We start from the raw sequence: 114,038 nt of genomic DNA on the forward strand, positions 1-114,038 counted from the left end.
TCCCCCATGGGAGCTCGCCGTGATTCAGGGAGTGAACAGTGAACAGTGCTTCCTGGTGTTTCAGCACCATTAGACTGGACAGCGCTTCACACAGTCATCACTGTGGTGTCCTGCATCCCCACCCACCGAACTGCGCGGCCATCAAATGAGCAAAGAGCACCCAAAAGGCTGGGGGAGACTACACACACACACACACACACACACACACACACACACACACACACACACACACACACACACACACACACACACACACACACACACACACACACACACACACACACACAAACATCGTGGTATCAGGGGATCAGAGCACTTTCTTGTGCAAATAGTGATTTGTGAATTTGTATAATAAGACTATTTGTAATGCTAATAATGATAATAACATCACCAGCAACCAAGGCTGGATTCAGAACCAGACAACTGCTCAGGGACCCCTGGTCTCCAGGGCTCCAAAAGCCCCAGATTTAGGCTACTCTATTTTCTGTCTGCATCGTTTGATTAATTACAAATATGTTGGGAATAGTTTGGGAATTTGCAAATGGGCCCTCCATCTTGTTGCATAGAGGGACTCAGAATTTAGGTTTATTCTCTTAGGTTAATATTTGTTGCTAAGTGGATTAATGAAACTGCTTACATTTTTCTGTGCCGAGGTAAAACCGTACAATTCCATCATGGGAGAACGGAAGCTGCAGTCAGTGATTATTTTCATTATCAACAGGTTAATAAATTTGTTGCTTAATGTACAAATATCAAAAGAAATATTGCAACATAGCCATAATTTCATCCCGTTTGTTTGCCTGAGCAACAATACAAAAATATATAGAGGTTACAGTCAGAAAAACAACCAGATTCAAAATGAACTGCTCAGGGACCCCTGGTCTATAGGGACTCCAAAAGCCCCAGATTTACTATTTTCTCTCTGCATCATTAGATTAATTACGAATTTGTCAAAAACATGCATCAAAGTACAGTAGAAACTACAATGGGTCCTCCATCTCGTTACCCAGGGACCCAGAATTAATTTTATGCTTTTAGGTTAATATTTGTTGCTAAGTGGATTCATGAAACTGCCTACATTTTACTGTGTCAACTAGTACCCGAGGTAAAACTGTACAATTCCATCATGGGAGAACTGAGGCTGCAGCCTGTGATTATTTTCATTATCAACAGGTATGTTGCTTAATGTACAAAATGTCAAAAATAGTGCAACATAGCCATCATTTGTTCTTTTTGTTGTCTGAGCAACAGGGGAAAAAAGGAAAAAGAAAAAGCTGTTACGTTTACAGTCATATCAAAAACAACCAATTATTCACATTTAAGAATCTTGCAGTGGAGCTGTTGGACAGAAATCTATAGTGTTAGTCATTGTTCCCAAATATTTTTTTCTTGTTAACCCCAGAAATAGAAATAGCCTATAAGATTCAGATTCTGCAGCCCACTATCAGCTGTGAGTCATCTCAGCAAACCTCCATCTGAGAGTGTAATGTTGGTTCAGCACATGATTTAAAAGGAATTCAGAGAGGATGACATAACAACAGGGATAATAATTAAATGTATCTGCCCTAACTGTCATCAGCAGTTTGGTATTTTCACCTTAGTCCTTTGGACCTCCCGAGTTTAAAGGTGTTCAGAAATGGCCATTTGTCCTGTTTGTCGCGCCTCCTTCTACGCGTTTCCACGAGTTGCTGCACAAGTTTACCCGAGTAAGGAAAACAAATTTGATTGGTCGTTATCGAGCGGGCAGGATATTCAATTTGGGGCGAGACCGAGCTTGGTGTGTGTTTGTGTCTCAGAAGTTTGATTGATGGGTGACGGAATCCAATATCATTGGCTGATGAATCGTGAGCAGTGTGATGCATAATTTGTGTGCCTGCATTATCCAATGCGAAAAAAACTACCCCACTTTCATCCCAGATTTACCTGAAAATAGAATTTTGCACCAAGTTTGGGCTCCATCGTCTGATAGATGAGTTATTACACTAATCTTATTACCCATAGTGGAATCAAATTTATTTTTCTTTACAGCTTTAAAAAAAAAAAACGGCTTGTGTTTTAAGCTGTTTTTGGGAAAAGTCATGGGAAATTATTTCTCCCAGTTCCTGATTCAGCTGAAGACGAAGCAACATTTCCCTTGTTGACTCCTAACATGAGTGAGTCATTCCAAGAGCCAGGGCCGGTTCTAGGTAGGCATATATGAGGGGGCAGTCAGAAATGTGAAGGGGGCATCATGTGAACACATCATGCTCCAGCACTTTTTTTTCTCTGTGCTTACAGTAACTTCAGTGAATTGAGTTGTTGGCTATGTGTCCAACGCCAACCTGGAGAAGTGGATTGCATTTTGTCAGGCCTCTACCTTCAGACCTGTCCAACTAGGGGCCAGGGGGCCAACCAGGGTCTTAGAGCCCAAATTTTTTACTGTCTTAATGCAAAGAGCCACATTATATGGGGGGTTAGGGGTGCATATACCTGAAGATGCATTGCAAACCCAGAGGGGGTGAAAAAGGTGAGTAGCTAAACCCCTGCAGGGGGGTGTGGGGGCATCCCCCCCAGAAAATTTTTGTGATTTAAAAATGTGAGTGAAGCATTCTGGCGTACTCTGAGAAGAGGGGGGGGGGGGGGGGGGGGGTCTACTATGGTCAAGATTTACAAAACTGAAAGGTAGTCTTATGAATACTAAAAAAAAAAGGAACAGAACATTTTAGAAAAGAATACTGTTCCTTTTTCGGCGGATTTTTGTGCTACTGCAGATAATTTTGTCAACTTGTACTTGAACTTTACTATTTTTCAAACATTCCGCTTTTCCGACATTGATTGATTACGTTATAGTCAGACGTGTCCCTTGATTTTTTTTTTTCATCTGAGACACTGTTTCTCATACACAACTACATAGGCCTATTAGAGAAGAAAAAAACAAACCCTCCAAGTTTAAAAACACACCGGCAGCAGCGCCCCTGAGACTGTTATTATTCTGTCACCTGAGTTAAGGAGGTGCACGTGTGTTTGGAGCTGACGAGAGAATAAAGAGCGAGACAACGCGGCCCTGAGGAGGAACTGTGAAGGACTCAGCTGTAATGGAAAATGACCTAAACCGAGTCCAGTAGAGATGAGGTAGAGAGACGGTAGAGATGCCGTGTAGCTATCTCGCTTTCTTTCCCCCACCCTCCGCCCGTTGTCTTCGTTGTCACTTTGTTGTCGCTCCACAGAGAGCACATGGCTAATTAATATGCACGTGCTGACCATATAGGCTATGGTTGTGTCTAGGGGTTCCGGAGACGGAGGTGTGTTCACGTGCGCAACTGCGCACCGTCCATTCTTGGATCCAGTTTGATTTATCAAAGTGAAATTGTGGAGAGTTGTGCACGCACAGTTTGATAGATCTGAAAAAGGTGTAAATATTTTTGGGTGTCTTTTCGCTGTAGGCCTAAGCAAAACATTTAGTAGCAGCAGTTTTACACTGCTTACTTACAGTTTTGATAAATGAGGCCCCAGGCCCTAAGCCCAGAGCCCAGACGCTCTGCTCGCGGCTCATCCGCGGCGCTGTCCGTGGTGCTGAAGGTGACAGGTTAACTTGACAAACAAACTGCTGTTTGTTTATCATGTGTGTCAGTTTTGTTTGTGACTTGATAGTTTAGTTGTTGAGATTAAGAACATCACTCCCTCATCAAGAGAGAGAGAGACGCGCCTGGGTATCGCAGCTGTAAAAAAAAAAAAAAAAAAAGAAGAAAAGAAAAGAAAAAAAAAAAAAAAAAAGACGACGTGTCGGAATAGCGGTATCAAAAAGTGTCGGACTACCGGCATGTCTAGATAGAGGGATGTCTGAATAGCGAGCGGACCCCCAACTTAACTTCTTTCTACACATCCTATATTAAAATGTGCTTTCTCAACTTCTAAAATTTGGATTTCAGGGGGCAAGACATTTATTTGAGGGGGCACTGCCCCCTCTTGCCCCTGCGTAGAGCCGGCCCCGCCAAGAGCCCCAACCTGCAGGTTTACTGTTGATTCAGGGAAGAATAAAAACACAGGATAATACAATAAAAAGATGTGATAATGGTAATGAATAGTGTAACATCTTATCTTGATAGTTATGATACAGCTTATCTGCACCTCATTCAGAGTCATATAAATAATAAATGAGAGTAGCCTATGCTTATACAGTACTATTGCAATATTGCTGTGAGGCTTGTTGCACCATTTTATTGCAGTGGGCTCATTTTAACCATTGATTTTCATATCTGGTCATCAGGATCTTTTATTTAAAATTCTATCATCTAGTCAATCAATAACATGAGAAACCAGGAAGGACCAGGATCAGAACATACCTGTGGATTTCAGTCGATTGGGGGTTGTAGCAATGATTGTTCACACAACATGCAGTTCCTGAGGGATATGGGCTTTCTGGATTGGTTTGGATTGATAAACAAGACAAAAGACAAAAAAACTGACATTTTTTCTTTCTTAAACCATTTTGTGACTCAACAGATGTATCTTGGGGGCTTTAGTGGGGTCATAAACTGTAGTATTATCACCATCTCAGCTCAGGATCTGATGACTGCTGCATGACCCCTGAGATTTTGGCCTAATTATGTCATTTTCTGTTTGTTGTTGATTCTTTTAGGCACAATAATGACAGAAAAGAGGGCCACCTGTAGCCCATAGCCCTGGATGTTTGCCTGCTCCTTCAACACAAGTCATCATGGAGAAATCCTTGGCAGAGTTAAATAAAGCTGGCTCCCGCTCAACGTCCTCACTGCCACCTGAACCAGTGGACATCATCCGCAGCAAGTCATGTTTCCGCAGGGTCAGGCTGAATGTTGGGGGCCTCCCGCATGAAGTCCTATGGCGAACGTTAGATAGGCTACCACGAACACGTTTAGGAAAGTTAAGAGATTGCAACACCCACGAAACTCTGATGGAAGTGTGTGACGACTACAATCTTGAGGAGAATGAGTACTTTTTTGACCGACATCCGGGGGCGTTCACCTCAATTCTGAACTTCTACCGCACGGGCAAGCTGCACATGATGGAAGAAATGTGCGCCCTGTCGTTCAGCCAAGAACTCGACTACTGGGGCATCGACGAGATCTACCTGGAGTCGTGTTGCCAGGCCAGGTACCACCAGAAAAAGGAGCAAATGAACGAGGAGCTCAAAAGAGAGGCAGATAATTTAAAAGACAGAGAGGGAGAAGAATTTGACAACACGTGCTGCGCCGAAAAACGGAAGAAACTTTGGGACCTCTTGGAAAAGCCCAGCTCGTCTGTTGCGGCAAAGGTAAATGTCTTTGGAAGCTCGGTGAAAGAGATTAGTGTAGGTTGGTTGGTTGGTTGGTTGGGTGTGGCAACAACCAAACAACCTGTACACAAACATGGACATGGTAGCTAAACCTTAATGACCCACTTAGGAAAAACTGTAATCAGAATGATATCTCAGCATTTCCTCTAGTGCCACCTTCAGGCCAAAATTTTATCAGCTATAGACTACTTACTTGCTAATGATGCTATGCTAACACGCTGAGCTAAGATGGTTTGTATGGTAAACATTAAACTTCCTCATTAGCATGTTAACACCCTGTGAGTGTGAGGAAGTGCAACGTACAGTCAGCATGTTAGCATGCAGACTTTTAGCCCAAAGACCTGAGCTGTGTCTCAATTCGAATACTTCCATACACTGTCATCTACACTATGTACGCCCTGTACTTACTTCTGTAGAGCGCGAATTTCGACGGTTAGTGCTCAAATTGAATAGGCTACTGTCGTTGTGGCCTTACTGGGACGAACGGTCGCAACGTTTGCCAACATCTTCTTTTTTGGACCGCTAACGTCGCCCGTCAACACACCTACTGCCTTGTTTTGTTTGTAATTTCAATTAGCAACATGACTGCCTTGCTCGCACTTTTTATTTGCTTGTGTGGACCACCTGTTTCGAGGTGGATATTACGCCGCTGCCGCCGCGTCAGCTGACTCCTCTTCTTGGCGGAAAAAACATTGGCCTATTGGTATGTTGATTTAAATATATTATATTCCGCTACGTAGCCACGACGGCGATCACTGGGTGGGAGTGTCCATCATTCCACACTCAACTTTTTGACCGTTATGAGTGCATCATCCACTTAGGATACACTGCATTAGTTTGAATGCACTTACAGTACATACTCAAAACAGTTAGTGTAAGTAGGCTATGGAAGTATTCCAGTTGAGATACAGCACAGTTTCTTCAAATTATAGAACGAGATGTTGTCCTTTTATTTATCAGGTTAGCCTAAAGGCTCAAAGATGACTGTGTACAATTGTTTGGTTTAGCATCTGCAGTTGAATGTAGATGGTTAGTCAAAGAGGAAAACATGTTTTGCACCAGTGATAATTAGTCACACGTTTTAAAGACTTTTACCACCACACAAAAAGTGTCAAACAAGACAGCTTGTGGTTTTCTTTTACAACTTATGCTTTGATTGTTCCGCGGTTTGGAAAACAATGTACTGTACTGTAAGAGATGGAAATGAAACAAACGTGATTTACTAGTGAGGAATGTAAGTGCTCCTGTCTGCACATGGTTGCTCAAGAAGCAGAACAAATCTGAACAGATAGGCCTAAAAAGTGTGGTAGGGTGAAAATGAAAACAGCTCTGTGCATACATCGCAATCCCCCATCTCAGAAACATAACTCAGGTTCATTGTTGCTCCGTTATTATCAGTCTTCTATCAGATTATTATCATTAGCTTCCTTTTGAAGTTATGTGCAGCCTACACATTCTCAGACTGCTCACGCACCATTGTATCACTGCAATACCTCTTGGCTGCAACATGAAATACGTTTTTGATTCTCGAAGTGATCTCTGTGAAATATTTCCTGAATTCTGTCAGTTGATGCTTTGTGACAACCTCGCCCTGCATCACGCAGCGCCAATTGAATTGCATATTCTGCAGGAGGTTGAGATATTGACTTACATTTTAATGCATATGGAGAAAAAGTCAGAACTTATTTAGGACTGTTTGAATCATTTGGATAAATGAGCGCTTGAGAGGGTTTTGATCAATAGAGGAAGGCTGTGACATGTCATTACTGTACATACGTTAATGAACAAGTAGAAGGAGAGAGAGAGATATAAATCGATCATACTGTTCAAGCTATTAGAGAAGGATTCAGTAAAAAGAAGGGTTGGTTGTGTGTTAATGTTATGCACCGTTTGGCTGAATGAGCTTTTTGTTTGGAACAGCTAAGTGTGGAATGCCCCTGGTCATAATTAGATGTTGAGGTCCTCACTCCGCTGCACTGTTATTTCCTTATCTGAGGTCCCCATTTGTTGACTTCTATCGGCCGTGTTCACCTTTTAACAGCGCACAAAACTGGCGTTGGCCCTCAGCAGGCCTTTCAGAGAGCCACACCTGCAACTGCAACCTGGGAGACCACAGCTGTGTTAAACACAAGCGGCCCTTTGATCACTCTCGTCTTGGTTTGAATCGGAGGGATCAAAGAAGAAGCTGTCTTTTTTGCGACGCTTCCTTTTAAAAAGCAGCACCATGCCTTTTTTAATTTTTTTTTTTTTGGCCTGCAGAAAATCAGGTGGGGGGGGGGGGGGGGGGCTGGGAAATGGAAATTAAACTATTAGCTGTTTGTGCTGGCTGATGCTGTTATGGTGGAGATTTGTGAGAACTGTCAGCGCTGCTCCACAAACAGACTGAGTGCTGCGAGTCTGTCAGTGAAATGTCTTCTTCATAGGAATCAAAGGGATTTAAAATCAATGTTTATTGTGTTAGAGCAATGAAAGTGCTGTAGCCTACAAAAAGGAGATGACCACTCCGAGTCGACCGTACGTCGCTGTATCCATTATCGCGCCCTGATATCGGCAATTTATCAAAATATCACTGGAGGACAGTTTCAAAGTGCTTAACCAAGATGGGGGCTCCTCACTTTGAATAATGACACAGCAGAGTGCTTATGCATATTGTTCCCTTTCAAATCTATAGCTCTCAATAGCCACTCATCGATGAGTGTGTGCAATGATTACCATCAAAAACAGTGTCCATCCAGCGGCGCCGTATTCCAAGGGCCCCTGACTGACAGGGGGCCCCAATAAAAGGTCAAAATGAACACAAAATTATTAAAATATTATTGAAATATAGTAATACAATTACTGATCTCTTTGTTTTTACTCAAGTTGAGTTCAGTTTCATACATTCTTGCCATTACAATGATAGGAACCTCAGTCAATACTAATGTATGCATGCGTATGTGTGCTTTTTCTATGTGAAGCATATTGTCTTTTCCTTTTATGTTCTTCACCAGAATGCTTCATTTAAACATGTTAAAAACCATTATGTATTAAATGTAAAGCTTTTAATGGGTCAGTTAAGTCCTAGAGATGGTGTGACAACAGCTACGCAGGGGGGGCCCGATTTATTTGTATTTTTTTCATGAGCCCCGAAATTTCTGGCTGTGCCCCTGTCTGTGTCCATCATATCTTTCTTTAACATCAGTATGGGTCCATAGGAAAATATAGTGAGCTGGGAAAAAGAACAACCTCAACACCGTTAGCACGCAGCAGAGTTTATCAGCTCCTAATTAGCTTAAAAGGGCAATGTGAAACCACAGACCAAACTACTAAAAGCATTCATGGCGGGAGGGTGTATTGTCTCAGTCATTTTTTAATAGACTGGAACAAACTGTGGGCTTGTCAAGTGGTCCATCTCTGACCACAGAGCGTCCTCGTGTTAGCTAATCGGCTGTGCTCTCCCGTCCTGGGGTCAGAGATGGAAATGTATGTGAAACAGCCCATAAACAGATGGTGAATGGCGGAGAGAGGCACTAAACAAATGGTAACCAAGCAACAAAAGTACAATTTCATCATCATTTAAGGAGAGGGTACTGAGCATTAGTAGGTTTGTTTGTGTTGCTCCCTTTTCCCTCCCTCTCTCTCTCTTTGTTCCTGCTTTTTTAAAGTCCGTGCAAAGCAAGCGAGCAGAAGCTGCGATATTTGTCAAGATGCTCAGGGAGGGAGTCGTTGTTGCTGCCTGTGTTCTCTCTGCCCTGTCGTTCTTCCTGTCTCTCTATCCCCTCACTGGCTCATATCTCAGCTTCCTTCCTTCTCTTCTTCGGGCTCCTCTGCTATACCTCCGACTAAATGTCAGGGAAATGTCACATTAATTATTCTCCAGGAGACTTCGGGCCCAATTTGAAGCTTCCCCCTCTCTCTATCTCCCTCTCTCTCTCTGTGTTTACGTTCTTTGTAAGCCACAGCATTGTCTGTCTCACAGTCTCAAATCAGATTTCAGTCACCATAAAATAGGATTGTGTCTGACCGCTGGCAAAGCAGCTCCGAACTGTCTGATTGCCGACAATAAAGGATTTTCACCTGCAGTAGCTTTTGTGCCTCATCGTGTTAGATTTGACTGGTTTCTGTCATTAATCAAAACCACTATTAGAATAAAATTGGAGTAATTATGAGGCTTCTCATGTAATATTTACAATTCATTTGGAATTAAAAGAGTCATGTTATATAATCTCCATGGCATTGGTCAAAACCTTTGCCACTCCATCACTGAAGGACTCAAATGCACCGATACCTGACCTGACCTTAGATAGTTTTCATAACCATGTTTAAGATTCTGCTTGATGCTCAGTGTATAAATGGAAATTACTATCAACATTTGGCTTGGAAACTAAAGCCAAACATGAGTGTTGTTGTCATTTTTGTCCTCCATGCATCAAAAATGGATTATGGCCACTTCATTCTCTGTCAGTGGGTATTGTGCTTCACATAGCAGGCAACAAATTCCAATAATGCTCCTCTCATGTCACACTTAAGATGACATATAAACACGGTTTGGCTATAGTCCCACTCATATATCAGTCTGCAGCAGGATCCAAGACGTGAAACTCCCAGACTGGGATCCATCACTTTCTGACGGCTGGGAAGTCACAGCCAGTCAAATGGACGGTGATGTATAGGAAGTAATATGAGAACAGGACTTGAACATTCTCAGATGGGGCTCAATGTTTCAGAGTCGGTTTTTCCAGACTGAATCTTCCCTGAAAGACCAGTATCTTGAAATGGCCCCTATGTCTGTAGATCACAAATTTGTCCACATCCTATAGACCATTGGTTCCCAACCTGGGGTCCGGGGGCGTCAGAGATTTCAGGGGGTCCACAGAGCTTTATGAGGTTATCGAAATTATATTTCTGCATATTGAATTTTAAAATCCCAATAACACACCCAATTGGACAATCAGAATCATGTATAAACAAAGACAATGGGAACAAAAACCTACAACCTACCTGTTTACAGGGACATGATGACAATTATGACACAAAAAAGGAAAATGGACAGAAAGAGAAATAAAACAACATAAGATAGAACAAAATCGAATAAAAAGAATAAGATGATTAATTCAGAATGTATATGGAGCTCCTCACTGTTATAACATACCCATGGCAGGGCTCCACCTTGTATCAACTGTTTATTTTTTGTAAAAAAAAAAGTTTGTATCACATTATTCTTTTGATGCATCTGTGCATCTAGGCTTCAGGGGGGGGGGGGGGGGGACAAAAGCAGCGGGGGCTTCAAGGAAAAAAGGTTGGGAACCACTGCTAATAGACCACTGTACAGAATCAGCAGCATTGAGGCTGTCTTCATCAACTTTCTTTTAATCTCTGGAAGGTTAGAACATTAGAGTGTCTGGCCTTGGTATCATTATAAAGTCCAGGCCTGAGTTGTTTTAAATAGCTTTGAGACAGGTTTTATAATAGATGGGTGCCTTGTTCTGTTTCAAACCAGATTTGGCTTACAGCCTTCTCTGTTGTAAGAGTAAGTTCCTTTTGCTGTAAGTTTGTGCCCCCCCCCCCCCCCAAAAGGGTTCGTCTTCATATTGTTCTTGTTTTCCACCAGGTGATGCAGTTAGGCTTTGATTTGATTTGATTTGGATCCCCATTAGCTGATGTAGTTTACATCAACTATTCTTCCAGGGGCCCGATCAGTGGGGTCCTGGGGTCCGATCAGATCGGCTATGTATTATGTGTCTTGATGACATTACATGTCCTAAAACCTTTTAAAACTTGCTGATGATAAATCATGTGCCGTCAGTCAAAACATTACTGAGGATGCAATGAATGGTATTTTCAAGTCCAACTCATACTGTAGATCACACATGCCCACACCCCCCAGATACAACCCATAGGAGCTGGCTGGATCTTTGTCGTCATGGTAACAAGAACAAACGTGTGGTTAAGGTTGTGGAATGGTCACAGCTTGGTTATGTTCCAAGACCGAGTGATGCTTGATTGCGGTTGCGGTGCATTTGTTGTCACAATACTAAGTAGTAGTACACACTCATTTGCACAATATAAAGTGTTTCCATTGAGCCCCTTGATGTTTCAGTTACAGACAGAGCCCAAGTGGAAACCAAAAGCAAAATATAAATGCTAATATATTTTGCAAATGGAATGATAGTGTATGACATATACACACAATCTACCACAAAAATATATCATGTGTACAATCTATGTAAACAGGTCATGATTATGCAAGACAACACTGCACACTCATATCCTGAGAGTAAAGTATATTTCTCGTCTCTAAACAAAGGCCTCAGAACAGTTGCAGAGCACACTGCTGAATAATTGAACACCTTTGTCAAATTTGTTGTTATCATCTAACATTTACGTTGGTGGAGATGGTGCTTGGGAAACTGAGGTTGGCTGCTGCTACTTGGTCGTATATGTTGTTCAGTCTTACGTGTTACAGAGAAAGAGAGCTGTAACACACCAGAGAGTATCAAGTATCCCTTATTGTAGGAACTCTGACAGGAAGCTGCAGAGTGACCGTGTGATAAGTCACAGAATTCCTTGCTTGATAGAGGATTAAGGGGTGGAAATAACGTATCAGGCTTTCTCAGGTTGTTTGTCCGTGTTGTCTGCGTCTGTGTGGTGCAGAGATATGAGCCGGGATCACGTGCCGCTCGGCGACTGAGTGCCTCGGCGGTTGCTTTCATGCTGGTTGCTCTCTCTGCTTGTCACACTGTCTGCTCGTCAACTGCAGTGCCTCTGAGTGGCCGTGTCTCTGCTAACGTGCCCTCAAGTCAGATTCAAATGCAGCTATAAAAACTCCAGTGCAACCTCTAAAGGTTAAAGTTGAAGGAAAGTCAATAACTCAAACCTTATTTAGCCCATACTTCTATCTCAGCTATAGTGTGCTTGATGAATAGATTTATGGACAAGGAAGGGCTGAGAGAATTGATTAACAGGCATGACCTATGACCTGTATTCACTAGCAAGAGAGCACAAGCAAACACACACACAACTATATTTTGCATCATGTAGTTCCTAGGCCGTAGATTAGGAGCTAAGGGCATAGCCTATAACCTAATCAAACAGACTAATACCCTCAGGAGATACAGACTTGAAAAGTGAATAATGTTTTTTATTAAAGGTGTAACATACTGTCCATTAGGCCGAATGCTACTTTTGTCTAAATGGATTAATAAAGAACTGTGACAGCAAAATAACTGAGGGCAGACTGACAAGACCACATTTTTTGGACTTAGGTCTGATGTATGCGTCCAATAAAGTTTTGAGCCAAAAAGGGAGCTAACTTTTGACCAGATGGCTGGTAGCACACTGAGGATTTGTGTAACTGCTGAGCAATTATGATCATGATCTTATAATGCTGAGAGATGGCTCCCTTCCTTATCCTGCATCCTCATTTAGATATCACAGCCAAACAGTTTGGAGTACCAAAAAAATAAAAAAAAATAAAATAAAAAGATCTGATCAGGCCTCCAGAGGATGTTCCTCCTCACATATGGTGTGGACTGAATCAACATGGTGGGATAAGAAGTAAAATGTATTTGTTAGATTCTGTTGGATCTTCATCTAGTGAAGTTTAATCTATTTCTATCAGCTACCTGGGAGCAACAAACACAAGATCAAACTGTTACCACCTTATGAATCCATACGGTGAACATGTTTGCAAACAGTTGTAGTCTTTAAACATCCAGTAGCCCATAATTCATGGGTTTCTGACAAAATTAAAGTCCAAGTAGTCACTCCACTGTTAACTCTGTTTGGGTCTCCACCTGAGGCGACTGCAAAGGAAAATAATGCAATAAAATAAATAGTCAACTATAAACTGTGTTAGAACACGTTCAACTAAACAAGTTTGTTGAGAATCAGCTTCTTATCGCAGATCAACGGATGTGATTTTCTTCTCATTCATTCCCATTCTCAGTGCATTAAACCTGTTGAAGTTCAGTGCTGTGCAGACGCTCAAGTGTGTAAATGCTTGTGAATTTGTCTGCCCCACGGACGCTCAGCATCTCTGGGAGTGAATGGAGCAGGGGGCGGGGCCAGGACGCTGGGCTTCTGCATAGTGATTGGAGGTTCTGTCTAAAGGCGATTTTGAAACATGATACTGGCACAGGAGGATTGTCATGTTCAGTCCCATTGCGGATTTTGTGAGGGGAGAGACCAACTGCTGCTCATTTCTTGGTATTTGCTTGCCGATACAGCACATTTCCATTGTAATACATCATACACTGTAAATGAAACACAATAGCATTTCCTTGTTTCAGTTTAACATAATTCTCACATTTCCTTGTTCGAGTTTAATATGTTTCGTTAGTGCGTTCATTCATTCATACTGTAGTCTGAGGGTGAGGGTGGGGCTGTAAATAAATGGACAAATTTTATGATGTAGGCTGGAAATGAGCTTCCCCTCTTTGAAAGACCAGCGACCACCACTGGTCTCCACCATCCCTACTGAAAAAGATAGCTTGATTTATTAACCACTATTATTGCAAGCTACCCCTCAACTTGGACTACAGTGGAGAACGTCTCCAGAGACAGGGCTGATGAGAGCGATGGGAGTGAACCACATCAATAAAGTGCTGCATGAAACCAAGTTGCGAGTTGAGCATTAATTCATCCCACAAGTAATTCCATTTACATTGCAAATATCCATGTGATGTGAGTATTGATTATTGTAGCTTTGAACTTTTCTGTACTCTACCATTTGATGATGATGTTACTGCATTAACCCCAGACCCTGCAGGAGCCAGCCCATGTGCATTGGTTAACTGTGGTATCTGCATGGTTTTGGGGATGATAAGAAGAATTGCAGATGAAACCATGACTCCACACTTTTATGTTAATGCCTCTTTGGACAAATATTCACACTCAGAAGCGTGCAGATGTCCGCTAAGGCCTGATAATCCCCTGATTTAGCTGTTACTGTCTCAGTCAACAGTCTGCTAGCTAGATTAGATAATATTAGCAGAAACTTGGCCTGATGGTGACAGCGTGGGGAAGGTGATGAGATCCTCAGTTGAGTTTCTTTCTGTTGGGTGCATGGATGTGCATCACATGTATAGCTTCAGTCAAGAAGCACACCCATTACAAAGGTTGCACACACTGGCTGATGTGTGCAGCAATAGAGGGAAGTTTGAGGGGATTTCCAAAATACAGTAAACGTTCAATGCAAATTAAATGCTGATTCAGCCACATGTAAATAGAAACAAATGATGGAACGGACCTGATAACGTAACACCTTGGCAGTGGTGTTTATGTGATGGAACATGGTGATGTGGATCAGACCAGGCAGAGACAATAATAGATGTTTCCAGTTTTTTGCTTTAATTAATATGTATTTGTATTATTAGTTGAAGTTGGTTTTGGAAAATAGGTCATGACTATTCATTAGCTGTTTGAACGCTGCTGCATATTCCAGTGCTCGCTCACAGTTAATGAGGAGAAGCCTGATTCTAGTGGTTGTGTTTGTGAGCCTTTTTACAAGTTATGTCATGCATTTTGTAGTGGATAGTTCAGGCTTTGTAGAGACATCTTAGCTTTTCCGGCTGGCAGTGAGGCACAGTCATGGCAGTTTGTTTCACTGCTGCAGAACAGGTTTGGTCAGGACAGTTTGTTCGTTTTTGTTCTATGTATTATTGAAGAATTTACATCAGTGGACATGTTCCGACTTTTTGGTGACTAAAATCCGTTAAGTGTGTTAGAAATTACATAACTTTGGTCACCGGAGAAACCTGCAGTGAAGCGATTGCACAGATCACAGAGTTTTAACAGAAATAAAAACAGGATCTGAAATCTTTTTTGTCACTGAAATCACAAAAAGAAAATTGTCACTGATGAACAGAGCACGCTGTCGTTGTGCAGGAACGAGCCTGTGAAGTGGGCGCTGAGACACAGGAGATGGTCAAGAATCGTGCGTTGCCTCTGCAAAGCTAGACAGCTCCTTTGTTGAGCTGTTACGTGAGCACCGAGTGAAAGACACCAAGACATCACTGTCCCCAAGAGGAGGAAAGCCTGAAGAGCAAAGACTGTAAGGGAGGGGAAAAAAACTGAGATAGATTAAGAGATCTGTTGAGTTGGAGAATGTAAACATGAAAGAGAAAATTACTGAGACGTGGAGGCTGAATCTGAGCCGGAGAAACAGAGAAACGAAGAAGCAGGTTTGTGACTCAGGGAAAAGTAAAAACTGGTACATGGCGATATATAGTTGAACATTAGCTCTTATCATAGCCTGTGGGATGAAACTTAGAATTCCATGTTGCCAGCACATGACGTCGTGGTTTTGCTTAAATTTCCATTTGTAATAGGCATGGGAATCTATATGCGTCATTGCATTGAGCCAGATTTCATACTGTACATGAGAGAAAAGTTTATCATTATCATAATGGGATGTTTACAGTAAATGCTATAATATTATAGTAATGGAACGCTCATCTGTCCAGAATACTAATTTGATATTAGTCTGAATGACAGCCCATGGTTACAGAGAAATACAATATAAAGTTTAAATGGTAATGGACCTGACTTGTGCAAACTCCTAACAAGTTCAATCAGTTGACCCAGAATAACCCGAAGAGTTCTGGGGGGAAAACCTTTTAATCACCTCCATGGGGAGTAGGCTACCAACCATTTATTATTATGGTTTTTTCGTTTTTTTGGTTGCCTTTAGACCATATTAACTTCTAAAGAACAAGGCTCATACGCAGGACAATCGACATTCCCACAGGCTCAGAGAACAAAAGCATCTGGTTTGTACTTTTGTTTATGCTTTAAGAGTAAAACACAAAAGTGCAGCATTGAAAACACAAATATTAATTCTCATTACGAGATATCTCTATAGACGCGTGTTTTGCAGCAAGAGACATTCTGGTACACAAATGCCCTGTAGAGAAAACACATGTATAGTTAAAGTAATTGTAAAATATTCAGCATTTTGAAAACAGAAAAGATGACTAAAGCAACCTGAGCATGGACAGGCAGGTTTATATAATGCCTTTTAATGTCTGAGCTCAATTTACTGCAGTGCAAAATGCATCATAGAGGGGAAAAAAACAACAGTGACCAACCTGTGTCCTCTCCTCCATGGAGAAGAGAGGACTTTTGACTGTGTGGTGGTGGTTGCTTTATATTTTATTGAAGACGTGATAGTTTTAGTCTTACAGTTGAAGTGACACAGAGGTCGTGCCTTCCAGTGAAATACAGTCTCACTTGTAGGACCCACAACTCTGCTGTCTAAGTCTGTGAGTGAGTGATTAATATTGAAACTCTGTGTCACTTTTCCCAAGCCTCAAGGAGAGTGCTCATCAACCACTGTCACAACTGCTGAATCACACAGGAACACACGCCGTAAAAACAATGACGCAGTCGTGGCAACGCTGGAGATTTTGGCGATATAGCAGCGTTCTTCCCCCCACTCTAACGGTCAGAGGGGAAAGATCCCGGCTGAAATAGTTACTGACATAAGATGATTGCACAACAATGGAAAGTTGGCACAACGGCAATCATTTTTCCTCTTGTCTCAATGACTGTGAATACACATACATTTGCTGGGTTTGTTTTTCGAGCTGCATTCCAGAAGAATGATCTCATTTCAGTGAATGAGAGGCTGCTTGTATTGTCAGTATTATCACAAGTGTGAGCATTTAAAGTCTATTGGAATTTTACCAAAGTAAAATCTAACACCACATTTCCCCTTCATTTATCAATTGTTGACAACGCCTGTGAAAGGATGTGAGTATGGGTCATTGATGGTTCATTTGATGAAGGAGGAAGTTATGATGGATCCACGTGAACCAGAGCCACAGGTTTTCTTACTTTCTCCAATGCACAAGGTTCATTGTATTATAGAACAGGGGTGCCAAACATGTGGCATGCAGGCCAAAACCGGCCCGCCAGAGGGGCCAAGTGTGAAAATTACATAAAAAACAAGAGAGGCATCAAATTAATGAAATTGCACACTTTTTTCTCAAGACATTTCAGGTCATTCATAATGTTTTGTAAAAGGGTTATTTAAAAGGGATATTTCAAGATCGGCAGGGGAGAGATAGCCTACAAGGTGCATGGTATTTCCACATTTCCCTCATCAGACTAAATACACAATCCAACAACTCCAAAACACTCTGGTGGACAAGTTGTGACCTGCACATTTGCCACGCATGAAATAATAATGGAACATTATGAGACTGAGTTGTTTTGGAGGCAAATGCGTAGCCGGAACTACATTTCAGCTGCTGGGCGGAGTGATTTCAAAAGTAAGTAGTGCTGAGCATTTGCTTCATGTGTCGTAGTGCTACATAATTATTATTTCATAGTGTGGTGAATGTGCCATGCTACTATTTCATACAGGTCAGGTCACAATTTGTCCACAAGAGCGTTTTGGAGTTGTTGGATTGTGTATTTGATGAGTTTGATGGGGGAAACCCAGAAATACATTGCACTGACAATTAAAGGTAACAAACCTACTGTACTGCTATGACTATAGGGATTATGGCAATAGGTGAATTTGCCAAAATGTTGAAATATCCCTTTAATGTTAACATCTTAATACATCCTAATGTACTTGTACTTCTTTGCACTCAAACAAAGAGAAAACATATTTTTATTTATAGGTCATCATTATACCATTATTTTACTGGTCCGGCCCACTTGTGATCAAATTGTACTGTGTTTGGCCCGAACTAAAATGAATATAAACATATGGGGCCCTAGTTTGCTGGCGCAGCGCAGGTGGCGCAAGGTAGCGCAGCCGGTCTAATGCAAGTTTCGACCAGCGCAGCCGAGCGCAAAGTCAGATTGGGAGATTTGTAGATCGCGCTGCGCTGAGATAGGCGTGGTCGCGCAGCAGGGGGAGGCGTCACAGATTCAGCTTGGTGCAGTGGAAGTTTCGTCCGAAAATGTCCCGCCGAAGTTGCGCTGAAAGCTCGCCACCTCCAACCAGGTCTAGTCTCAGCGCAGCGCGGAGCGCAGCAGGTGCAGTGCAAGTTTGGCTGACTGACCTGCAGTGCACACACGTCACCAAGACCTCACAGGCAGATCTCCACAGTTCCAGGCACATTTCAATGCAATAAATATCCACAATAACCACTATTTAATGCAACTAATGGAATCAACACGTGAATTTATATCTATATAGATTGTCCCGTCACATCTGACGTCAGATCAAAGCAGAGATCAAAGGCTGTCGGCGCGTAATGGAAACTCCACCTGAATTAACACAGCAGGGACGAACTGGCACTGAAAAGCAGCTGTGGATGTCCCAAGCAGGACTGAGGGTGGATGACTGCATGTCGCTGCCGTGTTGAGATACCACTCTGCCCTTGTGATGATCGCTGTATTTATTTATTTACTTATTAATTCATAAGCACGTGCGACCGCATCACGCAGCCGTAATGAAAAACAAAACACAAATCATCATCTCTCTTAGTCCACCACCACTGCCTCGGTATCAGATAGTCAGTATATAGCCTACTACAGTATATTCAGCATCTCTATCACAGAGAAAAAAAGAGAAAAAAAGAGACGGACAGAGAGAGAGAGAGAGGAGGACAGAGAGAGAGAGAGAGAGAGAGAGAGAGAGAGAGGGAGAGAGAGAGAGAGAGAGAGAGAGAGAGCGCGTCCTTGCTGATTTCATCCACATGGTGTGTGTTTATGTTGTGATTAGTGTAGCCTACAACTCTGATCTTATACACACAGGGTTTGAATAAATGTGAGTTTCTTTATTAGTTTATTAGTTGTTGTTTCTTAGATTGCGTAGGGGTTCTCAGTGTATCAGATCAATCCTGGTTAAGTATATTAGTAAACTCATTATTGGTCACTCTGAGCTCGGACCTCCGGGGAAACAGCTGTTTCCTCCGGGGAGAGGTTCGGCCTCTGGCGTCGCTGTTTCCTCCGTCCATGTCCAAGTATAAAATGACAAACTTGCAGCGCGCATCACCCGCCGCGCAGTTAAAGGTGAGGAGAGGAGCTCCTTTGATTGGTGAAGATCTGACTCGGCTGTGTCAAACCCACTCCACGCCTTTCTCTCCTCCTCCCGCCCTGTCTCCTCCCTCTTCACCGTTTGCGCCGGTGGGAGGGACGAGGGGAGGGGCTGCGCCGGTCTAAGTCTGACTGCGCGGCCCACGAATCTTGCGAAATGGACCTGGACCACACCCCGTTGGCGTGGCGAAGCTGCGCTGATCACAGACTTCACCTGGTCGACGAAACTAGAGCCCATGGATTTGGGTGCGAATATAGTGTGTCCTGTTACTTCCATTTAATACAGGTGCTTTAATAGAGTGTCAATAAACTCCCCTCCAGAGAAACATAGAGTCAGACTCTGTAGGTGTAGCATCTGTTTTCATCACTGTGGACAAGACATTTTGTTAGCTGAGATAGTGTAGACTAGTGTGCACTAGATGTACACTATCATGTAAGCGCACAATTGGCTTCATTAAAAATATTCCTGCAGTATAATGTGTTATATTGCATATTGTGACATTTCACATATGACACCCAGTGATTCATTGGGTATAACAGGTATGTGATTACTTTTACTTCACCCATACCATTTCTCTTACACACACAAAACAGAATGGCCTGAGGGCGCCAGCAGATTGGCCGTGGACCTGCTGCATGTCACCATTAATGTGATATGCGACCCCCTTACACACCACAATCAATCCCCAACATGTATATGTGCGCACAGAATAATAGAGTTTATAAATTAGAATTCACAGGTCTGGACGCTAGCTGCTCCACTTGTTGTAACTATTTTTTCCCCTCATCGGTGGATTTCAGTCCACTGTGCAGGTTGTGTGGAAAGGTGAATGAATGACATTGTGGGAAGTGTGAAGGCCAGAGGCAGAAATAGAATCCACTAAGGTGAAGGAGAAGCATCCATCAAGCCAATGGCTGATTGTGAGAGTAGGTAGACAGCACTTGACTGCTGGAGCGAGAAGCCTTTCACCTTGATGAGCACTTTCTGGGACTATACTTTCAAGTTTCTGTACACCCAAATGCAGACACACACACACATACACTAACACACACCAAAATCATTACACTTACAGTATTTTTTTTCATGTTACCTTAGCTGGGTCTCAGTTTAGCGGGCACCTTTCAGACACTGTGTTTGAGGACCTGGTTGCGTCACGGCAGCAGCACAACTAGGCCGTCCCATTTTAAAGGTTCTTTCAAATGTGCCCGGAGAAATGCAGTCCTTTTCTTTTCTTGACCGCTTCACGCCCCAGCCTGTCCAGAAAGTGATTTTGCACTGGTAGTGCTAATAATATGGCAGCAAACAAAACCAACACCTTTTCAAATTAAGTACAGGGCTTTAGGTCAGTTGGTACAACTGGAAGAGCAGGCTAAAACCTGTAGGCCAGACTGTCTCATTTCATTTTATGAAGTAGCCTACAGTATGCAGCCACTGAATGATTTTTTTTTTTAGAGTGACAATATGAACCATTGTCTTGCTTCTCTGAGAAAAGTGAGCTAAAAGCCAAATAGGGATACAATAACACTCTGGTTTTTAGCAGGCTAGCTCCTAACTAGCTAGCTCCAAGCTGCCATGCAACAAAAAAGGTGTTTGTTAAATTTCTACCTGGTGAGGATGCAACGCGGTGAGGTAAGGGTGGGACATGCCGCGTTAGCCACAGGCTTTAAAGACAATATCATGCATGTTGCCATCAATAGCCACGTTTACATGTGCATTTTTTTTCTACAATCTGATTATAATCATTCAGAAAACCAGAAATTCCAACTTCACCGTTTACATGGATGCAAAAATAAAGTGATCCGTGAAATAAAGTGAGCCAATTAAAACATGCATGTACATAAGCAATTTTTCAGAATAAATTTACTGTGACATGTGCAGTGTACTTTTGCTGGTCAAATTTGTTGAAAACAGTAGAAGATGCGTTTCCTTCCATAAACAAACATTCTCTCTCGTACGTGCTTGTTGCCTCCTCTGATCCAAATGGACCTACTGTATATTGTGTGCTGCAAAAGTTTTTGGTTTTTCTCTTTAATTAAGCTGCAAGCACAAGAGTTTATACTTCTCCTGCAATCTATGCGAGGGGGTTGCAGGACCCTCACATAACAGCAATGGTTCATTTTGTGCAGTTGGACTACTTTGACCAGATTAACTGTTTTAGATCTTGAAATGAAAATCAGCTGGCATAAACCAACCATCTTGATTTGAAAGACATTTCCTGAAAATGAGCCTGTGTGTGAACATGACGCAGTTTTACTGATCGGCATTTATTCCTATTTTATTCTGATTATTTGTGTCCATGTGAACATGGAAGCTTGCACAGTGGAATGGAAGCTTGAATTAGCCTACATGGTGGATATTTTTGCTTAGTAGCCATGCTAAAGTCTTTTGTGGTTACATATCAATGGTTATTCAAGTGTATAGATGTAGGACTGGCACAAAAAGAGGCTGTGTCAAGCAGCCTACAAAAATGTTGTGTAAAGCTGGCCAGTTATCAAACTTAACGGATTTGCATGTTAATCTCAGTGTAACTCCCAAAGGGATTAACAGCGCTGACACTGAACGGCCACTGATCTGAGCTCCCACAAACTGAAAAATGAACCCAGTGCAATGTGACGCCGTTAGTAAGTGGAGTATCTGCTGTAAGCCTGTGTCTGAGTGCAGGATTAAGAAGAACCTTGGCTTTGTCTTGCTCTTGTCAATACAATACGTGACATTCGCTTCTTTCAGTCGAGGTTGTCGTGTCTTTGTTTTCTGTTTGTGAATGTTTTTGTGCTCTTGCCATTCCTCTCCTTATTCCCCTTTCACTGCCGTCACTAAAATGTTTAAAAGTTCACTGTCACTATCACCATGGCAACTGTAATTTCTGCGATGCCAAGACTTGCAGCTGCCTTCTATTCAGGCATGACTGTTGACTGACTCTGTGTGTGTGTATGTGTGTGTGTGTGTCTACGTGCCAACTGTATTTCGAGCCATGTTTTCATAATATGAGTGCACTGGCCAGTCGGCAGTGGAACCCACCACTGAGCACCTTCCTACTGGATGAGTCAGTACTGTACTCGTATCCATAGTGCGTTCATGCACGGCCAAGTAGCAGGCAAGTGTGTCCCAAACACATACAAACACAAAACACATTTAACCTTCATGATGCACAGTGGTATTCAGAGCTGTGCAATTCACAATGGTTTTCTGCACCATATGAATTCACCTGTCGGTGGTCAAAGAGGTCTAGAAGAATTTTAGTCCTGACAAATTAGCAGAAGTTTAATTTGGATTCAGCATGATTATTTTTTATTCATGTCCAAACACGACATAGTTATAACCAAACTCACACATGTAAATATCTAAGTATGAGCACAGTCTATAAAGTGTCTTAAGATGATTTAGCACTGTATAAACAAAACTTTTACATGACTTGACATGCCAAACTGTTATTTAATGACACATATAATGCATAAAATTAATTAATTAAAATAAATGTTAGATATACCCTTTTATCACAGTTTTAAAAATGTGTATTAATTGTATTCTGCCCCTCAGTTTATAAGCTAAATGTTTTCTTGGACCTATTTGTTCATATGAACTCAACTCATTTGTATTTGTGGGAGAGATAGGATATCCTTGAACTGTGTCTCAGTTAATCTCCACATGTTAGTTTGCAGGCACTTTGGCACTGGGGCAGTCACTGGGCAAACTCCTACCACATTTATTAGAAACACCATGAAAATTCAGAGTAGGACCTCCATTATGCTCTGTATAATTTTATGTGGCATTCCAAAAGATGTTGCAAATTATTATTCTGAGATTCTTTCTTGGTTCATTAATGATTGCATCACATCATGTCTACAGATTTGTCAGCTGTATATATTCTTGCCTCAGTGCCCTGTGCAGACAGGCCTCAGACCTGCTTCTGATGCGGACCGGCCAAATTGAGTTAGCCTTTATAATTTACATTATAGACAAGGCTTATGCATCTGATCATCTATAATAATCATGTAATGATATAATTAAGTTATGTTTTGTATATTCAGTCCTTGCTCAAATATGATTTATATTTGCCACATTTTTGTAGAGAGTGAAAAGGGATGTGAGGTGAGATACAAGATACACATAAAAGGTTGTGTATGTTTGTACGTGTGTGCATGTGTAGAGGTGTTATGTACATGTCTCACTGTCACCATAATTCAAATCAATGCTTCTCTCATGTTTACATTTTCCTTCAGTGCTGCCGTCTACAGAGTTTACCATGACAGTCTCTGATCTCTGCAGTTAAAGCTGTACAGAAAAGAAAAAAGAATTTGATTCCACTATGGGTCATAAATTAGTGTAATAACTCATCTATCAGACGACGATGTAGCTCAAACTTTGTGCAAAATTATATTCTCGAGGAAATCCGGGATGAAAGTGGGGTAGTTTTTTTTCCGCATTATATAATGCAGGCACACAAATTATGCGTCACGTTGCTCACGATTAATCAGCCACTGATATTGGATCCGTCATCCGTCAATCAAACGTCTGAGACACACACACACACTGAGCTCGGTCTCATCCCAAACATTGAATATCCCGCCCACTCGATAACGACCAATCAAATTCGTTTTCCTTACTCAAGTAAACGCGTGCGGCAACTCGTGGAAAGGAGACGCGACAAACAGGACAAACGGCCATTTCTGAACAGCTTTAATGAACTGCCATTGAGGACAACAGTGTAAACTGCATCATATTTATTATGATAAATATAAAGAAACTATATTTTTGCCAACATGTGACTGCACACCATTGATAGTATAGGTATAGGTAAGTTATTTTTTGCAGGGGGGAGGGAGGGGGAGCTGGCCATGGGAACAAATTGAGATTTTTCAGGCATTAAATGATAACATAAAGCTTTTCTCCACACTGCCTTTTATCTTTCAGTGCTATATAATGTCTTCAATTTAGAAACATTGACTAAAGCGCCTTTCATCTCTCTCCAATTCTTGTAAATGCTGTGTATTCCAAGTCAAGTAAAATTCCTGATGAAAACAGGCTCCTTTGGTGTGCCAGACCAGAACCTATACTGTTTCTATTTATAAAGCCACCATAGACCAGCCAGTTTAAATATAGATGCTGAGTCTGGATTCTCTGAAATGCATGAATAATTGAGAGGGAGAGGAGATGAGGTGGGATTCATTCAAGAGATGGATGGTCCAGGCATAGATTTCCTACCTACATTAGTGGTTTGGGCTGAATGGGATTGTGGTGCACTTTGTGCATGCAAGCACTAGCAAAGGTAGCGAAAAGTTTAATAAAAGCCCCCAAGAACAGCTTGTTACTTTTCTATGAGCAAAAAATGCATATTGTTTTAAAATGGCTAAATTAAGTAATACATACAGTATTTACATAGAGATGTGGTGCACATTGTCAACCTTGGTGATCATTTGAATACTCCAACTTCAGACCATTGGAAACTGAGGTCAGCACAGCATATTGCAAATGTGTGTAATACACTCAGAGATGGAGTGAAGATCAAAGGGCCTGTAATATCGCTTAATTAAAAGTAATATAATTTAGTGGTCTTAAAGACATAAATCTGTCATGCTGCTGTGATCTTCAGATTTTCTTTTGCAGTTCATGTGCAGATTATTTGAGAAAATGACTCTTAACCATCATATAATATTTATAGCGTCTGAGCCTCTTTCAGGGGGAGCCTGAAAAAGACTCACAAGGTTTGAAGTGCAGCTGCCTTAATGTTAGAAAAGTAAGATCATGATCATAGGTCAGCGGCTTGAAGCACCGTGCCAGAACTGGCTGTAGCTCCCCTGAAGAGTCACAAGCTACAACTTGTTCATTTTGGCAAGATGTGGGAGGTTTAGATAAACGAGGCTCCGCTGTTCAAAGTTGAGAGGCAGAAGTGATGTAGGGTGGGGAGGCTACAGCTGAGCCACTGCAAATGTGCGTGTGTGTGTTTCAAGCTATCATGCTGGGGGAAATGTGGAAGACACAGTCTCCTCCCGTCTCCATGGAAACCCCATCTCTTTCACAGGCAGAGAGGCAGAGCCCTTCCACATTCAGAATCAGGGGTGTGAATTATTCCACATTATTTAACGCTCGCAGTATTACTCACATACAGTCAACCACTGAAATTACCATCTTGATTTATATGAGGATCAATAGTGTGGTTAATGTGCGGCCTATTTACCAGGTGTGACAGCAGAAGTGTGGCATGCAGTGCAAACGTCTGCAGCTGGAGACGGCGTCTGATAGTTTTGGGGACTTATTTCTGAAATGTTCTTTACCTTTTTAAATAGTAATGTTGGATATTGCTTTGATTTCAGTAGTGGAACGTGCCATATGGACTAATATTATCTGAACTCAACCCATTAACTGCTTAAAGAAGGTATCACAGCAGCTGAAATGCAAACAGTCTGACACCAACAGGAGAAGACAGAAGAGAGACTAGAACAGTACAGATGGTTCAAAGCTGGGTGAGCTTCACATAAGGTACAAATCAGGGATGGAAGGAAGGAGGGAGGAGGGAGGGAGAGAAGGAGACTCTGTCAGACTTGCTTTTCACAAGCAGGTCCACGTAGCCACCTCCTGTCGAGCTTCAAGGGGGTTGTCATGGTGACAGTGGCTGGCAGTCGAGGCTGGGAGAGTGTTGCATGGTTTCCCTGTGGTCTCGGATATGTGGCTCAGGGGATGATGGGAAGGCAAGTCAGATAGTCAGGGGTCTTAGTGGAAGTGATCAAGCCAAAACCCCGACTTACTCACCTGAAAGCCAACACATCTTTGCCAAAAACGGTGTGCGTTTAAAGCATTAAGTAGAAGTCTATGTGTGTTACGTGCCATTATCAGGTAGGTCTAATGGGCGAGAGCCGGGAGAGTTAGCAGACAGTGGTGTTAGGACTCACAGGAACAGGAGCTTCCACTGCACAGCAGTATCTGCTCCTCCTGTTGCTGCTAATGAGAAAGGTGCCGGGCAGTGCACTGGGACTCTGGGAGTTCCTGAATGTCACTTGGGATGCTACCAGACAGTGTGAGAACACTAACCTTAACTGTGCCTAACCAAGTGTGGCTGAACCAAACACCTGAATCTGAAAACAACTAAATTAAGTGCAACCTCTGTCCTGACTTATCCATCACCATCAAGAGAGAGCCCTTTAAAGAGAAACCCAAAACATGTGAAAAGAGAAAAGTCATCATTTAAAAAACTTGAATCACAGCCTTACTTGGTCTGGAATGGCCATTAGCGTGTAGCTAATGCTAGCTACTGCAAACTTTATAGATATCATAGTATAGATTAAAAAAATAAATTATTATCATTACCTGTTGCTAAGGCCTGTCACAATTATTACATAATTGTCTGATCATTTGAGCTGATCGCAATTATTTTTGTATTAATGTTAAAATGGTTTCCATTCATAAAAACAGCTGGATGAAACTGACAGAAATGTCATATTTTCATATTCCTCGTCGTTTTCCACCGCACCTGTTTTAATGACATCACGTTGTGCCCTCTTCTTCTGCATTAATTGTACTTGCGTAAAGCACCAGAAACTGTTTATCTCGAGGATCTTCATTTCTAATATTCAACGGCCGCATTTCGATGAGCATCGTTAACGTTATCATCATGGATTTAGTTGCAAAGCCTAAAGGCAAACACAAATGCAGTTTTTATTTCTATGATCCAATGTTTAATGCCAATAAATATCTCTTCTTCTTCATAAGGTGTATGTGTATAATTAAACTATGTTTTGGCTTATAGCCTACTATAATAGTGGCATAAAATGATCAGAAAAAACAAAAGACAAGACAAGACAAATGACAATTTAATATGTTAATCACATTATTCAACACAAATTTTGAGAGGTAGCCTCGTGTGTTAGCCTGCTTGTCATCACATTCCAGCGGGTTGCCAGATTTGCATGAATCCCACTGTCCCACTGGAAATCACCTTATCACGTTACAGTATCTAGAAAAAATTGTTTTTGCTCATTCTTGAAAACCAAGTAAAAGTCAAGTTTTGTCTTTTGTTAGTGTTATTCAAGCCTGACAAGTTAGTCATGCAGCCCACTTACAACTGTAGTTTCGCTTTCTAGATCAAAATGCAGCGTAACATTTTAGACCTAATGGTCCAAGCATTGTACATTTAACTTAATAGCAGCATAATAAAGCATAGAAGATAATTGAACAAATGAGCCTCTTGGGTACTAAGGTTTTAGAAATTATACTTGTATTTCTATTATTGGCTGAGGCTTAACTGACCTCAAATTTCCCTTTGAACAGAGCTCAACATCTGGTTTATAGCCTAAATATTGCCCATTTTATATATCAAAAGAGCAAAAGTTCAAGGTTCCCTCCTTGTTGGACAAGCGCTGGGCGGACTGATGAATGGAGCCGACCCTGACAAAACCAATGTGGCACAAAGAATATTAATCACTGCTGCTGGGACGCAGCCAACATAAAACCAGGCCATCGTAACTGAGCAAGAGCAGGTGACAGAGCAAACAGCAAGTAAGCTACAACTACAGTCAGATGCCAGCGATAATCATAAATCAGCGCCCTCTTCTGTAAGTCCAAGTGTGTGTGGCTCTGGAGAGCAGTATTTGTTTGAGTTAAATGTCTCTGTGTATAATGAGCGCCCGTGTCTGAAGGTTTATTCTCTTATTCTCCATAAAGGAAATAAATTGTCCTCCAGATGTAACTCAGAGGTGAATGTCACAGTCTTGACTGTGTACATCTGGGTGTTCTTCACACCAATTTTTGTCCTAGATATCTTCTCAAACAGCCTAATGAGGGCTGGTGTCACCTTGTCCTGTATAAGATGGGGGGGTGTGGACTATTGTGTCTGCTGAGCCGCACGGTGACGAGCCACGAGAGACACGATCCAGTGTGGTCTGGCTTTGTTTGGAGTGCAAGTGTGATTTCCTGTCAGTCTGTGCTCCCTCCCTCTCTCCCTCCCCCCCTCTCTCTCTCTCTCTCTCTCTCTCTCTCTCTCTCTCTCTCTCTCTCTCTCTCTCCTTCTTTCCATCTCTTGCACATACAGTAGTGCCTTTTCTTTTCCTCTAGATATAAATATCTCCATCCCTTTATTTTCATTCTTTCCTTCAGTAGGCGACCGGGAGTCACTCTCCTGTTTGGTGTCCATATATTCCACTTAACAATAATCGAGTATTCATTACACAGAATGTGCTGAACATACAAGGACATAATCTTGTGTGTGTGGCCACTATTAACATCTGTTTGGGTTCTGCTGTGGGTCTAAAAATAGTCAGTAATTGATGATGCTGATGCCGTTACGGTCATGTGTGGGGCGCTCCATTCAACCTTTTTCCTAGACGTGTTTTTGTTTCGCGTCCTCCTTTATGTGCGCTGAAAGCTTTATCTCAGATTTACAGTGCAGTGGTTTGATGAAATTAGCGCCCCGTGACATTAAACAATCCAGAAAAAAAAGCAGTGCAGACAAGCAAGGCAAAGTGAGAGAGAGAGAGAGAGAGAGAGAGAGAGGGCGCACAGGGCCACCAGGGACAGAGGCCAGTGGGAAATTGCGCAGGGATTCCTCGTGGAACTTGACCTCATAATCATGATGTTACACAGCAGCACTGGTGCGCCTTCATTAGCGACCTTTTTATAGCATCTCAATCCTATTACCTCTGCCCTTTTTACGTCCTCCTCTTCCATAGATACCAACTCCCTTGGTTTTAAGTTTGGGATGTGTTAGCACGCACCTTGTTTTCTTTTTCTTTGACTCATTACAAACCTGTTAACCCAAATAGGTTTGTTTTTTACAAATACAATAAGTTACATTTACTTTGTTCAAATATCCTTTTCTCTTTTACGGCCATCATTTTTCCATTCTTTACAAAGCTGCACTGTCTCTGCAGTCTTGTCCACCGTGTGTCTCTCCGGTCCCAGCACCTCTCTGCTCTTCAAGTGTTTGATTCAAATAGATTTCCTCCAGGGCAGCAGGAGAGGAGCACAGAGGGAAGAAAATAAACAGATAGGCTCATTATTCATGTCTGCCGTGACGCTATGGCAACAGTGTCCTCCTGCTCTGATTGGTCGTAGATAACGTTGCCTCTTTAGCCATCACTTTTACTCCGGGGAGTAGGCTCTAAAAACGTATCAGGCCTTTGTCAGGACCTGCGGTGTCAATCACCTCCTGTTGCATTTGCCTTATTTCTGCCATCTGGACTATTTATAAGGAACCACTGCATCGTGTGCTCTGCTCTGTTTGCACAAATGACTGTGTGTTTAACCAGCAGATCAGGTCATGGATGAGACTTACCAAGAGTGGGGAGCATGACATTATTACAATAAGATCATTTAATTTATCTTCCACAGATGGTTTTATAAATGCCTCAGTGCAGTGGTCTAAGGTTTTGCTGCCTGTGTTATTAAAGGAAAGTATTTTAACTGTTCATCATAACACATCCTAACCTCATTTGTGTGGGCTTTGCCAAAACAGGCTCTGTGTTCCAGCTACAGCCTCCTACTCATCCTCTAAGTTGTGCTGTTTGGTCCTGTATCAAGATTTTTTTCGTTTTTTTCCCCTTTTTTTTGAGTCATTTAGGGTGAATATAACAAGTGCAGACTAACAGTTCATCAAGTACTTATGTCCCTAGTGCACTGAAGGAGTAGATGGTCCTCTATTACATTACCTTAAATGGGTTCACTAAGATACATTCAGAGTTTTTTTTAGTTAATCAGAATATAAGAATTGGTTTATTGTGTCAAACCTGGAATAGAAAATAGCCTTTTTAATTGCATCATTGCATATTAATCAACAGTTCTGAAGGCAAATATGCAATCTCAGAAATCGCTGTACATTGAACATTGCATGTTAGTGATGAATTTTACAGCATCTTCCTGTGTGATATTTCACATTAAAAGCCCAATTAAGAAATGAATGGAGACTATCCACTGAAACTCTTGGGGAGGGGGTTGGGAGTGGAGGGGGGACTAATAATTTGAAAAGAACACAGGAAGTGTTGAGTTTGTAGTAACAGACTAATGCAGTAAATTTAAAAAGACAAACGAGAGTGAATCAAAATGGTGAGATTAGGAAAAAATGCCAATTAGCATATCTTCTGCAGTTTAGGCAATGATGATGGCTCCTGTCACTGTTTCAGTAAAATGATACATTTCTGTAATTGTCCCTCAATAAAATGATACTTTATGGATTGAAGTACACCAGGTACCCCTGGTTGAGAAACACTGGTTTAAAATGTTTGTAAAACAGAATATCAGAGATGTATGAATGTTTTGCCAAATATACACTATACACACGGCTGGATTATGCAGCATATGACTCATCATCACTCAGGTCAGGCAGCAGCTTTTCTGTTGTATTTCACTACTAGGATTAGGCCAGAGCTGCTGCATTTGTACCCCTCATCCCTGTGTTTGAATTGTAATTAGTTAATTGAAAACAGGAAAGGGCCAACCAAACCTGAATTATATGAAAGAGAAGTTGACTTCCCCTCATTCACTAATCCAGACCTATAGCTTCTTCTGTGGTTTTAAATTGTTCCACTCAGGAGGTCTGTAAACATTTCAGATGCACACTAGTATATTGTTCTTTTTCAATAGCTAAATCAACATGATGTTCACCTTCCTCTGGGTACGTGTCAAAACTTTGAAATAAAACCAAAATGATTGCATGATGATGTAACTCTAAATGAGGACAAAATATGTTTGGATGTCATTTAGGTCTGCAATGTGACATCAGTGAGTTTGCAGATGTAAACAGAGTCTCAGCTTGAACAGCACAGCAGGAGGAGCACTATCAGTTCTTCATCACAAAATACCCCCCCAGCCCCTCCCACCGCCAGTAAACACGAAATCGTTCAGGTTATTGTTACAAGTATCTGTCATCTGAGTCGTACACAGCTGATGGGATAATACACACTGGAGAGCAGTGTGTTGTACTGCACTTTTCTTCTGCCATCTCTTGTTGTGGCGTGAAGGAGTAGTCACTTATTCAGATCAAACAAACTCAAAATAATATACTTCAAAGCAACTGCGGTGATTTTTTTTTTTTTTTTGTTTACACCGTGTGTACTGGTTGAGATGGGAGCTGTCACAAATGCTAAAAGAGGTGCAGTCTACCACCACGTACTTGCCTGTTAGCGTGATTGGTGGAGTGTAGGTGACTAGGTGGAGAAGTGTGTGTGCTGCTTTGTGACACACATCCCAGTTCTCTGTTCTCTGCATAATGTGAATCAGACATCAGTGCAGTGGATTCTGGGGAAATTCCTCTCCTACATGTGACAAGAGTGTTCGTCTGAATGTTGTATGCTGTCACAACAGGAGGAGGAGGGGGGGTTCAAGTGACATGCAGTGACAGCCCATAATAGAGTGGAACCTGTGTGAATATCAAGTTTTGAAACCCTGGTTACAACCACAGCTGTGCGGCCAGCTTTTCACCCTGATGTTTAAAGTTTTTTTTTTTTTCTTGGGCTTTTTGCCTAAAGACAGGAAATGGGGAGACAAAGGAGGGAATGACATGCAGCAAAGGGCCAGCGGGGGAATCAAACCCAGCCCACTGCAGCAAGTACTATAGCCTCTGTATATAGGGCACCTGCCAAGTGAGCTATATGACACCCCTCCCTGATGGTTAATCTAACATTCACCACATCCCCTGAAGGCACCATCCACGTTTGACTTTACTGTTTAGTTGAATATACTAGGCTGAGACACGCGGTGGCCAAAATTCAAGGGCAGTGTCTGACACCAACATCCATTAAGAATGGTGGTGACAGCTAAGGTTAAAACTTAAGTCTGACATCTTCCATATGTGACTCACCATTGTAATCTTTACTTATGAAATACCCACACTCTAATCATGAGCAAAATTCAACTGCTCCTAAAACACAAACATTTCAATTAGCCTTCCAGACCTTGACATCAATTTTCATGCCAAACCAAAAATGTAATGTTTGTCCAACATTTAAATCATTACAGTCGTGTCTTTCTGATATTACATTGATGTCTGGTACCTGCTGGGTTTCTAATTGGATGATACTGAACAGGGTCAGCGCTGTGTGAAAACAGAAGGGCTTGTGTGATTATCTGAGATAATGAGACAAGATAATTTCAGCGTAGAGGAAGGTGATGAAGAGTGCATTCAAGAGCTCTGTCCGTGATCACAGAACTTCTCATTTATCTAGCTTCCACTTGACTATACTTGTCCTTGAGGTTTTTCATGTGAGTTAGTTTGTTTATGCTGAATCTGATAAGTCTTCAGTGTATTTCAGTGTATGTACTTTGGTCCAGACTTAAATAACTCAATAACTGTCTTATTGATTGCCATAAAATGTTGTACACATATCTGAATATACAGTATGTACAAACTTTTTTGTGGCAATCCATCAGATTGATTTATTAGTGTGATCCATCTCCGAGGATGGATCACGCTAACCCTTATTGCAGTGTCACAATGGACGAGATATTTTGGGTGTTTAGTCAAATACCTCAAGAACCATTGGATAGACTGCCATGAATTTTTTTTTTTACAGATATACGTGTGGTGCCCAAAAGATAACGTCCAATGACTTCCCAACTTTTCCTCAAGCTACAGTATATACACTGTATTCTGTGTACTTTTGCTTGTGTTTATTGACTGCTTAACATTATTTTCCACTCAAATGCACTCATTCATGTGGATAAGCCCAATGAATGAGTCATTAATAAATAAGTGGCCCAACTCAATCCAATCCATTAGCTCTGAGCCAATCACACACTTAGTCTGGCATTTATCGAAGGTTTGTGTAGACTACACGGTTATTGGAATTCACTTACTGTCTGCGCTCCCATACTGTAATCAAAATCCTTTATAAATACAGTGGATTTGTATTTATTTACGTATATTGTAATTGACTCATCAGAATAAGAAATGGATGCTTAAGTGCATGTCTGATATCTGATGCTAAACCAATGTACTGTATGTCATTATCTGATCCTGTACTCTTTATTCATATTACCTAAATGTGTCTTTCAGATCCTGGCCATCATCTCCATCCTGTTCATCGTGCTCTCCACTATTGCCTTGTCTCTGAACACCCTTCCAGAGCTGCAGGACACAGATGAGTTTGGCCAGTCCACAGACAACCCGCAACTTGCCCACGTGGAAGCCGTGTGTATTGCCTGGTTCACCATGGAGTATCTGCTTCGCTTCCTCTCTTCGCCCAACAAGTGGAAGTTCTTCAAAGGTCCTCTGAACGTAATCGACCTGTTGGCCATCCTGCCATACTACGTCACCATCTTTCTGACTGAATCCAACAAGAGCGTGTTGCAATTTCAGAATGTCCGCCGCGTGGTTCAGATTTTTCGGATCATGCGTATCCTGCGTATCCTGAAGCTGGCGCGTCACTCCACGGGTCTTCAGTCTCTGGGCTTTACCTTGAGGAGGAGTTACAACGAGCTCGGCCTGCTCATCCTTTTCCTAGCCATGGGCATCATGATCTTCTCCAGTCTGGTGTTTTTCGCTGAGAAAGATGAGGAGGATACAAAGTTTAAAAGCATTCCAGCTTCTTTCTGGTGGGCTACCATTACTATGACCACAGTGGGTTATGGAGATATCTACCCAAAGACTTTACTGGGAAAGATTGTGGGTGGGTTATGTTGCATAGCTGGAGTACTGGTGATTGCCCTGCCCATTCCCATTATTGTAAATAACTTCTCCGAATTCTACAAAGAGCAGAAGAGGCAGGAAAAAGCACTTAAACGAAGAGAGGCCCTGGAGAGGGCCAAGCGAAATGGTAGCATTGTCTCGATGAACTTGAAAGAGGCCTTTGCTCGCAGTGCAGAACTGATGGATGTGGTGGTAGAGAAGAGTGAGAGGCCTCATGACAACCACCTCTCTCCAAGTCGCTGGAAATGGACCCCCAAGAGGGCTGCGTCTGAGACCAGCTCAAATCGTTCCTTCAACGCCCAGGAGTTAGGTTCACCCAGCAAGGCCCGGGCTACCAGCCCCCAGAGGCTGAATGTCCAGAAGTTAGAGGAGATGTACAACCAGATGGCAAAGACACAGTCCCAACCCAACCTGAATGCTAAAGACAGAGGTTCCAGAGTGAACAAACAGAGAGATGAGATAGAGCTGGGGGCCATCCAAGACCACAGGCCGCCAGTCCTAGGAGCCAGAGAGGGAGTGGGAGACATGAAAAGCTTGTCCAGCATCGACAGCTACATCAGTTGTGCCACTGACTTCCAGGAGAATACACGTTTCCCTCACAGTCCAGCAATGGACCTCGGTCTTCAGGAAGGCAACAGGTTCTCTCACAGTCCGGCCACAGCTTTGTCCCAGCATGCCAGTACAAAAACCGGCCAGCAATCCATCGGCGAGCGCGAGCCGATGTTGACGCTCATGTCTGTCACAAAGCCCTCGTGCTCAGAGAACGCAAGGAGGTTCTTCTTTTCTGGCAACTCCTCGAAAAGCCTTATCCCTAAAGGAGGCTGTCGCAGTGATGGGGAGTCAGGCCTGTCCCCACTCTCAGACAACTCAGTCCTGTCGGACCACTCCCTGTTGAGTCCTGAAGTGTCGGTCTATACCACTGCCAGCAGCAGGACACCACCCAAGTCTCCAGATAGCACTGCCCTGGCCCCAACTGTCTTCACCTTCCACGACTCCTCCATCAGCAAATATATTGACGCCGATACAGATGATGACGAGCACCTTCGTGACGTCTCTGACACGAGTCCCTCAGAGCGTCTGTTGGCGGGATCGAGCCCGAAACGCAGCATCAACATCAATTACCAGAGGGGCACCAACCATTTAGAAGCAGCCCAGAAAATGCTGGGCCAGAATTGTCTGTTCCCCCTTGAAGGTATTCGTGGGGTCGCTCATGAGAATCACGTAGGACATGAGATGGCACGTAGGCCAAAGGTTGAGCGGGGACGTCAAAACACTTTGGATAAAAACCTCTGAGGTTCAAGTGGAGCAGAAAAACAAACAAGAAACTGGGACCGAGTGTTTGTGATAGAGACACCAGACTACAAACACTCCATAAACCCAGAGACAAAAGAAGAGGGAGAGACAAGGGTCTCACCGAGACATTTCACAAATTACCTGAGCATGCCATTGTGCAAGAAGCCCAGTGGCATAATAAGGTAAACATGTGTGGTAAATACTCTGGGAGAAAAAAAAACATTTCTAAATTGGAGAATGTCACTGCCCCTCCTTCAGCTCATTCCTATTAGCGGTATTCCACGCCCACAAAACAAAGGAGCACTCCCTGGTAGCCAACAGGTCTGTTCAGAGATCCTTATGTAAGCAGGTCCGTCAGAGGAATCCAGTTTTGTGGTTGGAACTGTTGTATCCCAATTGAATGATGTGGTTTTAGCAGCAGGGGGTTATCTCTATATTCTATAGGAAAAAAACAAATCCCAGCTGCCCACTGTCCCATTACAGAGTTCCAGTTCATTTTGTAGTCTTTGAGATACAGGAGAGGACCTAGAAGCCTATAAGCTACTTACTTGTGCCCTCCATTCCTAAACCTGGCCTTAGTCATTTGCATTTGTTAGGGTGTGTCTGTCAGTCTGTCTGTCTGTCTGTCTGTCAGTCAGTCTGTCTGTGTGTGTGCATGAGCGTTGAGTGTGAATGCTGATGGGTGATGTAATTATAATTCATGTATACACACTCTTGAGATTGTCTTACCTGATTTATTTTTATATAGCTAAGAGAAAGTTCCTTATAGAAATATGTGATTTGCTAGTCTCCTATGTCATAATCATATGTGAAGAGTAATCTTGTATAAGGTTCATTGTCTTGGCACAGAGGCTGCAGCTATCACAGGCTTCAGCCCATCATCCACTATAATGAGCGCTCCTCCTTGAACAGTATTTTGCTATTCCCTATGTTATCATGTCTCTCAAATCCTCACCAGTGAATATTGTCTTAGCACCTCAATGTCATTTTCAAGGATGATAGCGGTGGACCAAGAATTTTTTGATATTGGCTTACATAAGAGCCACACATAATAATCTTGTTTGCTGCATAAAAAGCGCACATTTATGAAGCATGCATGTGCCCAACCGGCCAACATGAGTTGCTTGTTCTTCATATCTAAAGAAATAGTGAAACATGAGAAATCCTCTGACTTTTTTTAACATGACGTTTAGATTCCAGTAATAGATGTTCAGCATGCATTGGCCTTCCTTTGACCGACATGAAAGCAGCCAAAGAGATCATACAGTAGAAGATAATGTATGTATACAAGACATTGCGAGCAGGGGAGTTATCTACTTTATTCCTCAAATTGTCAAAATAAACCCTATTGCACTGAATATACACAAGCAGGTTAACTTTACTGTAAATCAGTTGTCATACCAGAACTGATAAAACTCATGCATGAGCGCACACCCACACCCACTAAAGATTGCATACAGTTATGGAAGACAATGTTTAAGATACATAGATACACTCAGTTTCCATGGTGACAGTGGTTGTCCTCAACGGCTGACAGTATAGCTCACCAATGGTTTGATAATTGGGGTGAGATAGCCTGATCGTATGTAACGTATGGTCACACGTATTGCAACGCACACACACACACACACATAGAGGCATGCGTCCATAATGTGACAGGTACGCACAGTAGTTCCATGTTAGCAGAGCCACTACTCACTGTGCACATTCATGAGTGCTGTGTAAATGCACAATTGTTATCTGAGGACCTTGTGCAATGTTATGTTTGTCTTAAATCTTTGTAACATCCCACAAATAATTATAATTCCACACAATATAAATTATATACTGTAAATGAGGTTTGGTTTCTTGACTGTTAGGAACCCACAATGCATTCTCTTATATTGCCACAAAGCAGAGAGAAAGAGTCTCATATAGTCTAACATATAAGTGTCACGTAGCACAGAAACACGGACAGATTCTTTATACTTGTATTAGAGGGATGACCATGTTCTTTGCATTGAGTGTAAAGGGATGAAATGCATTTTTACATCAATGCAGAACAATGACAGAATTATAAACATGATTATTTTCTAAGTATTGATACGAATAATGAATTTGATTTAAATCACACACATTATTTGTCCATTAAGATCATAGAGTTACAAATACAGTTCCCCTCCTAAACCCTTGTGAGATTTTGTAATGCCTTCACTGCCAACTCGATGGATTCTCAAACAAAACAGAGGAACTGAAAGTTTCTGGGCACAGTCACATCTTGGCACAGATACAACCGTAAAGGATGTTATCAAAGTAGTTGCACTAATACATATGTAGTCTGTGAATGAAATTTGTTCAGAAAGTCGGCAGAAGATGGTTGACGTAAACATTTTTTACTGTTGTGGTTAAGTGTCTAATCACAAAGCCTGATTTAATTTCCTGTTTTAATCACAGAGTTGAACCATTTCATATTGCTCTCCCATGGTGAGACGAGCTGAGGTGTGAAAGGAATAGCAATGACTGTGAGAGGCAGATGGAACAGTGTGTGTGTGTATGACTGCCGCAAAGCCAGGGCATTAGAGCAGTGTGGCTGCCACATAATGAAAAAGAATGAAGTGTTTCCGATATGAATGTATGCACATCTGGGGGGAATCCTGCTTTCGTTTTCTCTATATTTTGTCTGCAACATGCATCAGCAACAGACCGATACCAAGAGAACTCCAATCATTATGAGAAATTGATGATTACTTTATCATGCATTTAATTTTTGAAGTGATGATTCATTTACAGCTGAGGAGGGATGGGTGAGAGCAGCATTGTTTTGTTTATTTAGCAAAAAAACAAAATAATCAAGCAGGGTTGTACAATTTGCATTGCCGATAAATTAATTTTTTGAAGCATCACAGTGGTAGCAATTTTTTGTATTCAAGTGAAATTACTGATTTAAAAATAAACCAAAGTATCAGTTAACATTGGAAGCAGAGTTTACAAAAAATAAAAACAATCATCCTCAAAAGGATTTTTTTCCTGAAACATAAACTTGGGTATCATCTGCAAAGAGGTGTTCTAAAAAGAAACAATTACCTTTTTCAAATGAGAAAAACAACTGACTGTGGATAGTCAAACCTTTTCCAGATGGTCTCAAGTGATTTTTAAAAGTCTCCCCCTGAGCAGTTGTTATGAATGGCTGCAAATTTACATGAATGCTAAATTTTATACTTTCCCCAATTAAAAAAAAGTATAATTCTTGGAATTGGTTTGTGAAGTTGGACTCAGTTTCACAATGAGAAAATTTGATAAATCTGCAAATTTGTTCATACTTTGTTTTCTTGAGATGGTAACATTTGGTCCATGTGTTCATTTCTGTTTAACTCTTTTATTCCATATTTAAAAGTCACGGCCAATGTATGCCAAGCATTTTAACACCAGTTACATCTTTACATCTGTGTCAATTCCTAAAGTTGTCCCTCTGAGTGCATAACATTGTTTATGAAGGGCGTTCAGATCACACAACCCCCTCCTGAAGCATCACATCCCATCATTTAGGTTTTCTATATTATGGTAGTCAGGGACCATTTTACAACAATGATGACAATCAATAGTACACAAATAGGCAGCAAGCACTACTGTGGAGAAGTGAGATTTATTATGGGCACATACTACACAAAATAATGTGCAACCACACAAGTATTGGAATCCTGACACTATAGTCTTAGTCTTTCAGACAAGGTAGTGCAAAGAAACACCAAGCATGACATTGTGATTTGATACCTAGACTGTGATACTGTGACATGTTACCACCATAATACAAAAATGAAAGAAAAAAAAAACTCATCTATTTTTTCAAGTCATCTTTGTTTTTATTTTAATGGGCACTTTACTCCCCCTTGATTTCCAAGGGAGCCATTCAAATTTACAAACTAAGAGCTTTTAATTTCACTGAGATCCCTGTGGAGAAATTCTGATATGAATCAAAGGACTAAACCATTTTGTTAATGGGGAAACACAATCAAGTGACTTGTTTTATTTCTCATTCATTAATACAAGATGAAGAGCACAGATCCTCAATGTTTTCCATTAAAAGGCTCCCAAATGTACAGTTAATGCATTCAGCAGAAATCTAGAAGTAGAATTTGGTTGTTGGACCTGATGCTAAATTTAACTGTGAAGAGGTCCTTGTCATCTCTGTCAGTATCCCGCAGGACCCTTTCAGGGACATGTGGTAGTTTTCAAAAACCCAGTGAGAACCACTGCTTTAGCAAGTAGCCCAATTCCACACTCTCTGAATCGAACACTGTATTACAGGGTTGGGGTCGATTCAAGATGCCTTGATGAAGTAAAACTCAAATAATACGTGACACTATGAAGGGAACCAGTATTAGAGCATGAGACAAATTAAACCTAGTTCAAATTATATATATATATATAAAACCCATAAACTATATTTTTTCTACATTTAAAGCTCTCAGTGGAATTGACCCCAACCTTGCCTAAGCCATCAGTCTTTGTAAGTACACTGTTTCCAGGGAATTGAAAAAAAAAAAAGATGTTTGAACGACCTTAGCCAGCTCTTATACAATGTTGTTTGTAGGTCCCGAGGCTGTCTGTTTTGTAAAAAAAAAACCAACAAAAAAACATTTTTACCTGTTGACTTTCTATGCTGTTGTTTCTGTATAAATGTTTTATTGTTCAGTGCATGTTGTAACTTTGGCGTTGTGACTGGTTGTGATTCACACAGAGCCAGTACTTGTCATGTAAAAAAAAAAAAAGTGTCTCAATGTCCCAAGATATTTCTATTTCTTAAGAAAAGCAACATTTCCCTTTGATGACTCAAAATGAAATAAATCAGATAACTTTACATTTTGATTAGGAATTGATGGCTTTCTTTTTTTTCTTTTTCTTTTTTTTACGTTTTGGAACTGCAAACCAAAGTAGACAGGAACATGTGTTATTAAAGCTTGTTTTGTGGAGAAAGGTGTAGAATATTTATTATATTCTGACTAAGAAATCAGATTTTTTTACATGTCCATGCAGTTGTAAGTACCTGGAGTCATTGATCACCTCTGGGCAAAACTGACCACTGACGATATATTTTCTTACCAGTGTTTGTAATGATGGCAAATATGAACAGGAGGGGGGCTAACAGGAGGAGGGAGGAGGTCAGATGAAGAGGAAGCTGTGGGCTGTCGGGCAGGAACAGGCCTCCAGCCTCCCAACACGTCTCCACACACCCCTGCATCGAGGGTTTCCCACTGCCTGCCATTGGAGAGAATGTCTGCAGGAAAGAGGCAGAGGGAATGTTGGGTAGTGTTTGCAAGATTTAGCTTTAAACCCCACTGATAAACAATGTTGCCACCTAGTGGTATTTATCATCCTTACAGTACCTATCAGATCTGCAAGATGGGGTATATAGATCATACAAATAAATCCTGGAAATGTGACCTGTAACATCTGACAGTACACACTCTATGAACAACGGCAACTCTCAGAATACACAACTGAGATACAACCATGCACAGTCAGATAGGAGAGAATATTTATTATTCTGTCATGTAGCTTTTTATGTTTGATTTGTCTGGTAAATGGTCTAGAATTATAATAATGCAAATTAATTATTATAATTATAAATGTACGATTTGACAAATGCATTTATTCTACCTCTTGCTGAAGAAAGAATGTACCACTCCCATGTCTAATCTGAAACTCCAACCAGCAGCCACCTACATGGGAAGTAAGGGGAAACTGATGGCTGCGGCTTTGGGGTGTAAATTATTTGCACAGCCGATGTAGCGAACACTTAAGTCCGTCTTTGTCCAAAGGTAACAAAATCTACCTCGTCACATTGTTTGCACAGATTAGACAAGATGTAACAGGTTCCTGTCTGAGCTGCAGAGGTGCTGGTGGCTGTCCCACCTTGTTTCCAGTCTGCCAACAGCTTGTTGGGATTAATTTTAACAAGCTGTTGGCAGTTCCTTCATGTTCATCATGCAGACATGAAAAGTTGGGATTTCTTTTACACAGTTAAAGTAGGTTATACTCCTCAGCAGGTAACAGAGAAGGAACCATTTCATTAGCACAGGGGTGTCAAACTCATTGTAGTTCAGGGGCCACATACAGCACAGTTTGATCTCAAGTGGGCCAGACCAGTAAAATAATAGCATGATAACCTAAAAATAACTTTGATTTTTATTAGTTTTTATGTTTACAGTTAATGAACAGTTAAAAAACTAAAATACCTAAAATTTCTTGTTTAAAAAATATGTGCAATTTTCAACAATATTATGCCTCTTGTCTTCTATGTAATTTTGACACTTGGCAAATTCACCCTGGGGGCTGGATTGGACCCTCTGCCACCGGGCCGGTTTTGGCCTGCGGGCCGTATGTTTGACACCCTGGCATTAGCACCTTTGCACGTTTACTCACTTTTCTCTAAATCTTCCTCACAGGTGCTAAAAATAGAGGTTGTGTCCTGTCCAAAGGAGCATGACTGACAAGAGTGATGTGTGTCACATATGAGTAATACCATATGTAATTACTTTTTAATATACTCTTGCGATACTGTTAATTGGTAATTACAGAATAGTGTGAGACAGAAAGGTCACCTTCACTTTAATAACGGAGTGAAGCTCTTTTCTTTCTTCACATATAAGCAAAACGAACTTCAAGCTCATTTCACGGCTGAATAAATTCTTAGCTGGGCTTATAAACAAACACTTTATCTTTCTGCTGTGGTCATTAACATTTCCCGAACAACACAAGCTTAAATTTGTGTGGCCAATTAAACTGGAATTTGAATCACTGTGACTTGTGTTGTGACAATGTTACGATGAAACTTCCTGCCATCTCACAAACTGCAGGCTGCTATTTCTTTTCCGTGTTTATACCTGTCCTCTGAGTTTTCCTCTCCATCTCCAGCGCAGTGTCTCTGTCCAGCGGCGAGTGCAGGCGGCTGGCACTCCACACACACGCGGTGCCCCTCCCTCAGGTACTGCATCCAGCGGGTGTGTGGGCCTGCACTCTGCTGGCAGCCTTTTGTCAGAGAGGTCAACTGGAACTGGACACAATACCTATTTCGTACACACACACACACACATAGGATTGCACATGCACATGAAGAAAACAGAAAGAAAACACATGCACACAAAGAAAACATGTGAAAACAGTATATAGGGATGATGCTATATGGGAGAGAGAGAGTGGGGGGTGGGGGGATATAGAGGGTCATTTCATATTTCTCTGGACCGTATGGAATATGTTACCCTGTAATGTCGTCACTGATGGGAATGTCTCTTTTCTTCCTGGCGTTGCCATAGCCACCCGTGGTTATGAGAGCTGGGACTGCAGAGGGAGCATCCATCATAAGACCATTACATGTTGCCCATATGTTACCTTATGGGTCTCATATGTTTAAAATGAAATGAGCATTTAATTCAATTTATATAATTCATTTTTTTTAAACGTAATCACTGCTCCCTGTGTCATGCTCCTAATGTGTTTCAGTTATATTCCACTGACATTTGTAATTTCTAAATTCTTATTTTGAACCATGATCAGTGAGCTTGATTTCTGTCCATGTCTCTGCCCCTTGTTGTTTAAGTGTCCTTTGTTCTGTCTTTGTTAAATGTTCATGTCATACAAAACAAATCTACCTACAGGTATTAATAAAGTTACATGACCTGACCTGACCTGACCTGACCTGCATGTGTTGGGAAGATGTTAGCAAAAATAGGGTTTTTCTGGTGTGTCGTCCTAAAAAAAAAAAAAAAAAAAATTGCACATGGGAATCATGTTATTTGCACATGGGAAACAGGTGGTTTATGTGAATTCCCATGTGAACCCGTTTTCCACATGTGGTAACATTTTTAAACATGTGCTTTACCTGGTAACACATGTGGTAACATGTGATCACATGTTACCACATGTATTACAAGATGCTAAATGAAGAGCATTCATTTAAATGTGATCACATTTAAATGAATGCTCTTCATTTAGCATCTTGTCTACTTTACTTTTGTTTATATTTAATATTTGACACAACTTCACCTGTGGCACTGTGTCTATAAATGATACACATTATGTCATATCAAATTCTTATTTCTTTCTCCAATAAAATAACTTTAAATGTCTCAGTAACCTCTGTCTCTTACTGAATAAAGTATTAACACGTGGATTTGAGGAACAACAAGGCTGGATTTGTCTGACCAAGTGAGTTGTGACAGTGTCCTTGCTTTGACCAGTACTCTGCGCAGCCAGCCTGCTCCTCCAGGTGGGGACAGGGTTTCCCGGCGTTGAGCGGCTCCTGGAGGACGACCCTGCTCCGTCTGCGCACCGTGGCCCTGCACAGTTCTGCACAGCCGGACCACTGCGTCCACTCACTCACCACACAGGACACCGCTGCAGGGAACAGAAGGAAGGAGACAGACCAAAACATCAATCTGTCTGTGATCCAATCACTGTTGTGACATGGTTTGCGTGTGTCATGGCCAGTGCATCTAGCACATGCCTGAGAGCTGCAGACAGTTGACACTAAAGAGGCACATCAGACACAACAGCAATGCAGCGAATTTGTTCCATAGTGCAAAAGATGCAACAATATCTGCTCACTTTAATGCAGATGAGTACATGTTATTTGGGAATTAATTGTTACAGTCTTAGATATTTTCTGTTAATCGAAATAGACGCCTAAATGGGCCCATGTTGATTGTAGATAGGCCTATGTTCTATAGGATGGATATTAAATGAATAAATTAAAGTATTGTATAAATTAATCTGTGACTTGCATTATGGCAATGTTAGGATGCAAGAAACTTCCTGTGATCTCATAAACCACAGGCTCCATTCTGTCCATGTTAACCTGTCCTCTATATTTTTCTCTCAGTCTTCAGTGCAGTGTATATCAGAATCAGAATCAGAATTTATTTATTTGTCATTGCACAGCAGCACAACAAGATTAAAAGCTAAAACCTTAAAGTGCAACCACATAGTAACAACACAGACCATAAACAATTAGTGCCTACATTCAGTTATTCAACAATTATGTATGATCCTGAGTATGCATATAGATAAAGTGACAGTGCAAGTGCATTGATGACTAGCAGGGAAAAATATAAGAGTAAAAATATAGAAAATAAAAGTAAACAAGTAAGAAATATGTATATAATGAATATAGCCATAGGCTGTCAGTTCATATTTACATTCAGTATTGTAACGGCTTTGGTATAAAAGCTGTTTTTCAGTCCGTTTGTTCTGGTCTTGATTATATGCCGTCCAGAGGGAAGCAGGTTGAACCAGTGATGGCCTAGGTGTACACTGTCCCAAACAATGTTTCTAGCTTTGTTGGAGCAGCGGGAGGTGTGATGGAGTCCAGGGGGCAGAGGGTGGTCGATAATCCTCTGTGCACAATGCACAATAGATTACCGTAGTGTATAAAAAATAATATATAATTGTAAAACAATTCATCTCTTCAGGATAATGTGCTTAATCTATTCCCTTATCTGCTTCAACATCTGAATTCTCCTTTATGCATATTGTGAATGGTGTAATGGTCTGAATAGCAGTTGAGTTGAATATACAAAAGTTCAAGTGGTGTAGTGAAAACACCTACCTGGACAGGCTGTCTCGTAGTCATGGCAGCAGTCCAGAGTGGAGACACAGGCTTGGTCACAGTAGCAGGTGCCATACGACCGGTCAGATCTCCAACCTTCACTGGTGCAGGACGGGTCGCGACCGGAGCAGCACAGGCCCGCTTCCCTACAGTCCGCCTGGCACCCACCGACAAGGAACAGACACAGTCCGAGACAAGCGATCAAAGTCACAGAGCTGCTGCTGCTCCACTCTGTCATCACGGCTGACTGACTGACTGACAAGTGATGCACTTCAACAAGTCAGATCAAAGATGCAGGACTAGGTTATTCTACCTACAGACTGAGGTTGTTTCAGTCCTTGTAGTGTAGAAATAAACTCCTGTCATCTGTGGTCAGTTGGGTCAGGGGCTCAAACAGTGACCGGTGGGTTGGAAGTTATCCATGTGTCAACCCTGCATCTCTTAAAGGCACAGTTCACCACTGTGGATGGAGCTCGGTGCTGGACAAAACTAAACTCAACGTGACTGTGTAAGATCATATATTTATGAAAAGGCATTAATATTAATATTAAAAAAATGATTACTGGGATTTTACTGTTAATTTGTTACATCACCAAATACACTGAAGCTCTGCTGGTGAAGGTTCAGATCGACCCACACTAAACTGCATTTACAGGCCATTTTACTTTAGGACATTTGCACCATAATAAACTTCATTAGAGTGTATAAGAAAGAACATTTACAGGTCTATTGCTTCACTGGGGAAAAAAAGGGTAGAAAATGAGAACAAGTGTTGTGTTTGCTCAGATTCCCTCCTTCACACAGTCCCCTCTGTCTGTTGGCGAAGTAGTGGCCAACTTTCCCGGCTCATGTGTGCCTCAACATGTGAAAAGGGTGGATTAATGAAACTCCTATGGCTGAGGTTATTCATGCATAAAGAACAACAGTGTGGACAGTGAAGGCCTCCACTCGAACTCAGATTCCCAGTAGCCGGGTACTATGTGTGTGTGTGTGTGTGTGTGTGTGTGTGTGTGTGTGTGTGTGTGTGTGTGTGTGTGTGTGTGTGTGTGTGTGTGTGTGTGTGTGTGTGTGTGTGTGGAGAGAGAGAAGGTGGTGGAGAGAAGGGGGACGGGTGGAGCTGAGAGACAAAGTGCAAGTATATGAATTCTGACAATCAGAACAGACAGGATTACAACTGCAGCACAGACACCACTCGCATCCTCTCCTGTTCTTACATTATCTGATCTTCTAATCAAGATAATAGAGGATTTTCTTTTCAAGATAATAATAATTTCTAAAGCGCTTCCCACAACACAATCCTGTACACCTGTTGTACATTTGGACCCCAGGGTGGAATGTACTCACATTATTAAGAAACATAACAGAGAAAAGCTGCATATACATATACATACATAATATTGTTCCCAAAGGTCATTCTGTCTAGATAGGTTTGACATGATCTGTATTTATCTTAAGACTTGTAACTTCATACTGCTTGTAACCTTCTTTAGTTATTATTCAATCAAAAGAAAATTGATTTAAACAAAAAAAGAAATTTCCATTAAAGGTACATTGTGTAGGAATTATTCCCACTAACGTTGCAGTTGTATATCGCAAGCAACTCAATCGTGTTTTTCATGCTGTATTCACATGAAATTGGGCAGACGGCAGACGGACGACAGCCGCTGCAGGTAACGGCATAAACAAGCCTCTACTAAACAAGTGGTCCGTCAGCACGAGGCAAAACAATAAACGTGACAATATGTTGTCATGGTGATGTCGTATTGTTGACCTGACCCACGTTTTACCGGCTTTCTCTGGACTTCTGTGACTAAAATGACATCTGGTTCGTTACCGACGGCCGTCTGCCCGACTGCACGTGAATGCAGCATCAGTGTAACGCTCCATTCCTCCTCACAGACGCCAGCTCGACCTGAGCCGACAGCTCCGGTGTCTCCGGTGAGTTTCCTACGGTCACGGTGCCACTGAACGTAAAAACATGGCGACACGACATGGCAGCCAGCACCGAGCTTACCCACTCCATGATATGAACGGCAAATTCAGAGCTTACCGGAACACTTCAGTTTGTTGATGGGGTGATTACTGATTAATGAAAAACATACTTTTGAACGAAATAATCGATTTTCGTGAATAGATAAAAGGAGAAGTTACACAATGTCCCTTTAAAACAAACTTCACTTCAATCAAAAAAAAGTGTTTGAATGCAAAAAAAATATTGGAGACCTAAAAAATTGCATTTGAACCCTTTTTTCTTTGATTGAAAAGTTTTATTTTTTGATTGAAGTGAGTTATTATTTGATTGAAAATATATTTTTTGTTTAAATCAACTTTTTTTTTTGATTGAATGATAAAGAGACAAATATCCTACCCATAATATGGCCCAATACCGAGATAGGAACATGCTTTGAAAAATGCTGCACAATAAGTTTACATATACTACACTATAGAATTTGAGAATATGGGTTTAAACCATGCTCATTCACCATTATGGGCCAACAACTGTGGCATGCTGGGAGTGAAACAAGGGCCGGCTGTGTTCACCTAGAAAACAAAAACGTGATACACAACAAGCAAATTTCTTGGGTCTTAATTAAGAATGCAGAGATTTACAGTTCATATACATAATCTCCTTAAGTTTTCATTCAGTGTGACTCTCAGTGCAGCAGGGAGGCCGTATGGGACCAGACCTTTATCCTCCAACAGCGCTGCTTCGCTGAGCATCCAGTCTAATTCAACCTTGGCTCACTGTGTCGCTTAAAATACAACTGTGCTGTCCTCCTGTCCAGGCCGTTGTTTGTCACTGTTTGTAATTTACTGGAAGCTTTTTAACACAAACTCTCAACTCTCATTGTTCATTGACTAAAAACATATGGAAGTGATGCAGCTGAGGACCAGGGTTGTAGCCTACAGCTTCCTGCTCTCACTCCATAATGCATAGGCTAATCAGCATCAGAATTAGTCGTGAACTTTGAAAGGTGTCCTGCAAAGACCTTCAAACTTCAGCAGTGGGCCGGCACATGTTATTTTCCCTCTGTAATAGTGAAAATGCATACATTCACAGCTTAAAACAAAAGTGGTTTTTCTATGAGGAGCTTAGGTGTTTCTAATCCAGCGGGAGAGTGTTTAAATAAACCAAGGATGGAGGGCTGAGGGTCACAGAGGGAGGGAAACACCAGCTTGGCTGTCTGCATCCTCTGCACTCACACTCTCCAACACTTGGTCTGGCAGTAGGACACTGAACCTCCACAGTGAACAGGTGTGAAGTCCAATCTGTTTTAGGTAACACAGATATATATTCTTTCACACTTAAGACCATCAGCAAATTAGATCAAAGATGATTTTCCTAATGGACCTCCAGATGATGCTGCTGGATGTGATTTACTTCATCCTGCGTAACTCTGTGCGTATCGTCATGCGCCCCCGTACCAAGCCCATTGACGAGGAGCTGGTGCTGATCACCGGGGCGGGGGGCGGCCTGGGTCGCCTGTTTGCCCAGGAGTTCACCAAGCACGGGGCAGATGTGGTGCTTTGGGACCTCAACAGCACTTCCAATGAGCAGACAGCCAAGCTGGTGCGCGAGATGGGCGGCAAGGCGTATACGTACACGGTGGATGTGACTGACCGGGAGGACGTGTATCGCAACGCAGACCTGGTCAGGAAGGACCTGGGCCGTGACGTCACCATGCTGGTGAACAACGCCGGGGTGGTGGCAGGAAAGCGCATGCTGGACTGTCCCGATGAGCTGGTGGAGAGGACCATGAAGGTCAACTGTCACGCCCTCTTCTGGGTGAGAAATATTTATTAATTAATGATAGTACAGGGATGAACTAATCATGTATAATTATGTAACATCATGACACATGAAGCAAACACTCGGAACTACTTTCTTCAGTAAACGGAGTAGCTGCACTAAACGTGCGCTTTTGAAATCACTCCGCCCAGCAGCTGTGTCTGGAATGTAGTTCCAGCTGCATTTGCCTCGGAAACAACTCTGTCTTGTAATTTTATATGATTATTTCATAACGTGGTGAATGTGCAGGTCACAACATGTCAACGAGAGCATTTTAAAGTTGTTGGATGTTGGTTGTATTTGATGAGTTTTGAGGGACAGGGCACCTGTACCATTCACCTTATGTTCGTTGAGCAGCTCGCGTCTCTGCCCTGCGGATCTCAAAACAACATGCACCGATAATTAAAGGCGATGAACCTACTGCTATGACTATAGGGATTATGGCAATAGGTGAATTTGCCAAAATGTTGAACTATCCCTTTAAGAAAGAGAAGGCCAGAGAGCATGTTGTCTGATTGTCACAGGCTCCACTCACTGAAAGGATGCTGATGATGTTTGTTTAAGGTTTGTAGAATTTAATCTCTGACTCAGTAGTTTCATTCAGACTTTTTTTTTTAAATCATAAAAATAGACCAAATGAAGAGTGTTAACTGTGTGGACTAGCAGTGGTTTTCCAACCTGCATTGGAAACCCCCCCCCCCCCCCCTCCCCCCCCCCAATTTCGTAATAAGACTACCACAAACATACAAATAAGATTTAAACATATAAGATTTTGGTAATAAGATATGAAATTAATACATCTATATCTATACCTATATACACCAATGAGGACAACATGTTCACCTGCTGCCTGATATATTCACCCACTAACAGGAGCCATGATGAAGTGTTATTGACTTGATAAAGTGTATATCTTATCAGAATTGTATTAACCAATCTCTTCCAAACATATCACTGTGAAAATTAAGCCACAATTAACCTTTATAATAGGGATAAAAAAGAGGAATGTGTCTGAAAACAAAATTCTTCATGGGCAACCGTGTATATATAGACTTGAATATACATATAAGAAAAAGAGAGAAATTGAGCTTCTCTTGTTTTCAGCACAATACTGAATTTTTAGTCATTATCATTAAAATAAAAAGTTCTTGAGGAAAGTCACGAGTAGCCTACTTTTATGGTGTTATCGGCTTCCAACACTTTGGAAAATTTACAGTGGGCTCTGAGTTGGAAAAGGTTGGGAACTGTTAATCTACATGACCTGGCAGACTTTATGAGCAAAGGAGGTGCTGCTCTCTGGATCTTTTACTGTGTGATTTAAAATGTGTTGTTCTCCTGAAACTGTAGGAATTAATTCATGAAAAGAATCAGTTCACTGAAAACAGTAATTGCTTCAAATTTTAATAAAGGTCCATGTTTCCAAATGAGTAGTCCTGACTGAGAGTCAAATGTTAAGAACAAGTGCTTGTCAGTGGACCCACTGTGGTTTAACACCTTTTCACAGTTATTAGTAAAATCCATTGTAACTCAGTTTCCCAGGACACACAGACAATGACTCAGCACCCACTCAAATTTGGAAAGCAGGATTTAGCCTTAGAATTGCAAAATATAAAAGTTAAGATGCTTTGCATCATCGGCCAAACAGAGCAGGTTATTGTGCGTCGTGTGACACATGACATGTAAATATATTGCGTTAACAGCTTTATCCGCCTCACACTATGGACTGTAGGATTCTGACAGAAATCCTCTTAATATGAAGCTACTCGTGCAACATAAGCTTCCTCTGCATTTGGCAATCTTTAAGTCACCACAAGTCATATGACACATGCCCTGTAAGCTACTGCAAAATAACAATGTATGTGTGCCTGTGCTGTGTGTGTTTGTTTGTGTGTGTGCCTCAGACAGTGAAGGCCTTCCTCCCCCAGATGAAGGCTCAGAACCACGGACACATCATCACCATCGCCAGCGTCCTCGGCCTCTTCAGCACGGCCTGTGTGGAGGTGAAGCAGGGAGGGAGAAGCATCACTGCAACACTGGGATATGACAGCTTCACTGTTACACTCTTTAACACGACTCGCTACACAAGTGTGCAGTTCAACTTCAAATGCCTGTCATGCTAACACAACTCGGAGGCGGTTTTTGGAAATCAGAAAACAAAGATGCCTAAATATTTCATTGTTGTAAAACACCAAGAACAAGCTCTGATTTGTGTCTTTGTTTTGTTGTTTTGCTTTTTTCAATGATTTTGGAACAGGATTACTGTGCCAGCAAGTTTGCTGCTGTGGGCTTCCATGAGTCTCTGGCCCATGAGCTGCTGGCTGATGAGGTTGAAGGAGTGAAGACGACTCTTGTGTGCCCCTATATCGTGAACACAGGCATGTTTGACGGCTGCAAGATACGGTATGTCCACAAGAACAATCACATACAGTCATTTACCTCATGTCACAATGTTTCTGAACATTTTTTTAAGTAGGTAGACTTGAATCTATCTTCCTCATTAACACGTGCACTACAAACATACGGCAGGGAAAATAAGTATTTAACACATCAACATTTTTCTCAGTAAATACATTTCTAATCTAATCGGCATGAAATTTTAAACAGATGTCGGTAACAAGAAATCCATGCATACAAAGAAATCAAAACAAATAAGTCCATAAATTAAGTTCTGTGTAAGTGAAATGACACAGGAAATAAGTTTTCAACACATGAAGAAAAGGAGGAGGTGCAGAAAGGAATGAAAGAGAAGAAAGCAGCAGGAATCTGTCAGTGTTTAGAAAGTCCTCCTGTCTCCTATCAGTGCTCATTAATATCAGCTGCTTTAGTCCTAACTGATGCCGATCAGGGGTGTCAAACTCAATTACACAAGGGGCCAAAATTTATAACATGAAGTATGTCGCGGGCCAAACATGAAAATTGTAATGTGAAATAATAGAAAAAGGTGTATAAAAAACTAATCAAACAGAACAAAACTCATTTAGCCTGTTTTTCTCTCTTATGCCACTTCCTCCTCCACTTGGGGCCCGAAGTTAAAGGGATAGTTCAACATTTTGGCAAATGTGCCCATTGCCATAATCCCTATAGTCATAGCAGTAGGTTTGTTACCTTTAATTGTCAGTGCAAGCAATTTTTAGAACGGTGGAGCAGAGCCGTGAGCTGCTCAGAGCTACGCTAAGGAGGCTAATGGGATTTCTTGGTTTCCCTCATCAAACTCATCAAATACACAATCCAACAACTCCAAAATGCTCTGGTGGACAACTTGTGACCTGCACATTCACCACGCTATGAAATAATAATGGAACATTACAAGACGGAGCTGTTTTTGAGGTAAACTGATGCAAAACTGCTGATGCGCATTCCCGTCGGGGGCAGTTTTTCGGCAAGCAGTCTCTGCATTTGCCTCGAAAACAACTCTGTCTCATAACGTTCAGTTATTATCTCATAGCGTGGGGAATGTCCAGATCACAACTTGTCCACCAGAGCATTTTGGAGCTGTTGGATTGTGTATTTGATGAGCTTGCGGCTCTGCTCCACCGTTCTAAAAACAGCTTGCACCGACGAATAAAGGTAATGAACCTACTCCTAGGACTATAGGGGTTATGGCAATGGGCCAATTTGCCAAAAATGTTGAACTATCCCTTTAAAAGAACATCATTTCACCATAAGCCGGCCACAACCAGGTGCTGCTGCAAGATTTCTGACAGAGTCACAATAAAACTCAGAGGGGTTTGGGCCTCTCACACAGACCTGGAATCAGCAGGTAAACAATGAGTAATGCCACCACGGCCTCCATGCACGCTCACCATGCAAGATTGTTGACGCCTTCAGTACTTATTTTCCTGTGCTGTAAATGTTGAATGAAGTGGAGGTCCATTATCCTGCTACTATGTTCAGGTACTCTACACATTCATTGTCTAATGTCAGACACTGACTCATAAATGTTATTTGCTGCCTGTGTTAGTGAGGAGGTGGAGCTGCTGCTGCCCCCTCTGGAGCCTGCGTACTGCGTGGAGCAGGCCATGAACGCCATCCTCATCAACCAACCGCTGGTGTGCATCCCTCGCATCACCTACCTGCCCTTCCTCTCCAGAGCGTGAGTAAAAACGACAAACAATATAAAGGAGTTCTTTTGAACGTTGCTTCATACTGTGTTCTTTTTTTAGGCTGTTGCCGTGGGAATCCAACGTGGTTGCGTATCGTTTCATGGGGTCCGACAAGTGCATGTACCCCTTCATCGACAGCAAGAAACAAGAGTCCAATAACGCCATTACAGTTGCATAGTCATGCCTAAAATACTTTTTGATAACTTCAAATTGAAATTGAATATCATTTAAAAGGGTTTATGGTGTCTTAAAAAACAATCCTGCCAAATGGACCGGACTTTAGATTTTAAAACTCACCATTTTGAAACCTGTACTGGATGACGACTCAGCCAAGTGGTCATCCAATAACGATAACAAAAAAAAGATTTCAATAATGTTGAGATGAAATATAAAGTCCTTTTATTTATTTAAGCGTAAGCACATTTTCACCATAAATCTATGACATGACAGGACAGGGATTCAATCCTGGACTGATCAATATGGGAACTGGCTGGTGTTTCATATCTGTTACCTGATACTGAATAAAATGAATTGAAAAACCAACGCTCTAAACACATACTGTCTGATCAGAGCTGATCACTGTGGACTTTTCAAACTGCACAATGAGCAAAGGAAAAGAGATAGTACTGCTGAATAACTGCAAACAACACACACAAGGTTGGATACTGATATTGATATCGGGAACAGCTGGGTTGAAAAGTGCTCAAACGTGTTGTTAATTATAAATGATGGCAGTGATACGGTATAAACATACAACGTATAAATATTCTAATACATGGGAGGAGGTATGACTAATGAAACATCTCCCACAGCATAATGTTTAAAGTGTCTCCTGTGTCATGTCCCAGAATGAGTTTGTTTAGGCAGAGCAGCAAACTTTTGCACAAGACGATTTGAAATATTTACACTTCTAGTTATTTGAGCTTTGTATATATATAAATCTTTATAGCAGCTAAATCCTGGTATTTTTTTTCTTTTTTGATTTCTTTTCACATGCAAATATTAACACAAGAATCAGAAGCAGGATTTGATCTGATGCACAGAATCAAATGGGAACAAACCTGTACTACACTCACTGTTTGTGCAATATCTCTTCTTTTATTTTTTACAGTGTCACAATGTGGCAAAATTAAATGTTAAATCAAGTTGACAGTTAAGCCAAGCATGAGTTCAACTTATTTCCTGGACCTAGAACAAATAATTCCCAATGTGTAGCTAAAACATATCTTTACATCTGGCTGGTGGAGTAGGTGCCTCTGTTCTGGACCCGAGAGAACTCACACACATCATACAGTGTTACTGTTGTTCCCCATCACTGGCTGACCTCTCATTATGAACATTATACTGTTATTGCTACAATTACTATTGTATTAACAACCGTGAGATCATATTAGATAATGTTACTGAACACTGAAATCCAATCACAGTGTAATGTTTTCAAAGCTGAATCAATAACACAACACTGCTCAGTGGATTGTAATTTGAGACTGAGATTTTACAACCATGCAAAGTCACAGTTGTAACATTTGTATCGTTGTTACACAATTCACAGCAGTGTTACAAAGTAACCGATAACATCATGTGCTGGCATGTATCTGATTGGATAAGGCAGCGAACTGACAGACCATGTTGTGTTGTGCTGCAGCAAAGGTTGAAGCTGTTGTTGCTCTTTTTGACAGTAGTTTTGCTGAGCGTTGACACACACTGACTAGACGCATATAAATGGAAAGGCAACATTTACACCTGTAAGGCTACTATAGGGGGGACACTACAGGTGAATAGGGTAAAAATCTTAACTAACAGATATCAACATGAAACTTCCCAAGTTTATCACTTACATTAAGAGAAACATTTTTTGTATTACAAGTTTTGTCAGATTTTATGTTTAAATATGTAAATGAGGCAACATCTAATTAAATATGCACTAATTTGCATACATTTCCAACAGGAATCTAAACATGAAGTCCCTTTCAAAAGTCTTGTTTTATTTTGTTGACATACGTATTAGAGCCAGAAGTTTTTAGAGGGGATTTTTGGATATCTCTTTTTATCACTCTGTAAATGAGAAAATACTTTCACCAGCCCTAAAAAAAAAAAAAAAAAAAAAAAAAAAATTGCCATGTTTTTAGGAATAAAATGTTGTATAAATCAGGCTTTGAATGATATATCAACAGTAAAAACCTTCAGAATATAGAAACCATTTTGAGAAAACGGCCTTTAAAGATTTGTAGGCTGTAAAAATTCCATAGATTGTTAATTCTTTAATACTTTTAAGATTGGTTGCGGATACAGAGGAAATGGCAATTGAGCTTCACAATGATACCATGACATGGCACAGCACAGTATGTCATAGTAGCATCATAACTTTTGGTGAATTTAGGAGAAATCTACAGACAAAAGAGACAAAATGAAGTAAAATAACCACCTTAATTGACTTTTCTGAAAGAATACATGTTAAGGAAGAAAAATAGCCCAAAATCTCAAAATTGATCAGTGCATGAAAAAACTGTGTTTTTGCCTGTAGTGTCTTGCCTTAGACCGCATTCACTGCCAAGCTACCATAATCATTTCTGTATTTTTATATAACTTTAAGAACAAGATAAGACAAGATAACAGAGATGTTGTTTTGTGCACATAAGCACGTAAGTTTAATTACCATGGGGAGCAGAGAGAGAATGGGGGAGGGAGGAGGGGAGAGGAGGGTTGACATAAGGGGAGGGGACAGGAGTATCAACAGGGGAAGCTCCCTGCCACACACAGCAGAGACAACATCACATTACGTAACACGCTACATTTAGTCACAAATTCTTCCCAGCCCTACATGGTAATGTGATAACACTTCACTTGTGGTTGTTGATATAAAGCACTCTAGGAAAATCAACAGAGGTTCGCCAGCTGCACCCTAGGCAAAGATCAAGTCCAAACCTCATCAGAGCTCCATTCATGAACCACCTCGGCAGGGGATAAAACATAAAACACTTAAAAACAAGAGTTAGCAGGTCTCACGGAGAGGAAACAAGTTCTAGGCAAAAAACAAAGAAAAAAAAATAAAAGTTCACAGTCAGTTGCTTAATCTTTTTTTCCCCCACCAAGCACCTGACTTGTTGACTAGGATGCAGCTACTTTTCCTACAAAGCGACAAAATAAATAATGTGTACAATTAAACAACATCAAGGAGAAGAAATGCTTTTTTTCCCACTCAGTTTTGTTTAACTGTGGACATTTTTGGAAAGATGAATATCAACAGTGACGGTTTAGAGTCTACGGAGCCCAGAGATTCCTGTAGCCGTCTAAAACTGACAGAGAACACAGTGTCGGAGTTTTCTCTAGTGCTTTTACAGACAACCGAAACCTGATCATCTAAACAGTGCCATCCAGGGTCTGTGCCAATGTGCTTGAGTTAGCCTGTTTGATGTGCAAGTCGCCTTCCATTTCCTGCTTACCACACCTGTGGGATAAAAAGACACATTGTCAGGGTTTAAATGAGCAGAATCAGATCTCTGAGCCCTGAAAAGAGAATGCCAACACTTAAACACATTTCACTTCTGTTACATTATCAGACTTATGATGGACAAAGGGGATGAAAGGGATGCATGCATAGATTGCCTAGATTGCTTGGCAGAGGTTCATAAAGGGACCTGACAGTGTATTGTCTTGAAATTTCCGACCAAGTCGCGGAGTTTACGTTCACTTTCGTCAACTTACCAACTGTAGCTTTAAAGTAACATTTCAAGACTTTTTTCAAACTTCAGCCCAAACTGGCCCAAACTTAAAGCTGGGGTAGGCATGATTTGTTTTGTTTTAAAGAAAATTGTGTTTTCCCATTCAGCTTTCAGTAAGGAAAGGCCTGTGTGTTTGGCAGGGCCGTTGCTAGGAATTCTGGGCCCCCTTAAAGGGATAGTTCAACATTTTGGCAAATTGGCCCATTGCCATAATCCCTATAGTCATAGCAGTAGGTTCGTTACCTTTATTTGTCGGTGTAAGCTATTTTTAGAACGGAGGAGCGGAGCGGCAGGCTGCTCAGAGCTACGCTATGGAGGCTAAAGGAATTTCTTGGTTTCCCTCATCAAACTCATCAAATACAAAATCACAAAACTCCAAAACGCTTTCGTGGACAAGTTGTGACCTGCACATTCACCACGCTATGAGATAATAATGGAACGTTACGAAACGGAGCCGTTTTCGAGGCAAATACAGAGTCTGCTTGCTGAAAAACTGTCCCTGAACGCAACGCGCATCAGCGGTTTTGCATGAATTTACCTCTAAAACAGCTCCGTCTCGTAACGTTCCATTATTATCTCATAGCGTGGTGATTGTGCAGCTCACAACTTGTCCCCGACAGCCTTTTGGAGTTGTTGGGTTGTGTATTTGATGAGGAAAACCGAGAAATTCCCTTAGCTTCCATAGCATAGCCCTGAGCAGCCTGCCGCTCTGCTCCTCCGTTCTAAAAATAGCTTGCACCGACAATTAAAGGTAACAAACCTACTGCTATGACTATAGCGATTATGGCAATGGGCCAATTTGCCAAAATGTTGAACTATCCCTTTAAGGAATACTAAAGTGGGCCCCTACCCCCTAACTTTTCCAGTTTGTTTTCTTAGACTAACGTATGTATTATCATTTTTTATTTTGCCTACTTTGTTTTGATGCTAATGCAGCATTACTATGAGTACTAGTCAGGGTCTTATGCAGAATAAATCAGTCATACAAAGATCAGACTACTGGGGTTTTTTGTGGGCCCCACTGGGTGCTGGGCCCCTAGAATTATCATCACCTTTCACCCCTATACAATGGCCCTGGTGTTTGCGGCGATCACAGTGTTTCTCTATGTCTCTGTATACAGCAGCCTGAAAGTATCTTTGAACAGTCAAATCTATTCTGGTCTGGGGGTTCCTGATTGGTTGAGGGGCTGGCCCTACCCTGTCTGGAGGCCCTTCTCTGTCCTCCCAATTTGTTAGGACAGAGTAGAGCAGGAACCAGTTCTGGTACTCCAATTTAGGTGTTTTTCTTTTCAGGGCCAATTCTTAAAAATCAAGGAAACTGATAACCAATATTAAAAATGGATATTCAGTTGCAGTAAAAATTAATACTTTGGTGTCAAAATTTAGAATAACACACCTGGAATTAGACTGAATACAGTATACTGTTTGTTTCTTTTTTGTACACTGTGAAACTCTGTGATAAAAAGACATTCAATCTTTGTAGAATAACACAAACTCCAACACAGATCTTGGTTCAGTGGGCGGGACATGGTTCCACAGCCAAGAGTGGTGACTTCAGGCAGAGAGACAGAGGAGTATGTTTTGAAATACATTTATTTTATTGGTTATTGGTGAAAAAAAGCCCAGTATCAGCCAATATTATCAGCCATGCATGGTTGACCTCTGCTTCATTATAGGTACCAGGCTTTGGTGTGCAAAACAAGAACACAGCCAGACGCTAAGAGTATGGATACTTCAAAAATAGAGAAACTGTAAAAGGTTTTGTTGAGTCATGATGGGGTTTGATTTATCCCTTTAAAAAGATCAATGATGCTCCAGAATGAGACACTTTATTCTAACTGAGACGTATTTTTACTCCAGCTGAGGCCTGTATGTAGTAAACACAGCTTACCCAGAGACTGGTCCATTTCCTGTCCGTTCATTTGACTGCTGGTCCAACTCTGAGAGCAGCTTCAGTATATTCAGTGCAGCCTGCGGATGGAGAGTCGTGTCAATTACTGCACTTATCAGTTCTGTGAGACAACTGTTGGTCACCTCAGTAAAGTAGCAGCTACACTGTCTCTGTAGCAGATTCCTCATCCAAAAAGGAGTGGGTGTGTGAGAATCAGCCGATCCGCACAGCGCCCACTTTGGGAGCAGCCAGGTTAAAGACGTGTAGGTGTAACGGAGCTGTGGGACAGGCTGAGCGATGGACAACCTGAATAAAACATGAAAATGTGTTTTGTAGATTTAGACACACTCACCATATCATGACAGGATTCTACATCTTTCCCAATCCCGTGACTGATGAGCGGCGGCTGGGAGGAGCAGTTAATCAGCGACACAAATTCATTCTTATTGTTTTTGGGAAAATCTTTGTATTCCACCTGCAAGCACATGAGATATTTCAGTCACTTCTTTGTTTGTTTGTTTTTTATCTCAGTCTTAATCAAGTGCATGCACTTAAATCACAGCGGTGATCACCTGCAGGCCTTGCACCGACGCCAGAAAGCCGAGCTGTTCCGAAGGTCTGGTGAGGGGTCCGTGGGGAAGCTGGTTCAGGTTATTCTTGTTCTTTAGGATAGTCTCAGCAGTCAGGGAAGTCCCTGCGTAAAGCAGCTCATTGGCAATCATGGCAGTGATTGTGGCTTTGCCTGGGTTGGGCAGAGCTCGACTGTAGTCCTTGGCCTGGGGTCCTTGGCAGACCCCGACTGCTTGAGCCACCTCTGGCACCATGGGCAGGATACCTGCAGGCAGCTGCTGGTGACTCAGATAAGGCAGCCGGAAGTCCTCCTCCTTAGAACCTTCAAAGTAAAAGCACATTGGTTTAATAACTAATGAAATAAAATTTAAAAAACATAGGAAAGGTAGGAGTGTAGTAGAAAACAGCTCACCTAATGCCACATCATCTACAGAGCCAGGTTCAAAGAAGGTCACTTTACGCCCATCACCAGGTTTTTTAACGGGAGTCTGAATATCATAAAACACAATACATGTACATGTTGTCTTGTCACAGAACACGTGATGTGTGTCATGTTTGAAGGACTTGCTTCAGAAAAGCTCTGGCAGCACCTTTTCATCAGTCTTGAGTGCCGGTTTGGGGGGCTGAGGCTGAGGCACTTTATATCCTAATAGCTCCAGCATCTTCTCTGCTGCGTTCCTCTTGGCCACCTTCTTGCTGGGACCCATGCCTTCTGCAGACTGGCCACACACCATCACCTGCACCGCACAACATGCAGCGAACAAAGTAGTGTTGGGAAAAGCAGTTCTTTAGAGAGTACAGAATCACTAGAATCAGTTCATTAAAAAGAATCGTTTAAGAAATCCATTCACCAAATCGTTCAGTGTTTGGCGAGAGCACTCAGCCGAACGATTCGTGTTCCAGTTAATGGCTCAGCCCCGAGGCTCGCGTCACGTTCACTGTGTGGTACGTTCAGTGAACTTACTGATACATTCACGAGCGACACAATGTAGTACGGAACACGAGGTAAATTCATGCAAAACCGCTGATGTGCGTCTCTGCATTTACCTCTAAAACAACTGTCTCGTAATGTTCTGTTATTATCTCATAGCGTGGTGAATGTGCAGGTCACAACTTGCCCACCAGAGCGTTTTGGAGCTGTTGGATTGTGTATTTGATGAGTTTGATGAGGGAAACCAAGAAATCCCATTAGCCTCCGTAGCGTAGCTCTGAGCAGCTCGCGGCTCTGCTCCGCCATTCTAAAAATAGCTTGCACCGACAATTAAAGGTAACGAACCAACTCCTAAAACTATAGGGATTATGGCAATGGGCCAATTTGCCAAAATGTTGAACTATCCCTTTAAATGATTCACGGACCATGCGGCAGTTCCACAGCCGGCCCTGCACACTGCTGCTGTGCTCAACTGAGAAAAGAACGAATCAGTTCAGGAAGTCATCATGTTCAGTGTTTGTTCACCCAAACAATTTGTTCCTTTGAACGAAACGTTCGCAACGAGACAACACTAGCACGCAGATCAAAGAAGTGACTGGACGCAGAACAGAACAGTCATGACTACCATTACCTGCAGAGTTTGTGCTACCAGTCCACTCACCTGCATGACGAACTCCCTGCGTCGCGGTAGACCCCTCTCTGTCACCATGCTGTACTCAGGCTCCTTCTCCTTCTTGGCCTGCTGGATCTGAGCCAGGCGACTGATGGGATTCATACCCTGACCGTACTCGGGGCTGGTCTGCAGCTGTTGGTGTGACAGGTCAGTGATTACTCCATCGTCTTTACTTCTGTGTTGATAATCCTCACTCTGCTCCACTAGTTGTATTACCTTGATGATGGACTTGGTTTTCTTTTTGATGCGTGGCAGCGTCTTTTCCACACTAGGTATATGGGGTAGTCTCTTCAGCTCCCTCAGCACGGCTGCAGCTGCCAGCTTCTTGGCAATCTTTTTACTCTTTCCCTCGCCCTCACCCGTGAATTCCCCGACTCCAACACGCACCACAAAACTCTTCATGTGTGGCGGGCCTTCTTCCTTTAAAACCTGGAAAACAGGAGTCTCAGATAAAGCTACTATAACTCTTGTGTTGTAGAAGTCTGAATAGGAGCTATTTAGTCAGTTATACATTTTTATTCTGCAGTTTCTGTTCTTCATCACATTCAATTTGAAATATCAAAAATATTCTACATTTAATTCTTGAAACTGTGCAGTTTCATGTAATTATAGACTGGTAGGTGTGTCCACGCCCAAAAAAACCTCAAATAAAGCTTTCCAGAAAATGTCACCTGTCCAAATTATTCTATGAACTGTACAAATTAGGAATAGGCAATGTTCAATGTTCAAATAGTTGTTCAATTTAATAGTTTATTAGACTTTCGTCTTGTCTGAAAAACTGTAAATGTTCCCTTTTATTGAAGCAGAAGAAGGAGAAACACAAACAGACTACTACAGCCATCAGAAAGTTCTGTGTGTAACTCTTCAAATACAAAACAAATGAAACTGAGGTGCAGTGCAACCGCTGCTCATCAAAGTCCATCCCTGTGGTCTCATTCAGTGACGAGGACCGGTACCGCTGAGATAAGAAGCGGTACCGTTAGGCTACAAAATTCTCTGGTGCTGATTCTCATTAGCGTCCGTGATTTCATTTTTAAATGATGGACGGCTGTTTTTCAGTCGGTGATTTAACTTTCCTCTTGTGTCAGCGTCGCCACTGGCCCGTTTTCAGGTTTTAAATGCATAAAAGTACCACATAAATGTGTTTGTTGTACCAAGGCTTTTTGCCTTTGTCAGGAACCTCTATTTAAATTTCACAAAAGCCTAAAATGCTCTGGTTAAAATTATGACATTTTTCGGTCGGTTTTGGAACGGTTATAATGATAAAAAAACAAAAATTAGAGCTAAAACTGAAATCATACGTGCAAAACCAATCTTTTCATGGATAAGGAAGCCTGACAACGTAACCAAGAGATGAGAAACAAATTGGACAAAAAAAATGTTTTGATGGTAACAGAAAGCTGACACAAGACGAAGGTTAAAACAACTGCCTGGTGGTACTGTTCTTGTAGTGCCGCTTCTCATTTCAAACGATGGGCGCAGGTGTGTGCAGGTGTGTGTGTGTGTGTGGGGTCGAATATTCTAAGGAAGGTTAAATAATTCCTGGTGATGATTGAATAATGCTTTTGCTTGAATCGCCCATCCCCAGTACAAATATCTTAGAGGAAAAAAAATGTAGAAAATCACCTCAAAGTTGACAGGTAAGTTGCGTTTAAGTGCAATTTCAAATACTTGACTGATTTCTGATTTGTTAAGGTTCTCCTCCTCGGGCTCTCCGTTCATCTGTGAGGAAGAGAATGCATATTGAAGACAGACATCTGCATAAAAAGCTCTGCAGCACTATTTCATACATTTCTTTTCTCACCACTGGCAACTGTTGCAATATTGGCTCCTTCTGTAACACTTTAAGGGCCTTGGCAGCAGCGTCATGTTTAGCTAGCTGCCGCGTGCGTCCCTTCCCAATAAACTGCTGGCCTCCGATGGAAAGCTCCATGTGGTATAACATTGGTCCCACTGGAGGAAATGGGTAATAGTACCTGGACACACAAGACAGACACATGTTCTATCTCGAATTCAATCTTCATTACAACACCTTAAAGGAATAGTTCACCAAAAAATGGAATTGCAATGCTGATGAATACTCTGGAGTAGTTTTTTATTCCTCAAAGTGCATCTAAAGACCCGGGAGGGCGGTTCGTAGTCCAACGAAAACTTGATATGAGAGTAATAGCGCCCAACTCGAAAACATCCATAAAACTATACAAAAACCATTTCATATTCCTCCACACTGCTCGTCCGCTGCAATCCAAGTGTCCTGAAGGAATATAGTCCAGAGTTTACTCGAAACGACATCATTTTTAGGACATTTTTACAGCCTAAACAGTCCTGTGTTGAATTTGCCTGGGGCGTGCTCTCGCGTTCACGCAATGCACACAGACGTGACCGGGCTTGCCTGAATGACGTTGTTTCGGGTAAACTCTGGACTATATCCCTTCAGGACACCTGGATTGCCGTGGACGAGCAGTGTGGAGGAATATTAAATGTTTTTTGTGTAGTTTTATGGACGTTTTTGTTTCGGGTGCTATTATTATATTACTCTCATATTAAGTTTTGGTTGGATTACGAACCCCCCTCCCAGGTCTCCAGATACTCCGGAGTATTTATCAGCATGAGGGTGAATTTCATTTTTCGGTGAACTATTCCTTTAAATTGACTGTGCTTTAATTTCCAAATAAAGGAGACTCACTGTTGCATAGAGCGCTGGTAAGGCCCTGGAGCCCGGACGTTGTAATTGAAGTTTGGTGGTCTCATCCCCGGGTATGGGTCGATGGGTTTATACATAGGCTTTTTACCAAGCTTCATACATAGTGCATTTAACTCCATGGTATGTGTCATTCCATCTGCTGCAAAACCAACACAAACAGAACCAACAAAACAAAAGTGAAAATATTTATCTGCAGAGCTTTACATGACGCATACGACAGGGGCCCTCACAGTGGGAACAGCCCACCTGGGTTCTTGCCTGTGTTGCGCGGCGTCCTCACGGTGGGTTTGGGTAGTGTTGTCTCGGCGAGGGCAGAAGCAGCAGCAGAATGCTGGGCTTTCTTGATGCTGGTCCCCTCGGCCTCCCAGTGCTGATCTCCCAGTGTCAGCCTCACGGAGAAAATCTGACAGAGACAAAACAACAGGTTCTCCATCACTCAATGATACTAACGGACTTCAAGGATACTAAAACTCAGGGATCACATAGAACAGCACAGATCATGTTCAAAGCAAAAAATAATCAGTTACCAGGAAACATTCAGAGCATGTTTAGTCAGAGGGAAGGAAAATATAATTTAAGGGGATTGTTTTACTTCACAAAAGCAAAAGTAAAAGCAACAAGAAAAGGTTTCTGCGTGTGGGGTGAAACTATGGAACAGTCTGCAATGTCCAAACATAGGGCATTTAAAAATAAAGTACAAAATCATAACTCTGGAGGAGTACAGGGAAGATGGTGTTCAAACAAAAAAAAAACTGAACTAAAATATCTTTATTTGCCTTTTTTTTTTTTTTTCATTTTCTCTTTTTTGCTAACAATGGAATTAAGGGCAATTAATGAGGTGGGACAAGTAATGACCAAGGTACGTTTTATCAGTCTGTTTTCTGGGAATAATTGACATAAGGAGAAACCAGATACAAGCCGTTTTTTCGTTTTTTTCGTTTTGGAAAAAAAAACGGAAATCAAAATTTCAGTTTGTTTTCTCGTTTTTGGTTCTTATTTAACAAAACGAATTTACCACTCAATATTTTGTTTCCGTGGGTGGGCGGGTCCTCTGATTGGCTAGTGTGCTTCCTTGCCCTGTGCCCTTCAAAATAAAAGTTCCTCAATTTAATAATGTCGACAAAAATATTACTGTAGGCTACAGACACTAGCAGACATAGAGGGCCCCATCACCCACAGTCAAGACTGACACGGCTTCAAATAACAATAATAGTAGGCTATTCATAATGAAAATGAGAACTTATGAAGTTATGATGACTTCAGTGTAGATGTTTAGCCACAAGGTGGCGCAGTTATTAGGCTACATGAAGAATAGATCTGAGGGCTTTACTACGACGGAGGCTCACAACATATCGTGTGTATTATTGAAAGCGAGGGGTGTGCCTATAGGCTATTAACTAGTGAGTACAGAGTGTCTACTCTGTACAGTGACAAAGACTGTACAGTAACTTCGTTCAATATACAGTAGATACTACTTCAAAGTGGCCATTTCACTCGCGGGGAGCGAGATTCACGCAACGCGTGAGATGTGAGTGACAAAGTGATCACACACAAGAGCATTATGACTGATAGCTCCCCTGGTAGAACAGCTCTCTTAGTAAGCTGATTCATCCGCTAGTGTGGGTTCGGATCTCAGTTTAGGTTGTACCATTAATGTGTTTTCTTTTCTAATCATCATTAAGATCAAATATGGCTTAAGTTTGAGCAAATAAATGAGCAAATGAGCATTAATTCTCCGCCGGGCCGAGGCACCAACTTCCCTGCTTGTGTAGCCTACGTATTTGTCTCCAACGACACGCGCCGTCCCTGCAGACTGACAGCCCAGGACAGGTGCTGAAGTGTGGGAGAGGAGGGAGAGACTGGGCTCCGCGGGGCTCTTGCAACTTGCGGCGGATCAGGAAGGGTGGAGGACCGACATGACAGGGGGTCTTGGTCTCCTGGTACCTGTGCTGGCCAGGAAAATGCACAGTGTACACGTGTACATATTTAAGTACACGTTCACATCCCTATAAACATGTACACAAGCAGGGAAGTTGGTGCCTCGGCCCGGCGGAGAATTAATGCTCATTTGCTCATTTATTTGCTCAAACTTAAGCCTTATGTGATCATAATGATGATGAGAAAAGAAAACACATTAATGGTACAACCTAAACTGAGATCCGAACCCACACTAACGGATGAATCAGCTTACTGAGAGAGCTGTTCTACCAGGGGAGCTATCAGTCATAATGCTCTTGTGTGTGATCACTTTGTCACTCACATTTCACGCGTTGCGTGAATCTCGCTCCCCGCGAGTGAAATGGCCACTTTGAAGTAGTATCTACTGTATATTGAACGAAGTTACTGTACAGTCTTTGTCACTGTACAGAGTAGACACTCTGTACTCACTAGTTAATAGCCTATAGGCACACCCCTCGCTTTCAATAATACACACGATTGTGAGCCTCCGTCGTAGTAAAGCCCTCAGATCTATTCTTCATGTAGCCTAATAACTGCGCCACCTTGTGGCTACTGAAGTCATCATAACTTCATAAGTTCTCATTTTCATTATGAATAGCCTACTATTATTGTTATTTGAAGCCGTGTCAGTCTTGACTGTGGGTGATGGGGCCCTCTATGTCTGCTAGTGTCTGTAGCCTACAGTAATATTTTTGTCGACATTATTAAATTGAGGAACTTTTATTTTGAAGGGCACAGGGCAAGGAAGCACACTAGCCAATCAGAGGACCCAGAGCGATATCTATCGCTCTGAGAGGACCCGTCCACCCACGGAAACAAAATATTGAGTGGTAAATTCGTTTTGTTAAATAAGAACCAAAAACGAGAAAACGAACTGAAATTTTGATTTCCGTTTTTTTTTCCAAAATGAAAAAACGGCTTGTATCTGGTTTCTCCTTATGTCAATTATTCCCAGAAAACAGACTGATAAAACGTACCTCCGTCAGTAATCTATCTATTTATGATTTGTGGAAAAGGGGTGGGATTCAATAAGCACAGCTTCTTCTCACTCCTTTTCGAATATGTATTATTATGCTTTTGTGTTTTTGTTGTTGTTTTGGTACTTCAACTTGTTTATGTTATTTACATAGGAAGGAACAAACTGAAATTGTGCCTTAATTTGTTTTACATGTTCAACATAAATATATATATATATAAAAAAAAAAAATAAGCATGGCCTGTTGTGAGATAAAGACGACACAGAACAGATGATCATGTCATGTGTTAGTTTGTTGGAGTTATTCTGAACGTACCTTGGAGTGAGCTGGTCCTTGCTCACAAAGCAGCTTATACTCAGGTTGGATCTTGTTGAAACGGGCTAACTCATTCACCAAACACATGGGGGTCTTCTCTTTAGGGTTTGCCATGTTAGATACTACAACGACAACAAAAAGTTACTCACTCACAACTGAGCATGAGAGTCAAACCCTTCCATTCGTTTCCTGCCTGCAAACTGATGACTTTGTTTTTAATTCAGAGTTGATAAGTTTGTGGACAATAAAATCTAAAATTATTGAAATACAATGCATCTACTTGATACATTCATTTGTATGGATTTATGGTCAATTAAAAAAAGGTCTAAACAAGAGATTACAATTTACAGTTCATCCAAACTATAAATTTAATGTAAAAAAAGTAAGAAAAGAGTCAGAAAAAAGGTGAGATTTCTGAATAAGCAGACCTGTGGTGGTACTGTAGGGAGTGGCTGAGCCCGCGGGGAGAGCGGAGCTCCTCATGGGCTGACTGGCGCTCTCCGAGGGTAAAGTGCCCGAGGCACAGGGGATGCTGTAGCCGGGCTGTGGCTGCCCCAGCTGTAGCGGGGCAGGAGCAGCAGGCACGGGGCTAGCAGGACACTGATACTGGAGCTGCGACATCTTCGTTGGTTTAGCTTAGTAGGCTGTGGTCTAGATAAGATTTTTTTTTTCTGTGCAGAAATGGTGAATGCCAAAGTGGTAGGAACTGTTGATTGAGGAGGTCTGCCTAGAAAAGAGGGAACACAATATATAATACATATTAATAGGTATGAGGGTAATTTGCCATATTTTCCATTCATCCAGAGTTCCAGTTTCTGTTAAAATATATTATCAGGAGAATAAGGGCCAGGGCCTTTCACAGGACTGACACAGAAAACCACATTCACATCTGTAATTGAAAGTGTTTGGACTGTGGACAGAGACTGGTGCAGAGATGGAGAGACTTGACTGACTGTGTTAAACCCTACAGACATGCCCCTGCTGGCCGGAGCAGGTCTGCAACTAACACCTAGTCGCTGTGAAGCAACACTGCTCCCCATTGAGCTAACTGAGCTTCTACAAGCTCAACTTTAACTTTCAACATTGAAATCAATAGATTTCATGCTCTAAATCATTGTAATTATTAAAGCCCATATGCATCCGATGCGGCATCTGCCAAGTGCCAAGAATATACTGATAAAATTAAATCAACAATAATGAACACGATTTCCACAGATTGCACAATGCAGGTCAGACAAACACACAAAACAGTTTCTTAGTTGTACAGTGAGCACACGAATATGTGTAATAAACCTTTAACTAAGTGTAGCTCTAGTTTCTTCTTTGCATTTGTCACAATTAAGAGCTGTTGTGTCCTAAATATGCACATGACATGGACACAATAATCCAACCGAGGCAACACTGTTACTAACCATAATAACAGCTCCGCTGTGAGTTTTACAGATTCATTTAATGGGATCCATTGAATCCAACCATTGTGTTAACCACTGTTAGCACTGCAGGATAATATAGTCTGGTAAACTGCCCATTGCAAATGTTAACAGCCTTGGTCTCTGAATGGTGCACATTTTCTGTGGAATACGTCAGTGATTTAAACAGGATCCAGCAGGAGATCAGGCCGGAAGTCAAGATTAAAGGGACAACTTTCATCTGTGACAACCAAACAATGCGACCAGATGTGTGTCACGAGCAATACTGCATGATGAACTGACCAGGCTGCACAGAGGTTAGCCGAAACAGTGCAACACCACCCATACATTTAGCTTGGCTACGATGGTTTCCTCACAAATACACTGTTCTGGTTTCTAAGGTTACAAAAGAAACAAAACCCTCCAGATGATGTTGGTGTCATTGGACAGCAGAGCAGAGCAGCCCTGCCTGGGTGTTGGGGGCCCTTGAACCTTGGCTAACTGTGTTTTAACAATGAAAACTCCCGTGCATTGATTTTAAAATGTGCATTTCGCGACTTAATGTGTGCTTAAGAAAACCACATAACTTATACAAATGTGAACAGTAGCTATCAGCTAGTTTCAGACCAAATTTACCTGGCATGCTAGCTAGCTATATGACACAAGAGGCAGACACCGCTTCATACGAGCCCTCGTCTCCCCTCGTTCATGTCTGATTCTTTACAGTTTCACCGTCTGAGTTTTAATGTGTATGAACCGGACATCACTGCCAATATGTCACCAACTGGTTCTCCATGAAATAAGGCCGTGGGAGTGACTGTTTGTCCCTGAACACCATGTTAGCTCTCCGGCTTACTGACTAACGTTACAGTGGCAGGGGCTGGATGGGAAATGTGTGACATCCTCTGCAAAAAGAAATGAACCCTCACACTCAAATATTACGGTAACAATGGCGTCTCCGAGAAGATGCACTCTCAGCTCATGAGCAGCAATACCTGACACCGGTTTATTAAATGAAATAAATATACGTCTAATATTAATTCCCACGAGTCTGGACTCAGCCGGTGAAACTGCTAGCTAGCTAGCCCCCCACCCCCTCCTCCTCCCGACAAGTCAGAGCACAGAATAAACCTCACCTCGTCGTCCCCTTTGTTCACTTTTAAGTTACTCCATAGGACACGTTGATATGCCAACGTTTGCTCTCGTTAATGGTCGGTTTGAAGGGTCAGCCTGTGTTATTTTAATGTCAAAATGCGGGCGGTGAGGAGGTGGACATTAGGAAGACACGGCAAACACTAAAGAGAATGGCCCTCTCTTGATTCTCTCTGCAGGAAGTGACATCCGCGGACAGGAAGTACTTTCAAAATAAAGCAGGACTGGGTGGACAGTGATGGGGTACCTCGTATGTAGTAAAGCCATAAACGCATCAGAGCAAAGCACTAACACATTTCAATCATTTCACACCAAAACAAACAGTATAAATAGGGTATTCGGGTTTTATTTTGGAAGTCATCAATAAGCCCAAAACAGTGAGTTTACAGCACAATTAATCCAAAGGGTGTAAAAAAAAAAGTCAAAAAGCACACACAAATAACTATCAAGCTTATTATCTTTGCTAATAAATATAAAATTGATCATGATTCACTATAAAATATTGCTTCTATTGTCTATAATCCTTCCTAAACTCCAAAGCTTGAGGATAAGAGCAGTGAGACAGCTGGTTATAGTGGTTTGAGTGTCCTAAGGGGGTTACAGGTTGTGTGCCTGACAGATGTTCAGAGAGTCTCTCAGCATCAGGTCACGCAGGCGCCACAGTGCATCCGCCATGGTGGTGTGAGCTCCTTTGCTCTTCAGCCAGTGAGCTGGCAGTCTGCTCTCCTGCTCTTTGGACAGGTGAGTATCTCGCCTTTGGGCTGTTAAAGAAACACAGGGCTCATGATCAAAGTACATTTTTAAACAGATTACTTCTGTGTAAACCTCCTGAAAAGAATGAATTTGCTATTGTAAGAACCGTAACATTAATCTGACATACTGAAACAGAGTAATGTGGTGAAAATTATGCTTCTGTTATGTCAACATAACACATAAAAGACAGACCAATGCAGAGAGGCAGTATGTAAAAATAACACGAAATACCACAACTTAAGGTATAACACCTTTAAGTGTTTGGTCCCACTTGCTCACAGTGGCAGACTCTGCGTTCAAGCCCTCAATGTACTTCAGGTAGGCCTCTGAGTGGAGCACCCTCTGGGTCTTTGGTGGTGGAGCCACAAACATGGGAGTGGTAGGCTGCAGGTGAGAGGGCTGGCCCAACTGGCCCTGTCCTGGGTATGGAGGAGGAGCGTGCTGTCCTGGGCTGTACATCCCAGGCTGAAATCAAACAAACAATGACAATGTACTTTTTTAGCATGTTGACAATTTTGAACTCTACGTCTTATGACAGTCCAGCAGTGAAAACACAACGGTTGCATGATTGAGAAGAAATGAGAGTAGAATAAAAATCATATTGATACCCAGTGGTGGGAATAACGGTGTTATAAAATAACAGCGTTATCATAACACTGTTACCGTTACTGACAATAAAATGCGCCGTTACTTGACTCAAGAATAATACACCCGTTATAGTGTATGTTATATACCCCAGTGGTTCTCAAACTTTTTACATCAAGGACCGCTAAATTGACACAAATTAGACCACGGACCCCCACTGGACAAAATTTTGAAGCAAACATCAGAAATACACAAATATTTGCTCTGAGACTGAAGAACATTACTTTTTTAGTCAGTGTACATTCAAATTAGGACCAAGGGTGAATTTCTGGAAATATTGTAAAGAAATTTCTGTGTGGTACAATTTCTCCCAAAATTTTTAAACATTTCTAGAAAAAAGTGGTGCCTAAAGAAGGTCACAGACTGAAAGCTTGCCAAAATAAAATGATATATGCACAGGGTTGAGTATGTGATTGCTGTTTTTGTTTTTCGAGTGTCTAAGTTCAGCTCCAGCACCTCTCAGAAGAATCCTGCCTACAGATGAGCGGTGGCCTTTTTTTCACTTTAGGAAAAAGTGGTTTAAAAAAAAAAAGTATGTTTTTTTTTTAAAATTCTAGAAAAAAAGTGGTAAAATTTCTTTAAAAAAAAAAAATCCATAAAAAGTGGTAAAATGAAATGAAAAAAAAGAAAAAAAAAAGGCATGGACCCCTTTGAACCCTCTCAAGGACCCCTGGGGGTCCCCGGACCCCACTTTAAGAACCACTGATATAGCCTTACACATTATTTTTTCAGTCCATCAACCAGTTGAAAAAGGCGTTTATCAGGATAAATTAGTTCCTGATAAACGGGAGGTTAGGGGGGCAAATTCAAGTAATTTTACATATTTGAGTATTTTATTTAAAAGTAGCCTAATAGTTACTTTTCCTGGTAATTAGTTACTTTTACAATGTAGTAATTCAGTTACCAACTCAGTTAGTTTTTGAGGAAAGTAACTACTAACTATAATTACTGTTTTAAAGTAACATGCACAACCCTGTTCATACCAACATAATCTCAGTTGCAGGAAATCCATATGACCAAGTATTTTGGAGACAGGGCCTCTCACCTGTTGCATAAAGTTCCCTTGCCCAGGACTTCCTGCCATGCCATTCATACCCACCATACCTGTTAAAAATCAACATTTAGTTAATTTAGCAACAGTGGTAAACTCAACCTGGTTCGCTTTGTGTTAAGATGCAGACGACTGTGTTTTTGAATAACTTGTGGAAATGTTTGTGAATATCAGTGGAATGTTGTTAGTTTGAGTATCAGTTAAACGTTAGCTGTTTGGTAACAGTTTTCACATGCACTACATGGCATCAGTGAATGTGTGTATGGATCTTGTACGTGTTAGGTGTGGGGATGTGCGCGTGTGAGGTAGTAGTTGTAGACCAGAGAGAGAGCTCTGGCCGCTCGGTGAGTGGACCAGCCTGTGGACCAGGTAAACCCTCTCCAGCAGGAGAGACACGACTGGATGTGACTGAGCAGGTGTGGCCTAGGACAGCGGTCCTTACCCTGATGAAGCATGCCAGGGTATCCGGGCATACCTTGCTGGAGATGGTGAGGAGGCAGGTGAGGCCCCCCCGCATGGTGAGGCGGCATTGTTACCACACTCAGCAAGCCCTCATGGGGGCCCTGCATGGGCATGTAAGGTGGGCCGTAAGCTCCCATCATGCCTTGGGGAAGAAAGGGGCGAGGAGAGGACAACAACATATCCATGCATAAGTGACATGCAGCCGACTCTACAATCACATGCACTACTACTACTACAAACAGTGGCCTCTTTCACACATGCACCCCAGGCTGTGAATGCCCCGCCAATTTTCGGTGTCTGGTTTGTTTTTCCTTGTTTGCTCATGAGTAGTGAGATGTCTAAATATGTATAACTACAACTCCTGTGGGAACAGAATAAGCAATAATAATGTTTTGAGACAATGTGATAACTATATGTAATTGCACATAAATGCCATGAGACTTGATATGTATTCTGTATACCGGTATATGTATATCTGATTCTGATTTAAATCAATAATTTGGGTGGACCTGAAATGTACAATGGCCTTCCGTTGTATAAACTCTAAAACTCAGGAGAAAAAAAAACATGTGTGTGTGTGAATGATAAAAAGCACTGCATCGATCCAATCGAGTGACATTCAAGGTTCAGTGTGTGAAAGAGGCAGGCAATACAAATGTATCTGAGAATGTTAGCAGGTAAAACAAGCATGAAACTCAAATGAATTTCTAATAAGTTACTCGTGGTTAAAAATAAGAAAATGATCATGCAAGTCAACGTCATGCGTTTTCAGACATGAAGCCAGTGATGATAGAACTATAAACCAAAAACAATATGAAAACAGCAGCAAAAGAGGGGGGAAAAATGTTTTTTTTTTTATGAATGTAGTTTTTACATAAATAAGTTTAAATGGTTAGAATATCAGAGGATTGATAGTCCAGCCTCATTTCCCTGCTGCCTTGTTGTCAAACACTCGTGCTGTCTCTGAGAGGGGTTACCTGACACAGGTGTCATGGTCTGGTTTATCATTCCCATAGTGCTAGGCGAAGGCACCACCCCCATCAGTGCCCCTACTGGGGTACCTGCTCTAGGGGATGCTTGCTTCTGCGGTGGCCGCTCACGCTCTTGTTGCTCCACTATTTTGGCTGCGCGTTCTGCAAAACACAAAAACATTTAATAGTCTTGACATCAGCGCGCATCCAAAAAGGGGGGACGCCTACGACTCCACGCCCGCTCCGCGCTTCTCCTCACCTTCATACTCGGCTTTCTTTGAGGCTTCCAAGTTCCTCCACTCGGTGCCCACGAGTCGACTCAGCTCCCCGAAGGAGAAGTCTGGGTGTCTGGCTTTGATGACCGCTCGCATTTCACTGCTGAACAAGATGTAGCCGCTCATGTTGATCTTTCTCTTGGCCCCCTCCTTCTTCGACAAGCCCTTCACTTTGGGAGTGGACTAGATGAAAATAAAAATATAAAAAAGCGAGTTAGAAATACAAACAAGTTGTGCGTTTTGGTTGATATTAGCAGCAGGGACTGGGAAAGAAGGGCTCGGTGTTGGGATACCTGAGAAGGTGTGTATGGCAAGCTGTCCATATCGCTTGCTTGTGGCGTTTGCATCTGAGGCATTGATGGTGTTGCTGGAGCCTCCTCGTCATCCATATCCTCCATGTCTTCATCTGCGTCCTCGATGTCTGCCAGCTTAATCTCCAGCTCATCTATCTTCTTGTTCAAAAACGGCGAGGCTTCCTTCTGTGGCACTATCAGTTTCCTACGCAGGAGAGAGAAAAAATAAATTGAGAATGGGCGAGGTATTTCAAAGCCTCAAGTGTGAATAAGTGCTCTGCCTTCCTGACTGACTTGAAATAGTAGATCTCATCCTCCACCACCTTCCCGGAGTATGAAAAGCGTTTAAGACCCTTGAACTTCTTCATCTGCTTCTCGGTCTCGATGTAGCGGCTCTCGCACAGCAGGATGTCGTTTTCTGAGAACTCCGTAGGTCTGCATGACAGGTAGTCCTTAAAGGAGTAAACCATACATTTGCCTGGAGATAGGAGAGGAAGAAGAAAACTGATTTGTTAGATTTTGATTTAAAAAAAATGTCAATATTCTAATTAGTATGACAGCACTGAGTTAAAAGCAGTGAAGGCAGGAAAACCTCGTGTGTAAAAATAGCAAATGGCAGGTGATGTGTTGATTCACTTTCTGGCGTAGGGCTCTCACTGTGCAAACACCAGGTTTACACTTTTACTTAACAGTTGTAAGGTGATAAATCTCAAACTCCAATTTTAAAACTTAACTCTCCAACAGATAAATTAAAAAATAAAAACAGCCTTCTACTGTCAACTCTGAACATAGGTCATCATTCACCAGAATAAAATCCAAAACATCCAGTCAAAGTAACAATGTCCAAAACCCATTTTCCTTTGCATGCATGATATGAGAGATGTGCTGGCTCACTGTGAGTAGGCCTGTCGCAATTATTACATAATCACTTGATCGCAGTCATTTGAGCTGGCAGCAATCATTTTGTATAATCATTAAAATGGTTTCCATTCATCTGTATGAAAACAGCTGGATGAAACTAACAGAAATGTCATATTTCCATTACTATTTCCTCATTGTTTTTTGACCGCTTGAGGTTTGACTGGTCTTCTTTTAACGACATCATCCTTATTCTGCTCTGGTTTAATGACACATGAATGGAGCCACAAACTGTTTATCTCAAGGAGCTTAATTTCTAATATTCGACGACCACATTTCGATGGTCATGACGTTAGCATCATAGATTTAGTTCCAAAGCCAAAATTCAAATAGAAATGCAGTTTTTATTTATATGTTCCAATGTTTAAAGGGGAACTGTGCAAGTCTGGTCTATTTTCCTCTCTTTTTGCTAACCCTCCTCCCAGCCATGTGCATTTATTTTTAACAAAGCTGGCAAAAAATCAATCCATGGAGCGGTGGATAACATACGATGTAACGATGTGTATATCTGTGTAGTGTTAACTGTCATAAACAAAAGATTACGGTTACGGAGCACGTTTGTGACACGGTGCCACAGAGTCGAGAGCTGAGATATCGGGGCGGCAGTCAAGCACTACACTAATGTTGCAAGTTGGTTTTCAGCCATGAGACGTCAGGTGGAAGGCAGAGAGCCTCCATTCTCACTGTAACAAGTTGCAAGTCATGTAGTTAACTATCACAATTACTCCAGAGCGTTTTAATTAAGGTAAAAAATAGCCACAGGAAAATCCTGCTTAGTTCCTCTTTAAAGTCCATAAATCAAATAAGTCTCTTTTTCATAAGGTGTATGTGTATTATTGAACTGTGTTTATACTATAATAGTGGCCTCAAATTATCAGAAAAAGACAGTTAAATTGTAAAACAGCCCAAGTGTGAGAACAAGTTCAGAGCAGTAATACCTTTAACACAGGTCATGGGCAGCGTTTCCTCCAGATGGCTCAGGAACACTTCTCTCTTGTAGAACATCTTCGTGGGCTCGTGCTCCGTCTCCTCTGGGTGAATGAAGATGGGCCCGAAGAAGAAAGTTGTCCCGTTCTGCACCCACAGCTTCTCTATCCTGCAGCCATGTTCCCAACAGTTAATGCGTTTATAATAACTGCATATCACACAGAATTTCAAGAAGACGGGCTCTCGCGCTAGGGAGCAGCGTGTGCTTTCACCCACCTGGCAACCCGGGGCTTCGAAAGGCCATGTGACTGGATGTAAACGCAGTCTCCCACTTTAAACCACGCGCTGTTGTAGCGTAACTGTTCAAAGTGCTGACCGGCAGGCTCTGCTCCGCTCATCTCCATCGGGACATCTTCTCTCTCCTAAATGAATCAACATGTGCACACAGAGGACCCAGGTGTTTGTTTAGATTGTCACAAACAACTGCAAATTTTAATACGAGGAATTAGCTTCTCCCGTGCCACTGGGCCTCGTGTTAGGACATGCCTACAACCAGTCACCCAGTTACTTGCATAACAACAAAACACTTTAGACTTGTTTTCATTTTCACGTAAACCTGGACTCCAGCCTTATCCGTTACTCTGGGCTAGTGCCCTGATTCTGCTGGCCTTTTGGGATTTAAGCCAAATGTAGTTCAATACTAAAGCAGTCTCACCCCCATTATCCCATTGCCCATAATTCATCTTTGTTGTCTCCTTTCATTTGCTGCAACGACCCAGTTTCCATAGAGGTAAAATTAACAGGCTCTCTCAGGATTAAAAACTGCTCGGAGAGACTACAAGGCATTATTTAGAACAAATGTCTCTTGTCAGAGACATAGTGTAACCCTTAACGACTTGGACATGGTACACGTTGCCAAATTCCAACCCCCAGAAGATGCAGTGTAACGTTACCTTTTCCACAAAACTGCTGCTCCCAGCGTATGAAATGGTCAGCTTGTCCTGGTCGGGCTTGGCAAACATGGAAGCCACGCGGACGACGGGCAGAGGCACCTCCCGTGACGTTAGCTTCACGGAGCTCTCGGGCATGGCCCATATCTTGATCTTCTTGAAGGACTTGCTCCTGGCGTGGTAGCGGGATTCACAGATGTACACATCCTCAGCTCTGTAGCCCTCTGGCTGCATTTTGAAATAATCCTACAGGAACCAGAAAAAAAATGTTTAGAATATCTTTGGGTGCTTATGGAAAATTGAATTGCGACAGATTTTCGAAAATCGTCTTACCTTGACGAACATGACCACGCATTTTCCCAGGACTTTGCTGATAGACACTTTGTTGTAATAGTCGCTCTTGAAAACCTCTTTTTCGAGAAACTTGCGTGTGGCCAGATGGAAGGTCTCACTGGGCCTGTAGAACCAGCAGCCATAGAGCCACTTCTCCCCTTCAAAACACAAAAATGAGAAAACATTCAGGAAAAGAAAAATCTGACATTTAAAAACATATATACAATAAGTTACTGTATTACCTGCTTCGTCCTCCCACAGACGTTCAATACAGACGATGTGTGGCTTCAGTTTGGGCTCCGACGGCTCCACATAGACAAATTCTCCCACGTGGTAGGTGCTGTTCTCAAAGCTGCAGTCCTGGCTGTATACACGCTCTGCCTCTGACTCCGGCTGCCATGCTTCTCCTGGCAGGTCCTTTGCTTTCTCACCATCTTTGGGTGGGAACATGTGCATGATTTCAAATTAATACGACATCAACATTTTGGCTTTCTGCCTCAAACCCGTGCATTATGGCAACACTTGACATACCTTTGTTTTCCTCCTCTTCTTCCTTCTTTTGCTTGTCCTCCTCAATCTCTTTGGGAATTTTTTCCCTCTTTTCCTGCTCCACGTCGCTGTGCAGGTGTTTTGATGTGTAGTTGAGAGCAGAGGACAGGAGGATCTCTCCATTCTTGCATAGCTCGTCCCTGATCTTTATGAAAAACTGTTGCAGCTCCACAGCATCCTCGAATATCTCTGAGTCAGTCCTGCCATTTAGAAAGGGTTTTAAGTTTGTGACAACGACTTGACAGATTTTTTTTACAGGGATATTTCAACACTTTGGCATATTCGGCCACTGCCATAATCCCTATAGTCATAGCAGTAGGTTCATTACCTTTAATTGTCGGTGCAAGCTGTTTTTAGATCGGCGGGGCAGAGATACGAGCTGCTCAGAGCTACGCTACGGAGGGCGGAGGCATAAGGTATTTCTGGGTTTCCCATATCAAATCAAATACACAATCCAACAAGTCCAAAACGCTCTCGTGGAAAAGCTGTGACCTGCACATTGAAATGAAATAATAATGTAACATTACGAGTTGTTTTCAAGGCAAATGCATAGCTGCAATTACATTCCAGACACGTCTTCAAAAGTGCAAGTAGTTTTGAGTATTTGCTTTGTGTGTCGTAATGTTACATAATTATATGTCATCTCATAGTGTGGTGAATGTGCAGGTCACTACACAAAAGCGTTTTGGAGTTGTTGGATTGTGTTTTTGATAAGTTTGATGAGGGAAACCTGGAAACACCGTTAGCCTCCGTAGCGTTAGCTGAACAGCTTGTGTCTCTGTCCCGCCGATCGAAAAACAACATGCACCGACAATTAAAGGTAACGAACCTACTGCTATGACTATAGGGATTATGGCAATTTGCCAAAATGTTGAAACATCCCTTTTAAAATATCTTTGTGTACCTGTGTAGCCTTCGTGCCTTCTCCAGCACTTCAAACATGTGTTCCTGAAAAACGTCCAGCCTCCTGTATCGGCCTCGGTCCACGTTCATCCTGATGACATCGAAGTTAAGTGGCGCCTTCTCTGGAGCAGCTGGATCCACGGCAGGAATCTCAGCCAGAGAGTCGCTGTAGCAACGGCCCTCTTCGTCCTGGTGGCCCAGCACTGACACAAACAGGTTCCTGATCAGCTCCTGCACCAAAGGTCCCGCAGCGAAGAGGCCGGAGTCCTCGCCGCCCTCCTGCTGCTTTCGCGTCTCCAGCAGCACGCGGTGCAGCACCAGAGCGTCCCGATAGATCAGAGACTCAGGCTCGTTGTATATGCAGGCGTTGTTGAACATGAGGGCGAAGTCCTCCACCAGAGCGTCGATGTCTTGGTAACGGCCGGCTGCCATGTGGCTTCGCAGGCGCTCCATGTCGATGGGCCTCTTGATGGTGGCGTAGTAGTCGGGCAGCTCGGCGCGAGACGGCAGGCGGAGGAAGATGGTGCTGAGACGCCGGCCACGGCGGTCAGTGAAGTTGCGCACGGCGTCGTAGAGCTCGTTCAGCTTCTGCTGGAGAGGGGTGAGGTATTTGGACTTCTTTGGGGAAACACCAGTCTTTCCTGGATAAGATGATAGTATATAAAATACAGTAAGAATTGAAACAATGTCACCAATAGTGCAGGGTTAAAAAAAATAGATTTTCAGATAAATATCGATATTAATATGAAAGATCCAAATTCATAAAATCATTAGATCGATCTTTTATGCAGTTTCCTGTTTCCTCCTGCTAGTCTCGCACGGTCGCGCAATCTCTGTAGTGGGTATGGTAAATAAATAGTGTGATGCTTGTGGTGTGTACTTTTTATGTATTTTTTTAAATTCAGAGTAAGAGACATAAAGATGTTCTTTTAATGGTGATATTTATTAGAATTCCCATTTTTAATGAAGTGTTTATTCAAATTCTTTACATGTAACTAGCAGACTTTGCACACAGCTGCCAACTCTCTCTTTTCTTTCCTGGTTTCTCTGTTTTGTTATGTGTTTGTGCTATGAGCATATGGTGTGCGAGCCGCCAAATGGAATTGCTCTTTAAGGATAAGGGATTAATAAAGTTGTCTTGGATCTTAAATGTGTATTAATGTAACTGGTTTTGGGTCCACTTCTAATATTTTTTAATAATGCACCAGGTTAGAGAGTTTCATTTTTGTACAAATTGCTGCATTAGTTTTGTGAGAATCTCTTTCATAGCTGAGCAAAATTGGTGGTAAAATTGAAATGAATCAATATCGGATTGGATCAATTGAATTAAATCAATTCAGTAAATCAGTCGTGATACCCAGCCCCAGTCACCAAGAGCAATACGGTAAACATACCTAGCTTTTAGTCATGAGGTGTAAAAAGACCAGATGTAATCAAACCTACTTAGTTTCAGTTTGGGAGATCCCACGTCATCTTCTTCTGGAGGTCCTAACTCCTTACGCTTGTCCTTCAGTATCTTCTCCAGAATATCAGCATCATTATACACCTATCCCAAATTTGGGCATAAGAAGAATTTAGTATATGTCAAGATGCAATAACACCTCATTTTATCCTTAAGAGATTCACTGTCTACCTGAGATCCCTCCTCATTGTAATGTCTGGCGTTACGGAACATCAGCCTCATGTCGTCCATCAGAGCTTCCTCGGTAGTATAGCGCTCGCTGCGGACGTTGTGCTCGATGGTCTTCAGGTCCATTGGTTCGAGGATGACATTGTAGTAGTCAGGGTAGTCCTTTTTGGATGGTTTAACCATGAAAAGGTCACAGAGACGGCGATTGGTGCCTGCCTCCCTGGCCTCCGTCACAGCAGCGTACAGGGATTTCATCCGGTTCTTTTTGACATTTTTCTTGTGGCTTGAAAATAAAATCAAAAGTAGAAGAAGAATGAGCATGAATGATGAGAACAAAAAAGTCTTTAACCTGGTGTATGTTCTTGCGTTGTTAGAACGCAGGAGACAACTGTGGGAAAGTTAAATTTAAAAAAATGATGTACCTTTTTCTCTTGACACTCCCTGCATCAGATGACAGAATGCTGTCTCCGTCCTCATCGTCTCTCCTTAGAAGGTCCCTCTTTTTCGCCTGGGACAGACAGATAGATGAAGCATCTCAGCACACACTAGCACACATTATTAAAGCTTACAAGATGCTTTGTTGTCCGTTTCAAAGGAGGTCTTTCTCTTGGCGTTCTTCTTCCCCACGCAACCTGATGTTATAATTCAGAGGTCATTTACCTGCATGATCTGCTGGAGCCTGAAGGCCCGTTTGTAAATGCTTGAGTTAGGCATGTTGTAGCGCTTTGCATTCTCAAACATCTGATTGAGGTCAGTATCCATCTGGTCCACACTTTCATACTCCCCATTCTTCATTTTTGCCCTAGAGAAGAAACAAAACAGTGCTTGAGTCTTAAAATGAGACTTCATACTACTCTAGCAAATGTAATAAAATGTGTTTCTTATCTATCCACCACTGTGACACTGTACTGACTGGAGAGGATGACCGTTCCTTACCTGATCTGCTGCAGGGCGATGGGCTGTTTTATTTGCTGATAATAATCGGGATACTCCCTGCGCGAGGGCAGCTGCTGGAAAGGTTCAGAGAAGACCTGGCCCTGGTTATTCCTGGCGCCCCTCACTGCTTCATACAGCTGGAAGATGGGGTTGCTCATCTCCATACTAGAGCTCTGACTCTCGGCCTCCGATTCTCCCTCATCATAGCACACGGAGCCTGCAAGCATGGATGAGGTGAACTGGTAAGCTGTTACGTAAGCGACAAAGCGACTTTCTCCGCTGCCTACAGCAAGGATACTCACCAGAGAGAACGGGGTCGTCCTCACTCTCTGAGCCGTATTGGAGAGCTACGCTGACACCAGAGAGCCGGTCCCCCTGGCCAGACCTGCGATTTCTGGATAAGAGTAAAGTCGCAACACACAAACACCATGTAGGTCATAAAATCTATTTTTGCATCATTGGATTAATCTGCTCTTATTTGAGCTTAGACACTATAACGTTATTATTGTTTAATACCTGATGCGAAGACTGGATTTTGTGGGTTCAGCGTGTTCAAGTTCAGTCTTCCGTTGGATGAAGACTTTCTTTATGGTGTTAGCATCCTGTACAGAAGGAGAACAATTGATCATATTTGAAATGTTCAATCTTATAAATGAATGAATGAATATAATATAATAATCAAAGTATGTACGTTTACCTTAAAAACCTGAGATCCGGGTTCATTGTATGTTTTGGCATTTTTGGCCATCAGATCAACGTCCTTGGCCATGGCATTGACACTTTTATAGTATCCAATCTATGGAAATGAAATAAGTTAGTGCTGGTTAGAGTAAAACCTCATAACAGTCTGAAATCAGTCAGCAAATGAGTTGATTACCTGTATTCTTTGAGCAATTGCTCTCAAATCTATTGGCTCCTTTATAATGGCATAGTAGTCTGGGTAATGCTGGAAAGACAGACAAATATAGGGTGAGGAAATACAGAACACAACTAGGTGAGATGAATGACACCAGTTAAAAACAACGGGGCTCTATACTAGAAAAAATATCTTCAAAATCAGAATCAAAACTTGAATTGATGACTTCTTCCACAGAATTAATTTCTTAATGAGCCATATATTGTATGCATGCTCAATTCAAAAAATGTACAATAATTTCAGGGGCATAATCTGAAATGCAAAGACTATCCCAGGACTTACCACTTTGGAAGGAAGTTTCTGGAACAGTTCACTGACCAGACGCCCTGAGGGATCAGCATGGGACACTATAGCCTCCAAGAGTTGCTCCAACACCTCCTTCAAACTGCTAGTTGGGGTCTAAATGATACAGAAGATAAAATATGCAAAGCCAATAAGTGACATAATATATAGTCAGTCATAACATCTTCAATATATTTAATTGGTAATATCACTCACCTCATCCTCAGCGGACATCCCTGGATTATCCATCATGTCATCACCATCCTCCTCATCCTCATCTCCATCTCCAGGGTGCACAAACTCATTCCTCGTTTGCAAATATACCTCCCACAGCTTGCATGCAGCTTGGTACTCCTCACTGTCGCTCTTGATTTTTGGAATATGAATAGGAATATGAAATCAATTAGAATAGTCAATTGGATGACCTCATACAACTCGGAGACAAAATCAAATTTCCTTATGGAACACTAAATATGACTAGGTCAATGGTATCATTGATTTACTCAATATATCCATAATAAAACATTATTAACTGTAATTATTTATTCTTAGTTGTATCAGAAAAACTGCACCGGCAACCATTCGAATTAACAATAGTCACAGTTCAATGTTTTATAATATTTCAAAGAAATAATTTTAATTTTGTACAAAAGTACTTTTAAAAATCATTTTTGGAGTATAACATCTTTCTTCTTTACCTTGTAGAAGGATTTGGCATTGTTGAACATGAGCTGGAAGTCTGCAGTGAGCTGCTCCACATCATTATAATCTTCTGACTTCAGCTTGTACTGAATTTTTGTCATGTCAATTGGCTGAGTCACCACGTCATAATAATCAGGCTGATTCCTGAAAAAGAGCACAGCAGAATAAACATTAATATGCTACAAGTCTATTAACTACATTTAGCACAATACACATCCACCAGCAAGACTTTCAGACAGTTTGCACGAAATGCAGTACTTCGTGAAACAGTAAATACATGTAACTGCAATGTTTATCTTGACCAGAGTTTCATGCTTTCATACCTTCTCTTTGGTACCCTTTGGAAAACTTCACAAAGTTGCCTCCCTTGATCGTCCTTGTAGTCCCTGACAGCGTTGAACAACTCATGGCAGATAGCGATCTGTGAGGGCAGATCAGTTCATTATTTTGAGATCACAACTCCCCGCTCTGTTGATGTTTACAAATGCGCACGATGGGAGAAAGAGACGTTCCCATGTCATTTTTAAATCGGCGACAATGCAATTTACACCATACAATGAATTCTACTTCAATTACCATATCTACAGCAGGAACATTGGAGATTCTCCTCCTTTTCCGTCCACTTCCAGGAGTAGAGGAGGCATCGTCGAGGTCTCCCCCTCCGCTGACGCTGCTGGAGGGTGAAGTAGCCCTTCTCCGCTTAGCTGACATCGCTTAGCAACAAGCTAGCCCACTAGCTACAAAAACAACAAAACATGAGTTATTCCTACTAAACACTTGTATCCAATTCAAACATAGTTAATAAAAAAGTTAAAGATAACACCAATAGCTCATCCGTTCATTCACAACAAATACAAGTGTGAGATGAAGCGTTAGCATTAGCACCGCTTCAATGTATGAAACAAAGCGAACGGATGAGCGGCTGTTAGCATGTTATCCTAGCTGGTTTGTCGCTTTACTATATCAAAACAACCGAGCTAAATATTATAAAGTTAGCAAAAACAACACATGCGACCCACGACGAACGAGCTAAATAACTGACTAATTAAAAAAACACATTCGTACCCAAAACGAAGCCAAGTTTGCCGTAGTTCCCTGAGCAAAATGTGTAACGGCTACTTGGCTAGCTACTGTTGTTTGAAAACTCCTGCCCGGAAGAGAAGTCAGCAGAGCAGGAGACAGTGCTGCACCTGGAGGCTGGAGGAGGTACTGCACCCCAGAGTAAGCGTCTGCCACAACAAACAATAATAGGCCTATGCATTTTTAATGGTAATAATATTAATATTAGTAGACCTACATGAATAGTACCAGTGTTTAGACAGCAGTGCACGTTATTGTCTGAAGAAGAACTGTAGCCCATTAAACCCTACACTGTAAAGAAGAACTGTAGCCCATTAAACCCTACACTGTAGGCTAATTACAGCATAGGAGATTTATTTATTATTGATTTATTATTATTATACCAATTATTTATATTGCACATGTTAAGTATATTAAATATGTCATAAAAACACGATGATAAATGTGTATACATTTTAAAGAGAGACAGTATGAACGAGTATTCTGGCCCTGGATCATTTGTTTTATAGATGGACCAATTTAAAAAGAAAAGAATGAATTATGGATTTCACAAACAGTCACCAGGAAGTTTAAGCGACAACAATAATTTATTTAGCACTTTCAAAAACACATTTAAAAAGTGCTAAAAAAAAAAGCACTGTGCACAGCATGAACTGTGAAGTTAGTGGTTTCTAGCAAAGTGTTTGTGGCCTATGTGTGTGAGAGCCTGACAAAGTCAAGAGCACAGCGTCGCTCATGTTACAATGTGCTTCACAGGCATGGGCTCTTAAAATGATTAAGGAACATACTTTTACATTGCAATTATAAGAGGGAGTATGTCAAATGTAATGTAATGTAATGCCCATTAAATGTGAATGATAAGCTACTTCTGGTGAGTTCCAGGGTCACACAAAAACATGCTTACACTAAATTATCTCTGGGCAACAAATTGAATCGAAGGCAACTGGACTTGTATTTAGGACGACATTTCGCCTCTTATCCAAGGGTCGTCTTCAGAAAAAAAAAATACAAATACAAGTCCAGTTGCCTTCGATTCAATTTGTTGCCCAGAGATAATGAATGACAATATTCACATACTTTCACTAAATTACTATTTATTAGAGATTTCCACAGTCAAACATATCTTTACTTGCCATTTGAACTCAGGTTACATGGAGTTCCATTATTCTCTGTTGGATGGCCATTTGTTATTCACTCTATGAGCTCTAAAATCACCCTGCTGGGTGCAGGAATCTTCAGGAACACATTGTTCACTACAGAAGTCCTTTATGTTGCAACTTTTAATGAGGACCTTGAAATCTTGGCAGGCTACATGTTTTGGTATTATGGATTTATATTTATTTTTAAGTGTTTTATTACTCCTCATACACCTCTGATATTAGGCTACCATTTAATACCTCCCTAATCATTTGATAGATTTTGACACTTTCATTGTGGGGGATTTTTTCAGTATGAACCTAAATACTTCCATACTGTTTGTGTGTTTTCTGATAATAAATTATTCACTGGTAGCCTACATTATTCTTGTTTTAAAAAGCCGTGAGAATTGTCTGCATACCATGCATGTAGGCTACACGGCTCTCCTCAAAAAAGAAAGGAAAGGAGAAAAAAAAGAAAAGAAGCAGAATCAGGTGTACCAATGAGCTGTTCAGAGATAACAGACGGTGGCTCGGCTATCATAAGGTGAATCGCAGATCTCACGTTGTTAAGAGAACAGTGAGTGATTTTCTTGCTGCACTACGTCCACAGACGTCTGGTTATTTGACGTCAGGAGAAGTCTGAGCGGACCCAGCGCTGCGCCCGAGCACAACAAGCACATCGCTCCCAGAGGGAAGGAGAACACACCGACAGCCACAGATCGCCATTTAGGTATGTTTCCTCTCCTTGTTACATGTTGTTCACTGTCACCTGTGTATTTCTTCTATCCCCCCCTCCACTTCAAACTTAAAGCTTTGTCGGTGCGCTTCCATGTCGCATGTCTGCAGCCTCCTGATACAGACCTAAAGATGCTGCCTTCGTTTGACTGCCATACCCTTGAGCGCTGCAGTATAGGCGCACACCCACACCGCATTATCTTTACTGTAGCTTACATGCACGATCACTACGACTAAACATTTTTTTGAAAAAAAATCGGACTCATTTCAGCATTGCAGACACACTGCATCGACTGAACCTTTGGATTTCCATTTACCCTCCTGCATGTCATTCACGCCCTGCAGCCTCAGTGCAGAGCAGGTTGTCAAATGTTTCTCAGTGGAATACAGTTTCCATTTGATCAGAGCTCTTCTTCTGTTCGTGCATTTCAGCTTTTCTTCCATCAGAGCAAAAGAAAGCTATGGTTTACATCTTCGGATGTTAAATATAGCACACAGGTCTCCCAGCTGGTATCTGCCTCTACTGACCATGCGTTTGTTTTTTTTTATTGCGAAGGAAGCCTACATGGTCTCTTTCTTGTGCATGCCTATGTTGGACTGTTTACCCTACTTTCAAGCTTTTATTTTGTTGCTATTCATTTGCAGTTGTCTGCAAAGAAGAATGTGGTTGTCCTTCTCTCTCTCTCTCTGTTTTTTCTTTGAAAGGATGTGTGGGTACTGGTTGTATCTTTTTATCAGCATGCAAGTTTATTTTTATGTCTTGTTTCATATTAATCTTTCTGTTTTATGTGCCAGTCAGGGCTTCACATATTTCTATGCCTCATAAAAGCTATCTCTCCAATCTCTCCCACCTGATAAATCAAATGTCACAAGAGCAAATATTTAAGAAACATGAGACTGCAGCACGTTAAAAAAAAAAACTATGCTGAGATGCAGCTATCAAAGCTATTCATCAGGAAAATCAATGGTTTATTTAATGACTGCAGGTTTTAAGCAACAGTCACATCAGTCAGCCAAAGTGTAATGGATCGATTGGACGGATGCAGAGGCAGAATGTTTCTTGCACTGTAAATGCTCTTAATTAAGCAGGTTAAACAGTGCCAGAGTGAATTGTGGTGTAATGTTTCAAGTCAAGTTCCATCTGTTACCTTACCACTGCTGGAATGATGGCTGTAATAGAGACAAGACAGGAAAGTGGTTCAAACTCATATAGAATTCCTGCTGGGGAGAATTTTTGTCTTCCAGGAAAAGTCTGAGTGCACATGTGTGTGGTTCAAAGTAAACTGCATACTCTCAGTTTATTCAGAGTTTATTTTTATTTTTATTATTCTGTTCTTCTTGCCCCATAGCTGTAGTGTGGCGAATCCGATCAGCGTTGTAGGATGCCTCTTGGAGAGGATGGAAATGGATGGAAAAAGAAGACATCAGACATCAAAGAGCATTATGACTTCAAAGAAGTTCTGGGAACGTAAGTTCTACACTGTATATTTAGTGCTGTTATCGGGATGAGGCTGGGCAAAGTGTGGCACCATGTGGCCCTTATAGAGAGACCCATGATTTCTCCAGTTTCAATGTGGGTAAACATTGGTGCATTGAAAACTCAGGCAATCAGGCCGTTTCTAATCATTTGAATTTACCTTTGTTGGACTGGTTCCATCTTGCTCCATGAGTTGGTAGCTGCAGACGATTCAGCAGCAGACACCTCAAAGCCGTTGAATATGAATCCAGCACTAACAAACACAACATAATGTTTTTGTGTGGTTTAAACTGACCTCTAAATATGGGTTGGAAACCATTCAGGATGGCTTTAGTGAAATCAGTAAGATGTTGATGCTGGATTGTACAATGTTTAAATCAAACACCCAGGCAGCACATTAGCCCTGGTTGGTTTTTGGGGCTGTCAGTCTGTATGCACTGTAATGGACGGGTACGTGCCAGTACCCACAATACATGTTTTACATAGTGCTGAAGAAACCGAGGGGTCAAAAAGGGGCCCATCACTCGCTGCCAGCACTGCAGAATTTCAGTCTGGACTCTGAAGTCTCAAGAAACTTGATTGACACTTTGGATGTGCCCTTGGTTTATGTCTACTTTGACTCAGGCTTGTCTTGTTCTTGGCCACTGTTGGATGCTGACTCAACCATTTCCCACTGCATTTCTTATCCTCCCCTCTCTTGCCAATGTGACTCTGGATCGCAGATAAGTTTTATGGATTGACCGGTCAGAGAAAGAAAATATTATTTTACATAAAGGCAAAAGTGTTAAAAACATGAATACATTTTATTTTAGATGTGGCTTGGATTTGATTTTGCATGCAGGTTTTTGTCACTCACCAAACAACAATACTGTTTCGCTGTGGAAACACACATTAACCACTCGCTCCTGTAAGAGAGAGTAGATGGTGAGGAAACGTTGGACACAAGCTGATGACACAAACCTGCTTCTGCAACTTCTGGCAGCAATTTGCCTGAAAACCCCAGGTTCAATCCACCCACATGGAACCAGGTGGCAACTTATATCTCCTGCGGCTCTGATTGCATTTTATTATTGCCAGACAGTCCGGAGTCCAAAATAGATTATATTTACATTTACATTTTGATTTAATATGCCTCTTACAATAAATTGCAGAATTAATCTTCGGCTAGGGGAAGGCTGCCTGGCTGGCGGATAGTAATGTTTAGGGCTGGACTCACACAGACCTGTGACTGCAAGCTCCAGGGGAACAGGATTGAGCCCAGATGGCCGAGGGGCACGTCTCCACCCTCCCACCCCACCCCCCTAAAACCAAGTACAAGTGACCTAGCACATGTCCACCTGCGATGACACGAGCGTGCCATATGGAGTGTGGTTGTTTTCTTTCTTCTTGGAATCACACCTGCTTCCCCAGAGAGGCTGCACAGAATCAGATATTAATGACTGCACAACTCTGGTGCACAGCCAAAAAAAAAAGTGAACTATCAGTGGGTAGATGATGAGGCTGTCTGGGTATGTTGAGTCCTGCAGGAGGACGCCAAATAAGACTCCGTCAGTCTGTCTCAGAGCTATGCATGCTGTGTGTGCTTTGCACTCTGACTACCGGGCTGTGTATATATGAAGAATCATGACTGCTGCTGAACGCTGATAACTTCTGTTACGGTTCCACCAAGACTTCACAGCAACTTGAAACAGTGACTGTAATTTAGAGGGATGATGTTAAGTCTTATATAACAAGGATTGAAAGAGTCAATTGTCAGGATCATATGTTTTCATTTCAGAAGAAAGCCGTAGTAATATTCTCTCCCTCCTGTCACTATAGCTGGACCTGGCAGAGGGCAGAATTAATGTGTTGACGGAAAGCTCCTTATGCTCGGAGAGAAGATTACAGTGGAGCTTTATCCAGGAATTCAGTGCGTGAAGTTAATTGATTTATGTTGAAATATTATATTCAGATGTGGCTAATCCTCACAGCCCCACCTCTGTTTGGAGTCCACTTCAGGACAAGATGTCCCGAAGGTAGGGTTATAGCAGATAGAAAATAAAGAAACACTCCTCAGTTATCATAGCTGTCAGTCTTTGATCACACCTGTTTTGACTTTTTTTGTCATTCTCATTTACACTGTAAGGCTTGAATAATGTTACAAACTGAGAATGAAATGAAAAGGACAGGTAAACAGTACACTATCTCTGTTATAGATAAAGTTGTTGTTATGACGTTTTGTGTCTCAGTGCCATGGAAACTTTTAAAGGCAGAAGAATAAGAACCATATTTCTGTTAATATCAATTAATAATGTCAAATAGAACCATCATGGTTTGACATTTTGGGAAAGTAGCTGGCGCTTTTCTGTCAAAAGTTACCTGTAGTCAAAGGAAGCTGCCAGTTAGCTCAGCCTCTAGCAAATTGTAAAAATCAAACAGGTACTGTAGGCAAGAATGTCTGTGTCCTATTTCATGTGGAGCCGTTCCCCCAGCAGGTATTCCTGGTTAGAGTTGCTCATTCAAGAAGAATCTGCACAAACAGTTTCAATTACATCATCAAAGGTTTAAAAGCAATGTTACCTACTCATGGACTATTTAAGCTGTTTTCCAAAGGCAATAGTCATCAGTGATGCTCTGTGAGCACAAGGTCAAGCTTGCAGGTAAATACAGTACAGTCAATATAAAAGCACCACTAGTCTTTAAAGGGACAGTTCAACATTTTGGCAAATTTGCCCATTGCCATAATCCCTATAGTTTTAGGACTAAGTTCGTTACCTTTAATTAAGCTGTTTTAGATCGGCGGAGCAGAGCCACAAGCTGCCTAACAACTCCATCTCCGAATCCAACAACTTCAAAACGCTCTGCTGGACAAGTTGTGACCTGCACATTCACCACGCTATGAAATAATAATGTAATATTATGAGACAGAGTTGTTTTCAAGGCAAATGCGTAGCTGGAACTACATTCCAGACACGGCTGCTCAGCAGACTGACTTCAAAAGTGCAAGTAGTTTTGAGTATTTAATTTGTGTGTCGGAATGCTACATAGTTATACGTTATTAACTCATAGCATGGAGAATGTGCAGGTCACAACTTGTCCATGTGAGTGTTTTGGAGTTGTTGGATTGTGTATTTAATGAGTTTGATGAGGGAAACCAAAAAATTCCATTAGCCTCCGTAGCGTAGCTCTGAGCAGCTCGCGGCTCTGCCCCGCCAATCTAAAAACAGCTTGCACCGAAAATTAAAGGTAACAAACCTACTCCTAAAACTATAGGGATTATGGCAATGGGCCAATTTGCCAAAATGTTAAACTATCCCTTTCACTTGTTGGTGTAATGATTAAAAGTATTTCAAATGGCTGGTTAACATGTAGATCTTATGACTTGTGTCTCAGTCACTATTTCAAACATTTTCCATTGTACTTGTGTAGGTGAGAAGCAGAGAACAGAACTGAAACCAGATGACAATAGAGGAAAAGCAAATTTGGCCTCAATATCACACATTGTCCATATGGTCCAGAGTTATAGTTTTTGACATTTACATTTGTTGTTTTTTATAGGAGGAGAGAGTAAAGCAGTTACTCCTACTATCAATATGGTTCTGTGTCAACATTGTCTTTCTGTTGACATCTCATCATGCATAACTTCATTAAATACACCTTGAAGTTACTCTGCAGGGGTTGGTGTTTTCATGTACTTAGAGGGTTAGTTATATTAGGCGTAGTGAAGTTGATTTTATGAGTCCTGTGGACAGACACATCCTGGTGAGCTGGCAGCTTGTCTGACAGGAATGAAGAGCATGGGGCCAGTTAACAAAACAATTTCAGACCGCAACACGGTGGTAAATGTTTAAACCAACCACAGCAGAGCACTTGTTCTCAGGCGTGCTGCTGATGCTCGGCTCTCCTTTTGAATATCCCTATCACAAAACTACAACAGTTTTGTGATAGAACGAAAGTTACACGAACACGCAAAAATTGATGAGGCTAAACAACAAATCTGCAAAGAGCTGCAGAATCCGGTGTTGATTCTCAGCAGAAGCAGCAGCACGAGCAACACTTATGGTCCTGGTTCTATTTCATTCAATACTGAATTGCATTCTTTCTGTCTTTTAAATAGCTGGTATTGAAAGATAGAGTGGGTATTTGGCTCATGATAGGTTGTTGAATGTTGCACCTAGAAACAGAGGACAACTAAAAATGAACATGAGTGGTGTAGGGCAGCTTCAAGAGCCACTTGGGTCCAGGTGGGTCACGTGTAGGAGAATAAACATTGTGACTGTGTAGGACTAAACACTGTTGGAAAGCACTTGTGCTTGTTGGATTGTTTATAGAATAAGTAAAGCAGCTGAGTTGAGAGGAGAGGATTGACCTACACATGACTTTAGCAGAATAGATGGAGATCCTTGCACAATTGTTAGTGAATAGACCCAAGCTATTTTTTTATGAATCAAATCTACAAGATGTTGATTTTCATAATAAAAGAGTGGATGTGAAGATTGATTGGAAAGAAATTATACTGTATGTCTGCACATGTACCACTCAAACACACACATGCACTGACCGGCAAACACACACACACACACACACACAAAATGGATTAGGCTAAAAAGAGAAAGCTTTTTTTGGGACTTCGGGAGGCATGTTGGGCTTGAAGGGAGCACTTGCACTAGGTAAGATCAATACACTGATGGATGGCACTAGCTACCTGCAACAGGTCCAAAGGATCCGACTGTCTGATTGATAGTGCATCTCTCTAATGCAAAAAACAAAAACAAAACAACAAAAAACCCATCATGAATCCCAGTGAACATCCATCATTGTGAGGGAGATGCACTGGGCTTTAATTACATCACACTCCTAATCATGTGTCGAGCCTTTTGCTTTTAGCTGCCGTCCATTAGTTCAGAATAGCCCAGTTATAATGTGGTCTAATACAGAGTGACGTGACTTCAGACACAATATAATTCACATTCTATGTCACATGCTATGTCTTTCTCAGTCCTGGGAGGGCAGGACATAGTCTCTCAACCTATCAGAGTACACCTGAACTGAGAAGAGGCCTGGATCAGACACTGCTCCGTCTCCTCCTTTGTTTGCTGTAGCATGTTGATGCATGTGATGTTACCTGGAGTTACAGTACATTTCCATGTTTGCCTGTGCACTGATTGCACTGAGCATCCAAACTCACTGACATTCATAATAGTTATTGAATGCGTCTTCATTTAATAATACAATATTAGCTTTATTAAAGAACCCCTGTTTACTGAGTGTTACTTTCATTAGCCCTTAAGCCAATAAATCATCTGTAACAGTTAAGTGCATACATGGAAATCCTCTGGAAAAGAGAATCAAGTGGTGAAAGTCTCTGCTCTGGTCCCCAGGCTTTAACCAGTGTGCCATGAAGAGGCTCTTTAGACAACACAGCTACCACAAAGTCATATTTCTACAACATGGCTTCAAGTTAGCTGACACAGTCTCACTCAGCACCTAAAATCCAAAATAATAATGTCAATTCAAAATGACATGTCTAAATTTGTTTTATTTGTTTTATTTGTTAGGATCCCCATTAGCTGTAAATGCCTGTAATAATGTTCTCCCTAAACGCTGTCCTAGGTAATAACATATTATAGAATTAAGTCATACCCACATTTCCAATAATTAGCAGTTGAGTTTCATGTTTACCATCTTTTTTGACAGTACTTCAAGGGGAATTTAGTTGATGGCTTTTGATTGGACGCTGCTAACAGATTTGCGCATTGAAACAGTTGACTAATTGAGACATTTCTTCCATTTTCAAGCTGCAACTCAATAGATTACAGATTTGAATTTAGCGATTAAAGGTAGGGGAGGAAATCTTATAGACCCCTTCACAGATTGTAAACATCCGGGTGGGCAGGGCTTAGCTGGAGGCAAAATGTCTCAAACGCGGTAGCTTGTAAATGCTGGTTAGCATGATTTAAAGGACAGTTTTTTCAAGAATGGACGAGGAAAAGGCATATTTTAGTGAATACGTTAGTACACCGCACCCTCTGAGACTGTGAGTGTTATTTTAAAAAGTTGACTCCAGACCGTCGGCTACCGCAAATTCTTAAATAAAAGCTGAGTCTCAAACAGACACCGGCCGGGTCTATTTCTATTTTCTGCTATAGTTCTTGTAAATGTACCAAATCTCTGAAAGCCCACAATCACCCGTTTGAACAGTTTCTAAGCTGCTTCAGTCCTGCTACCGTTCTCACCTGGTCAGCTCCGCAAGCAGGTGTTGAAGCCTGGACCCGATGCAGCCCCGGACTCACGTCAGGAGCATTAACTCTCGACCGGACCGCGGCAAAAAAAAGGAAAAAGAAGCCACCGCGACCCAAGCTATTAAATGTTTTCAATCAGAACCCATGAAGTACGTTCAGTCGTGCTGTTCGGCTGGCCCGTTGAAAACTCGGACTGACACAAGGAGAGAGCCGGGGGCTATATACAGTCTGTGGGCAGAGTACACGTTTATTTACAAGAAGTTTAATCGGTGCTTGTAAATGAATGCTGCTCTGGATCCGTCTCTTTCCTTCTATTCTTACACTTTTAAACAGAACATATTATATGTTTTCCATCTTTGCTGAGCATAACATATGTTCAAAATTAATAAACCTGTCCCATACACAGTAGACACCTGTCTAAACAGATGCTGGGCCAGTTGTTTTGCCTCCAGCGGACGTCGTAACGTCACAGTGACGTAGGCCGCGAAGGGGTCTATTCTGGAGCATTATTTTACTGTATTGCTTGAAATCCTCTTCACACCCCGATTGCAACCAATTAATTCAATGCTCTTTCACAATAAATGAAAAATGATTTCAAAGATTTACGATACGAAAAAGACGAGGCCAGAGCCAGAGCTTATGCTAGCTTTCTAAATTCAACGAGAGTTGCAGCAACGTTATGGCAGAAAAGAACATGCATGTTCCTGCGCTCTGGAGGTTCAGAGATAAGTCTGAAGAAAGGGGCTTGGACTTTTGAATTGTGTATTTTCAAAATGTGGCCTGCTCAAACCATTTTCCAGGATCTCCTACTCTACCTTTAAGCACTAATGAATGCTTTTATGCCTAAATCTATCTCTCCATCCTTCCATCCATCCATCTATTACTATCTGTGTAATGCAGTTTAAGTTTATCTGTTACAATCTCCGAAGATGTGCTGTAATCTTGTTCATGTGCACACAAACAGCCGAGCTGACAGACGCGTCATATATGAGTCTGGAGACCAGTGACTCATGTGAAACTTATTTATTTAGATTTGTGTTCCAGGATTGCATTCTGGCGTAAAATAGATTTGAAAAAATGATGTGTCAGAAAGTTTCAGCTTGTTGCAGATTGCTTATGGAGTAAATGAGACTATATGTTTCAATCGGACATGGAATAAACTGCAGTCTATTTAAGGATTTCCCAGTTTGGGATCAATAAAGTAAATCTATCTATCCATCTATATACAGTAACATAAACCAATTTGACTCCTGTCTAATGCAGAGATGTCGCCATTAGTGCTTCACAAAATCTCATTAAGAGTAACAGCTACAGTCGCTTCCTCTCCTCCTCCATCCTGTGTTCCTCTCCCAAACCCGCTGAGAGCCCACCCCTACTATGTCTCCAAGGAGAAATGAGCAACTGGATGGTTAATTACAACGTGTCTCACGGCAACAGTAGAAAACTGTGCATGCGTGTGTGTTTATGTGTACATCCTCCTCTGGCTCTTTCATTTGTTCTTAGTCATTCTGTCTCTCAGAACTGTGGAGTGAAATGATGCAGACGGATAGTTCTAAATATCTTTTCAACCGACTGCCCAGCTCACATGCAGTCACGCAGTCATAGGAAACTACCCTCTATTAATCGTAGTAATAAGAAAGGTCTGAATAATCGGATCTATGCAAGAGACTAGGTCACAGTATAAATTGTTAATAGTGTTTGCTGGAATACTATTGCTCTAAATGGCATGTAGCAATTTTGTAATAGGTAATGTAATCACAAGCTTCCATCCAATAGTTGTAATGATATTTAAATGTGGAACAAGACGATGGGCTGGACCGATGTTGCCTTTTCTGGAGGCTATGCTGCATGCATGGCTTGAAAATGACTAATTTTGAGGATCTCACCGCTCTCATGCACTCATTCAGAGACAGTTTGGGCTCAGTTTGGGCTCAGTTGAACTTAAAGGAGAATTCATAGTCCATATAAAAATCAGAGAAAAATATGTGCAGACCGGCCGTAGCTCTCCTCCTGCTAGCTGCGCTACACTGCAGTTAAACAGTGAAGTAATGGGGGCAATTCTTCTAACCCCGACTTTGGCCTCTATATAATGCTCAAAATATCACTACAAATGCTTTGCAACATCCACCAGTCAAACAGTCCCGAGCTCGACAGTCGACTAGTAAGGTCTACCCTGGAAGCTAGAGTAAACAGAACTACGTGATAAAAACACACATGTAGCACTGCTCTCTCACATTAACAGAGTCATTCACACTCAGGGTTGTGTGGTAAGGAACTAGTGGATGTTGCAAAGCATGTGTAGTGATATTTTGAGCATTATATAGAGGCCAAAGTCGGGGTTAGAAGAACTGCCCCCATTACTTTGCTGTTTAACTGCAGTGTAGCGCAGCTAGCAGGAGGAGAGCTAGGTCCAGCCTGCACATATTTTTCTCAGATTTTTTTTCTATGGTCTCACTTGGGGACCTAGAGCTGTAGAGCGTTACTTAGAAAATGACCGGTATTCTCCTTTAATGCAATTTTTTTTACGCCAGTTTGAAAGCTCATAAGCAAAATTTCCTCTCCATCCAAGACATATCTGATCTTGAAACAAGAGAAATGCTGTTTTCATCGAGGAAGTATGTCCCACGTTTTTTAATGATCTATGGACACAGCTGTTCTCACCTTCAGCTGCCTCGGCCCCGTAGCCACAGCCATCTGACTCCCCCATTTCAAACCAGCCAATACGCCTAAATAGATTGTTACTGAACCATAATAGAAGTTCAGCGCTCCTAAACCCCTCTGATGAATCCCTGGATGCAGAAGCTGCCGACTTAAACACATTAAGATGCTTTTATGGGTTGAAGGGAATTGGAGCTTTATGTGATTTTGCTTTGAGATTATTTTAAGGACTCTAAAAAAAAAAAAAAAATGAAACCAGAGATGTGTGTGAGAATTGGCTCCAGCTCCTTGTGCATCAGCTTCACTATGCAAACATTTCTGCTGCGCTGGTTCGTTGAGCACAAGATGGCCACGGTGCAAACTGCAAAGCCATCTCCACGATTTAGCACTGAGCGCTTGTTATGACATGATGATGGGTGGGGGTGGGGGGATCACATGGAGAGCAAGGTCGCACAATAACTATTTGCCTTTTTGCTTAAGTGTTAATAAGCATCAAAAGCAGAACTGAACATAAAGCCAGAGATGTTTGCCTCCTTGTCGCAGGGTTGCCACTGGCAACAGCAACAGTGAGGTCTGCATCCTTGTATTTAAGGTCGCAGTCAGACTTTCGGGAGGGGAGGGGGGGTTGAAGTTGCAGATGGACCACGGTGCGATGAACGGGGGAAGAAGACGAAGAGATATTTGCTCCTTTGAGCGCGTTGCATGACGGTGCTGTTTCACACACACATGTGAAGGATCCCTTGCGGTCGCTGACAATGTGTGTGTGTGTGTGTGTGTGTGTGTGTGTGTGTGTGTGTGTGTGTGTGTGTGTGTGTGTGTGTGTGTGTGTGTGTGTGTGTGTGTGTGTGTGTGTGTGTGTGTGTGTGTGTGTGTGTGTGTGTGTTCAGGCCTCCTCCTGAGCTCCCTCCCACGCTCCTGTGGGGAGACTGTGTAAATACACACTATTCTCCCTCTCATCATCACCAGACCATAATCCATAATGCAGTCTAGTCTCCCTCAGAAACAGCCACACTACATTTACTGCATCCATTATTGAATGGATTAAAAATAGTTTTTTTTTTCAAAGCAACTGCTGTTCCTATAAATGTCTCCATGTGACTGTTGCTTCACCTCGCGAGCCTTTCTCCGTTCCCTAAACCTCTCAGTAATGTCACCATTTTGAATTATTCATCTAAACACCACACGCATGCCCTGCAAACACACACACAGATGGTTGATTGCAGTGTATTAGGAGATCTTTTATTCAAAAGTACCAGTGTCAGGGTTTGGGTCAGTTGGGAATCAATTCAATGAGGCGGGAAAAAAAAGAAAAAAATCAACCGCACTGAAAAGATGTCAAGAAGGATTTCACATTATTACCTTCTATTGTGTAACACACTCAAGCCTCCACGGCCTGCAGCCCAAGAAGAGGGAGTCCTACTTTCCTTTAGCTTTCTGATCCTTGTCCATTTCACCCCACACTCCCACACACTTCTCATTCCTTCTCTAATGTGTGTGTGTTTCCACTGCCTCTCTGACAGGGGAGCTTTCTCCGAGGTGGTTTTAGCCGAGGAGAAGAGGACCCAGAGGCTGGTGGCCATCAAGTGCATCCCCAAGAAAGCCTTGGAAGGCAAAGAGAACAACATTGAGAATGAGATCGCGGTACTACACAGGTGATGCCATCCAACTTCAGCTGTCACTTCACGATTAGTCAGCGCACGCACACCCACACACACACACATCTTCCAACAATGCATGCACAAGTTGCAGAATATACATGCAAGGGGTCAATTGTATGGGTGACTAAATACATGGTGTCAGTAGAAACAGTAGGATTGTGCACCGGAAATGTCAGGAGTAAAGAAGATAGACCTATTTTTAGTGTCCCTGTTGCCAGGGCAACAGCACACAGAGGCGGAGATGGTGTGGAGTTCCCCGCAGCAGTGTATTGAAGAAAGAGAAAGAGACATGGAGGGTGGAGAAGTGGTGAGAGGGGGGTTGTGGGGGTATGATAGACAGAGAGGGACGAGGAAGAACAAGGAAGAATGGAGTTTGGCCAAAAAAACTCAAAGTGGTCAGAAAACAAAGGAGAGCAAGAGACATGAAGAAAGTTAAAATTAAAAAGAACAGAGAGAAATAAAAAAGGGATTCTCTCGTTCTCCTAGGTCACATTAGTCCCTCTCAGCTGCTGCTGCTGCTGCTGCTGTGTTAGAGCGATGCCCAGTTCATGTGCTCTAGAGATGCTCGCCTGTCTTTCGGCTGCTTCATCACAATAAATGATCCAAATCTAGTTTTTGTGTGCAAGAATAGCATTTTTTTTCTACTTTCTTTTCTTCTCACAGTCACTCCGTCGTGCCGTCGCCATAAAATCCAAAGCCGTTCTTTGTCAGAGCTTCCAGCTGCAGACGGCCGTCACTCTCATTATCACACGAGCTAGCAGTCCATCTAAGCTTTGCTGTGTTTGTTCTTGCTAAAACATTTTTTTTTGTCATTTTGTATATTTCTGCTAAGAGGGTGAACTGAAGGGCTGTCCAAAAATTAATAAATAAAAGACTCTCTAAATCTGACTTATGCAGCAAGAATGCCATCTGGTGACCGTTTGACAGTAAGCATAAGAAGAATGTGGCACATTCTCATTGGTTTTGACTGTCAGTGTGTCGGTGTCCGCTTGTTTTCCTCAGAATCAAACATCCCAACATCGTTACACTGGAGGACATCTTTGAAAGTACATCTCACCTGTACCTGGTCATGCAGCTGTAAGTTCTCCTCCTTATCTGTCTTACACAAGAACCAATCTGTGAGTTTAATAAGTGCTTGGTTGAAAACTATTGATAATAATTATTATTAATAATAATAATAATGAAAATATTGATTTAAACCAGGGTTCAAACTTTAATTGTTTGGCTCACAAGCCACTTTAAAAATCTACTGGCCAGAATGACTTTTTATGGCCAAAAATTATAAATAGCCTTTTGGTATATGTTTTAATATCAATACTTTAATATACTCATGAGATTTTTTTAACAAATATCATAACAATATTAGCATAATTTTGTGTGGAATTAATCAAATGTGATTGTTTAAAATGAAATGATCAATATGCTTAATAATCTTTACATTCAATATATTCAGTGTATCAATTCGTATTATTGCAGAACATGTAAGACATCCCTAGTCTCTAATGCAGTGGTTACCAACCTTTTTTGGCTTGTGACCCCATTTTGACATCACAAATGTCTGGCGACCCAGCTCAGACATTTTTATATGCTGCATTTTATTTGAACTTGATTTATATTCGAGAAAGTGAACGTATAAAATACAGTTGTTTAAGATGTTTAAGATTGTGTGTGGTGTTTTTAACCATAATTTTAAAAAGAATGATAATTAGTTAAAAATATATTTTTATCAGTAATTTTTTTCAATTACTAGACATTTCAGGCGACCCCATTTAAATTCCAAGAGACCCCAACCCCGACCCCAAGGTTGAAAAACACTGCTCTAATGTCTTAGAAAACTCCATGGAACAGGAGAACAACAGGGTTTTTCCTGGTTAAAATCAGGTGGTGTTACCTGATTGTGGGCTCACACATACCTTGTTTCAACTGGGTCAAGCAAATGTTTACAAGCAGTCTATTTTATGAGTTAGAATTACATGATTAAAACATGACAAGTATTATTTTAAAATATATTTATATTATGTGCTCTATTCAGCATTTTAGAACAATAACACTACATTTTCCTGGAGACCTGAGGAAAACCAGAAACCCTTAATGGCCAGCAGAGAAGAGAGTAGAAAACTTGCCAAAGTGGCTGGTTAATCCTCTTCATTTACAGGCCAGAGGGTCCAAATGTCTACAACCTATACTCATACATGGGTGTGGGACCTTGTTCCCATGACTTTCACTGCCAGGGTGTCTGGAGGTGAGCTGTTCGACAGGATCGTGGAGAAAGGTTTCTACACAGAGAGAGATGCCAGCCAGCTCATCCACCAGATCTTAGACGCAGTCAAATATCTCCACGACATGGGGATCGTCCACAGAGACTTGAAGGTATTTCAGCAGACGACAGAGATGTAAAGGCTCAGTCTAACCCCTTTCCCGCACCCAACCCTTTTTTTTTTTTTTTTTGGATCCCCTTTGATCATGTCTTCTTGTTCCCGCAGCCTGAGAACCTGCTGTATTACAGCATGGACGAAGACTCCAAGATCATGATAAGTGACTTTGGGCTGTCGAAGATCGAGGGAGCAGGCAGCGTCATGTCCACAGCCTGCGGTACTCCTGGATACGTGGGTAAGGCAGTTCATGTCCTCCACTCTGTCAGGCTCTCCTCACCTCCCCCCTTCTCTTTCATGTGAGCGTGGCACTTGTGCTTTCAGCTGATATCCCCTCTTTATTCAGTGCGTTGTGAGAGGCTCTTTCATCTACGACTGAGTCAATTGCAAGTGTTTCAGAAGTGCTCTCTACCTGTTTAACTTGACTTACCAGATCACATGGTATTACTAGGAGGTCAAGATTACTTGAATTTACCCTCACTGCTGCTCATATATTTCCAATATGTGCCGTGTGTGTCTGTGTGTGTGTTGCAGCTCCTGAGGTGCTTGCTCAGAAGCCGTACAGCAAAGCAGTAGACTGCTGGTCCATAGGAGTAATTTCTTACATTCTGTAAGTCTGAACATGTTCATTCCTGAGAAGTAAAAGTAATATTTTTATTCTTATATTCATATATGTATTCATATTTATATGTTTTAGTTTTAATGTGCTCCAATACCTCTACCTCCCAGGTTGTGTGGATATCCTCCGTTCTATGATGAAAATGATGCCAAGTTATTTGAGCAGATTCTGAAAGCAGAGTATGAATTTGACTCCCCGTACTGGGATGACATCTCAGATTCAGGTACCATCATTTATGCAGCTATAAATATCTCCAGAGGATCTAAAGTAAGAGGTCCGATTCTATTAATATGTTTTTTTTTGTTTGTTTGTTTTTTTTTGTTCACAGCCAAAGACTTCATCTGTCACCTGATGGAGAAAGATCCTTTGAAGAGATATACGTGTGAGCAGGCCCTCCAGCATCCATGGTAGGAAAGAGTTAATGATCACAAGAACTGACACACAGTTTCACTTTTTCAATGTTTCAATGTTGGTAAGAGATGTATCTATCAGATACTTATTTGGCTTATTATGAGGCTTACTTATTATAAGTTTGCAAGGCTTTCTAGAGTTATGTGTGAGAATGTTGCTGCCTTTACATGCCTTATGTTATTCGTTTTCTGCATGCTTCTATATGGAAACCAAAAAAATAATACAATAAAAACATAATTTTTAAAGAATTATTTAATAGTAGAGCTGTAGCTAAAATGTTTTCAATCTGTTCATAATTTCCTCATCTGAATTATTATGAAATCTGATATCATCTGATATTAAGTTTGAAATCATGCATATAAAAAAGGAAACAATCAAATCATATTTGAAAGTTTTTTAGTGTTTCTGTTTGACAAATTATCTGACTTTGCAGGATCTGTGGAGACACAGCTCTGGACAAGAACATCCACGAATCAGTCAGCGCTCAGATCAAGAAGAACTTTGCCAAAAGTAAATGGAAGGTGAGTGCACAACCTTCAGAAAGAGCAGTATTAAGACCGGCAGCAGTTAGAGCACAGTCTCTTTCCCTTCGCTGCTCCCCTCTCTCAGTGGCTCTTCTTCTTCTTTGTCTGTGTAGCAAGCGTTTAATGCCACAGCGGTGGTGCGTCACATGAGGAAGCTGCAGCTGGGCACCAGCCTCGAGGGACCCAGTCAGATAACTCCCACCAGTCCCTGCCATGGACATCTGCTGCCAGAGGAGGAGGAGGAGGAAGAGGAGGAGGATGATCTGGGGAACGGGGAGGAGGAGAGCCGTAAGTTAGCAGTTGACAGCGAATGAAAACTCACTTTGAGTCAGTTTCAGACGTATGACTCAACTCAGTAACGGAACATCCCACTATAGCATTAAAGACTGAGTGAGTTAATGAAAGCAGCGCTGAAAAATAAGCAAAAAAAATCTGATAGTGATTCTTTTTGGCAGATACATACAGGTCATATCTCAATAAAGTAGAATATGATGGACTACTGCACCATTGCACATTTTGCACTATGCACTTTTCACTATGTAAGGTTGTATGCTCCAACGGAATTTCGTTGTTATTTATGGCAATGACAAATAAATGATTGATTGATTGATACTGAACCAGGTTTAGGAAACCTCTGAAGGTGTTTGGAGTTCAATAGCTTTTTAGAGTGTGACATCATTAGGTTACAATAGTGAACTTTATACACACATTAAGTGAAATATCAAAATTATATATATATACTGTATATATCATTTTGATATTTCACTTATTGTGATTTCAGTTAAACCTGATTTAATTGCTCAGTCCTAAATGAAAGCAATGAACACTGGGTGGATGGATGGATCCTCAAGGCCTCCACACATATCTTTGAGTCCGACAATGATTTTTCAAATTTCTTAAACATTTATTAATTATTATAACATGTATAGTTTTATATTTGAACATGAGTAAATTGACATTTCATAAATGTCCTGAATGTCTTTGTGCGATTTGTATTTGCAATCACTTTTCTTTCTAATGGAGACCATCTGGTCCACACAGCTTACTTTGGGGGCGTGAAGCAAAATCATCAGTGTGGCAAGGTTTATTGAAGCTGATGGTGACTGGTTTTCCCAGCAGCAGATCCACATGCAGTTTGAAAGATTATCTAAAGCATGGAACTGTTTACTTAGATGAACACTTGAGATGACTTAGGAAAAATGGACATTTACTTGGCGTGCTGTAGGAAGCTCCCCTGTATGTTCCATGTGGAATTTCCGCTGGCACAAAGGCGTGATTGCAGAGCTATTAAAGGGATGGTTCAACATTTTGGCAAATTGGCCCATTGCCATAATGCCTATGCATGATCTGATATCACCAAGTAATTAACAGCCAGGGGTGAAAACAAGTTTCCTTGCAAAGGACAAATAAAGCTGAATCTGAATCTGAATCTGAGCCCAGGAGCGCTGTTATAACCAACCGGTTAGGTTTAGGTTTAGGGTTAGTCCTGGGCTGTTGTTTACTTGGTGATATCAGATCGTGCTAATCCCTATAGTCAAAGCAGTATAGGTTTGTTACCTTTATTTGTCAGTGCAAGCTGTTTTTAGAACAGCGGAGCAGAGCCACAAGCTGCTCAGAGCTACACTACGGAGGCTAATGGGATTTCTTGGTTTCCCTCATCAAACTCATCAAATACACAATCCAACAACTCCAAAACACTCTCATGGACAAGTTGTGACCTGCACATTCACCACGCTATGAGATAATAATGAAACGTTACGAGACGGAGTTGTCGAGGCAACGCGCATCAGTGGTTTGCATGAATTTGCCAACTCTGTCTCGTAACGTTCTGTTATTATCTCATAGTGTGGTGAATGTGCAGGTCACAACTTGTGCACCAGAGCATTTTGGAGTTGTTGGATTGTGTATTTGATGAGGTAACGGACCTACTCCTACGCAATGGGCCAATTTGCCAAAATGTTGAACTATCCCTTTAAGACACATAAGTGGAAAAAATCCTCAGTTTTGAAATGACAGATTTTCCCTCTAAATTAATTTGCTGCTGGTTCTACTCCACCACCCAGTGTCACACTATGAGGACGGCCGCCGTGGGAGCAATGAGGGCAGCACGGACCGGGACAGCCTGAGGAGCTGCACCTACTGCTGCAGGCCGGCCAGTCGCGTCTGAGCACAACCTCCCGTTGTCATGGTGACATCGTGCCCCACCCCCCCACCCTCCCCTCAGCACACCCCCGGAGCACCCAGAGCCCGCCCGCCCGCCCGCCCAGTCTGGCCAGGAATGCAGAGTAGTTATCAGTCAGTGTCCACCAGAGTACATCCACAGGGGGGGGAGCAGGTCACGGTTATGTGGAGAAACATCCCGACTCAAACACACACAAGTTTTAGCATTGTCGCCGAACGATATGCAAAACAACGCAGGAAGAGTTTACATTTCTTTTTTTTCTTTTTCTTTAAGGGCCTATCTGCATGATTCTCCTGAAATACCCCCCCCACCCCCCCTCTAGAAGCCCTGACATGTAGTTCCTCCTCTGTGCAGCTGTAGCAGACGCTGGTCACTGGGCACCACGGTGTCTCCTGGCTGTTCCCTTCAGGACGGATCAGAGTCATAATCAGAGAGCAGACAGTGGCACCAAGGCCGTCTCCTCCATTAGTAGAATTATTATTTGTGTTTACCACATTAAATGTCACATCTACCTCTGATCACAGGTACTCGTGTGTCCAGATCCATCTGACCCGCACGCTCCTAATCTCACTGGCAGCTTTCTCCAAAAAATCTGGCCAGACAGGGCACAAAAAGAGAGGGGGGCGTGGGAGTGCGGGGGGGCATAAAAAAAAGGCAAAAACAACCAATGCTGAAAGCTCCTCCTGCATGTCTTTATACTCTCTACACGCCAATGTGACTCATCCGCTCAGTCACACACCAAGAAGCTGTTTAGTTGAATAGAGTTGCATCTACCGGACACCCCCCCCCCCTTCCCCCTCCCCCACCGCCTCACCCATTTGTTCCGTTTGATCACTCCTGTCTTTTTTCTCATCAAGTGTCATTCTGAAGTGTTTCTGTATCTGCTCCTTTTGTTTTAAGCCGTTTTGGAAAGGAGATACTTGAAAGTGGAGGGTACTTCTGGGAGGGGGGGCGGGGGTTATGGACTCTATATTCTGGCTCAGACTGGGTTTGTAAAGAGTGGTTCTGACCTGCAGTGTCTGCATGCATCTGCCGGGGGGAAAACATAGAAATTGTATGAATATGAAAAGGAGACTTTTAGAAAAAAAAAAAATTATTATTTGTTTTGTTTTATGGCTGTTCTGTTACCAGAGGCTCAAACTGAGATCCCTTTGTAAGTTTGTCAAACACAAGAAACTGACCCCCTTTTCAAAGATGCGATTCCACGGAGAACCCACGATGCATGGGAGGAGAAGCATCACATTTCTGTCCCGCTCATCCTCCCCCGTCCTGTTTGTGACAATCCGCCGGCTGTCAGTCTCTCAGTCTGGCTCAGGCCCGTCTCTCGCTGAGTCAGGGGGATCTCAGTCTGGGCGCTCCACCCGCTCTGTGCTGTGCACCTCTAGTGGAAGAAGTTTTGGTCTACTGTTTGCATGACCTGGTTAAATATGTTTACATGAATGATGATCAATTAGTATAAACACACATGATTATTATTACTCTGTTGTATTGAAAAATGATGTAATACTGTAATTTTGAAGCTATATAATGTGAAGTGAGTAACACCAGAAGTAATGTTGTTGACAAAGTACAACACAGCACAGTGGACTTATCATTTGCAGTGACTCTGATGGTCAAGCCTCTACCTGTGACATTTCTCCTGTACTATGTTTATTTACTACGATAATTATCTCTGTCTTTTTTTCTTATTTTCATTTCTGTTGCTCATGTAGATTCTCTCAAACTGATACCAGGACACAAGTAGAGAAGATAAACACATATCCCACTTTTAAACAGGTGCCAGGCACAGTACAAAACATGAGAATAAGAAAAAAAAAAATCATTGTTGGAAACATCACCTGTCTGACAGTGTGCACGCTCTACATCCGTCCTCCTGAGTAAAAGGACTACAGTACTAAAGCCATACAGTGGGAATGTTTTACTGTAGACTCAGATATGTCATCTTCTTTTACATATATGACTCAGATGAAGGATCCTGCAAGAGATTCAACACAGGAATGAGACGACCAGTAGCTAAAGGTACTTTAATCCTGATATTAATCAAACAGTAACATTATTCATGTAGGATATGTCATGACATAATGCTGTATTATTAGTTAGCAACATTTTTGTTGAATTTGAGTGAATTTTGTTGCCCACGTTAAACCAATTCCCTCATCTGTCATTGATACATACAGGTCCATAGTACAGTAACAGGGCAATCACTCTGGATTTACATGACTGTAATTGTGGAAAATATGCAAACTGTGTGTGAAGGGCTTCATGTTAACTGTTAGCTAGCCAATGTTGATGACTTTGATAACCTGGTTATTGTTTGGTAATGACCTTCTGTTGAACCTTACCTGGGATTTGTTTCCACTTGACTGTGTTTCCTTCTTTTCTTTTTTTAAAATTGGTTTTTGATTAGTTTTGTTTTTTAAAAGAAAAAAAAGAAGCTTATTTTACCCATTACAAACACATCTAAATGCATAAAGAAACACATGTATATTATATATATAAATATAAGTATATATTGTATATCCTTTTTTGTAAAAGCTGTTTTGAGCTACAAATGTATGGATGCAATGCATCATGGGTTATTGAACAAGATGTAAGAAAATACAATGATTTGTACCCACAGAGATATGATTGCAGGAAATGAAATAAAACTTCCTTGTCTATGCATTGTGTGTCTGTCATTACACACTATCTGAACTGTGAGATGTCATTTACACAGACAACAGTGTTCAACAGTATTTTTGACCTGAAAAATACATAAAGTATAGTTTATTTTACATGTTTACTACTTCAGTTCTGTCACTGTTTCTTCTGTTTTCATGCTGAGTGACCAATGTGCAAAACCTATGAATCTATAGATATGATGGACACAATGAAGACATGATGTAATGCACCCTGAACAGTGCTACTGTAAATTAGTGTTAGAATCAGTGAATCAGTTGTATGCAGATTATTCTGTGTTTAGACTTGCTAAAGATAAGAATCAGCTCATCTTTTCTGATTCTAACATGTTCTCAAATGACATCCTCATGTCATGTCTTTTCCTCATTTAAAAACATTTTTAAAAGTTTGCAAAAACTTCTATTAAGTGTTTACTCAGTTTAGAGTTATACTGTATGTGGGGGAGACCAGGGATGGTTGTAACATGAGTCAGTTGGAACACTTCCAATTCCTCCAATCAGGAACAAATTAAGAATCACCTGATTCACTCTGTATATCAATTCAATTCAATTCAATTCAAAGAACTTTATTTTTCCGTTAGGAACTTCATTTGTGTAAAAGCGTCAGTGCAGGTTTAAAACAAGATAAATAAACAGATAAGTACATACATGTTAAGAAAATATGCTCAGTTTAGTCCTGTTTCCAGATGTGAAGACGTCAGACAAACAGTTTTAGAAGGAAAAATCTAATTTTGAGGCATGAACATATTTTTTTCTTTTTTAATTTTTAATTTATATTGCCTGCTTTGTAGTTGTATTCATCAAACTTAAATCACGGTTATTGTTGTCTATGTAGATATCTTTCATGCAGGTTGTCAGTGCTAATGTTTAGTTGTTAAATGTAAGGTAAGAGTTCATGGAGGTTAGTTGGAACAACAATGAAGAATGTTAAAACTTACAACAACCCAGATGTTAATTGCATTTATGTTTTCTTTGAATTGCAGTAGCCTAGTAGGTCTTGAAAGACAAAGACAAAAGGGTTAGGGTTCAGGTTAGGATCAGACTATGGTTCTTTGAGACACACACACCAGTTATGTTAAAGAGTAATTTAAGTGTGGAATAAAAAGCTTTCAATATCAAGGTTTTTATCATAATACTTATTATTACTTATTAATGTTACATCTCACCCCAGGGTGTGTTACAACTAACCCAGACTATGGGGTGAATTGTAACATTTCGTGTTTAAGACTAAACCATGCATCTGTTTGTGTTGCAGGGATAACAGCTAGGCCATTTAATAGCAGACACATGTAACTAGTTTGTATCACATTTTGAACGCAAGATACAGACAAAAGTGTCAAAAACCATCCCTGGTCTCCCCTATACCATGCTGTAATACAATACTGTAAGAGAAATCATATGACAGTAGTATATGACAAATCTAAGCGTACTGATGGATCTACCTCAGCAGTGACAGTGAGGTGTAAACTGAACGCCCTCTACAGGTTTTAACGATGAACACTCGAGCTCCAACACTGATGCTTCTCTCCACACCGTCACTTACTCCCACTGGTCTATTGTGCTGATACAACAGAAGATGTGACGTCTCACACTTGCTTTTCTCCTGCGTCCAGCACCGCTGTCCTCCTCAGCCTCTCCTTCACTCGCAGGAACTCCGGCTCTTCTCCCTGCTGCTCTTTGTCCTCTCTCTCCAGCTGTGGAGAAATAAAAAAGAATATAAGACCTAGAGCTCTTATACAGCACTACCATCATGGAAATCTGTACTCATTACAACCAGTGGTAATTTGAATTTGAATGTGTAATTTGAGGTACTAGAGTATTACTATTGCAGGGTTTTATTCTTCAGACCCAAAACATCTGCTTAGATTGCAAAATGCAAAACCTATATAGAATATCATTTATCATATTCCTGTCACAGAAATATGAGTACCGGTATGTACCCCCACTGTCATTAATACCTATAACATCTACACAATCCATGGTTCTTAAAAGATATAAATGCTCTGATAAAGACCAGAAATATCAACTATCTTCAAGCTCATATTGAAGTGTATCTGATCAGAGAGGGCATTGATACATACAGTAAGTCTCCTGCAGATGAATGGATTAGATGAACTGGTCAGAAACTATAGCTGCACTGCCCTCTGCTGGCCAACCATGGAACATTGTAATCATAATGTACAAGACTCATTTCAAACGGTGTAAATTCCACATATTTTCACAAGAAGAAATGACATATGCTCTCTGAATAGACATTTAGATGGACACACAGATGGTTATTTGGTGCAACATGTGTCCGTACCGTCTCGAGCCTATGATGTCGTCTCAACAGCTCCTGTTGCAGAGGTGATCTGTTCCTCTTGGCCTCCTCCTGCTCTCTGCTCACTCTCTTCTTTTGCTCCCATTTCCTCTTTTCCAGAACTTGCTGGAGTTCACTTTTCCCCTCCTGACCCACTCTCCTGACAGAAACACAAAGACGGACCTTATGATCTATACCAACAATACAGCTGAATGACAGGCAGCGTCCGTCCAACCTGTTGTGGCTCAGCCGCAGCTCTTTGTGGAGCTCCTGGTGGCTCTTTGAGGTGGTTAGAGGACTCAGAGGTTTTCTGGGTCTGATGAGGTTAACAGTCTCCTCCTCACGCTGTAATTGACATGGAGAGACCTGAAGCTTTGGGCGCTGGTCTTCCTGTTCAGTCTGGTGTGACTGCATCACTGAGGCTGAAGGGGGAAAACACACCAACATGCAACAGATATATATCTACTGAGCTGATGTGATGTTTGTCTCTGGACAGTCGGTCTCACAGATCTATACTATCTTTTGCAAACAGATAGAACAATAGACTTTTGATTTACTATGAAACTGTTCAGACAGTTGCATTTATAGACTTAACTCCCAGGACTTTTCAAAAACAAACATGACAAAAGTGCATCAAGGTTAAAAAATAATTAATAAAAGACTGAATCCAGTTCAGAGCAGAAGAGATTCAATTAAATTCTCTTTTTTTGTAGCTGTATTTCATGGTGTCACACTCCGATAGCCAGGGTGGGTTTGGTTTTATTGTGTGAGAATATTTGTGCATGGAGTCACACAGGATACTGGTTTCAGACCAGCTGCCTACAGTAAAAGTTTATTAGTTTATTATAGATCCCCATTTGTAACTGCCTCAGCAGCGACTTTCCACAGGGTCCACAGTTACAATATTAAAGGGATAGTTCGACAAATTGGCCCATTGCCATAATCCCTATAGTTTTAAGAGTAGGTTCGTTACCTTTAATTGTTGGTGCAAGCTGTTTTTAGAAAGGCGGAGCAGAGCCGCGAGCTGCTCAGAGCTATGCTATGGAGGCTAATTGGATTTCTTGGTTTCCCTAACAGAACGTTACGAGACAGAGTTGTTTTTGAGGTAAATGCAGAGACTGCTTGCCAAAAAACTGCCCCCGACGGGAACGTGCATCAGCGGTTTTGCATGAATTTACCTTGAAAACAACTCTGTCTCGTAACGTTCTAATATATTATTATTATCTCATAGCGTGGTGAATGTGCAGGTCACAACTTGCCCACAAGAGCATTTTGGAGTTGTTGGATTGTGTATTTGATGAGTTTGATGAGGGAAACCAAGAAATTCCATGAGCCTCCGTAGCGTAGCTCTGAGCAGCTCGCGGCTCTGCTCTGCCGATCTAAAAGTAGCATGCACCCACAATTAAAGGTAATGAACCTACTGCTAAAACTATAGGGATCATGGCAATTTGCCAAATGTTGAACTATCCCTTTAAAAGTTCATATACTCAATCTGAATAAACATACACATACAATGAATACACAAATACTTGCATACATGTTCAAATATTTAACGAAGACAATTATCCTGAACCAGGCAAGCCAAATGAGTCATGCGTTAAAGCAACAACAACCACAAACAACACACAAACAGTGCTACCTAATGCCACTGAACATGGATGCATCATTTCACATCTGTGGAGGCCCATTCAAGTGTTTCTATTCAAACTTTGTAGAAACACTATAACTATATTCCCATTAAGCTGGCCTGCTCTTCCTATGGCCAAACCTGTCCACCAGAAGCTGTATTCATCAGCTCTTGTTAACTGACTGATTCCATTTATTCTGTGTTGTAAACTGTTTTCTTGTCTGTACACAACATATATGTCCCGTCTGCCCGTCCTGGGTGAGGGATCCCTCCTCTGTCTCTCACCCTGAGGTTTCTCCTGTTTTTTCTTGGGAGTTTTTCCTCAGTGGATGTGAGGATCTAAGGGCAGAGGATGTTGTTATGATGCTGTGTAAAGACCTTTGAGACTTAAAATGGGCTATACAAATGAACTTGCACTGCCTTTGAACTCGAGGCACAAAGTCTGAGTCTGCATTTTACCACACAAGACTTGCAGGCTAAAATGTCACGTGCAGGATGTTTTATTACCGTAACACCTCTCACTTCATTACCACACTCTGGCTCGCCTTTATTTATTCTTTTATTAGAGCAGAGTAAATAGAAAATGTTGGTGCAGCGAATACTCAACAGCATCTCTGCTGCCTCCTCTCAGTTTGTTCCCTGAGTCACACAAACAGACCAAAAGAGGCCAAGCTGCCTCTTTATGATGATAATGATAGACTGAATGGCTCAGTGACTGCGCTGCCTCACGGCTAAAAAATCAAAACTGCAGAAGACTGTTGTCATATTAGACCCATTACAAAACTCCATGAGTGTGATGGCTCATGCTGTCGACCTGCAAAAGGGCAACGAGATTTCTCACCTGACCCGTTTAGGTGTGTCTCCCTTCTGTCTGGGCAAAGTTGAAGATCTTTCTGTCAAGTCAAAGCAGATCATTGTAGCTCTGATGAATATTAAATACACAGACAGATAGATGGAGACAGTCAGGTCAAATACACAAAGCTGTATTACAGCATTGACGCACAAATGAAGTGTCATGTCCTGTTCCACATGTCCAGTGAAGCAGCAGGGCCCTCGCTGCAGAGATGGAGGGCTGCCACCTCATTAATGACAGGATCAAACAAAACACACTTTGATTCCCACTGAGCTCCTCATTTGTTGGAGTTCGAGCAGAATGAATAGTCGTCAACACAGGAATTCTTCCACTGATTAAATACTTCATGAATATGCAGGAAAATAGCGTGGGTACAACAGAATGTTTCCTCACAGCGTTATCCACACTATCTTTTCAACAACAACATGGAATACATTAAAAACATGGCAAAAATATGTACAAAAACAACACGTAATAGAAAAAAACAAGATAACAGCGAATGGTTATGCTGAAGGAATATGCAAACTGCATGTGGCATTTTAAATGACAACTCTGCTGCCAGCTGCTGTTTGGTTGATGAGGGGAGAGTCCTGCTGTTTGGCTAAATCTCGCACTGTGGATATTGTGCAGAGAAGAATTAATAGGACATGACGGGATAAACAGTCTCCAAGGCCCACTCTGCACTGTTGGCAAGGCCTTTTCTTTCTTTCTTTCTTTCTTTCTCTCTCTCTCTCTTTTGAGATGGATAAAGAACTGCATTTGGTTCAAGAATTCACCAGCTTTAGAAAGGAATAACACTGTGTGTCGTGGTACATTTTGTTGCCTAAGCACAAATGAGTTGTTTTTAACTGTGAGCATGAATCATTAATTAACTCAACTCAACACTGAGAAAAAGCAGTGACATTAATTATATACAAATAATGTACTGTTGTATGAAGACAGGTGATTCACTAATATGTGCTTTTTCATGGTTACTCTTCTCCTAGCTTTCCCAAGCACACGGTGCATCAAGAAAAGTGGCGTGTCAGCTGTTTCCCTCATAAGATGCATCTGCTGGTTCCCTCTTGTAAGGAAACATGAAAAACGACAGACACATGATAAGAATTAAGATAAAAAAAAAAAAAAAAAGATAAAATGAAGAAGAAAGTCTGCTCTCTTACCTTCTTTCCATAGGTGACTCCCATGTCCTCAATCTGTCCTGAGTCAGATTTCTGCACAGACACCCCCGGCCTCAGAGTGAACAGAGTTTCGACAATTACTCAAAGAGTCATTTGAGGTTACTGTGTGCGTATGTGTGTGTGTTTGTGTGTGTGTGCGCTCCAGCAGTGAAGTAATCTGTGCAGTGTTTGGACCAATGATGATGCTCCCAGGGAAGTGGCAACCAAGTGGAAGACAAACCATGGAGAACGGGCTAAAAGTGCTGGGAGAATATTCAGTGCACAGTCAGCAAGTACATTTACTCAAGTAGGGGAGACCGAGGGATGGTTGTAACACTTTTTGTCTCAGCTTCTATAACTTGTGGAGTGTTCATGGTAGGGCTCTCAAATTATGACACAGAATCCCCTCATTGTCCACTACAAATAGCAGTGCCTTGAACTTCTTAAACTACAGTATATCACAGAATTCACTATTTGATGTCAAATGCAAGGAGTGCCACTGATTGAAAACTAAAAACTACACACCAAAAAAACATCCATCTATGTAAGTTTATTGTGCATGTTCCAACACTAAAGCATCTTCCTATGGTTCAGTATGAACAAAAATAATTCATCACTGACGGTTAACAGTGACCATGGTGTGGATCCTAACGTGACAAAGCTGTCTTAAAGAACATATTGTGATAATACCAATGAAGGGTGAACATGTATGAATGGAAACCTTCAGCAGGAAGTCAGAAGCAGATCATAATCTGTATAAAATTCCAGGAAAGATGGTTGACACTTAATAAAACAACAAAGATAAAAAGGTGACAATCATCCCCACCCCTGTCAGCCATTGTTTGACCAGCTGTACCAGCATGGTGGTTTGAAACAAACAATGATGAAATGACTCACATTTTACCTAAGAACCTGCTCTTTACAAGTTTATTTATACAAGTTACCTAACTAAAACTTCACCGGTATCGATAGTCAAAATTTAGACTTGGTCCAAAAGATTTGTTTCTGACCTAAAAAATGTTTTTTGGCTGTAAAACCTACACTCTTCTTCATACAGCCATGCAAATTCACATGCAATGTCAGGGGTGAGTGGGTACACATGACATTGCTCACATAACTCTAATGTTATCCCTTGTTGGTGAAAGTGATGCTGTTACAACCATCCCTTTGTTACAACATCCCTGGTCTTGAATGCATGGAACTTCTACTTTTCATCAAATGAGGGCTCTAATTAACATTAACATAGGTTACATTAATTATAAGAATACGATTTTATTCAGACAGATCACAATAAATATTTTGTACTTTTTACGTGTACATTAGTCCATCTGCATCGCACTTATTAAATCACCCCCTGCCACTGTTTCATATGTTTCTCTTTTTTTCATTTAACATATTCCATTAACAGTATTTAGTCATGTTAAGTCACATCATGAAGTAACCAAAATCACACACACACACACACACACATACACACACACACACACACACACACACACACACACACACACACACACACACACACACACACACACACACACACACACACACATTTGAAATATTTATTTATGCCCACATAAAGAAAAGTACAAGGGTTCCTGCACAAGGGACATAAATACTGCCAGTGCAGTTGACAAGTTGACAATAGGAGTCAGTCAGATACACAGCGCCTGGGCGGCTGAACACAGTTACATATATGATGACCTACAGGTCAGATAGAAAGCAGACATCATTCAAGGATACAGAAAACATCTCCTCCATACTGAGCGGCTTCCAATAATAGCCGATACTGAGCAGTACCTCGCTAACTGTTTATCTCTAGGCCATCTGAAGGCCCCTCACAACCAACTTGTCCCAGACTACCAAATATACAAACTAAAAGTTTACATTTGTAGTCT

At 41.6% G+C, this 114,038-nt stretch overlaps 7 protein-coding genes across 12 annotated transcripts; 3 read left to right on the forward strand and 4 right to left on the reverse strand.

Annotated features, from left to right (window-relative positions):
• Positions 1–4,696: 4,696 nt before the first annotated feature.
• kcnb1 (potassium voltage-gated channel, Shab-related subfamily, member 1) lies at positions 4,697–35,175 on the forward strand (the record flags this gene model as incomplete). The annotated part of the gene is made up of 2 exons (XM_083971607.1): positions 4,697–5,272; positions 33,250–35,175. The coding sequence occupies 2 exons, from the start codon at positions 4,697–4,699 to the stop codon at positions 35,173–35,175; spliced, it is 2,502 nt and encodes an 833-aa protein (XP_083827733.1).
• A 5,139-nt stretch (positions 35,176–40,314) lies between these two features.
• LOC310986322 (somatomedin-B and thrombospondin type-1 domain-containing protein) lies at positions 40,315–44,996 on the reverse strand (the record flags this gene model as incomplete). Its single annotated transcript, XM_083972170.1, has 5 exons — positions 40,315–40,429; positions 42,039–42,221; positions 42,414–42,492; positions 43,357–43,548; positions 44,759–44,996. The coding sequence occupies 5 exons, from the start codon at positions 44,994–44,996 to the stop codon at positions 40,315–40,317; spliced, it is 807 nt and encodes a 268-aa protein (XP_083828296.1).
• Positions 44,997–48,092: 3,096 nt separating this feature from the next.
• Positions 48,093–52,829, forward strand: rdh20 (retinol dehydrogenase 20; the record flags this gene model as incomplete). Its single annotated transcript, XM_083971623.1, has 5 exons — positions 48,093–48,545; positions 50,450–50,548; positions 50,803–50,948; positions 52,510–52,641; positions 52,712–52,829. 5 exons carry the CDS (start codon positions 48,093–48,095, stop codon positions 52,827–52,829), a joined length of 948 nt encoding a protein of 315 aa, XP_083827749.1.
• Positions 52,830–55,272: 2,443 nt separating this feature from the next.
• On the reverse strand, positions 55,273–69,127 carry stau1 (staufen double-stranded RNA binding protein 1). Of its 4 annotated transcripts, XM_083971687.1 has the most exons (15): positions 68,925–69,127; positions 66,822–67,116; positions 66,394–66,515; positions 63,401–63,545; positions 63,125–63,281; positions 62,243–62,414; positions 62,065–62,160; positions 60,655–60,867; positions 60,427–60,570; positions 59,425–59,571; positions 59,247–59,322; positions 58,837–59,156; positions 58,617–58,739; positions 58,265–58,344; positions 55,273–56,099 (listed from the first exon to the last, which is right to left on the reverse strand). In XM_083971687.1, the coding sequence occupies exons 2-15, from the start codon at positions 67,012–67,014 to the stop codon at positions 56,012–56,014; spliced, it is 2,076 nt and encodes a 691-aa protein (XP_083827813.1). In that variant the 5' UTR covers positions 67,015–67,116; positions 68,925–69,127; the 3' UTR covers positions 55,273–56,011. The 4 variants fall into 4 exon arrangements, with proteins under 4 accessions (XP_083827813.1, XP_083827810.1, XP_083827811.1 ...); XM_083971684.1 differs by having other exon boundaries at positions 58,837–59,322; XM_083971685.1 differs by having other exon boundaries at positions 58,837–59,322; positions 66,822–67,120; positions 68,939–69,117.
• Positions 69,128–69,310: 183 nt separating this feature from the next.
• On the reverse strand, positions 69,311–83,574 carry pbrm1l (polybromo 1, like). Of its 3 annotated transcripts, none has more exons than XM_083972752.1 (30): positions 83,516–83,574; positions 83,027–83,187; positions 82,774–82,871; positions 82,447–82,594; positions 81,965–82,114; positions 81,749–81,865; positions 81,428–81,496; positions 81,248–81,346; positions 81,067–81,152; positions 80,853–80,944; positions 80,551–80,767; positions 80,275–80,416; positions 80,037–80,122; positions 79,618–79,897; positions 79,428–79,530; positions 77,986–78,625; positions 77,064–77,281; positions 76,775–76,966; positions 76,533–76,690; positions 76,203–76,445; positions 75,526–75,671; positions 75,261–75,418; positions 73,699–73,882; positions 73,405–73,609; positions 73,096–73,294; positions 72,927–72,998; positions 71,846–72,007; positions 71,398–71,456; positions 69,959–70,172; positions 69,311–69,715 (listed from the first exon to the last, which is right to left on the reverse strand). In XM_083972752.1, exons 2-30 carry the CDS (start codon positions 83,159–83,161, stop codon positions 69,552–69,554), a joined length of 4,836 nt encoding a protein of 1,611 aa, XP_083828878.1. In that variant the 5' UTR covers positions 83,162–83,187; positions 83,516–83,574; the 3' UTR covers positions 69,311–69,551. The 3 variants fall into 3 exon arrangements, with proteins under 3 accessions (XP_083828878.1, XP_083828877.1, XP_083828879.1); XM_083972751.1 differs by having other exon boundaries at positions 72,843–72,998; XM_083972753.1 differs by lacking the exon at positions 71,846–72,007.
• A 3,212-nt stretch (positions 83,575–86,786) lies between these two features.
• On the forward strand, positions 86,787–103,511 carry camk1a (calcium/calmodulin-dependent protein kinase Ia; the record flags this gene model as incomplete). Its single annotated transcript, XM_083971437.1, has 11 exons — positions 86,787–86,872; positions 97,281–97,412; positions 98,421–98,495; positions 99,650–99,788; positions 99,902–100,028; positions 100,325–100,400; positions 100,520–100,632; positions 100,738–100,816; positions 101,254–101,341; positions 101,458–101,632; positions 103,408–103,511. 11 exons carry the CDS (start codon positions 86,787–86,789, stop codon positions 103,509–103,511), a joined length of 1,194 nt encoding a protein of 397 aa, XP_083827563.1.
• A 4,279-nt stretch (positions 103,512–107,790) lies between these two features.
• On the reverse strand, positions 107,791–108,917 carry LOC310986323 (actin-associated protein FAM107A; the record flags this gene model as incomplete). Its single annotated transcript, XM_083972171.1, has 3 exons — positions 107,791–107,898; positions 108,507–108,663; positions 108,739–108,917. The coding sequence occupies 3 exons, from the start codon at positions 108,915–108,917 to the stop codon at positions 107,791–107,793; spliced, it is 444 nt and encodes a 147-aa protein (XP_083828297.1).
• Positions 108,918–114,038: the final 5,121 nt, after the last annotated feature.

Source organism: Trachurus trachurus (genome assembly GCF_905171665.1).
Source record: "Trachurus trachurus genome assembly, chromosome: 5".
NCBI classification, from domain to species: domain Eukaryota; kingdom Metazoa; phylum Chordata; class Actinopteri; order Carangiformes; family Carangidae; genus Trachurus; species Trachurus trachurus.

What these genes read in the sequence shown, in the direction of transcription:
- stau1 (XM_083971684.1), bottom strand. Translation starts at nt 67,014, where the DNA reads ATGTCGCAGCTCCAGTATCAGTGTCCTGCTAGCCCCGTGCCTGCTGCT. An exon ending in GCAGGGAGTTCGTCATGCAG is followed by an intron (nt 59,572 to 60,426) that starts GTGAGTGGACTG and finishes TGTGCGGTGCAG; the next exon opens with GTGATGGTGTGTGGCCAGTC. An exon ending in CGTCGGTGCAAGGCCTGCAG is followed by an intron (nt 58,740 to 58,836) that starts GTGATCACCGCT and finishes ATGTGCTTGCAG; the next exon opens with GTGGAATACAAAGATTTTCC.
- pbrm1l (XM_083972751.1), bottom strand. Translation starts at nt 83,161, where the DNA reads ATGTCAGCTAAGCGGAGAAGGGCTACTTCACCCTCCAGCAGCGTCAGC. An exon ending in CCGGATCTCAGGTTTTTAAG is followed by an intron (nt 81,153 to 81,247) that starts GTAAACGTACAT and finishes CCTTCTGTACAG; the next exon opens with GATGCTAACACCATAAAGAA. An exon ending in GCCCATGACCTGTGTTAAAG is followed by an intron (nt 73,883 to 75,260) that starts GTATTACTGCTC and finishes TCCTATCTCCAG; the next exon opens with GCAAATGTATGGTTTACTCC.